Here is a 127,717-nt window from a genome sequence, read left to right on the forward strand (position 1 = left end):
ATCTGGCTGATACTTTCTTACTTGTTGTGGATAAATTTTAAAGTTTATTTCGTACATTTTGATGTATTTTACCCACGTGCCTTTCGAGTTTTAACATCCCATCTCTGTACCAATCATAACTTGTCTTCTAACTTGAAAAAACACAGACAAATCCTAAATCGAAATAGAAAACAAACAGCTTATGGTTTTTGCAAAAAGTTCATGTCAGTCACGTCTTAATGTCTGTCTGACCACAACTTTATAGTGTCTGCTTGTGTTTAAAATGTAACAAGACATTAGCAAATAGAAGTAAGACTTGTAAATCAGATTGAAATGTTCTTGCAAATCCAACAATCCATCCACATCTCATGCAACCTGTTTGTTGTTCTTTTACTTCTTCTTTACTGTCCCCTCTACAGATGCAAACATCCACAAAAAGCTTGCGCTATAATGCATTTAATGCATGATCTTAGCACATTACTAACGAAAAAACGAATGTATAGCACGGGACATTATTGTTACAGAGAGACTATAGATCATAATTTTGATTGTATTTGTACGACCGAGTATAATGTGGTGGGTCTTGCCTAATATTTTTGCATGAATGAGACTGTAATATTGTTTGTGCATTTGCCGTTTTGTGGCCTATTGAACTAATCTTTTACAAAAAAACTCCATTTAGACATGGAGTATATTTTCGGTTTTGTGTTGGCTGGTTCCAATGATTTAAGCATAAATATGCAACAATATTAAGTATTTAGTTTTTGGAGTTAATTGCACAGTAGTTTTTTTCTGAATCCTTTACTACCTCAAATTTGATTTCAAAGAAGCCTTACTCTAAAGATAGTTTTAAAACCATTATATTCGTGTGATATAAACTTCTTGATTCTTCATAATTAAAATAACATTTAGTGGAACACTGTGCTAAGGCAGCACATCTTTAATAAATTGCGCCTAAGGTGAACTTAGATGTCTGCCAATGCATTTTCAGCACCCAGAAGCGAGATAATAATAACATCATCGTCACCATGACAGTAGAGCAAGGCATTCAACCATCTGCGGCAACACGCGAAAGACAAAAATTGACAATTTTATTGTTGGCTGGCTGCTGATTGCTGACTGTTGATTATAGAAACTGTTTCACTTTAAAACGCTATAAATTATGAGCGATGTGTTGTGCAAAAACAAAACATAAGAAACAAAAAAAAAAACTAAGACACAATCTCCATACCAAAAACATTTGTTTCTAATTTTATTGTTCATCTTTAGGATGCGATCAGTCTGCACATCTGTCTTCAAGCGAAAAAAGATATAACCAAAATAAAAATCAAAACATGTGTCAAAACGAAACCCAAGAATTGTCTTCATAATTTGTTTGGCCAAAATCTGTTCGACGACCTTCACCTTTAGTTTGTGGGGGCAGCATGTTAATCGGACAAATCTGAGACATTGAAACGCAACTCCATTTGAATGAAAATTGAATTGTCATCACAGAAGAAGTGGAAAACAAACAACAACAAAAACAAAACGTTTCAATTTTGATGACATCCAATGCAAATTGGTTTGATATCATTGATTTTCAAAGGCATAATTTTTAAAAGCAATGCAATATTTATTAGACAAATTTGAATATGTAGACTAATCCAATAGTTTGAAATAAAATGCTCAGCTCGCTAATTATCTTACTTTGTGTTGAATTAATAATATTAGCATTAGAATTAGTCACGGAGTTTTTGAGATTACATTGACATAATTATGTATTTCAAACTATATGAAATATCCAGAACACATCTTAAATCATATTTAGCATTTCAAAATGTGTCTTGAAAACAGCAACTCTTAATACATTCTTAGCGTACTCAGGACAGTTTGACATGGGACCATGTTGTGTTCGGTTGTTTTCAGCGGCTTGATTGAGACACCTCCAAAACATGTATTTTGAACGCTTTTACAGCATATTCTGCCTACGAAAATCGTTGACCACGTCTTTTTTTATGTGCTGCAATCAAATGAAATCATTGGATCCCCAGTCAGGATTGTACTGCGCATGACCCATCAATTCCACGTTTTGTCCGGTCAAACAGGCGCTGGTTTGAATCGACGTGTGAGAGCTTGCATTATCGTGATGCAGTTAGATTCGTCTTTTCTTTTTCCTTTTTCGAATCCCTCAGGAGACTTCAGACAAAAAAATTGTAGTGTAGTGCTCAGAATTAACCGTCCTACATTTCTCAAGTCGTATAGTCGCCACACGGTCAGTTTTACCGAAGAAACAGGCGACCATTTGCTTCGAAGGTCATCTTCCATGAACAACTTTCGTTGGGTTTGGCTCGCCTTCGAAGACCCAAGCGGTCTATTCCTGTTTTGTTTCGGGCTTCTAAGCATAGATCCAAGATTCGCCATCTGTGACGATCTTATAAATGTCGTTTGTAGCATCGCGATTGTTTTTGTTCACAATTTCTTTGCACAAATCCACAAGAGCCTTTTTTGGCTATTGACAACTTTTGCTGGATCTAGCAAGAAAAATCCATTTTTGCGGCCAGGTGTTCATGCAATATCAAATCTTAGTTGGTGGAAGAAATGCCCAAGGATGCCTCTATCTCACAGTATATAACATTTTCTGGCACAACGACCGTTTTTGGACGACCCTCACGACATTCGTTTTTTGGTCAGTGTCTGCCACGATAGGATTGATTTGATTTTTGCAAAGTGATTTTTTCAAGTCGCTGTAAACAACCCAACACATGGTCGTATGTCAAACTGAGTACGCTTAGGCTAAAAACGGTCAAACTTTCCAAAAAAAATGAAATGGCGCGACACGACGTGTTGCCTAGGCCAGAAAGTTTTCTAGTTCCCCTCGTATTGACATTTTTACCAATTTTCACACACTCCAAAAAGCAATATTATTATGAAAAAGCAAAGAAAAATAAAAACAACTTCTCTAAAGTTGACGACCCCCGCAAAATTTTTAGGACCACGATCAATGTACTTCAAAAATACAAGGCCGAAAAAATATGGTAGTTAGCAGTACGATGACGTGATTTCATGGCATCTTTCGCATTGGTTCAAACGAAGTCTTGAAATATCCGATCTTTTCATTAGCATTTGAACCAATGCAAAGGAAGTCGTGAAAGATCCGATCTTTTCATCAGCATTTGAACCCATTCCATCAATCCAATAGAGGTGAATTTTGTGTTTTTATTTATAAAAATTTTTCTAAATATATAAAATTAATTATTTACAATAGGATTGATGTTGTCGGAGATTCGAACTCTCGTCGTAATAATAATGTCATTGCAAAGGGTTGGTGAAAATGACATGCCAAAGCATTAGTGGAAATGACATGCCAAAGCATTGGTGAAAATGACATGTCAAAACATTGGTGTAAATGACATGCTTTGGATTCAAAAATGAATAGCATCTTTTGGGGTCCACGCTCATATAAAATTCATCGATGAAGATGCTAAAAAGATGACATGCCAGCTCACTTGCACCCATGATTGAATGACATTTTTGGCATCAAACATTTTGCTGGGTACTTAAGCATCTCGACATTCATAGGAACACCTGACATTTATTGAGCGTGTTGTATGTACGATCGTTTTGAGGAGCAAACATTGACTCATGCCACCACCTTGATGCAACAACGCTACGTACCCGATTAAACGTTGCAAATAAAGCATGAACAGACACAACACGGAAGTTGGATGTTGGTAAGCTGCAATCACAACAGATAGCCACACATATTCCACTCAATTGGCCCAATCAAAGCACTTCCCGTCCCCATAACATATCAGTGCAGTGGCAAAGTATTGTCCACTCCATGCAAACAACCGCAAAATCCATATTTGGATACCAGACATATATAAAGGGCTACCCTCCAATCAATAGCAACGCGTTGCGCACGAGAGAGGTATCGGAAGAAAATGTATCGCAGGAAAAGAGAGAAATGGAGCGTCCAAAAATCGAGATATACAGGAGCAGGAATGAATTCCGAAAACTCGACCAAAGAGTGAAATATCAAACAGACGGCCTTAGTAGAGGCACATCCTTCTGTAGAGAACAGCAAGATAATTTGGTTACTGAATCAAATAGTGTGGCAAGAGCATTTTTCCAAACTCTGGTATCCAAAACTAACGAAGACGGCGAAGATGCCATAGATCGAATCCCAGAAGGTGACACTGAATGTATACCACCCTGTCAAGGCGACACGCTGATAAGTATTCATCAGCTAGTTAACACCATCTTGCAGGAAGAACGCGTATCCGACGATTGTAAACTGAACATCATGTGTCCCGTCCTCAAGAAGCTGTCCTCAGTTAAAATAGAAAAAACCACTCCGAACAGTTCAGTACCAAAAGAGGTTTCAGACAAGGAATCATCCTTTCGTGCGATCTCTTCAGCATCCTGCTGCAAACGTCAAAAGGGACGGTTTACGTGCATATGCCTACACTTGACACCATGGGTCGATTACTAAATGAAGGAGAATCTGCTAAAATGGGTCCGGTAGTAAACGGCGAAAATACCAAGTTTATGGTATTGACACGAAATGCTTCAATAGAACATTTGCGACCCTATAAAGTATATATTCTTGATCAGGGTAAAATTCTGAGTCGATCTGTGCATGTCCGTCCGTCCGTCCGTCTGTGGTAATCACTCTAGCATCCACAAAAATGGAGACAGAACGCTGAAATTTTGTTTGCAGGCAGGTCAAGTTCGATGATTGGCTATATCGGTCCACGTGTTGGTATAGCCCCCATATAACGGTACCCTCCCGATTTACGGTATTTTGCCGTTTTTAGCTACATTTTCAGACCGATTTAGCTATAATTTGACATTTAGGGTTCTTAAGTGTCAGTAAACTTATATAACAAAAGTTGTGGAAATAGGTCCACGTTTTGGCATAGCCCCCATATAACGGTACCCCACGATTTACGGTATTTTGACGTTTTTAGCTCCATTTTCAGGCCGATTTAGCTATAATTTGACATTTAGCGCTCTTGAGTGTCAATAAACTTATATAATAAAACTTGTGGACATAGGTCCACGTTTTGGTATAGACCCCATATAACGGTACCCCCCGATTTACGGTATTTTGCCGTTTTTAGCTACATTTTCAGACCGAATTAGCTATAATTTGACATTTAGGGCTCTTAAGTGTCAATAAACTTATATAACAAATCTTGTGAACATAGGTCCACGTTTTGGTATAGCCCCCATATAACGGTACCCCCCGATTTACGGTATTTTGCCGTTTTTAGCTACATTTTCAGACCGATTTAGCTATAAATTGACATTTAGGGTTCTTAAGTGTCAATAAACTGATATAACAAAACTAGTGGACATAGGTCCATGTTTTGGAATAGCCCCCACATAACGTTACCGCCCGATTTGACATTAAAGGTTCCCATCAAAAACTGTCAACATACGTCCATGTTTTATTATAACCCCTATATAACGGTATCTCCCAATTTCTAGCCCACCAAAAATTGTCAACATACATAGTTAGATATAGGCACCATAAAAAAGGGCCTCCCGAATGAAGCATTTTATGCACATTATCTGGCATTTTAACGTACCCACTTAAAGTTGGGGACAGGAATGAAAACTAATTATTCCATTTTAGTTCAGAATATTTTATGGTGGAGGGTATGAAAAGTTCGGACCGGCCGAACTTAACGCTTTTTTACTTGTTGTTTTTCTTATACTTTTGGAGTTAAAGTTGTTTACTGATATCTTTGCTAAATTATTGTGGTTGATTGTTTTCTTGAATTGTTAACGGTTTAGTATCTATGGTGCGGAAACCGAGAAGAAAGGATAAAAATCGCATTTGTTCTGCTATTTTGGCCATTAAGAACCGTTTCTACAGAGTTCGTATGTTCTACAAAGTTGTTTACTGAGATCTAAGGAACATTTTTCTAGCTGGTTGCTTGTTTTAATTTTGATCGAGTTGATATCTGTAGATTAAAAGCTGAATAAATATAAATTTGATGCCGCAGCATCCAACAGACAGCCGCAGCTCGTCTGTAAAAAATTAAGAAAAAAAGACGCAGACCGTCTTAGCACAATGAGTGGTTGTAAGTCACTATCAAATTTATTTAAATATTTCCTTAACTGTAACTTGGTATTATTTCTATACAATTCTTATCAACTAAACTCTATGTTCTAAAAATACAAACATTTCATAGCTGAAGAGTTTTCCCACAATGCATGTGCCATAAAATCTTAAGTGCATATCGCACACACATACCACTGTCGATACCAGCTACCACTGCATGGGGGATCTTCAACTCTTATCTTAAAACACTTCCATTATCAAATCAATGGAAAATTTGAAAATCTGTTCAAAGTATTTTGAACATGCTGCCCACTCGCAAAGAGATGGCAACAACAAAATTCTGTTCAAAGTATTTTGAACATGCTGACCACTCGCAAGGGATGACAAATACAATTTTTATTTAACCTTAAAAAAGATCTATCCCTTACGAAGCATTCTAAAACACTCTTACATTCTTAGACAAATCTAAGCAATGTGAGGGCTATATTATGTTAATAATAAACTAAAATTAACCAGTAGTGAAATACATACAAATACAAAATATTCTAAAATTTAAAATATGAGTAAAGAATAAATGTGACATCTTTGCAGCAACCTCTATGTGATGGCACCCAGCACTTTTTGGAGCCATTCAACCATCGGGCCTCTCTTCCATCGATGTTTCACTTTCTTTTCGGTTATTGAATGTTGCTTGTCAGGATCTTTAAACACTTGAATCTGTTCAGATACATCAGTTCTCAACTCGTTTGTAGCGTCTGCATCACCGGCGGTCATGCCACTACCAACAATGCTCCAATTGCCAGGTGACTCCTTGTTTATTGAGCCATAAGTTCTCATCTTCGAATTCGAACAAGTATAAGGACGCTCACAATGTCTTCTAAAATTAGAGAATTTATAAATCGCAAAAGACTTAAATTTACCCTTGCTCCTTCCCTTGACCGGAGTTCGTCCTGGGTTTCTTTTGGATATCTTATTATATTTGGATTTCTCCACTGCCTTTTTCTTGGATTTTTCGTACTGTATTTTGTGCTGTACCTCTTTGTTGCATATATATTCTCTCTCTTTCAGTGGACTGTATTGCTTGTTTAAGTTAAAGTCATCTTGCTTTACCTCAGACAGTTGTAAGTCAGCCAAGCTCTGACGTTCTACCTCAGTTTCTTTTTCAACTTCACTATTTCTGGAGTAAGCACAATTTTCTTCTATATTTGACAGTGGCGTAGCTTCTTCTTTGTTTTGCTCAGCTAAACCATCGTCTTCTCCAGAAAGCTGTTTATCTCTTTCGATGATATAGTATGCTTTGCCTATGTCACCATTTTCCAGCGAACTGTCCATCGAGGAATTCTCTCCGCAGTGAGAGCTTGCCGGGGCCAACAAAAATATAGAGGACGATGTAAGCCTATCGAATACGCTCATCAGTGTTTTCTTATACACCGCCTCAACACGGTTCATTTTGAAAGCCAAATCTTCCGCCTCGTGGATATCAGCTTTTTCTGGGAGCCACTGTGTAAGCTTGTCATACATCTCCCTCACTGTTGTCATCCAGCCTCCGGCTACAGCTGCGTCCATGTTGTTCAATTTATTTGAAACATAGTCGCACTGGTCTAACAAATTGTCAGCTTTCCGAAAAAACTTTTTCAGATTCGACCTTTTTTCTTTTACTGGTTCAGCAAATACCCATGTTTTAGACACAGTGTTGAAATATGGAAAGTCCCAATTTATCGAACGCACTATGATCTTATAAATTTTTTCAATAAGTGGTTCGCATTTTTCCTTTGCCTTTTCCATTTTAGGCTTAAAATCCTCAGCACCAATCTTGGTCTCAAACTGATGTAGGTTCTCCAAATAACACTCTAGAATGTCCCTCCATTCCTTAAGTTGGGCTACCTCCCGACAGGACAGTCTTTCCGATAAATATTCACAAGTTGCGACGAGCTCCTCGACTTTTCGAGCAAATCGCCAACATTGTTTTTTAAACTCCTTCTCCTGGAGCTTCCTTTCAAAACCTTCAATACTAAAATCCAGTTTTGAGACCATTTTAATATTTTTTACTTTATGTCGTTGTCCAAGCCACGACAAACGCTTTACCGAACAATAAATCGGTTAATTAAAAATCACTCCTAGCAATTCCTGAGCCAATTGCCACAATTGCTAGAGTATTTTTTTCAGTTTTGATTTTTAAGTCAACTGCTTAAAAATCCCTTCGCTAGTTCCATTGAGTCTCTTACCACGGGTGGGGGAAAACTCAATTTTTCGAAGGACCAAAATGAATAAATCTAAATTTGATGCCGCAGCATCCAACAGACAGCCGCAGCTCGTCTGTAAAAAATTAAGGCGCAGAACGTCTTAGCACAATGAGTGGTTGTAAGTCACTATCAAATTTATTTAAATATTTCCTTAACTGTAACTTGGTATTATTTCTATACAATTCTTATCAACTAAACTCTATGTTCTAAAAATACAAACATTTCATAGCTGAAGAGTTTTCCCACAATGCATGTGCCATAAAATCTTAAGTGCATATCGCACACACATACCACTGTCGATACCAGCTACCACTGCATGGGGGATCTTCAACTCTTATCTTAAAACACTTCCATTATCAAATCAATGGAAAATTTGAAAATCTGTTCAAAGTATTTTGAACAAAAGCCGAGAAAAAATTATAATGGAAATTTGACCTCGACGATTTTAACCTTGAAGATGAGGTTGCAGATTTTATGCGTTCGCGATTATTATTCCTTAGAACGAGAGCTACAACTTTCCTTGCACGATTAAACCCAAATTCTTAGCGGTTTAGAAGATATGTGCCTGACAAAATGATCCCTTTTGATATCGGGGCTTTGGTCAGTAAATTATAAAAATTGCTACAGAAAACCTTATTTCATTTTGATATTAATATTCATCACAACATCATTGAAGATGTTACGTAGTTTATTTAAAAAATAACATGTTCTTTGCTCAACAACTTTTACTTTTTCGCTCAATATACTCGTATGCATTTAACTTTAAAATCTTGTCAATGGACATTTATTACAACAACTTTGACGTTCATGCGATCTTCGTACGATACGTTGTGATGCCATGAAAACCATTGATTACTTGCATAAGTCATATTTTAATGTTTGAAATTGCAAAAGCCATGTCTAAGAGTCGTTAACCAAAAATTGTAAAATCATCTCACTTTTGGCAAAAATGTTGTTGCCACAGGTATATTTTTATTTCAAAGTTTTGTAAGGAATTTTTTATAAATTTTTTTTCACATAAAAATACATAGTGTTGTCTATTGTAATAAATATATTTTTTTTCAAAATTTTGGTGGTTATCATACAAAGATGTTTGAATAAAGCAAAATATTGAAAGAAATTGTCTTCATTGAATTTATGAACAAAAGACTTAGGACACAAACTTGTTGGATTATCGATCAATCACAAGGTATTCAGTGAAACATGTCTAATCGCAAATTTAAGAGGAATTACATTGTTCCAACAATGCAACGAAGGGAGGGTATTTTAAATTAAGTTTAATATTATATTATAATCGCATAATAGTAAGTTCAATAAAATATCTATACATTTGTGTCAAAGATACTCATTAGTTTAATAAATAATTTGAATACTGTGATTTTATGCCGACAAGGAAATGAAAACTTAGGAAAACACGGTGCTCTTTAACAAACTTTAAATGGAAGGTACTTACACCTGGGAAGTTTTTGCGGATTCTGAAACTAAACTGTTTATAGATGAGAAAAATGTAAAAATAAGAAAAAATTGCTGGAGCGCCTTTTAAATAAATCACGATTCAAGTTGTCATTTTTAGATGTTTTTTTAGGTTTTCACGATTGTAGCTGTGAAAATTCTCTACAAGATTGGCCTGACCTGATATTTTCGTAAGTTTTGCCATTTTTGAGATATAGAAGTTCAAATTGGGACAATGCACTGAGTGTATCGTCTCCTTATAAAACAATGTCATGTACGTTGCGCCTTACCTAACTTTAAATAAAAACCACTTAAACCTAGAAAGTTTTTGTGGATTCTGAAACAGCAATATTCATCGCTGCAGGGATTTTTAAATAAATCGCGGTCAAAGTTCACATTTTTAGGTTTATTTTAGGTTTTCCGAATTTTGATTGGAAACCGCAAGCCCTATCGAAATGGGACTAAAGAAAATTTTGTAGCTTTAAAAATTCTCTACAAGATTGTCCTTTAGGATGTTTTCGTAGGTTTTACCATGTTTGAGACACAGAATTTCAGGTCACATGTTTAGGTTTTTTTGTTAGGTTTTCACGATTTGCGTGAAAACGGTAAGTCTTATCGAAATGGGACTAGAGAAAATCTTATAGCTGTAAAAATTCTCTATAAGATTGGTTTTCGTAATTTTTTTCTTAGGTTGTACCATTTTTGAGATATATAAGTTTAATTGGGAAATTGCAGTCATGACCTTGTTTTATAAAGAGACGATACAGTCAGTAAATTGTCAAAATTTCAGCTTCTATACCTCAAAAATGGTAAAACCTACGAAAACATCATAAGGCACAGTCTTGTAGAGAATTTTCACTGATATAACATTTTCTTAAGTTCCATATTGATAGGGCTTGCGGTTTCCCAGCAAAATCGTGAAAACCTAAAAAAACTAAAAATGTGAACTTTGACCGCGATTTCTTAAAAAAGGGCTCCGGCGATTTTCTTTCGTTTTTTGATTTTTTCTCATCTATGAACATTGTAGTTTCAGAATCCGCAAAAACTTCCCAGGTGTAAGCACCCTCCATTTAAAGTTAGCTCAGAAGCTCGGTGAAAAACTCTCAGACTTTAGTTTTCGAAATGTTATTTTCTTCGTTTATGAGCAAATAATTGTTCATTAGTTCGAGTTTTGACTCAATTACTGAAATATTTTACCTTTAGGACGCCAATAATTTTCAATTTTAAAAAGATCATTTGCATTTCGAATTAATCTATAATTTCAGTTGTTATCGTTTCCTTAAGTTGCTATACCACCTTCGTTTTATTGGCTGAATCTCTACTCTAATGCCTGTCAATCTTACATAACTTTTTGCGGTTTCTTAACATCCGTAGAAAATCTATCGTCTTCAAACCGCAAATGTATCATTTCACTAGACAAGTGTATTTATTACATGGAAAATCCCAATTGTTTACATTTTATGGGATTGGATTAATTGACGATAAATTTAAAGTGGACTTACACTGAACGCATTAAAATTCTGCGGTAGTCACTGTGTGTTACAATTATTTATTTCTCATCATAAAAGAAAAACTTTCCACACTTTTGATGTGTATTTCAATATGCGAATTAAAATAGAAATGATTCAAAACAATTATTCATTCATTGGATTTTCTAAACACACCTTCTTGATCGACTTACCGAAAATGTAAAATCCATTCAGTGGGCCTTGTCAGCATCTGAATACTCTTATCCTATGACTGTACTAAATAACAACAGCAGTGGTAAATGTACTTTGAACATTAGACAGGTTTTAACACAAAAGCAAAAAAATCGATGTAAAATTTTTTATGCGGCATCCCCCCACGCACTGAAGAGTTTAGTTTTGTTAGATTTTAAAATTGCCAAAGCTTGAGAACTATCGGAATATGTTAATACGAGTACGTGCCACTGGGTCCTCAAAGTTCCATAGTAATTTGTATGGGGCCAAAGGTGAATTTTCTCGAAATTGCCCTAAAGGCAACAATTATTGCCCAATTGAAGAGAATATTTTACCAGTTCATTTCTGTGGCTAAGCAAGTAATCCTACAAAAAATTGTGGTAATTTCTGGCCAAATAAAATTTTTGGGGCAATATCAAAACCTTACCCGATTTACATAAATTTTTGTAGGATTTTTTTCTAGCCACAGCAATGAACTGGCAAAATTTTCTCATCGATTGGAAAGGCAACATTTAGGGCAATTTCGTGACAATTCACCTTTGGCCACATACAAATTAATATGGAAAATTTTAAGTCCCAGTGGCACGTGTTAACATATTCCGATTGTGCTCAAACTTTGGCATTCTTAAAATCTAACTTTAGGGGGGTGCCGTATAAAAAATCCGACATAGATTTTTTAAAACCACTCTAATGGACATATCCCTAATTATACCCTCCACCATAATACGGAGTGTGTAATTAAATTCGTCATTTCGTTTGTAACAATCGAAATATTCATCGGAGACTCTATAAAGTATATATATATATTTGATCAGGGTAAAATTCTATGTCTATATAACAATGTCCGTCAGTCCGTCCGTCTGTTGAAATCAAGATACAGCTCGCAATTTTTAAGATAGGGCCTTGTAATTTGGTACAGAAGTTTCTATTACTCCTAGGATATTCGGTATTGCAAATGGGCTATATCGGTATACGTTATGATATAGCCCCCATAGAATGGTACCACCAGATTTTCGGTATTTTAAAGTTTTAGCCTCATTATCACACCGAAATGGGGTACAAAACTTTCCCCCAGAAAATTTTAGGTATAGGTCCACGCCTTCATATAGCCCCCACAGAGCGGTATCTCACGAATTTCGGTATTTTGAAGGTTGTGGCCACAATAGTTGCAAATGGACTATATCGGTCCACGTTTTGTTATAGCCCCCATAGAACGGTACCACCCGATTTTCTGTAGTTTGAAAAGGGGTACAAAATTTGTCGGTATAGGTTTACGCCTTCATATAACCCCAATAGAACGACATATCCCAGTTTTCGATATTTTGAAGGTTGTGGCCTCAATATTCCACCGAAATGGCTGGAATTTTGCATTTAGTTTTCGTTGGGGTGAAGAACTTTCCACCTGAAATATGTAGGTATAGGTTTACGCATTCATATTGCCCCCATAGAACTGTACCTCCCGATTTTGGGTTGTGGCTTCAATATTCCAATATTCGTGTAAAACTCCCCCCAGCCCCCCTCCCCCCACATATTGCCGTTCAGCTCCACGCCTTCATATATCGCCCGTAGAACGGTACCTCCCGAATTTCGGTATATTGAAAGTTAGCCACATTGTTTACCAAAATTTCTGGAATTTGGTATTTTGTCTTCTTCATAAACGAAAGGTAACTAATTGTTCAGTTTTACTTCAATACGTTCTTACTTGTTTTTAAAATATATAGCATTTGCATGTTTTCAGCTCAAATTTGAAAAGGTTTGTAGGACAAGTATCATAAATATTGGGCCTAATTATTGTTTTAACTGATCTAATCAACACAGTCTAAACCAAAAACATGAACATATTTTTTACGTAACTTTGAACTTTTGCAGGGCTGGTACCTGAAGTAATGAATCGTCATAATTTATCTTGGAACTTGATTTATTTTTCTAGTCATATCTTTTTATAGTTAATGTGCCGACCAACCATTTTAGTTGGTCATAATAGAATTTTTTCAGAGCTTTTGGATCATTATATTATTATTTCATCATCGATACAAATTTCAAAATAATCCACAAACATCCGTACTTAAGTGAAAAATTTAAACTTTTTGTGAGAGAGATAGCAGAAGGAATTGTCCGATATAGTCCAACTGGGAATATGATCTAAATTTGAGAGAAATATTACAATCTGCAAAAGTTGGACGACCACTTTCTGTCACAACTCTCGATAGTTATCGTGTCAACCAGCCATTTTAGTTGCTTAACGTGGGATTTTTAGAACCTTTTGGACCTATATATCAGGAAGCATGGATTTGACGAATAACCCGAAAATAACCCGAAATACCCTCAGCATTTATGCTTACAAGGGTATATACACATTCATATACACATTCATTCAAATACCAATATGCACTCTATCGGTCCACTCCTTCGGGTACCTCCCACACAAAATTTCGAAAAAGTTCAGTTTAGGACCCGCTCTCTAATCGCTTCGATTTTTGTTGTAACAACTTGTATTCGCTGCCACCATTATGACGGTTGAAGTTTTTACAGGGGCAAGTTTTTACTGAGAAAATTGCCTGAAAGCTGTAAAAACCCGCTTTGGCAACATGTGTTGTGGATGGAGCGCGCGGTAACTCTCGAACGCATAAACCGATTCAATCTAAAATTTGGCTTTCGTAATATTTTCCCAACGTTGATTAAAGTTCTAAGATGGGCTTTATGGTCGAACAAATTGTGCGCAGATTACTCTTAAAGATAGAAACCGACTTGGACCATACTTTGCACATCGTAATATTTCTACTAGACATAGATCGTGTTCCAATATGGACTCTATCGATACACATCTTCGGGTACATCCCACACAAAATTTCGAAAAAGTGCAGGTTAGGACTTCCTCTCGAATCGTTTGGATTTTTCTTACAACATGTTGCACTCAAGGCCCTTTTTACGATGGTACAAGTGCTTTAAGTGGCAAGTCCATACTTCTTGAGAAAATGAGCTGAAAACTGTAAAAACCCCCAACGTGGCTGGTGCGCACAACAACTCCCGAACCGAATGCTGCGTTTAGATGAAATTCGAATATGGTGCTTATAGGTCCACTCTTTCCGTTACCTCCCCCACAAAAGTTCGAAAATATTCAAAAATATAAAATGGTAAGCTCAATATCTCACAAACGAACCGAACCTATTTGGTTCAAACTTTGGATCTCGAAATATTTTGTCCAAACTTGGTTTAGGTTCAAAAGTGGGCTCTATCGGGTGGGCTCTACCCTCACAAATGGTAAACATTTTTGTTAAAGTGCGGTTAAGGGTCTGTGCGAGAATCCTGTGGAAATTTACCAAAGGTACTCCCATTAGCACTATTTCGTGTGCAAGCCCATATTTCCTGATATAATGGTACTATCGAGAGTAATGACTCCCACAATAAGACACCCTTCCGACTATTTCGGTCCATTCCTTTAGGTACCTCCCTCGCAAAACTTTTGAGATCTTATCCTAATCCATATCTTTGTCGGCAAGTTCATACGCTCAAAATTCTGAAGACCCCTAAAAACATATGTTTTTCTTTTTTTTGGGAAAAAGGTGATTCAATTCACACAGGTTGAGGCAAAGCCGACTGAATCTTTTTTACTTGTCACGGTGCTCTTGATTCAAATTTAAATGGAAGGTGCTTACACCTAGGAAGTTTTTGCGGGTTCTGAAACTACAATGTTCATAGATGAGAAAAATCAAAAAACAAAAAAAAAATTGCCGGAGCGCTTTTTAAATAAATCGCGATTCAAGTTGACATTTTTAGGGGTTGTTTAGGTTTTCACGATTTTGCTTAGAAACCGCAAGCCCTATCAAAATGAGACTGAAGAAAATGTTGTAGCTATGAAAATTCTCTACAAGATTGACCGTTACGGTATTTTCGTACTAGGTTTTACTATTTTTGAGATATTGAAGTTCAAATTGGGACAATGCACTGACTGTATCGCCCCCTTATAAAACAATGTCATGAAGGGTGCGCCTTAACTAACTTTTAATGAAAACCGCTTACACAGCGGAAGTTTTTGTGAATTCTGAAACAGTAATGTTCATAGATGAGAAAAATCCAAAAACAAGAAAAAATCGCTGTAGGGATTTTTAAATAAATCGCTTCACATTTTTAGGTGTTTTTTAGGTTTTCACAATTTTGCTTGGAAACCGCAAGTCCAATCAAAATGGAGCTAAGGAAAATGTTGTAGTTGTAAAAATTCTCTACAGGAGTGACGTTTATGATTTGTTCTCAGGCTGTACCATTTTTTGAGATAAAGAAGCTCAGTTTACATTTTTATTTTATTTTATTTTATTTTTTTTTTTTTTTTTTTTTGTTAGGGTTTCGCGATTTTTCTTGAATACGGCAAGTCTTATCGGCATGGGACCTGAGAAAATCTTATAGCTGTGAAAATTCTCTACAAGACTGGCTTATGTAATTTTTCCTAGGTTGTACCATTTTTTTAGATATATAAGTTTAATTTGGGAAAATGCAGTCATGGCATTTTTTTATTAGGAGACGATGCATAATTGAATTGAATTTGAATTGTCCCAATTTCAACTTCTATATCTCAAAAGTTGTAAAACCTAATAAAATATCATCAAGGTCAATCTTGTAGAGAATTTTGATTGCTACAACATTTTCTTTATTCCCATTTTGATAGGACTTGCAGTTTCCAAGCAACATCGCAAAAACCTGAACAACCCCTAAAAATGTCAACATGAATCGCGATTTATTTAAAAAGCGCTCCGGCTTCGTCTGCCACAAAAACAACATCCTAATACACCTGAAGATCGGATTTACCACCCGTGAAACGTAGTGTAATGGTTGGATGCGTGGGACTTCGGTAGACTCCTAATTTTTCAATGTATCTCTAAAAGGCCTAACAGCTCAACTCGAAAGAGAATTAATTAAATATCACTATAAATGGCCTTCGCCTTAATAAGGCAAAAATAAAAATTTTTTTTTTTTGTTTTTTGATTTTTCTCATCTATGAACATTGTAGTTTCAGAATTCGCAAAAACTTCCCAGGTGTAAGCACCTTCCATTTAAATTTGATTCAAGAGCACCGTGTTGTCTTTTCCGAATTCTCGATTTGAACGAAAAACTATCAATCACAGCGAATCTCAGGATAAACTCAAACTCAACCATATTTGTGTATAGTTTCATTAGATCAATGGCCTAAAGCGTTCTTGGGACGTCATTGTGCTTTTCAAGCACTTCCACAAATTCGCAGAACACGGTCCGTAAATTGTTTGGGGGAATTTTCGGTGTTTTCATATTTTCATAGTAATACGAGTATACTTTTTCGGGGTGATTTAGAAGACCACGGACAAGACATCGTCATCCTCAGATGAAGGTGGAATCAAGATCAATCAAATAACACATTTACATGTGAAGTAGATCATGTCCATTTCTTTCCCATTTATTTCATTTCTCTTCAAAAAATGTATGCCCAAAATCATTTATATGAAAGTCATTTCATTAATGTAGCCTTGTGGACATTTCTGTCAAAGAGGAAACATATTAAACTTTTTTCGCTTAAAAAGGCGGAAAAGACAACCATTTTACTGTTATTGTAATTGTATCCATGCGCATTCGCCATTAATAGACAAAAAACAAACATACAAACAAGAAAGAAAAACTAGAAAAACATCAATCTTGACAACAGCCAGACTTTTGGGGTCTTTTGCGGAATGTCTTTCCTTTTTTTCCTACCAAAATCGGCACACCGATTTTGATGCTGATGATGATAATGGCTTGCGTTGGCTATTGGTAAAGTGATGGTAACGTAAGATGAACAAAAACACAAGCAAACAGCAGCTACAGCAGCAGCAGCAAACAGACCAAACAACCAAATTCAAGTTTTGTTTTTGTGGTAGTGGGTCGGTCTTACAATGAAACCAAAAAATCCAGTTTAGATTATGGGGTGTTTATGTTTTTGCGTAAAGTCGAGTTAACGAAAACAACAACACGAACAACAAAACAAAAAACGGTGTCAGCAGTGTCAGCTAAACCAGATTGTTGAAACACTCAATCGACTGGTAAATACTTTCGATTTCAATATGAGTGGAATTGGAAGTGGCTGGGCAAAAGCTCGGTATTTTTTTGTGTGTGTTGGTTGGCTAAATGAAAGAGCGGGTGAGTAAGGGAATTAACTCTTGAATGCCACTGCTTGTGATCTTTCAAGAGATTGCTAGAGCAGCAAACAAAGAGAGCATCGTGCCCGACAGACAGAGAGTGTGTTGGTGTGATTTAAACCTCCTTTTCATGGCACTTACCAACACATACATGTTAAATATTTTTAAACATAACAAAAAAACGAGTACAAGGTATACTTTTGGCCAACACATATAGGTCTCTCAATATTATAATGACATTTGCATTGGTATTGGTGGCCAGTGGCAGTGGCAGTTGGTGGTATACTAACTATAGTTAGTGTATCCGCATGAGGTGTTGTTTTAGCTCATTTTGTTGTTTTTGGGGAGGTTTTTGATTAGGCCAACGGCGCGTTAAGCTTTAGTCTGTTGTGGTGTGATAAAAATACGTTAGTAATCAATTGCAACTCCAATAGCATAGACACAACTCGACATTATAGCGCGTCTAGTATACCCATAACGCAGTGTTATCACTTTTTTTTCAAACCGAACCATAGGATAATCTCGGTCGTTATAGTTTAAACCGCCCGACAACCGTTCAAACGCCAACAACAAGCTTCAGCGTATCTACTAAAAATGTATGTGTTCTTTATTACAAAACAACAAAAATTGCTATAATTTTGAATAAAAAAAATAATATTTAAAAAAATACTTTATTGTGGAATTAAAAGAAATCGAAAACAAAAACACAAAACTGTTAAGAAAAGACCAGAAGAAAGCAAAAAAATTAAAAAAAGCTTTTTTGTGGAAAAAGAAAAACTAAAAAAATCGAAAATAAATTACGAAACAATCGAAAAAATGTTAATCAATCACTGTTTTATTGCTGATATTTGGTGTAGTTCCAAAGAAAAAACAAAAACAAACTAGAACATCTAATATCTCCTCCCCCTTAGTAATGTGCAAAGTCCACCCAAGGACGTTTAATGAACTTCAGACTTTCAAGAAACTCAAAAAATAACGTCTTTTCATTATGAATAACGTATTGTGTGTTGTGTTTTTTTGTAGTTTTTGTTTTCGCAATTGAACGTTTGTTATTTGTTATTACAATCATCGATGTTGTTGTAATGGATATTCGTTCATTCGTTGCTTTGCTTCTTTTTTGGCCAAACAACAATAACAACAACGACACTATCTACAAGCACTTTGCAATATTCAGTTACTGCCAAACAGTTAGCAGCGACTAGACAACATTTTGAATGACAGGCAATAAAATATTTATGTTAATATTTGAATCTTAGCCAAAATGCGCAAAATTGCAAAATTTTGTATTAGAAACAAATTTTTATTATTTTTTTTTTTTTGTAATATTTAAAATTATTTGAATGTAATTTTAATTGGCCAAGGTTTAGAATATATTTTAAATTCATATTGAAACACATAACTCTTGTCAACTATTTTCTGTAATACGTCAAACAAATTATGGATGACTTCCAAAATTGTTCCCGATTTACTATCAATATTCTAATATATGCCAAATTATATATATAAAAGCGACGATTCTGCATTTTAAAGAGAAACACCAAGTTCATATTTTCAATTAATGCAAAAAATAACAAAAATAATGTTCCCGATGCTCTCCATCTCTCGAGAAAAAATTGATTCTTATTCTCACTTAAGTTTCAACATTTCTATATATTCATAGTAAGGCATTTTTCGAGGGTGTTTTAGCAGAAAATATTGCATCACGCAGAGATGAAATATGAATCTCAGAAAGATGAAATATGAATCAATATCAACCGCAGAACTTTCCATTTTAAGTAGATCAGGATCATTCCATCGTTCTTTGTTGCATTTCTTATCAAAAAAGTTGATGGTCCAAATCATTTCTTTGAAAGTCATTTCAAGAACGTAGCCTTGTGGACAATTCTGTCAAAGAGGAAACATATTAAACTTATTTCACTTTAACTTAAAGAGGCGGAAAAGACAAACTTTCTGCTGTTGTTGTAATTCTATCAATGCGCCTTTACCATTAATAAACAATAACAAACATGCTGACGAAGAAAAAACAAGAAAAACCGCACTGTTAACAATAGGCAGACTTTTGGCTTAGGCTTCGAGTCATAAAGTTTCAAAATATTCTATACATATGTTGCCACATACATCAACAAATGAACAAAAAATCCCTATTCATATTAACCTAATGACGTGTCTTAATCCAGCAAACCACATGTCGGATGTCCCACACGTCTGAACAATCTCAAAGCCACCTTCATACAAAATCGTTCCGATTTCGCTCAGATTTCTATTCGATGTGCGTAAGGGAATTTTTCATCTATTTCGTTTAGATTTCATTCCGAATTCAGAGCGAAATATCGGATTTAATTTTCCCTTCCAAATTTCCCAAGGATTTTCTTCCGATTTCGTTACGAAATCAGACCGAATTCGATCGATTCGATTTAGCTCCGAAATTATGTTAACCACTCCATACAACATTCGTTAAGATTTTAGATCTCAAATTCGTACCAACATCGTTACAATTTCAGAACGATTGGTTTGCTGGGAAGACACCAGTTGTAGAGATGATTTACATGGCTGAAATACTCAGAGAATGTAGCAAACATTCTGTTGCGGGGTATTTAATTCACCATTGAATATATGTTGCTGCTGTCTGGCCTGGGAATAGAACCTGGGAATTTAGTGTGAAAGGCAGCATGTTTACTATTGCAGCCCGGTGACAGCACCCAAATCAAAATTTAAGAGTACACCATGGGATATTTCGATGTCGATGCTTCGAGCCGATATATATAGAAATTAGGGGGTCTCAAATGTATGACTGATGTCGAACACAGGACAAGCTGACAATTTCTCAGTAGTGCCTGACATAAGGAAACTTTAAGTCGATTAAATAACCACCGGTAAAAGTTTTTGTAAGCCGTGACAACATGGTGAAAAAAAATGTTTCCTTCTAACGTTCATACATACGTATGTTCCCACTAACATCTCCACACCTATTGCACCCCGGTGACAGCACCCAAATCAAAATTTAAGAGTACACGATGGGATATTTCGATATCGATGCTTTGAGCCATTAGATAGCCGATACATTCGGAAATTAGTGAGTCTCAAATGTATGACGGACGCCGAACACAAGACAAGCTGACAATTTCTCAGTAGTGCCTGACATAAGGAAACTTTAAGTCGATTAAATAACCACCGGTAAAAGTTTTTGTAAGCCGTGACAACATGGTGAAAAAAAATGTTTCCTTCTAACGTTCATACATACGTATGTTCCCACTAACATCTCCACACCTATTGCACCCCGGTAACAGCACCCAAATCAAAATTTAAGAGTACACGATGGGATATTTCGATATCGATGCTTTGAGCCATTAGATAGCAGATACATTCGGAAATTAGTGAGTCTCAAATGTATGACGGACGCCGAACACAGGACAAGCTGACAATTTCTCAGTAGTGCCTGACATAAGGAAACTTTAAGTCGATTAAATAACCACCGGTAAAAATTTTTGTAAGCCGTGACAACATGGTGAAACAAATTGTTTCCTTCTAACGTTCATACATACGTATGAACTAATAAGAACTAATCCCATTAAAATTCCAATACGAACCAAGAAATGGCCATAGAAGACATCTGCGGAAATGGGTCGTAATAGTCCATCTTACTACTTGATCGAATCAATCCATTCGATAGTAATTAGAGTTGGGTAATCTAGTTCCTTGTACCAGTTCCAAAACGTATGAGTAACATCATGAAATATAACGTGTGATATTAAGTATACGCAGTTGTTCACAGAAAGAATGTGGGCCATTGGAACTGCGACTGCACTAGATAGTTCCATATAATTCCTTTGGCACAACTCTATTAGTAATCGGGCTAAACGGCCAGTTTAGATAGACATAAAGTACATAAAGTATTGACTATAAAAAGTGGCCCAAAATATTGAGAGATATTGACCCAATATCTTCCAAAATTTTGGCTACATCTCGAAAAACAAGTATCTGTCGGCTTACTGACGGTGTGAATTGAGACCTTCATCTATGGACAAATCGAATAACGGTTACACAACTAAAATCATTTTCCCCAAAATTAGATATTAGGGGTTTTCGACAAATACACTTTTTGATGTATGAAAAAAGTGGATTTGGATTAAAGCTCAAAATTGTTGCAGAGGTGGTGCTTGAAGGAAGTGGAAGTGGGTCTTATTTTGGGAATCATTCCTTTCTACAGATAACGGTACCACCAGTTAGATATTGGGCCAATATCTCCCAAAATTTTGGCTACATCTCGAAAAACAAGTATCTGTCGGCTTACTGCCGGTGTGAATTGAGACCTTCATCTATGGACAGATCGAATAACGGCTACACAACCAAAATAATTTTCATCAAAATTAGATATTTAGGGGTTTTCCGAATTTCGTCGACCCTTTTTGATGTATGAAAAAAGTGGATTTGGATTTAAAACTCAAAATTGTTGCGAAAGTGGTGCCTGAAGGAATAGACCGTCATAGTCCATTTTGGATGTGGGTCTTATTTTGGGATTCATTTATTTTTACAGATAACGGTCCCACCAGTTAGTTACCGTATAATTTAGAGCCTTTGGACAATTGTGTCAGGAAGCATGGACTCACCTACGAAAAATATAATATCGCTGTAAAGGATCCTCGAGCAGTCCTTAAACTGTGCTTAAACAAAAATGTTGAACTTTTGGCACAGTGGTATCCTAAGGAGTGGACCGATGTGGCTAATTTTCGAACATAAACGAAGTTTGACAAAATATTACAAAGTCCAAAGTTTGGACAAGACAAAACTGTTGCAAAAAAATCCGAACAATTCCAAAGCAGGTCTTAAACTACACTTTTCGAAAATTGTTTGAAAATTTGTATGGGATGTACCCAAACCTGCCTGATAGAAATACTACGATGTTCCAAATTCGCACCATTTTTGCGAAAAAAAAAATTAAAAATTGTGTGGGGAGGTACCCATGGGAGTGGAAAATATCACTAGGGCCAAATCTTGAATAGAATCTGTGGATAAATTCAAGAGTTATCGTGCGCTCCATGACGGACATGGCTAAGTCGACTCCAAATTGTCTGAAATGGATTTCATCCAAACATACTTGTGATCTAAAACCATGAATTCGATGAGGCATATTTTGGTCATATGAAAGTAAAGCCCAATAACTGAGGGCACAAAAATTGTATATCCACGGTGAGCAGCGTTGAACTCAAAACTGTCGGTTTTGTAGTCGAGCACACATACTATTTGCCACTGTTACGCATTACTTTGTAATATGAAAATATGTGGATTTAATGAAATATCCTAGCTTGTTTACATTACTTTGAAAATGGTTATCCGGCTCATGTGACTCCCATGATGTTTCCTAGAAACGGCTCTGCTTAATACAATGTTTTTGTGATTTTCATCATTTTGGACGAATTTTTTAAAAAATCAAAAAATGCCTCATATCGACGCCTTACTTCCTCAACCTCGTATCTTAAAAATACAACTTTTCAGGAGAAACAAAAAAAACGATTTTTCTTTTGATACTCCGTCGTGTCCCAATTTTCCGCTCAGAATTCTAGCTCTATTCGCCCGCCTACTACTAAAGGTACAATTTATTGCGCATTTTAGTACTTTTCTTACGAACACACCTACACTTCAATAGGAATCCTCACTCAGAATTTGAAGATTCTATATTTAACCTTTTCGCCTCGACGTTGATTACCAGTAAGTCACACAAATGGTACAAATTTTAGTACATTTAAGTATTTTTCGTAACCCTTCTCCTACGAATTTTCAAAAACCCAGCCAAATCGACAACCTACGCCCCAAGACTAACCCTCACCCAAATTTTCAAGATCCAGAAATGTTATTTTTTTCATGACAATTATTAAAATAGGGTTATTTTTAGAATGTAATTTCAAAACATCTCCAAATCTTAAGAACCCGTCAAACACTCATTACAAATCCCCTTACTAACCCATTTTTTATCAAGCGCATGTTGCGAGAAATATGTAGTTATTTTGGCGTTAAAAGTCGACGAATAAGTAGTTACGCACTTTAGAAGCCAAAGATTGACAAAGATTGGCCTAGAAAATAACTACTTATTTCAGACGACATATCCTTGTGAAAATAATGGATGGTAAGCAATTTGTTCCAATAGCGTTTTATATTAAAAGCATCCGCTGTGTATTGGTTGGTCAATTTTTAATTTTCCATTAATATGAAAACAATAATAGGTGAAAATCTTTTCACATTCCAATATATCATTAATAGATATGTACTTATTCATTGGAATAATATAACATTAATAAATCTATGCAACTTATTAGACATTTTTACGGTATCTATTAAAGAAATATACTAACAAAAAAGGTCAAAAAGTGAGTTTCACTTTGAATATTGTGTTTAAAAAACGTATTTCAGGTTCTAAATGTGTGCATAGTTCCTTTCATTAAATAACTGTGCTTAGACAATTTTAAAATATTATCCCCTAAAGACAATCTTAAATGTTTAGCATTCCAACAAGTTTTATTTCAGGTTTGGCGCTTAAGTCTTTTGTTCTAAATATTGACAACAGGAACTTGTTTTAAGTATTAATCGTATGGGTTATGGCAAATTTAAACATGTATTAAATAGAATAGTATATTTCAAAATAAACCTGCAAAGCAGAGACTTGGATGGCCTGTTAAAATCAAATGTGATATAAACATAGTCAGCAAAATAAATATGAAGTAAAATCAAAAGAAGCATTCATTGGTGGTAAAATTTCTATAAATAAAATTTGAATAATTTTTATTAATTTTTTAATTAGCCATTTTAATTACTATTTTATTTAAATTAAAAAAGAGAATTCTTAGAGATCTACTACAAGATTAGAGAAGTGTACGTTTTTAATTGCATATAATTTATAATGTCTACAAGAAAAAAAGTGACACCTGTCGTCAAATTTCCGATATTTCAAACATTTTTGTAACATAAGTGTCCATAACTGAATAATCATTTTTAAACCTTAAAAATAGGGTCAATGAAGAATCAAATAACACAAACAAATATATTTCAAAACTCAAAGTGTCCCTAAAAAAGATTGAATGTGATATAGGCGTCTCAGTTGCAAGTGTTTTGAGCAGCACTGTATGTATATTAATCTTTTTGATATGCAATTATTTAAACGTTTTCATTAAACTTAATTTTTTTCTTTACATCGTTTTAAATTCAAGAATTCGTGTATTTTAATTTCCCTTCACCATCGGTTGGATATTATGTAGAGATTTTTGTACACTTGTACCCTCACAATTGTTGAGTTCAATTTTACATTAGTGCACACCATGGTTCAAGGTACAATATGTTGTTAAATTTATTTTAAACCGGCCTATATGATTGCAAATACTTTGGCGAGCAGGGCGAGAATCGTTTTACCTCTCACAAAATTTTTATGTATTTTAATTTTTACAACTACACATTTTGTGGGATTTTTTTTGTATATATGGCAAAAGCATTTTTAAAAGTATTAATGACGTTTATGTGTTAACAAACATGTGTTTACTTACCGGTTTTTATGTTTTTTTGTTAATGTCAAGAGTTTACATGCAAAGTCATACGGTGGAGATGGTGGATTGTGTTGATTTTTGTAAGACCGGATGGACACATACCCTCAGATTAGCTCATCGTCATGATGAGTTTTATGTAATTTTTTGTCGTCTCTTCTGTAAAATAAAAAATAAAAAAAACATGAAGGAAAAAATAACTTAACAATAGAACAGAAATAAACAAAATCCATAAAAATTACAATAAACATAAAATGCAGATATTTAAAAGAGAAAACTCATAAATGGAACCCTTACCAAGGTCTTCTTACAGAAGACCATAAGGTCTTCTTATAGAAGACAGTAAGGTCTTCTTATAGAAGACCACAAGGTCTTCTTATAGAAGACCATAAAGTCTTTTTATAGAATACCAAAAGGTCTTGTTATAGAAGACCAAAAGGTCTTGTTATGGAAGACCAAAAGGTCTTCTTATAGAATAGCATAAGGTCTTCCTATAGAAGACTATAAGGTCTTCTTATAGAAGACTATAAGGTCTTCTTATAGAAGACCATAAGGTCTTCTTATAGAAAACCATAAGGTCTTTCTATAGAAGACTATAAGGTCTTCTTATAGAAGACCATAAGGTATTCTTATAGAAGACCATAAGGTCGTCTTATAGAGGACCGTAAGGTATTCTTATAGAAGACCGTAAGGTCTTCTTATAGAATACCATAAGCTCTTCTTACTGAATACCATAAGGTCTTCTTATAGAAGACCAGAAGGTCTTTCTATAAAAGACCTCCTTATAGAAGAAAGAATACCTTATGGTTTTCTATAAGAAGACCTTATGGTCTTCTATAAGAAGATCTTATGGTCTTCTATAAGAAGACCTTATGGTCTTTTATAAGAATACTTTATGGTCTTCTATAAGAAGAATTTATGGTGTTCTGTAGGAGGACCTTAAAGTCTTCTATAAGAAGACCTTATGGTCTTCTATGAGAGGAAATTAAGGTCTTCTATAAGAAGATCTTATGGTCTTCTATAAGGAGACCTTATGGTCTTCTACAAGAAGTCCTTGTGGTCTTATATAAGAAGACCTTGTGGTCTTCTATAAGAAGAAATTGTGGTATTCTATAAGAGGACCTTATTGTCTTCTATAAGACGGCATATTGTCTTCTACAAGAAGACCTTATGGTCTTCTATAGGAGGACCTTAAGGTCTTCTATTAGAAGACCTCATGGTCTTCTTTAAGAACACATTATCGTCTTCTATAAGAACACCTTGTGGTCCTCTATAACAACACCTTATGGTCTTCTATAAAATGACCTTATGGTCTTCTATAAGAAGATCTTATGGTATTCTATAAGCAGACCTTGTGGTCTTCTATAAGAAGACGTTATGGTCTTCCATAAGGAGACCGTATGGTCTTCTATAGGAAGACCCTATGGTCTTCTATAGGAAGACCCTATGGTCTTCTATAGGAAGACCCTATGGTCTTCTATAGGAAGACCCTATGGTCTTCTATAGGAAGACCCTATGGTCTTCTATAAGAAGACCTTATGGTCTTCTATAAGAAGGATTTATGGTGTTCTGTAGGAGGACCTTAAAGTCTTCTATAAGAAGACCTTATGGTCTTCTATGAGAGGAAATTAAGGTCTTCTATAAGAAGATCTTATGGTCTTCTATAAGGAGACCTTATGGTCTTCTACAAGAAGACCTTGTGGTCTTATATAAGAAGACCTTGTGGTCTTCTATAAGAAGAAATTGTGGTATTCTATAAGAGGACCTTATTGTCTTCTATAAGACGGCATATTGTCTTCTACAAGAAGACCTTATGGTCTTCTATAGGAGGACCTTAAGGTCTTCTATTAGAAGACCTCATGGTCTTCTTTAAGAACACATTATCGTCTTCTATAAGAACACCTTGTGGTCCTCTATAACAACACCTTATGGTCTTCTATAAAATGACCTTATGGTCTTCTATAAGAAGATCTTATGGTATTCTATAAGCAGACCTTGTGGTCTTCTATAAGAAGACGTTATGGTCTTCAATAAGGAGACCGTATGGTCTTCTATAGGAAGACCCTATGGTCTTCTATAAGAAGACCTTATGGTCTTCTATAAGAAGACCTTGTGGCCTTCTATAAGAAGACCTTGTGGCCTTCTAAAAGAAGACCTTGTGGTCTTCAATAAGAAGACCTTGTAGTCTTCTATAAGAAGACCTTGTGGTCTTCTATAAGAAGACCTTGTGGTCTTCTATAAGAAGACCTTGTGGTCTTCTATAAGAAGACCTTGTGGCCTTCTATAAGAAAAGCTTGTGGTCTTCTATAAGAAGACCTTGTGGTCTTCTATAAGAAGACCTTGTGGTCTTCTATAAGAAAAGCTTGTGGTCTTCTATAAGAGACCTCATGGTCTTCTATAAGAAGACCTTATGGTCTTCTATAAGAAGACCTTGTGGTCTTCTATAAGAAGACCTTATGGTCTTCTACAGGAAGACCTTATGGTCTTCTATAAGAAGACCTTTGGTCTTCTATAAGAAGACCTTATGGTCTTCTATAAGAAGACCTTGTGGTCTTCTATAAGAAGACCTTATGGCCTTCTACAAGAAGACCTTTGGTCTTCTATAAGAAGACCTTTGGTCTTCTATAAGAAGACCTTATGGTCTTCTATAAGAAGACCTTTGGTCTTCTATAAGAAGACCTTATGGTCTTCTATAAGAGGACCTTATGGTCTTCTATAAGAAGACTTTATGGTCTTCTATAAGAAGACCTTATGGTCTTCTATAAGAAGACCTTATGGTCTTCTATAAGAAGACCGTATGGTCTTCTAAGGGGACCTTATGGTCTTCTATAAGAAGACTTTTTGGTCTTCTATAAGAAGACTTTTTGGTCTTCTAAGGGGACCTTATGGTCTTCTATAAGAAGACCGTATGTCTTCTATAAGAAGACCTTATGGTCTTCTATAAGAAGACCTTATGGTCTTCTATAAGAGGACCTTATGGTCTTCTATAAGAAGACTTTATGGTCTTCTATAAGAGGACCTTATGGTCTTCTATAAGAAGACCTTATGGTCTTCTATAAGAAGACCTTATAGTCTTCTATAAGAAGCCCTTACGGTCTTCTATAAGAAGACCTTATGGTCTTCTATAAGAAGACCTTATGGTATTCTATAAGAAGACCTTATGGTCATCTATAAGAAGACCTTATGGTCTTCTATAAGAAGACCTTATGGTCTTCTATAAGAAAACCCTGTGGTCTTCTATAAGAAGACCTTATGGTCTTCTATAGTAAGACCTTTTGGTCTTCTATAAGAAGTCCTTTTGGTCTTCTATAAGAAGACCTTATGGTCTTCTATAAGAAGACCTTATGGTCTTCTATAAGAAGACCTTATGGTCTTCTATAAGAAGACCTTATGGTCTTCTATAAGAAGACCTTATGGTATTCTATAAAAAGACCTTACAGTCCTCTATAAGAAGACCTATTGCCCTATTGGTCTTCTATAAGAAGACCTGTTGCCCTGTTGGTCTTCTATAAGAACATTTTATATTGGTCTTTTGTAAGAAGAGACCTATTGGTATTCCATAAGAAGACATATTGGTCTGCCATGAGAAGACTTATGGCCTTTCATAAGAAAACCTTTCTGTCTTCTATAAAAAAACCTTGTAGAAGTCCTTATCGTATTCTATAAGAAGAATTATTATAAGAAAACCTTTCTGTCTTCGATAAGAAAATCGTACGGTTTTCTATAAGAAGTCCTATGGCCCTATTAGTCATCTATAAGAAGGCTTATTGGTCTTCTATAAGAAAATCTATAGGTTTTGGCCATCTATAGGGTGACCTTTTGGTTTTTCTTTAAGAAGACCTATTGGTCTTCTATAAGATGGCATATCTATAAGAACACCTATTCGTCTTCTATAGGACGATCTATTGGTCCTCTATAAGAAGACCTTTTTGTCTTTTAGAAAAAGACTTTTTCATATTCCACATACATTTATAAGACATCTTATTGGTATTTTATACATACATCTTCACATTGATCTATCATATGGTGATTCATAATTTCTATAGAAACAAACTTTAACTTTTCTGTAAAAAACTTTGCATATTTTGACTGATGAATCCCATTGAATGTCTAACCTTTCTATCTGAAACTTATTGTTTTAATGATTCATTAGAAAAGCAATATATAATTTAATTACAATTTGTTTGACGTTACTGACTCACAGTAAACAAACAAAAGAAAATCTTTCCAATCACCTTTGATCAACAACAAACACAGAGATAGAAATAATAAATAGTTTCCCTTTCTCCGCTCAGCATTTATTTGCAAATCAATTAGAAAGGAAGGGCTGAACGAAACAATATTAAATATTGACGTTATAAAAAAAATCCATGAGAAAAAACAGCAACAAATTAAAAATTGAATACAATAGTGCAAAAAAGTGCACCTTCAACCACGTGTCTATTGTTCAAATTGTTAATTTCTGTTCGAATAAAAAGATGATAACTACAAATATCTAAAACTTCTCGCAAAACCTGCAAAAGGTGTCATGTGTTAAACACCCCAACATAACAGAAAAAAATTAAGCAATTGTCTGGAGAAGACATTATCTCATTTGGTGTGATCCATGAAGGTATTATCTACCAGCAATACCATTTCAATGTAATTAACAAAAGAAAGCATAAAAGCTTTACATTGTTTTCTTAAATGTAGTAAGAAAAATAAGAAGAAGAAAAAGAAATAAAATCATAATTGTATTCATCACTAACGTCATAAGTACTCACATCTTCCCCCATTCCATGCTTCGCACATCTATTTTCTTCTCTGCTGTTTTTCACTTTCCTCAATTCATTCATCCATCCATTGACTCGAATCGCCTTTGCCTTAACTACTGCCACACTTTAAGCTCGTACTCAACACCAGTCTGCCTGCCTGCCTACCTCTGCTCGCTTGCCTTTTGTAGATGACATAATATTTATTTGAGCTCGAAGAAATTTAATAACAGACGCAAAAAACAGCAGAGCTACAGACACCTCGACACATTAATTCACACACTCAACAAAAACAAGTGTTTTCCAACGTTTTTTCGTAGTTTTTTTGTTGTTGCTGTTGAGGTGCCCACAAAATCAACGTCCGTTTCTTGCATTCCCATTTGGTTTGTTGCCGGCATTGTTTGCCTCAATCAGCAGCTATGCAAGGCAGCATGTCCGGCCGCAAGCCATAATTTGCTACTCATCAGCTATCGTTTCACCGATTTTGTCATCCCAACAACAACAGCTACCATCTACAGGTGATTTTTGTTTTTCTCGGTTAGCTAGCTTGAGCTAATGCAATATCAAATGTTGTTGTTATTTGTTTCTTATTTTGATAATTCATGCTTACATTGTAAAGCGCCAACCACTTTACAATGGGCAAAAACTAATTTTTTTGTTGGCTACTATTTTGGTGTTGCCACACATTTGTGGCGGTTTTGAGGAGCTACATGTGAGCGAGTGGCGGAATGGGTTTTCACATAAAAATGTGACAAGCACTTTATTTTTTTCATTAAAGACATTCTCGTCTACTGTAAGAAGAAGATGTTGTCCCTTTTCGTATTCTGTAAGAGGACGTTTCAGTTTTTTAATAGAGGACATAAGTAGACTTAGACTTCCATAAAAATACTGAGTATTCGTTCAGAAGTCTTAGACTTATATAAGAAGATTTGGTCTTCTATAAACAGACTAGGTCTTTTATGAGAAGAGTTGAGATTCTATAAGAAGAAGATGGTCTTCTATAAGAAAACTTGGTCTTATAAAGGACGAATTATTCTTCCGTAAGAATACTTTGTCTTCAATAGGAAGACTTGTTCTTCTATAAAAAGACTTGGTCTTCTATAAGAAGAATAGGTCTTCTATCAGAAAATGTGGTCTTCCATAAAAAGGCTTGGTCTTCTATACGAAGACTTGGTCTTCTATGCGAAGACTTGGTCTTCTATACGAAGACTTGGTCTTCTATACGAAGACTTGGTCTTCTATAAGAAGACTAGGTCTTCTATAAGAAGACTTGGACTTTTACTACAGTCTTTCTCTATGAGAAGACTTGGTCTTCTATGAGAAGACGTGGTCTTTTATAAGAAGGTTTAGTCTTCTATAAGAACATTTGGTCTTCTATAAAAAGACTTGTTCTTCTATAAGAAGACTTGGTCTTCTATAAGAAGACTTCGACTTTTATAAGAAGACTAGCGGACCCGGCGAACTTCGTCTCGCTATTAAGGAATAAAATTTCATACAAAAACTCAATTTTCGATTTTTCCAATTTTCCGACTTTTCCAGAGAGATTTTTCAAAATTTTCTTCCGTAAAGACCTTCTCCTCGAAAATATGAATAACTGACAAAAAATTTTACAGAAATCGGCCTAGCCGTTCTCATTTTATGAATTACTATACATTTTTTACACCATTTTTATATATATAGATTTGGTCTTTTATAAGAAGATTTGGTCTTTTATAAGAAGACTTGGTCTTCTATAAGAAGACTTGGTCTTCTATAAGATGACTTGGTCGTCTATGAGAAGACTTGGTCTTCTATAAGAAGGCTTAGCCTTCTATACGAAGACTTAGTCCTCTATGAGAAGAATTGGTCTACTTCAAGAAGACTTGGTCTTTTTTAAAAAGACTTGGCCTTCTCTAAGAAGACTTGGTCTTCTATAAGAAGACGTGGTCTTCTATAAGAAGACTTGTTCTTCCATAAGAAGACTTGGTCCCCTACTAGAGGCTTTTGTCCTCTATGAGAAGACTTGGTATTCTATAAGAAGGCTTATTCTTCTCCATAAGAAGAATTGGTCTTCTATAAGAAGACTTAGTCTTCTATAAGAAGACTTGGTCTTTTATAAAAAGACTTGGCCTTATCTAAGAAGACTTGGCCTTCTCTAAGAAGACTTGGTCTTCTATAAGAAGACTTGTCCTTCTATAAGAAGAGTTGTTCTTCTATAAGAAGACTTGGTCTTCTATAAGAAGACTTGGTCTTCTATAAGGAGACTTGTTCTTCCATAAGAAGACTTGGTCTTCTACTAGAGGCTTTTGTCCTCTATGAGAAGACTTGGTCTTCTATAAGAAGGCTTAGTCTTCTATACGCAGACTTAGTCCTCTATAAGAAGGCTTGGTCTTCTATAAGAAGACTTGGTCTTCTATGAGAAGACTTGGTCTTATATGAGAAGACTAGGTCTTCTATGAGAAGACTAGGTCTTCTATAAGAAGACTTGGTCTTCTATAAGAAGACTTGGTCTTCTATAAGAAGACTTGGTCTTCTATAAGAAGACTTGGTCTTCTATAAGAAGACTTGGTCTTCTATAAGAAGACTTGGTCTTCTATAAGAAGACTTGGTCTTCTATAAGAAGACTTGGTCTTCTATAAGAAGACTTGGTCATTTATAAAAAGACTTAGTCTTCTATAAGAAGACTTGGTCTTCTATAAAAAAAACTTGTTCTTCTATAAGAAGACTTGGTCTCTTATAAGAAGACTTTGTCTTCTATTAGAAGACTTGGTCTTCTATAAGATGACTTTGTCTTCTACTAGAGGCCTTTGTCTCTATGAGAAGAATTGGTCTTCTATAATAAGACTTGGTCTTTTATAAGAAGACTTGGTCTTTTATAAAAAGACTTGGCCTTCTCGAAGAAGACTTGGTCTTCTATAAGAAGACTTGTTCTTCTATAAGAAGACTTGGTCTTCTATAAGGAGACTTGTTCTTCCATAAGAAGACTTGATCTTCTACTAGAGGCATTTGTCCTCTATGAGAATACTTGGTCTTCTATAAGAAGGCTTAGTCTTCTATACGAAGACTTAGTCCTCTATGAGAAGAATTGGTCTTCTATAAGCAGACTTGGTCTTCTAAAAGAAGACTTGGTCTTCTATAAGAAGACTTGGTCTTCTATAAAAATACTTGTTCTTCTATAAGAAGACTTGGTCTTCTATAAGAAGACTTGGTCTTCTATAAGGAGACTTGTTCTTCAATAAGAAGACTTGGTCCCCTACTAGAGGCTTCTGTCCTCTATGAGAAGACTTGGAATTCTATAAGAAGGCTCAGTCTTCTATACGAACACTTAGTCCTCTATGAGAAGAATTGGTGTTGTTTAAAAAGACTTGGTCTTCTATAAGAAGACTTGTTCTTCTATAAAAAGAATTGTTCTTCTATTAGAAGATTAGGTCTTCTATAAAAAGACTTGGTCGTCTCTAAGAAGACTTGTTCTTCCATAAGAAGACTTGGTCGTCTACTAGAGGCCTTTGTCCTCTATAAGAAGACTTGGTCTTCTACTAGAGGCCATTGTCCTCTATAAGAAGACTTGGTGTTCTATAAGAAGGCTTATTCTTCTATACGAACACTTAGTCCTCTATGAGAAGAATTGGTCTTCTATAAGAAGACTTAGTTTTTTATAGAAAGACTTGGTCTTCTATAAGAAGACTTGGTCTTCTATAAGATGACTTGTTCTTCTACAAGAAGAATAAGAATACTAGGTCTTCTATTAGAAGAATCTGGTCTTCTAAGAAGAGACTTAGTCTTCTATGAGAAGTCTTTATGTTCCATAAGGCGACTAGGTCTTCTACGAGAAGACTTGATATTCTACAAGAATAACCTGGTCTTCTATAAGAACAATCCGGACTTCTATAAGAAAACCCTAGTCTTTGGTCTTCTATGAGAAGACTTGGTCTTCTTTGAGAAGACTTGGTCTTCTATAAGAAGGCTTGGTCTCCTACATTAAGAATTTGTTTTCTATAAGAACAATCTGGACTTCTATAAGAAAAACCTAGTCTTTTCTGATAAACCTGGGTGTTCTATACGAAGACTTCGTGTTCTTTCGGAAGACTTTGTCTTCTTTCCGAAGACTTGGTCTTCTATGAGAAGACTTGGTCTTCTATGAGAAGACTTGAACTTCTATGAGAAGACTTGGTCTTCTATGAGAAGACTTGGTCTTCTATGAGAAGACTTGGTCTTCTATGAGAAGACTTGGTCTTCTATGAGAAGACTTGGTCTTCTATGAGAAGACTTGGTCTTCTATAAGAAGGGTTGGCCTTCTATAATAAGGATTGGTTTTCTATAAGAACAATCTGGACTTCTATAAGAAAATCCTAGTCTTTTCTGAGAAAACTGACTTCGTGTTCTTTACGAAGACTTTATCTTCTTTCAGAAGACTTAGTCCTCTATAAGATGACTTGGGCTCGTACAAGAAGACTGATGAAGATTTGGTCCTCTATGAGACAACTTAGTTTTCTAAAAGAAAAAAAATAATCTTTTATAAGAAGATCTAATAATCTACTAAAGGAAGGCCTGATGGTCTTCTATAAGAAGACCACTTGATGTTCTACAAGTAGGTCTCTTGACCTTCATTAAGACAAAAAATTGATCTTCTATAAGAAGACCTCTTACTCTTCTAAAAAAGACCCCTTGATATTCTATAAGAAGACCTCTTGGTTTTCTATGGGTGGACCTCTAGGACCTATTGATCTTCGATAATGAGTGATAAAAAAGACCTCTCGATCTTCTGTAGAAGACACAAATTATTCTTCTATAATAAAAATCCTCTAAAAAACCATTTGCCTCTTTATGGCCTTTGTATTATGCAAACTTTTTAACATGGTTTTCAAGGAATTTCCTACAACTCATACGCACACACATATACATACATGCGCTCATAAAACATCATGACGATTAATTACCTCTGAATGGATTGACGCAATGCTAAAGCAATCTAAATTCGGCCTTTATCACATTCGAACAAAACGAAAAGAGCCGACAATTGTTGAACATTTTATTGATGTTATTTGTGTATGTCTATGCGCGCTTTTTTTATTTCTTCAATTTTATAGTTGAACATAAAAAATGATGATTATTAAGCCAACAAAAAACACAGCACGCAATTTTTTATTGGGTCTTTAGATTGTTGGTATTTTTATTGCATTTGCTTTTGTCTGACAGGTGACTTCTCCATTCTCCGCAGAAAAACAACAAAACAAAGCTCCTCATGTTATTCACAATACAAAAGGAAGGAGAAAAATATTTAAAAAAAAAAAAACATCATGATGATCATTATATTTGTTTATTCACAAATTGTTGTTAATAACACTTACAATAATAAGGTTAATAGATTTTATTGATTGCATTTCAATGACTTGTTGGAAATACAAAAAAAAAAACTACACACACACAAAATAGTAACAACACATAATGTTAAAAAGAAAATAAAGAATATAGAAAAATATGGAAAACATATATAAAACAAAATAGTTTTGTTTTTGTTTTGCCATATAGCGTAAATAATTTAAAAGCCGTAACCATAGACAAAGTTCGATTGCGCTTAGACGTCAATAAGATATTTTATTGGGCAATCATTTCTGATGCATATTGTTAACAATTTTTTAAATAACAATCACATAATTTTATAATTATAAAATATTGTACAAAAAATTCAAAAACGTTTTGGCTTAATTTAAAATTATATTTCTAATTTGTTTGAATTTAATAAGCGATAGTTGTTGCAAATTTTCCGGGGGTTATTGTCTGTTGTTAATAAAAAATTTCCCTTTTTGTTTACATTTTCAAATAAAAATAAAATAAATTTATATTTATAAAATTTTGCTTTAAAAAAATGCATAAACATTTTGACTTAATGTAAAATAAAATACCTCTAATTTGTTTAAATTTAATAAGCGATAGTTGTGGCAAATTTTGTTAATAGTTAATCAAAAAATAATCAAAGATAGGCGAAACTAAAAAACGTTTTGAAACACGAACCTGTAAAGGGCCAATTGTTATTTCCCCACAAAATCGTGTTGTGTAAAAGGGCTAATTCATGCTTAAATCCAATTATGTGCTTTAAAAAATTGTATAATAATTTTTGTTGGGTGTTATGAAAGTAAAAACAAAAGACTTAAGACACAAACATAATTTGAGATAACTAAAATGTTATGGAGTCTTAAAGTGAATGGCCAATTATTGATTATAATATATAATAGTTGTTAAACAAACATCCGAAAAGATCCGCAACTAAAAAATTTACGGATAAATTTGTCAAAAATGGATTAAATTCATTTAAAATACAGTAAGGTATTTTTTTGTCGAATTATAAGGCAGCAATAACACTGTAACACAAACTGAAGGTGAAAATTTGGGGCTTATAGGGTTAGTATATTAGGAATCACGAAGAACAGATCCGCTGTGAGTCGAACTTCCAAGTTATGGCATGATGAATTTTATGCTGGAGACCCTATAAGCCATCAGAAATAAGCGTTATATCTTTGTTCGCAGTTGTGTTAGCTTCTTTTTGAGATGACATGTCTGCAGTCAAATCGAATGAGGATTATTTTCGTAGAGCATATCGACCTTCTAACTCGCTTCCTTCAATGTCCTTTTCGTCCCTTATTTTAAAAGTACCACAATATAACGTTTTTCAGCTTTGAAATGTTCTGCAACAAGTAAAAAAGTCTCAGTCGGCTTTGCCGACAGAGATATACCCTCAGCCTGTGTATATTGAAACAATTTCTTCCCAAAATACGTATGTATTTAGGGGGTTTTACAACTTTTGGGCGTTTGAACCGACAAAAATGTTGATTAGGATTAAAGATTAAAAGTTTTGCGGTGGAGATACCAAAAGGAATGGATCGACATTGACCGTTATGGAAGTGGATCTCCAGCCTCAACATATGGTGCCATAGGGGTTTTTACACTTTTCAGGCTGTTTGCTCAAGAAGTATGGACTTGCCCCTAAAAACTTTTACCATCGTAATTGAGGCAGCGAATGCAAGTTGCTTCAACAAAAATAAAAGTGATTCGATATTAGGTCTTAAAGTGAACTTATCCGGAATTTTGTGTGGGAGGTACCGGATGGATTGGACAAATATAGTCCATATTTGAACCTGATCTATATCTGGTAGATATATTAGGATGTGTAAAGTATAGACCAATTCGGCCACTCCTTTCAAGAGTTACCGTACGAACAATTTTTCCGAACATTTTTGAACTTTTGTTGGGGAGGTACTTGAAGGAGTGGACCGATATAGCTTATCTTCAAACTTATACTATGTTTGGACAAAATATTACTAAGGCCATAGTTTGGACCGAATCGGCAGATCCGTTTGAGAGTTATTGCGCTCCAACCACCTCTCACGGTGTCATAGGGGTTTTCTGCAACTTTCATGCTGTTTTCTCAGGAAGTATGGACTTGCCCCTGATGAAACTTGTACCGTCGTATGGACGGCAGTGAATACAAGTTGTTGCAACAAAAATCAAAGCGATTCGAGAGATGGCCCTAAACTGAACTTTTCCGAAATTTTGTGTGGTAGGTACCCGAACGAGTGGACCTATTGAGACCATATTGGAAACTCATATTACTCTCATAGAAAGTTTACGCTGTACAAAGTATGGACCAAATCGGTCACTCCCTACAAGAGTTATCGTGCGCACAAACTTTCCGAACATTTTCGAACTTTTGTGGGGGAGGTACCGGAAGGCGTGGACCGATGTAGCTCATCTTCGAACTTAAACTAACTCACCTGCCACTAGAGGCGGGAAGAGATCCCAAACCAAACATGGAAGGCATATGCAAACAGTTGAATAGTAATTATCTGTTTGTAAACAACGTCCAATTTTAAACCTGATTGTAATTTCGGTTTATTCTCTCTCCAATTACAAAAATGAATTTAAGCTGTTATTAGCGTTCCTAGCGTCAAAAAATGTCATCTGCATATACCAGGAGTATGTGCCCTACAGGAACACTTATATTTATGTGTTGGTGTCAAATAAACTTCTCTAACTTGTGTCTTATTTCATACGCAAATAGCTTTCCTAACGCTGACAGTAATCTAGTTATTTTTGTGGATTTGTGTGTTCGTGTGTATGTAGTAGCACACAGCACAAAAAATATCCACACAAAACGAGCAAGGCATAGAAGCGCATATGCTTCGAGTGGTATAGAAAATTAAAGTATACTAAATTTATTTTTTTCTATACTCGCAGAAGTAATCCCCCTCCAATTCGAGCGAGTTTAACTCTCTACTCGAATTCGTGCGAGATCCACTCTCCACTCGAATTTAAGCGAGCATTTTGGAGCTCTCGTAACATTACATAGGATGGTCAAACACACAAGGATGTTAAATATGCACGTTGTCATTGGAAAGGACGAATCTCAGCGATAGGTTATCCTTCCTGAGGCTGGAGTGGTATAAGTCTTGCATAACTTTGATCACAGCACCGATTGCTTTGGGTAATGTTGATTGGTTGATTCATTTTAAAGTGGGTCTTCAATCATTTCAGAGCTACAAATAGCTCTTCAACATCTTCAGCGCGGAAGATTTTGACGCGTAAGAAAAGAATTAACAGATTTTACGCAACCTTTTTCGGATTTCAGGCATCAGAATAAACGCAAGAATAGCAGGGATGACATGGGAATTCCTGTGTGCTTTGCAGATGTTTGTTTGTTTGCCTAAACTTTACAAAAGGGATGTCACTCCTCACAGTGAAGTGGCAGAAGACACGAGAGCGGTGGAAGAGAATCTTCATGTCATCTTTGCAGCAGCATGCTTCCTTAATTTCGTCTTGCCATTGCCGAAGGCTGCTTTCTACTGAGTATAACAGGTCATCTTCCGTGACAACGCAAAGAGCAATCGAGCACATGATGCTGAACTTAGGTGTGGGGTGACCTCTCTTCTCTTCAAACATTTGTACATCGTGAAAGTTCTACAAGACTTAGATGAAGTTTAAATATGGACTCAATCGGTCCACTCCATCGGGTACCTCTCACACACAATTTCGGAAAAGTTCAGTTTAGGACCTGCTCTCGAATCGCTTTGATTTTTGTTGTAGCAACTTGTATTCGCTGTCCCCCATACGATGGTACAACTTCCATAAAGGGCAAGTCCATACTTCCTGAAAAAAAAGCCTGAAAGGTGCAAAAAAAAAAAACCCCTATGACACCGTGTGTAGTGGTTGGAGCGCAAGATAAATCTCGAACGGATCTGCCAATTCGGTCCAAAATTTGGCCTTCGTAATATTTTGTCCAAACATAGTTTAAGGTTGAAGATAAACCATGTCGGTCCACTCCTTCAGGTACCTCCCTCACAAAAATTCAAAAATCTTCGGAAAAAATATGCGCACGATAACTCTTGAAGAGAGTGACTGATTTAATCCATACTCTGCACATCCTAATATATCTACCAGGTATAGATCAGGTTCGAATATGGACTATATTTGTGCACTCCTTTGGGTACCTTCCACACAAAATTTCGGATAAGTTCACTTTAAGACCTGCTCTCGAATCACTTTGATTTTTGTTGAAGCGATTTGCATTCGCTACCTCCATTACGACGGTATAAGTTTTGAATTCATATTTCTTTGGAAAACAAAGGTGTAAAAAGCCCTATGTCACCATATGTGTCTCTCGAACTGTTCTACCCATTTGGTGCAACATTTGGTCTTCATCATATTTTATCCAAACTTAGTTTCATGGGCCAATACCAGTCCCCAAATTCCGGTACTTCTCCCCAATATTTAAAAAAATTTTACTAAAATGTTAGGACGATATCACTTGAATGGTGCAACCAATTTGGTCCAAACTTTGCATCTCCTAATATTTTGTCAAAATTTAGTTCAACTTCTAAAATGGACCATATCGGTCCTCCCTAAGGGTACCTCCCCCACAAAAGTTCAACATTTGTGTTAATTCCGAATCCACATTTTTGTCGGCAAGTTCAAATGTTGAAAAAGGGCCACAAAATTCTGATGAGACGCTAAATACATTCTATCTGTCCGTAGATGAAAGTTTCAATTCAAACGCCCAAAATATTTAAAACCCCCTAAATACATACGTTTTTTTTGGGAACAAATTGTTTCAATATACACAGGCTGAGGGTATACCTCTGTCGGCAAAGCCGACTGACACTTTTTTACTTGTTTTTTAATATTTTGTGGTTTTGCAGCAAAGAGCCATCCACGAAGCCTTTTTTTGTAAAAGCGTTTTGTGGTGCCAACTCTAGCCCGAAAACTAATTAACCGATCGTCCGATATTTTTGTGAGCTTATTTAGAACATTAAGATCAAGATCTTCATCGATCGTGCCTTTAAAAAGGAATACATTTTACTGACATGGTGGACCAAAAAAGTCAAAATTCAATTTTTGGCTTAAAAAACTGACGTTTTATGGTCGTAAAACGAGATAACCCCAAAAATGTTTTGACAATCGGTTCATTAGTTTTCGAGATAGAGTTGCCACTGCTTTTAAAATGCCATTCGGAGAAAAAGTATCTATGTATGTTGCTTCTACCTTAAAATCTTTATAAATAATTAATTAATTTGCGAGACAATTGTGGTTGTGGCTCCGATCTTACCTACTTATTTGGGACACAAAAACTTGACCACGCCCACTTTTTAAAATATGTTACATCTACAAAACTACTGACCGATTTTCTTGAAATTGTCAGGGAATGTACAGGGATGGCACCCGAAGTAGGCTACATATTTTATTGAATTCCAGAGGGGGCGCGGAACCTCCCGTATATGATATTCAAAAAAAATCAATATTTGCAAATATTACGAATGTATCGGTTTAGACATTTATTTAGATATTTTCTTTGGAGCCTAGAGACCCGACCCCGTCTGTTTTTTTTAAATATTTTATATCTCCAATACCACTGAACCAATTTCCATGAAATTTGCAGCAAAAGCTCCAAGGCCTGCCGTTGCAATGTATATTTTATGAATTTCGGAGGAGGTGGGGTACCTTTCCAACGCCTTTCTTTTAAAACGCTACAAGTATAAGCCAAACGTATGATTATATCAGCATAAAGCATACATTTTGGGAGACAATGGGGTTGTGTGTATACTAGGTACATATTTGGAGCCAAATCACCGGACCACACCCACTTTTTAAGTATGTTATGCATTGAAAATTAATGACCATTGACCATATTTTGAAAACTACTGAACCTAATTTCATGCCATTTTCAGAAAATGTTCATGAATGTCCCTTATTTATAGATTAATTTCCGAGGCTTATTGTTCTATAACCGCTATATTTGCTAAACTTATGAGTGCATCGGCTTGCAAATTAATTTTCGGGACAACGGTGGTTTGGCCTCCGACCAAGAAAATACGACATATTTACAAACTTCCTTTAACGGTCCATCAGCCATGAAAAACTAAAACATATAAGTCTAGACTTAACTATTTTTATAACTTTTATATCGCTTTAGTAAAAAGACAGCAGACATGGATAACACTGTGCAACACTAAAAATGCAAACAACTACTAGTGGGCATTTTCTGAAAGTACATATTAAGACTACAAATCCCCTAGTTGGGTTTCGTGGTTTTAGATGGGGTTTGGATTTTATGGTCACATCTATATAGGGCTAAAGCGACCCTTTTTTCAATTGATCCGTGCTTTATCTCAGAAACTAATAAGAATTTTGCTTTGCGGTCTTCAGCAATATTGCAGTCCTAAAGTAGTAGAACTTATATGTCAAACAGATGAACTACGAAAAACCACATATAGCGCATCAAAAATGATAAAATATAGGAAATATTACATAATTTCTGGAATTATGGTCAGTAACTGCCAAACTATTGAGAGTTGAACCAAGTAGCCTTTCGCAAAAATTTTCCAAATAATGTCTTCAGCAATTCTTCAGAACATTCTGAGACTGTAAAACACTTATTTCATGTTGTTTAAGTGGTATTTATATGGTATACTTTCTACAAAACATATTTCAAACAACAGGCTGTTTATTCTCATATTTGAAATTTCAATGTATTGTTGATATATTTATCAAATTGTCGTTAAAAAATATGATAGAAACAACGCCATAGAGGAATTTTACAACAATGATATGTTCTGTTGTGTATTACATTCCAGCGAATATTTTTCCCAAAAATAACATTAAGAAAAATTTGACGGTTTTGGAGATACGCTGGGAAATATATACAAATCACGGAAATTTTGCATATATTATAAAATTTGAGGCAATAACTGAGGTTATTCGTGTTCATTATGTTTCCAAATACATTATTCTTGTTCTTATCTACAAGTTTGCTGCGGATGTCATGGAAAGATTCGTATTGATTTCTAAGATATAGAACCGATTTTCTTTAAAAAGTCAATATTTAGCCATTTTTAGATTAGGCCATAAAATCCGAACCCGATCTAACAAAACAAAACCCAAAGAGGGTTTTTGTCTACTGCGTCTGTTCTTTCATAAAAACCGCATTTGAAATTGTTTGCACCAAATTACCTTGAAAATGTTGCACAGTGTAATTAATACTTAACAGCATCAATGGGCAAACAAATTCGACAAAGTTCGTATGAGAATAGAAAGGCTACAGACAAAATCCGTAGATACATTTAAAATCCTCATCAGTTTGACAATGGACCGAAGAAGTGAGGTAGAATATAAAAATTTTTGAATTGTCAAGCATAAAGTCCCTAAAATGTTTGTTTCAATAAAACTCATTATGACGGGCCAGCAACGCGCACCGGGCTCTGCTAGTAAGCAAATAAAAAATGGTCGATTTTCTGAAATTTACAAGTGAGGGTCACCCCTTAAGACACCACTTGAAGTGAAGTTTTGCATGGCTGAAATATTCAGAAAACAGTCGTCTACATTACACTGAGAGATATATTTGAAACCGATGAAAATTTGATGTTGTCTAGCCTGAGAATCGAATTGGCGCTTGAAGTGTGCATAACGAGAGTGCTTTTGCACAACGGTGGACTAATCTTCAAGCATTTAAAGTAAATATGAGCAAATATAAAGAAAAATTACTTCACTAATAATTTACCACTACCATCTTAACTCAAATGAAATAATATCAGTTTCTGGACGCTTTGGGTCGACGTCTTTTAGTGTCCACGAACTGTAAAGGCATTTCCTAAGGACTTCATATGGCATACTATATTTTGTCTTAAAATCAAAATGTTAAGCACTTCAAAAACTCACAAGGTACTTGAGTGCACCGATGAAGCCAAAAGAGCTCCAGATAATTCTAGATACTGTACTTGGATGGCGGAAATTTATCTTACGACCCGAGCTACATTAGATTTAACATTGCAAATACTTTAAATTTAAAAAAAATGCTGATTCACTCTTATATAATTTAATGATATCGTATTTCAAACCCTTCTGAGATTTACACAAGTAAAATTACTCTCCATCCGGCTCGCACCCACTCTCTCTCTCTCCTTCACCGACTACACTACACACAGAATATATTATGCGTGTATTGACTTGAAAAATTAACATAAAATCGTGATTACCATGAAATATTAAAATTTGGACAAATAAACGAATGAATGAACGAAGAAAAAAATCCCCAAGCAATCATACATAGAGATAGGCACATGTCCACGTCCACTAATTTAATGAATAGCACAACAACAACAACACAACTTTTAATACAATAAACCATAATAAAAAAATTTACTACAATCATATTAAAAATTCACAAGACCCAGACAAGAAAAAAACATCAAAGAGGATGACCTTGGCCGATAATTGTTGCTGGGGTCTTTGAATTATAGTTTTGTTTTTGTTTGTAGTTTATTTGTTTGGCAGATGAAATGTCAATGATTTGAAATTTTTAAAATTGTGGTCATTTAGATGATATTTATTAGAGCATTTTTAACAAAGACAAAGCCAAACGAACAAAATGCAAAACAACGAAATTTGAATATTCACCAAAACAAAACAGCAATAAAAATGACAAAAATAAAAACCTCCAAAAACTCAGCTGGCGACCCAGACATTGTTTTACTGGACAAGTTAATCAATAAAAAATCTCAATTATGGCAAGGTCGTTCTTCGGCGTGTTTTTTGTTTGTTTGTGTTTTTTTAAGATGAGAGCAAAAACACGCACCAATTTTGAACAATGATTGATTAACAGTTAATTTATTGAAATGTTTGTAAAATTTCCACCATTGTAGACCGGTTTGTTTGCCTACAAAACACAGCATAAAGTGTTTTAAGGGCAACCGCTTAAAATTCGGTTTATGTTTTCCAACTTCTAGAATATGCAAGCAGAAGTAACAACAACACCACATGCTTCCGCCTTGTTAGTTATTTAGCAATTATAATAAGATGCACGGACGAAAGAAAAACAATAAAACATATCACTAATTTGTCTATATCTTCATTTCAATTCTTTTCTTTGCAGTTTAGTTTAGTTTACGTACTCGGTGTGGCATTAAATCCCCTCATCAGTTGTTGGTTGATAAACGAAACGGTGAAATCGTTTAACGCTTTAAACAAAAAAAAAATAATTTACCAAAAATATTAAGACTTTTTTCCCCCCAAAAACCCCTTACTCACACACACACAAAGTCACAATGAGGCCACATCTGTTAACACTTGCCTGCGTGTGCTCTGTCTTCGCTTTTGTAAGCGCCGTACCATTACCTGCCTCAAATCAGGAACTTGATGTGTTACAGATTCCCCTGTCAAATGGAAAGGTAAGTACCAATCATATTTTTTTGTTTTTGTTTGTATGTATTTAATGACGGACGCCAGTGTAGTTTATTTGCCAAAAGTGTTTCTTGGTTGATTTGTTGTCAGGTAAATAAGAAAATATTTGCAGTTACTTTTAGGTGGAAGAAAAAATAATATTTGCAAAAGATAAAGATGGTCAAGCTGAGGAATTCATTTCATTAACATTAATGAATGGCATTTGGATTTGAATAGTTGTTGGCAAAACAAAAGACTTAGGACACAAACTTGCATGTGAGTTTGAATTTCATGGTCGGATGGAACATTTTTGCAGGAAACAACTGCTTTGCACCCTGAGGATTTTTCTTGTAGAGGAATAGTGAACCAAAAGAATACAAGCGTGGGTTTATTGTTTTGAAATAAATCTATTAATAAAGCCCAAATGTTAATGACTCTACAGAGAAGCTAGCTGTCTCCGTCACTATAACGGTTGTGCCCATTCCGACCAGTGAATATTATCTGACCGTCGCTAGAGTTAATTTCTGTAGCGTGATTACAAGGACTAAATGGACAGGTCGATGGACGGACATAACTACATCGACTGAGCTCGTCGAGGCATGCATTTCGGTATATATAAAGGTGGGTCTACGACAATTATTTCGGGCCTAATTGCCAAATCCGCTATCAGGATAAATGCGATCATACAACAACTTATAAAAACGTTAAAGTAGTACCCTCCTTTGACCGGAGACTGAGGGCTGTGTAGTTTGTTCGTTGTCCATATTGTATGATTTTCAGGGGAGAGTAACTTCAGTAGTTTCCCGAGGCCTTCTGAAAGGTTTATAGCTTCCCGTGTAGTTTCAGCCGCTCCTCCTGGAGTTCAGACGCTATTTACTGTTGCTTTACTTAAAGACTGGCGCAACTACTTGTTGGTCCGCAAGACATATTTGATTTCAGTCTTACCAGCCATATCTGGGAAGCGTTCCCCTATCCGCCACCTGGGGACGCATCCAATATGGGTTACAGGTTCGCCGAAGGTGCGTTTTAGACAATGCGATCGATTTAGCCCCGTCCGTCTGTCTGTGTGACTGGATGGCTGCTACGCCTGATAAATTTCGAACGGATCAACCGATTTGGTTCAAACTTTTGCATCGTATTTATATACTCTCAGCATATGGCCTAATGAGTGAATCATCGAAATAATGGTTTTAGAACCCAAGTATTCGTCCAAACATACTTGGGTTTCAGATAATTTTGAGTCGATTGGGTCGGTCGGTCTAGCTGGCTGTTTGGAGCGCACGATAATTGTCGAGCGAAATTGTACAGTTTTGGTATTTTTTCCAAATTTAGATCAGTACACTCCCTCGGGTACCTTCCCCACAAAATTTAACACCTCATCTCGAATCATTTTGATTTTTCTTGCAACAGGTTTTACTCGAGGGCCCTATAATTGCGGTAAAAGTTTCTTAAGGGGCAGGTACATACTTCCTGAAAAAAATGACTCGAAAGCTGTTAAAAGCCCCCACTACAACTCTCGAACCGCATACTGTTGGTCCAAACTTTCCATATTGTAATAAAGATCAGGTTCGAATGTGGACTATATCGGTCCTCCTTCGGGTACCTCCCATACAAAAATCGGAAAAGTGGAGTTAAAAACCTTTACAACATCACCAACTTCCTAAGAAAATGAACCGAAAGCTGTAAAACCTCCTACGGCCACCATGTGTAGTAGCTGGTGCGCACAACAACTCTCGAACCGGATACTGATTTGGTTCAAACTTTGCATATCGTAATATTTCTACCAGACATAGATCATGTTCGAATATGAACTATATCGCTCCACTCTTTTAGGTACCTCGCCCGTAAAATTTCGGAAAAGTGAAGTTAAATACCACCTTTCGAATCGATTTGATTTTTCGTGCAACAGGATGTACTCGAGGGCCCTATTGAAATGGTACAAGGTTTTTGAGGGGCAGATCAATACATGCTTAAAAAATCCCCTAAGGCCACCATGTGTATTAGCTGGTACGCCCGACAACTCTCCAACCGTATACTGCGTTGGTCCAAACTTTGCATGTCGTAATATTTCTTCCAATATTATATGAAATTCGAAGAAGGTCTACTTCTCGGTCCACTCCTTGCGATACTTCCACCACAAAAGTTCACAAAAATTTTCGCAAAAATGGTACTCGCGATATATCCTGAACGGAACTACCGATTTGGTCAAAACTTTGGATTTCGTAATCGTTGGCCCAAACTTATTTTAAGTTCGAATATGTGCCATATCAGTCCACACCTTAGCGTACCTCTCCTAAAAAAATATCAATTCAAGTTCTATTCGAGGATCTTTTGGAAGGTAATCCTTTATGGTCCTGGTTACAGCAATTTTCTGTTTTTCGTGAGCAAGTCCATTCTTTCTGATACAATGGTCTAAAAGCTTTACAGAATACGGTGACTAACTGTAATGACTGATGGGCACGATGTCTATCGAAAGAATGACTTCCAAAATAAGATCCACCTTCAATATGGACAATGTGGTCCATTCCCTCAGCTAACACTACCGCAACACTGTTGAGCTTTAATCCAAATCTAAGCTGTTCGGAGTGGTTATTTCCTATTTTAACTGAAGGCCAGGTATAACTTATTGTCATCTTATAAAGCGGAATGATCTTTGCGGGAATACCAAAGTCAGACATGGCTTGGAATGCCTTTGAATGTAAGGGGCTGTCGAAGTCTACACTGTAATCGACAACAAGATGGTAAGTGAATGCGCGGCACATGTCCACTTGAAATGAAAGATGGGCCAAGATAAATCCTGGGCTTTGCCATGTTAAAGCCGGTACCTTTCTATGGGGGCTATATCAAAAAATGGACCTGTACCGACAATTCTCTGTCGGAATATTTTATACCCCCAACGAAGACTAAATGCCAAATTTCAGCCATTTCAGTTGAATAATGCGGCTAAAATCTTCAAAATTACCAAAATCGGGCGCTATCTTCCTATGGGGGCTATATCAAAAAATGGACCTGTACCGACGATTCTCTGTCGGAATATTTTATACCCCCAACGAAGACTAAATGCCAAATTTCAGCCATTTCAGTTGGATAATGCGTCTTAAATCATCAAAATTACATAAATCGGGAGGTACCGCCCTATGGGGGCTATATCAAAAAGTGGACCCGTACCGACAATTCGCTGTCGGAATATTTTATACCACCAACGAAGACTAAATGCCAAATTTCAGCCATTTCAGTTGGATAATGCGGCTAAAATCTTCATAATTACCAAAATCGGCCGGTAACTTCCTATGGGGGCTATATCAAAAAGTGGACCTGTACCGACAATTCTCTGTCGGAATATTTTATACCACCAACGAACACTAAATGCCAATTTTCAGCCATTTCAGTTGAATAATGCGGCTAAAATCATCAAAATAATCAAAATCGGGCGGTAAATTCCTATGGGGGCTAGATCAAAAAGTGGACCTGTACCGACAATTCTCTGTCGGAATATTTTACACCATCAACGAAGACTAAATGCCAAATTTCAGCAATTTCAGTTGAATAATGTGGCTAAAATCATCAAAATTACAATAATCGGGCGGTACCTTCTTATGGGGGCTATATCAAAAAAGTGGACCTGTACCGACAATTCTCTGTCGGAATATTTTATACCACCAACGAAGACTAAGTGCCAAATTTCAGCTATTTCAGTTGAATAATGCGGCTAAAATCTTCAAAATTAACAAAATCGGGCGGTACCTTCCTATGGGGGCTATATCAAAAAAATGGACCTGTACCGAAAATTCTCTGTCGGAATATTTTATACCCCCAATGAAGACTAAATGCCAAATTTCAGCAATTTCAGTTGAATAATGCTGCTAAAATCATCAAAATTACATATATCGGGTGGTACCTTCCTATGGGGGCTATTCAAAAAGTGGACCTGTACCGCCAATTCTCTGTCGGAATATTTTATACCATCAACGAAGACTAAATGCCAAATTTCAACCATTTCAGTTGGATAATGCGGCTAAAATCTTCAAAATTCCAAAATCGGGCGGTACCTTCCTATAGGGGCTATATCAAAAAATGGACCTGTACCGGCAATTCTCTGTTGGAATATTTTGTACCCCCAACGAAGACTAAATGCCAAATTTCAGCCATTTCAGTTGAATAATGCGGCTAAAATCTTCAAAATTACCTAAATCGGGCGGCATCATCCTATGGGGGCTATATCAAAAAGTGGACCTGTACCGACAATTCGCTGTCGGAATATTTTATACCCCCAACGAAGACTAAATGCCAAATTACAGCCATTTCAGTTGGATAATGCGGCTAAAGTCATCAAAATTACATAAATCGAGAGGTACCACCCTGGGATTTATACCAAAAAATATATAAAAATACAAACTGACCAAATATATCAATAGAACAAAATTATGGATAAACATACTGTAAAACATTGACTTAGATCTGCATTTTTTCCCACTGTGCAACGCCCTGACGCAGGCCTTCAAATGTTTGTCCCATATTTGTCACATATTTTTTGTACCGCAATCATCTGATCAATCTGATATTCACTCATTCAAATGTGTGTAAACAGAAAATAACCAGGTTAAGCCATTAACCTAGTTTTAAAGATTCCGATTTTCAATTCCAAACAACTAAAAATATGTAGCAGGTTACTGGTACTACTTAAAAAGGCAAAGTGACAAATACCTATACATATATACCTATGCAGCATCTTCAATCAATGATGAAGCTATTTTTTCAACAAATATTTATTAAGTAAATAACAACAAAAGCAAAAACAACAGCAAATGATTCATACAAATTGTCAAGTATTACGTTGGCAAAAAAAAAAACAGAAACATTTTGTAAACTTTTGAAGAGAGGGGGAGAAAAAACGTTTTGCAAAAAAATAAAAGATAAAAATCTTGTTGACAAATTTTTTTGTCAAGACTTTCCTTGTGTAAACATAACTCACACATTCATACAAAAATAAATATACTTAACGTTTAAACAAAAATCTTCATGACCTCGAAAGGTTAGTATACTCTGCTGTAAAATAAGCAACAGTAAATTGTAAAGCTGTTGTTGTTGTTGTGTGCCGCTTACAAAAGTCCTTCAGTTTTACAATGCTATTGACCACTTTTCCTACTAAACATTCGAGGCTACTGGTTGCTTGCTTAGGCAAAGGTTGGCAAATCACACAGAAAAACAAAGACAAAAGCACAGCGAAAAATTTCCTTTTATTAACAAAAAAAGTTAAAAACCATACCGCTACAAATTCATGTCTCGAAGGGGGCCCAGTAAATAAATAATCGACTAAAACCAGTTCCTGACTAACATGTAAAGGAGATTGTTTTTGGTTTCTTGATTTTGTTTTAGTTTTTTTTTTTCTTTAATACATTTATGTACTTACAAAAATGTGTACAAAAATATATAGCGAAATTGAAAGTAAGTATCCATACTTTGCTTAAAAAAACGCTTATTTTCAAGAGTATTTTTCCATTAACTGCAATCAGTATTTTGGCCAGCCTGTGCAACACTACAACACAGTACAATAACATTCAACGTAAGCCGGCTTACATTTTTTACTGCGGCATACAAAATTTAACGCCTTACCTAGTTCGTGTTTTCCATTTGAAAACGAAACAAAAAACCTAAACAAAAATCAGCTGCGCTTTAAAGAAAATGTTAGAGACACCATTTGTAATAGTCATTTTAAATCGCTCAATCTATGTTAGTATCGTTAGCTACCCGGTTTTACTTTTGTTTTTTTAATTTTCTTGTAGGTGATTTTCTGCCCCAGTGCCAGCACGGTGGATACGTTCCGCCGTTGTCAATGTGATTATTTAATTACAACACACAAGTTACTGTTCGCCGCTACGGCGATATGACACCAAAATTAAACAATATTCTCTCTGTGTGTAACAATAATCACTCACTGCATGTAAAAAAGCAGTGGCAGGGAATGTTGTTCGAAATCACAAGTTATACATATGTATATTGGTATATAAATATCCTACCCAAACTACGTCCATGCACCAATATTATATCTTGTTCATGCATATGTCTCTTTTGGCCTATTACAACACGCCCAGCTATTGTTGTTTTTCTTTGTCTTTTAATTTCAAATAATTATTTCCATTGTTAGCTAAGAGGCAAAAAGTTCATCTTGGTCAATCAGTTAGCGATCGACACCGATTTAAATCGGAAACAGTAATTATCTCTTATTGGTAAACATTTTATGTGATAGTCGTATGGAAATTTTTATTGGCGCCATTATAGAATTTGTAACACAATTCAAAAGCTTTAATGGAAGTAACACAGTGAGAGAAGAAAAACAATGATTGTCAGTAAAACCGAAAATCCCATGTCATGTTTTTTCCTAACACCTCAAATCCCTTCCAAAGACTTCAGATATAGCTAGTTCAAAACGTGCTCACCGAAGTGTTCTTTCAATAAATCCATTGATTAATGCGATGTGTGGGAAGTGGCGCCGTTTTGTTGAAACCAAATGTCGCCGAGATTGATAGTAGAGTTGTATAGTTCATGAACGAACTAGTTCAGTTGAACGATTCATCGAAAAGAGCGTATGAACTAGGTCAGTCAATATAGTTCAATAGTTCACTGAGCGCCAACCGAAAGATCCACGAAGAACGATCAACGAACGAACGATTCACAATCTAGTTCAACATGTCGTTCACAAATACATAAAGTGACGCCGTCGTCTGTGTTATGTGATGCCCTCGTAATGTGATGTGTTTGTTTATGTTTTGGATCAAGGTAGTTGATCCGAATGATTGAACTGGATATTGAACTATGAACTAGATTACTGAACTAGTTCAGTTAAAAGAGCTGAACTATTGAACTAGATCTTTTAAATGATCTGGATTGTACAACTCTAATGGATAGTAGGGATACGTAAAATCGATTTCGGTTAATCAATTAATCGATTATTTGGCGCAAAACTTCTAAAAGTCGTAGTCGACTATTCACTGTGCGAAAACCGGATAATCGATTATTCTTATTCGACTTTGGAAAGAAGGAGTCAAACTATCATTCGTAGTCGACCATTAGTCATAGTCTATTATTATTCGTAGTCGACTATTAATCGTGGACGACTATTACTCGTAGTAGACTATTGGGTATGCTAAAACCGCATAATGGACGGTACTTTTTATACCCTACACCACTATGTGGGGAGGGTATTATAAGTTGGTTTTGGCCAAAAAGTTTGTAACGCATCGAAATAATGGTCGTAGACCCATACTTATATATATCAAAATGAATGTCTCAACGAGCTGAGTCGATCTGGCTATGTGTGTCCGTCCGTCCGTCAGTCCGTCCGTCCGTCCGTCTGTCCATCTAAACCTTGTAATCACGCTACAGGCCGCAATTTTGATCGGATCGTCACGAAATTTTGGACGTTGATGAGGGTCCCGGAGGGGAAGAAGCCTATTGATTTTGGTGATGGTCGGATAATTTTTAGGGGTCGGAATGGGCAAAAAACTTAGGTGGATAAAATGACAACGTTTTTTTCCAAAGCCAATATCTCAGCTTCTATATGGGGTATACCAAAAGCAAAACCTGACAATGAAAGCAGAAAATATCACCTTTCTAATGATGTAAAGTAGGTGCTCGTAGGTGATCAAACAACGAAGATATCGCAATAGTAGCAATTAAAACCCCAATTTTCATTTTTGCGATTTTAATTATATTGACAAATATCACAGCTTTGGTTGAAAATTTTCCAAAAGCAAAGCCTGACTATGAAAGTAGAAGATCCCGTCTTTACAATGATGCAAACTAGGTCGGCGTAGGTAACCAAATAACGGAGATATCGCAATAGTCGGTAATACATCCCATTTTTCTATTTTTTTAGAAATCACGCTACAGGTCACAATATTGATCGAATCGTCACGAAAATTTCAGGGTTAATGGGGGTCTCACAGATGAAGAAGCATATTGATTTTGGTGATGGTCGGATAATATTCAGGGGTCGGAATCGGCAAACACTTATTTGGAGAAAAGTCAACATTTTATTTCAAAGCCAATATCTCTGTTTCTTTAAGAGGCATATCAAAAGCAAAACCTGATAAGGAAAGTAGAAAATATCACTTTTACAACGGTGTAAAGCAGGTTGTCGTAGGTGGTCAAATAGCAAAGATATGGCAATAGCCGATAATGCATCCCATTTTCCGATTTTTTTGTAATCACGCTACAGGTCGCAATTTTGATCGGATGGTCACGAAATTTTGGGGGTTAATGGGGGTCCCACAGAGGAAGAAGCCTACTGATTTTAATGATGGTCGGATAATATTCAAGGGTCGGAATGGGCAAAAATGTATTTGGAGAAAAGGTCTACGTTTTATTTCAAAGCCAAAATCTCTGTTTCTTTAAGAGGTATATCAAAAGCAAAACCTGGCAAGGAAAGTAGAAAATATCACCTTTACAACGATGTAAATTAGGTTGTCGTAGCTGCTCAAACAACAGAGATATCGCAATAGTCGGTAATTCATCCCATTTTCCGATTTGTTTGTAATCACGCTACGGGTCGCAAATTTAATCGGATCGTCACGAATTTTTTGGGAGTTGATGCGGGTCCCACATAGGAAGAAGCCTATTGATTTTGGTGATAGCCGGATAATATTTAGGGGTCGGAATGGGGAAAAACTCATTTGGAGACAAATTCAAAGTTTTATTCTTTGTGAATATATTGGCTTCTAGTAGGGGTATTCCAACGACAAAGCCTGTCAATGGAAGAAGAAAATATTACCTTTACATTGGTGTAAAGCAGTTGGCGATGGTGGTCAAACAAGGGAGATACCACAATAGTCGGTAATGCATCCAATTCTTCCATTTTTTTGCAATCAAGCTACAGGTCGTAATTTTGATCGGATGGTCACGAAATTTTGGTTGCTTTTGGGGGTCCCAGAGACAAAGAGGCATATTATTTTTGGTGGTAGTCGGTTTATATTTCATAAAAGAAATGTTTACCAGTGAAAAGCTTATGCACAGGGGTAGTGGTGTAGGGTATCACATGGTCGGCCCCGTCCCGACTATAGCCTTTGCTCACTTGTTTATACATATATTCATCTCGGATCGCAGCATGGAAAATGTTCGATTATAATCGGGTTTCAGCGGTTAACGAATAAGCGAAAGTCGACTTTTAGTAAACTCTCAAAAAATCGACTAACAGAAAATCGAGTTTTAAGTTTTCCACGAAATCCGTATAATTGAAAAGCCGATTATTGCATTCCACTGCGTATCCCTAATTGATAGCTTCAATTTCAGACATCAAATAGTCGGTTATCACGGCCCACTACCCACATAACGCAAATTTTCGTAATAAATTTGAACAATTTGTAAACGTTGTAGCGGCGTAAGCTTTTCCATGATAAAATCACAGCAAAATTTGAAGGAAGGGGAAAAAACTCTCATTTTATACCTCCTATAAGAAAAATCAAGTAATCGAAATCAGCATGTTCGCTACGTGAACAGCTATGCTGTGAGCTGTGAGATACAATTTGATGTTCTGAGTGCAGGGCGGACGTTGTTGCCACTGCACCACGGTAGTTCCCTGTGTCATATACTTTATGTTTATTCCCAAAAACATCGCGAAAGGGAAAAGGCAGACTTCTCCCATATCAATAACTGCACCACGATTCATAGTAGCTCAATGACATGGGGCCTACTTCTTATACATGAGTCCGACCCGCGTGTCTTAAGACGCCACTTGTAGGGAAATTTTACATAACTGAAATAAATAATAAACGTCGACAACATTATGCTTTATCGCCGTTGAAACTTTGATATTTCCTGGCCGGGGAACCGAACTCAGGCATTCAGTGTGATTATCATTGCATCATGATGGCAACCATTGTGACATCAGAAATTTTGTCTGAAATTAGTCAGATCGAATTCTTAATAGTTATAAGAGACCTTCTGCAGGACTTCTATACATGGAAAACCTTATGCAGATTTTCTATAGATAGAAGAGGTATTCTATAAATAGAAGACCTTCCACAGACCTTCTACAGGTCCTCTTTATAGAAGACAGAAGCATTTTTATAGGTCTTCTACAGAGAAAAGTCCTTTCACAGGGGTTCTGAAGTTAAAGGTCTTCTATATGCCTTAAAAAGACAAAATATATTCAACAGGTCTTCCGTTGACAGAAGGCCATTTACAGGACATCTTCCACAGTTATTCTATAAATAGAAGACCTTCTACAGGTCCTCTATATAGAAGACAGAAGGCCATTTACGGGACTTCTGTAGACAGAAGATCCTCTACTGGCCTTCTGCAGACAGAAGACCTTATACAGGTCTTGTGTAAACATAGATGGAAGACCTTCTACGGGTCTCTTACAATGGAAGACCTTCTATAGACAAAAGACCTTTTACAAATTCTCTATGGGTAGAAGATCTTCTGCAGGTCTTCTGTAGGCAGAAAAACTTGTACATGTCTTAATAGACTGAAGATCCTTGCCAGGCCTCTTGTAGACAGAAGACCTTCCTTAAGTCTTATATTAAAAAACCTTTTAGAGGTCTGCTGTAGGTAGAGAAACTTGTACAGGTTTTTATAGAATAAAGACCTTCCGCAGGCCTTTTACAAATAGAACACGTTTTACAGCTTTTACTAAACGAAGACCTTCTACAGGTCTTCAATATATAAGACAGAAGACCTTTTACAGCTCTTCTATGGGCAAAATACCTTCTACAGTTCTTTTATAGACAAGAGTCTCTTCACAGGTGTTCTAAAGGCAAAGATCTTCTATATGCCTTAAATAGACAGAAGATCTTCAACAGGGCTTTTGTAGGCAGAAGACCGTATACAGGTCTTGCGTAGACAGGAATCTTTATGCAGGTCTTCTATAAACAGAAGACTATATAAGCTGTAGACCATCTATAGGCCTTAAATAGACAGAAGATCTTCAACAGAACTTTCGCTTACAGAAGACATTCAACAGGTATTCTGTATTCAGAAGAAGGTCTTCTGGCATTTTGTAGGCAGGAGACCGTATACTGGTCTTGTGTAGACAGAAATCTTTATGCAGGTCTTCTATAAACAGAAGACTATATAAGCTGTAGGCCATCTGTATGTCTCTAATAGAGAGAAGACCTTCTCCAAGTCTTCTATAGGCAGAAAAAACTTTGTACAGGTCTTTATAGACTGAAGACTTTATGCAGGTCTTCCATAGACAGTAGACCTCCTGTAGGCCCACTTAAGATATAACACCCTCTACAGGTCTTCTGTAGACAGAGGATCGTCTACAGGTCCTCTGAAGACAGAAGAACTTCTACGAATCTTCTATTGACAGAAGACCTTCTATAGATGATCTACAAATCTTCTGTAGACGGAAGACCGTATGTGGGACTTTGTAAACAGGAAACCTTATACAGGTCTTCTTCGGATCTTCTATTGACAGGAAACTCTATGGGTATTCTACATGCAGAAGACCTTCCATAGGTCTATGGCCAGATACATTCTTCTAAAAAGAAAACTTTGTACAGGTCTTCTACAAATAGAACACCTTCTACAGATCTTTTGTACATTTGTAAATCTACGACCTTATGCAGATCGTCTATATATACAGAGGTTCTTGTACAGGTATTCTAGAGGAACAATGCATGGATCTATTATATAAAACGAAGGCTTCATTCAGGACAGTGCAGGCCTTCTATAAACCGTATACCTTATACAGTTCTTATCCATTGTCAGAAAACGTTCCGCAGGTCTTCCAAAGATCCCCAAGTATACTCTTTAGTTTGTTAATATCACTAAATAGATCTTGAAGTCGATATAGTAGTTGATCGTGTCTTCCATATTTGTTCAAGTAGACCAATCTCTCATCCCAATAATGTAGCTGTGCACACGCAGAGAAAAAAATATGATTGATGCAACAATATTCGAAGAGCAAAATATGTATTTGTTAAGATATTGTTAGATTCCGCATGTAGTATTGTGAGTCCAACAATCGTTTTTGTTAATTACAACAATTATTTTTGTCATATCCAACAATAGTTGTTGTCATATCCAACAATAGTTTTTGTTTGCTGGAGAATTTTGCTTCGAATTGCTTCGACAATTTTATTCTCTTTTCTCGGTATTCGATGGTGTGGTGAAAAAAAAATTGGTGAGTTTTGTTTGTATGAAGTTCCTCTTATCTTTGTTCTTTTTTTGTGTATGTAAACCATGAGATTCTTGTTTTTACTTCTTTCTCATTCTTCTTTGTGTTTTTATAGTTGAGTTACTCCACAATCTGAGAATTATTTTTATTCGTAATTCTTTTCATATTTTTTGTAGTTTTATGGTATTTCCTTATGTTGGGGTAGATGATTGGGGGATGAGCGCAATGGAGTCGTAGTAGTTATGTTTCTTCAATCAAACCTTGCCATGTGTTATGTTTGTCAAGGTTCATAATATTATACGTGACATTTATACCAAAGTTGTGTGGAAAGTGTATATGACAATTATATACGATCAAATCAAAAATTTCAGTAACAGGTTTTCTGGGGTGATAATAACTTTTGTAAAAATTCTAGATTATGATAGTTCCTACCATAAGTATTGTCAATGAATTTTACAATATTGAGGAATTTCGTTTAGTATGTTTGTTTTTTGTTTAGTATGTTTGTTTTTTGTTTAGTATGTTTGGATCAAACGATGGTATTTTTGGATTTGCAATTGCAATGCTTGAACAAAACAAATGAATTGTTGGAACAAAAATAGATATTGTTGTTTCAACAAAAGCGAAAAATATTTTTTCTCTGCGTGCACAGAAAATTTTTATAATTTATGGCTACATAATTTCTCATTTAATTATTTCTTAATATTTTTATGGTAATTATATAATGATACAAAGTATTTTTTTAGACCATAAATAAATAAATCACACTGGAGCAATGGCTACACTCACACTTTTTCGCACGAAGGAAAAACAAAACGACACCGTTGATATGTATGTTTTTCGGCTGCAGTGGCAGCAAAAATATGAAGCGAGTGTGTCTAGCCATGTATGTAATGTACAGTTAGGCAAGAAATGTATTGCAAAAACCAAAATTGTAGAAAATTTCATATTAATTGTTCGTTTATGGCAATAAATTATGTAAAAACTATACGGTTTTTTGTGCAAATCTCTTGCTATAGGTCCTTACAACAATATTCCATCAAAATATATGAAGGTTATTTGCGATTTATAACAAAAACGGTCAAAAATAAGAATTAACTACTACTTGGGGGTGACAATAAAAGTATTGCAACGGGAAAATCAGTACTATAAAACTATAAAATTTTTGCAAATTTTTGCGGTCATTATGCATTTTTAGGATTTTTGCGGCTAATAATAGACTAACAGTATTGAATGTAATAAAGTTCAGTGATAAAAAATGCGGTCATGGAGGGTCTTCACACAGGTAAAAAACGCATGGGACCATATTAACAATAAACAATGACGAATCGGCCACAGGCAAGTATGCCAAGAATGAATATATGACTCAATATGTATTGTAGGATAATGGAACAATGCAAAACAGTCCGATTTTGGCTTTGAGAACATCGAAATACCTCTGGAAAGTATATGGAAAAAATTGACACCAGTGTAGTATTTTGAAACGACCTACGACAGAGCACTATTTCGTCTCTTAATGGTATTGATATGATTTAATTTTTACTAATTGGATAGATATTATCCTCTGCTATCATAATAAATCCAAAAAATTGCGCCAAATCCAATAAAACCCATCAAATGTGGAAATTAAACCGCTACTGGAGAAGCTGGAATACCGAATATTTGGGTACTATATTCTTTACCATGGAAAATAGTATGCGAAATTGGGTTCACGGATATAATAATGATTAGGAAGACATCCCCACTGACATCATTAAGAAATATTTAATAGTCATTAGTCTGAAAGTCAGAAAAATCGATCCGAAAGCTCCAGCAAAGTCAACTACCACCATTCCAAAGACCAGATAATGACATGTTAATCTTATTTGTGTAAATTGCCGATGTAATATAACAACACAAAACTCTTAAATACATCGGGCTAACATCCTGATATCAAACCTCATATAATGTTTGGGTCCAATTTAAGAAAAATACTCCAAAAACATCATCCAACGAAGGATCAAGATTTACTAAAAATTGGGGAACCAGTATCCCTAGAGTGAAACATACAGAGCCTTAATTTTTGGTTTAACTGAGCTCATTAATGCTCCAATGAATGTCCAAAGTGGATAGACAGCTCATTAAGGGACACACCTTTGGTAATTCTCGAAGAAACCATCGATTTGGTAATTTTTGCAATACTTTTATTGTCACCCCCAAATAGTAGTTACTTCTTATTTTTGATCGTATTTGTCATAAATCGCAAATACCCTTTGCATATTTTGACGCAATATTGTTGAAAGGACCTATAGCAAGAGATTTGCACAAAAAACCGTATAGTTTTTACATAATTTGTTGCCATAAACGAACAATTAATATGAAATTTTCTTCAATTTTGGTTTTTGCAATACTTTTCTTGCCTAACTGTATGTATTACGCAGGCAACAACACACAAAAATCATAAAATTAAATTCAAGTATTGCTGATGAAAAAATTAAAAAAAATACATTTGCAAAGCTAATGTTGACTAAATGTGAACATTTTATGTCTTTTCTTAAAATTCTCAATGAATGAATGAAGATTTGTTAGTCTTGGCTTCTATTTGGCTAAGATACATGCATTTAATTGTTTTGTATTATTTTGGCCAAGCTCCCATAGAAGAAAAAATAATTCAGTGGAGATGTAGATTTAGGCGATCGTTAGCATTGTAATTATGTATAATTGTTTATAATTACATTTAATTATAGGTAAATTTGTTAATTTTCTACTATTATCAAATCAAAGCATACATAGGTGATATCTATGAAAAATCAAATTCTATGAATTTTTCGTTAAATAATTGCTGTATTTTAATTGCGCTCATTTAGATGAACTTTGATCGTTCTTAATCCCAAAACTTGATGCATTAAAATTTCCATATCGAAAAGTATAATTATAATTGATTTTGCGTGATCTATTTGATCTTTGAGAAACTTTGTATTCAGACAAGAGTTAGCAGTCATCAAACTATTAGTTTTACATTGACCTCTTGGTCTTTATGGAGATTGTAATACAAGTAAAACACGAAATGAAGCATTTAAAAATTTTCCATAAAATGTATTTGGAATTAATTTTTCTATATTTTATTTAAAAAAAAAAATACAATTAACTGGGAAGTCCCAGCAATACCTGTCTACCATAACTCTCAACTATGACTCAATAGGATATTTTGAGTTGGTTTTTTGTCTTTCTTCATTTACTTCGTGAAAAACTAGCCACCCAACCCGTTTATGATTGTAAATTTTGACACACATTTACTCAATGACATAAAGACCCATATCCCCCGAACAACCAACCATTGCAGGTTTTCCTTGCACTCTCAGAGGCTGGTTAAATGAAAATCACTTTGAAAACAGAAAACTGGTTGTACTCAATTCCATGAATGTTAAATTTCAAAGAAATAACATAATGTGAGTTGATTATTTAATAAAGTAAAACAAAAAAACAAAATATTGAAAAAAATGTGAATAAAATTAAAACATTGTAATTGTCCGAGTTACCCGTATAATAGAGAAAAAAGAATTATTTATTAAGTTAAAAAATTAATGTCGGGGATTTTCAGAGATTTTTGCTCATTTGTCAAATATAATTAAAAAACAAACAAGATTTTCAATTAACATTGTAATTGTCCGAGTTACCCGTATAATAGAGAAAAAAGAATTATTTATTAAGTTAAAAAATTAATGTCGGGGATTTTCAGAGATTTTTGCTCATTTGTCAAATATAATTAAAAAACAAACAAGATTTTCAATTAACAATTAAACTCAGTTGAGTGTGTGAAATTTTAGCACATGGGAATTTTCTTTTCATTGTTTTGTTTTTCGATATTTTACACTCAGGCGGCTATTTTTTTATACCCTCCACCATAGGATGGGGGTATATTAAGTTTATCACTACGTTTGTAACTACTCGAAATAATCATTGTAGACCCCACAAAGTATATATATTCTTGATCAGCGTGCAATTCTACATCGATATAGCCATGTCCGTCCGTCTGTCCGTCTGTCCGTCTGTGGAAATCACTCTAGCGTCCGAACGGATTGACGTAGATTGATGAAATTTTGGGAAAATATGTTATTTTTACGTAGGACTTTTGGTATTGAAAGCGGGCTATGTAGGTCCACGCTTTCGTATAGCCCCCATACAAAATGACGCGTGACGCGTCGTCGTTTTAAGGAATTTTTAAGATATTTGGCCCATTTTACCACCGAATTGGTTGTAATTTGGTACTTTGTGTCTCCAGAGGCCAAAAAATATTCCTACCAAAGTTGGGTTATGTAGGTCCACGTTTTGGTATAGTCCCCATATAAGGCCCCATATAAAGTACGCGTCATTTTAATATATTTTGAATGTATTAGACCCATTTGACCACAGAATTGGTTGTAATTTGGTATTTTGTGTCTTCAGAGTCCAGAAAATATTCCTACCAAAGTTGGGTTATATAGGTCCACGTTTTGGTATAGCCCCCACATAAGGCCCCTTATAAAGTACGCGTCATTTGAATATATCTTGAATGTATTAGACCCATTTGACCGAAGAATCGGTTGTAACTTTGTATTTTGTGTTTCCAGAGGCTAAGAAACATTTCTACCATAAAATGTTTATATAGGTCCACGTGTTGATATAGCCCCCCATAATACAATATCTCCCGATTTTCGATATTTTGAACGTTTAAGCCTCATTATCACACCGAGATGGCTGAAATTTGATATTTAGTCTTCTTTAGGCGTATAAAACTTTCCCCCAGAAATTTTTAGGTATAGGTCCACGTCATCATATAGCCCCCATAGAACGGTACCTTCCGCATTTCGGTATTTTGAAGGTTGTGGCAACATTAATCCACCGAAATGGCTGAAATTTGTGGTGGAGGGTATAAAAAGTTCGGCACGACCGAACTTAACACTTTTCTTACTTGTTTATATATCAAATTGAAATTCTATAACCATTTTGAGGAAATAAAAAAATGTTAACTTAAAAGCCTGAGATGTTTAATAATTTCTCAAGATATTTCTATTGTTATGCAAAATTGTATTAATTGATAAACAATTCAAGTTATTTGTTTCCCTCCAAACTAGCCCAAGAGAAATAAAGGAGACTCAGTTGAATGAATACGCTGCACCCTATTGTTGTTATTTTTAGAATCAATGAATGAAACAACCAGACGCTCTAAAATAAATCAGGAAAACTATAAATTTAATGACTTGCATGTGTAATTTAAGTTATAAACAATTAACAAGTAAAACCATTATTTCGATGTGGCACATTTTTGGTCGTATCAAAGTGTATATACTAGGGCGGGACGATTTAAACGCTTCATTGGGCCCTTAGCGTTTTTGATTCCACTAGACCATATGAAATCTAGCCTCCCGATTTTGATGCTTTTTAGATATTTTGGCATATAACAGCCAAACCATTGAGATTTTCGGTTCAGCACTAAGGCAAAAATTTTAGCCAAGACAATAATTAAGAATTCTCTTGCACATCGCAAAAATATTGTAACGCTCTTTCAGGCAGTTTTGGCCTTGTGGATAAAAAGAACTTCAAGTCAAAATCGGGAGGCTTAATTTTTACCGTAGACATAGGGTATAGTGGACTTTTTTGCTCAATCCCAGGAATCAGAAACGCGAAGGGCCCAATAAGGTGTTTTTCCTTCCATACAAATCGCCCCAGCCTAATATACCATCATTAGCTCAAAAGCTGAGAATATAAAAATTTAAATGAGTAATGGAGCATCAATAAATATTAAATATTAATTCTCCCTTAACTACTCTCTTCTGTTGTTTTGCTCAACAAGTCCTGCTCACAGAGAGCAAGATATTTAAATAACATCTGATCATCTTTAGTGTCGTTTTGTGTCAATGATTCGCATATACTTTTTCAAAATTACTTCGACATACCCAAATTCAACATATAATAATGCAAGCGAGTGCTGATAGATTCAATATGCAGGTACATACAATGCATTACATTTTTCTGCTAATAACAACAAAACGACAACACGAACAACAAATAAATAAATGTATAAATAAATAAGTAAATAAAGAAACACATAAGTAAATAAATAATTAAATAAACAAATGAATAAATATGTACACAAATAAATAAATACATAAATAGAAAAGTACATAAATAAAAAATAAAGAAATACATACATTAATAAATAAATAAGTAAATAAATAAGTACATAAATAATTAATTAAATAAACAAATAAAGATATTAAACAAACAAATAAATAAATAAATAAATAAATAAATAAATAAATAAATAAATAAATAAATAAATAAATAAATAAATAATAAAAAAGAACAAAACAACGAAATTAATTTAAAATTGTACTTGACTCTCCATTTAGCTATTATTTCCAGCAAAACATCTAGGTCCATCAACTTGGGCAAGCGTGGTATTGATGTTAAGCCTTCAACTCTAGCTAAAGAATGAGAGCGATTTTATTGAAATTTCGATTTACTTAAGTGCTTAGGATGAGACGCGAATAGTATTAGTTGCACAAAATGGTACTAAGATCAAAGATGTAATTAGTAGTACTATTTACAAAATATGTACATGGTTGCATTTTTAGCTGTTAAATTCAAATATTTAAGCATATGTTTCGTAATATTAATTGAATTAGTGAAAACGTATACGTAAAGTAGTAAAATAAAATATGTACATAAGATAAATTTTAATAATAAAAGTTGATCCGCTTCAGTCTCCCCCTTCTGATGCTCCAATCGTCCCGATTAAGCATCAGAAACAATGAGTTGTTGAATCTGCTGCGGTAAACTGCATGATTTTTATGGGTTGTTGAATCGGGTATGTCCTCAATAGCACTGCAATAATGGTGTGTAGAGGAAGTCGTTGTTGCATTTCCAAACTATGTAACGGGCTGTCATCGAAATCTCCCCCTGGAGTAAAGCTGCGCAAGTCTTGTTGGTTCTCCAAACAAGCTGGTAAAACTCCTCATAATCTCCTTCTAGAGTTATTTTGCTCCACGAATTGTTGGTTCTCCAAACAAGCTGGTAAAACTCGTTGGAAAAAGCTATGATATGTTAAGGTCATCGGTTGGCAGTCAACAGAATCTTGAATAACTGCGAATCTTCTGGCTGCTAAGGTTGTCCAAATACAGCGATAATCTCTTCAACAGTAAGTACACAGTTACAATTGTCACAAATTGCCTGGATAAACATCTTTCTGCTGGGATTTTCTAATATTCGCGTTATTGATGTTCTGCTTGTAAACACAATATGCACGACAAACACAGCAAGCGTTGATTTTCTCGGCTGAACGTTACGCACATTTTGAGCTGATGTGTGCGGACGTTGTTGTTCTTGCTTGATGTGCGTCGGTTCACCATTGTGCGTTTTCTTCTTGATGTTTTGTGTGTGGTTGTTGTAGTACATCATCACAATGTTGTTTTTCAACCCTCATTTTCATACAGATGAATGTGCCTGCGTCGTCTTTGCTGCTTGCATTCATACTTGTACGTAAATGTGTTTTTGATCAATGCCTTTGCTTGATCGAAGGAGTTGACGTTCTTGTTTACGCCAATCCACAAATTTGCTGCGTAATCCGGATGATTGTCGATGGATGTTGTTCAAAACTGATACACAACAGAGACATCTCTATGTTTCTGGGATCGCCTAGTACAAAACGCATGGGATTACCATCATAACGCTTGCCTAGATAAGTTTTGTAAACTGTGCCAACTGATCTTCACCAGATAAGTACGCTTCGCATTCAATGTTGTTGTTGTCCTCGGCTGTTTACGATAGAGTGGTCGTGTTACATGGCCACGAGTTGGGCGTCAATAAAAAAGAACAAAACAACGAAATTAATTTAAAATTGTACTTGACTCTCCATTTAGCTATTATTTCCAGCAAAACATCTAGGTCCATCAACTTGGGCAAGCGTGGTATTGATGTTAAGCCTTCAACTCTAGCTAAAGAATGAGAGCGATTTTATTGAAATTTCGATTTACTTAAGTGCTTAGGATGAGACGCGAATAGTATTAGTTGCACAAAATGGTACTAAGATCAAAGATGTAATTAGTAGTACTATTTACAAAATATGTACATGGTTGCATTTTTAGCTGTTAAATTCAAATATTTAAGCATATGTTTCGTAATATTAATTGAATTAGTGAAAACGTATACGTAAAGTAGTAAAATAAAATATGTACATAAGATAAATTTTAATAATAAAAGTTGATCCGCTTCAATAAATAAATAAATAAATAAATAAATAAATAAATAAATAAATAAATAAATAAATAAATAAATAAATAAATAAATAAATAAATAAATAAATAAATAAATAAATAAATAAATAAATAAATAAATAAATAAATAAATAAATAAATAAATAAATAAATAAATAAATAAATAAATAAATAAATAAATAAATAAATAAATAAATAAATAAATAAATAAATAAATAAATAAATAAATAAATAAATAAATAAATAAATAAATAAATAAATAAATAAATAAATAAATAAATAAATAAATAAATAAATAAATAAATAAATAAAATAAATAAAATAAATAAAATAAATAAATAAATAAGCAACTAAATAAATAAATAGTAAATAAGTAAATAAATAAATAAATAAATAAAACAAAATAAATATTTAATAAATAAAATTGCTTTTTCAGCTGATCTCAGAAAAAAAAACAGTATTTTTTCGCTTTGAAAACAGCGTTAATAATATGTGTAAATAAATTTTACAACATTGTTCGTAATATGTATGAAATATTTTTTTTCCGTTTGCATTGAAAATATCGTTTCGGCCTCGGCTTGCCCCTCGGCTGTTATCAAGAAAAATTAACGAAGATCATACTCATTAAAAATGAAAATTAAACATAATTGTTCTTCCAGTTCATCTCAGAAGAAACTAGAATATTTCGTATTAGGAACAGAGTTCATAACATATATGAATCTGAATGTGCAGCGTTGAAATGAATAATTTTCAAGACCTTAATTACTTGTCTATCGGTTGGTCTCAATCGATTATCCAAAGTTAAAATCCATGCTGTCATAAAAAATAATACTCACCAAAATTACTTTTTCATTATAGGATCAACGTTCATAACATTCATGAATCTAAACATTCACAACATATTTTTGAACACCTTATATGTAATTATTACTTTCTGTATACCTTTAGTACTATCTACATAGGGAACTAGAAAAGTTTTTTGCCTAGGCATTACGTTTTGCCAGAAGCCATTTGAAATATTTTTTGGAAACTTTGAAAGCCCTTCGAAGCAAATGATCGCCTGTTTCTTCGGCTAAATTGACCATGTGGCTACTTTACGGCCTGAGGAACATAGAACGCTTAATTATGAGTGGTACACTACAATTTGTTAGCCTGAAGTCTCCTGAGAAATTCGAAGAAACAAACAAGAGAAGACGAATCATTGTGCACCATGACAATGCGAGCTCTCACACATCTGCTCAAACCAGCGTCTTTTGACCGGACAAAACGTGGAATTTATGGGTCATCCGCCGTACAGCCCTGGCATGGAAACCAATGATTTCATTTGATTCCCGCACATCAAGAAAAAATGCGTGGTTGACCACGTTGAAGCGTTCAAAAATGTTTCATTTGAGCGCATGAAAAAGTGCACAAATCATGCTGAAGACTACTTAGGAAAACCATGAAACTACTTTTGACGGTAATTATTCGCGTATTCATTGTTAGGCCAGGAACTTTTCTAATTCTGATTGTTTATGTGCAGCGTTGAAAAGTTTGCCTTGCCTAATTGGTACTTTGGTGGTTGTTACCTTCGCTGGGAAGTTGAGTAATATTTAATTTTGGTCTGAAAATATATTTTTATCGGATTCTTTTTGAAACCTTTTTATGCAAAATCTGCTAATTACTGAAGAAGATAATATCTTCTCAACGAAGACCAGAAGGCTCCCTCAAAAAGACCGAAACGTATTCTCATAAAAGGCCTGAATGTCTTGTCATGGAAGGTCCTATGGCTTCCTTTAGAAAAACAGATAGCGCCGAGATTTTTTTTTGTGAGAAAACATAAAATTTTATATGAAAATGATATTTCTGAGACTTTTAGAGCATTGTTTATTAAGAAAAAATGTTTCCTCTAAAACGTATAGTTTTTCTGCAATCGGGCCTTCTTTTTAAGGTCCCAAAAACTTGAAAGGGTAATACAGATGTATTCTTCCATGCCAATCCCTAGGTTTTTGATTGAGTAAATACTCTTGATACATTCCTAACAAATCCCTGACTTTATAGCTGTGTTCCTTTACTTACCTGAGGTTACCATTTTTACCATTTGTTACCATTTTTAACCTGCAAAGCGTTCCTTAACTCCGAAAAGTGTCAAAACTGGTAGCAATTTTTAAGAGAGTGAGAGAGGAGAGAGAGCGAAAATGGCTTTCTCTTCTACCACAGGCTACCAGACAAATTTCTACAGGTAAAAATGATAGAACTGATTTTTCGACCTTTGTTTGACGATTATTTCAAAATTAAGAAGAAAATGGACGAAAAACAGAAGAAAAAATCGAACGCTGACAAAACTAAATTAAAAACTGTGAAATAAAAGACGAAAATTGATTTTTTTATGTTTCTTTTTGACATTGCTGCCAGATCTACAATTTTTCCGTTCCTTTACTTTTCTGGAAAAAAATGTTCATGAGAGAGCAATTTTGAGCAATTTTGACACTTTTCTCTTTTACCACTCTTACCATTAAAAAAGTAAAGGAACAAAGCTTATATGAATGTAATATTAATGCTTACATTTTTATCGCTATTTAAATTTTTCATCAAAAGTCGAAAATTACAAAAAAGTCGATTTTTTTGAATTGCTTGCGTTTTAGGCCAATTGCGTGGAGATGCATAGGCCAAATAAAGCTTTATGAGCATGAAATGACAGATAACAGACAATACTATAACAAAATGCAAAACCCCACAAAAGGAAATCTCTGCCAAAACCTTTACTGAATTTCTCAGCTTCTAATATTTAGAGAAAAATCTGTATTTCCATATGGTTGTTAACTGTTCAATACATTTTCTTTTCATTTTCTAAAAAAAAAAATATTTTGACAAACAACTTTATACAGTCCTATAATTATCTCCGTACAACATCTGCTCTCTGATGTCAAGCATTCATTTTTCAATTTTCAAGTCTTTCCAATAGCCCACACTATACACAACAAACATCTTCACTTTCAAAATATATTTGAGGCAATAAATATGCCAGCATAATAGCAACTATCAGGCGCTAACAATTTTACTGGGTGACATACAGAAAATAATGCAATCCCCACAAAAAGTAATTGTTTAAGAAACTGGCCACTAAAAATCTTAGAAAAAACAAACATTTTGCCATAAAATATAAAAATATAAACCGATCATAAATCATTAAAGACGATAATCGTACGACGAACAACATGGATGGAATGACAGCAGTAGTAACAAATGTTTTTATTGCAATTTACAAGCATTACAAAGTACGAATTTATTAGGTCTGTTCTATAACCCAAAAGTTTGTACAAATTTGTACAAACTTTTACAAAATGTTTTTCGATAATAAACTTGTTCAATAAAAGAGAAATGATAAATATTAGCAATAACTTCCAAATACTTTTAACTTGCGAAATTATCGTACAGACCTATTATTTACCATTATTGTTTTTGTTGCTTCTGATGAAAAGTCATTTTCAAATAGATACACGTAGCCAGACTCTAACATGGTTGTATCGAACAATTTAATGAATTTATGTTAATAACAAAATTTATTAGACATGTTTTTTGCTCATAAAACAAGCACCAATGTATAGGACAGACTACTTAAAAACCTTTAAACGCTTCATTATATTCTGGAATGTGTTTTTTTGTTAGTATGAAATCAAACTTAAACACTAACTAACGCTTAAGTTTGATTTCATTGTTTATTGCGTTTATTTTTGAATTTGTTTCTTTCTTATTGTAAAGAACTCCGACAGCCCCACTTCTTCTCGTTTGTTTCTATAATAATGTTGGTTAAGGTCGCTTATTTTAATAGCGAATTAAAATTGAATTTTGTTATTGCTTTTCAATTGAAATATTCATAATCGAATGCAATCAATTGGATCGAAAAACGTTTAAATGTGAGGGGTTATTTTAAAAGAGAGAAATTCCCATTTTAAATTTACGTGGTTAAAAAAGACTTCTTCTCACAGAAGACTAGAAGGTCTTGTCATATAAGACCAAATGGTCTTTCAATGGATACCAGACGATTTTCACATAGAAGACCATTACGCCTTCACATAAAGAGTAACGAAGTCTTCTCATAGAGGAGCATTATCTAGTCTCAAGGAAAATCTGTGATCCTTCTCAAAAGAGGAGTAATGATGATCTGTCTAAAGACTCTCAGCATCAATGGCAGTGCGTTTTAATAATATCTTGTTAACTGTGTCCATCCACGTTTTCCCAGTTCTTAAATGCTTTAGCTGTGTTCCAGAACTAAAAAGTTTTTACAATTTTTACGACTTTTACACATTTTCCCCGAAAACCCGTTCCCGTACAAAAAAAAAGTTGTAAAATGTTCACTTCTCTTTAAACAAAAAAGGCGCCAAATGACCCTCTCTTTAAAAACTTTTTACTCGACAAATTTGAGCGTGTAAAAAATAGTAACATGGATGCCGGCGTCTGATTGGCTGGTACGCCGATTTTGACATTTGTTCCAGCTTTTTTTTTACGTTTTTTCCATCTTTGCGTTCCCGAACTTTTTGAAAAGACTTTTGTGTGGGAACAATTTTTCTCAACACACAACAATTTTTTCCAGTTTTACTATTACAAAGTCCAATTTTTGCTCGTTTTGGTAATCGGTGAAGGTATCTGACATCTAACCACTACAATCATAAACTTTTTTTTTTTTTCTCAAAAAAATAAAATAATGAAGTAATAATATTTTAATCAACTACTTCATTTCACCATCCTGCTACTGTTTAAAAAATTATGATCACTCCAAATTATGAAATGAAAGATTAAAGCAAACAGCTTCAGTCAGTCTTTTAAACGAAATAAAGTGAAAGTATTTTTTTTTTTAATTTTGCAATTGTTTCTTTAATTCATCTTGTTGGGTAAATAGGACACAAACCCTACATCAATATTAACAAAAAACAATGATGAATGAATGGACTTGTGATGTAATATTTCATTTTACTTAGCTTGTTAAAAAACATTGTTAAAATGAACTTTCAATTGGGATGCTGTCTGGGCTCACGAAATGTGTAAAACCAAAAAAAAAACTTACACAATCATAGGAGGGTCTTACTTTTTGCAACAAAAACACTTTAAAACACCTACGTCATACCTACATGTTTTTTTTTAATATGAAAATGAAACACTTAAAAAAGAAGGAACTACAGTTTATTATCTGTCACAAATTAAACATACGTGAGTGCAATTGAAAATTAAAAAAAATCATAAAAATAAAATATGTAACTAAAAACTTAATTTACAATTCCAACTTAGTCCTCTTGTTTTTAATCTCTAAAATGTTTTCCATTCAACTGCCTTTTTATCTCTTCAAATAATCTTAATGCGAAGAATTTCAACTCACATTTGAAAAAAAAATACCTGTAATTAACAATTAATTAACACCTCATCATGTGAATGAACCTCTATAATACAACAACACCGCAGTCTATTAAAGCAAAATCTACAATGTTTTTCATCCATCACACAATGTAGTGGCATCATGACAGCTAGACAGCACGCGCCATTTGACACGAGATTTACTCCCACGATTCTAAATAACAATACTAACAATTGCCAATGTTTTTTTGAGCAAAAAATAAACCGAAAGATCAAATGTTAAACAAACGACAGCAAAAACATAAATTATACGATTGCAGTGCAACATGAAAATTAAATGATTCTCTTATTTCTATTCTCTTTATTTATCTCATTTGGTATTGTGGACAAACACTTAGGTCACATATTACGAGGCATACGAAAATGTTCGATCTTTTTTTCTCAGAGAAGATCATAAGGAATTTTCAAAGTTTCTCTATAAAATACACGATAGTTTCCGTATAAATGATACGAAGGTCTTCTCCATGAAGACAAAAACATTTTTTTTAAGGAATACATAACTACTCTCTAAAGAATACCAGTAAATCCTTCTCATACATGACATACACATTTTCTTGCAGAAGACCAGTTGGTCTCTTATGTTTTCTCAACGAACACCAGAAATTCTTTTCTTAAATGAGCTGTTCCCTTAGAAGAAGAGATACCAGATGACCAAAAGGTCTTCTCAAAGAAGACCAAAAGGTCTTTTCATAGAAGATCAGAAAGTCTTCTCATAAAAGACCAAAAGGTGCTCTCACAGATGGTCAGAGAGTCTTCTTACAGAGGTGCAAAGGTCGTCTCTTAAAAAACACAAAGATCCTCTCATAGAAGACCAAAAGGACTTCTCACAGAAGATCAAAGGTCTGCTCATAAACGGCCAAAAAGTTTTCTCATACATGACCAAAAGTTCTCCTCATAGAAGGCCAAAAGGTCCTCTCATAGAAGACCAAAAGGCCTTTAAAAAGAAGAAAATAATTTGTTCTCCTATAAGACCAAAAGGTCCTCTCATAATATACCAAAAGGTCTTCTGATAAAAGTCCTGAAGATCTTCTCATAGAAGACCAGAATGTCTTCTCGTAGAAGACAAGAAAGTCTTCTCATAAAACTCCATAAAGTCTTATCTTAGAAATCCAGAATGTCTTATCATAGAAGACCAGTGGGTCTTTTTTAGAAGACCTGAAGGTCTTCTCATAGAAGAACAGAAGGTCCTCTCATAGAAGACTAGACGGTCGTCACATTGAAAACTAGAACGTTTTCACACTGAAGACCAGAATATCTTCACACAGAAGGTTTTCTCATATAAGCAGATGGTCATTTCAGAGAAGACCACTAGCTCTTCATTTAAAGGACTTCTCTTAGAAGAACAGAAGGTCTTCTAATAGCCCACCAGAAGGTCATCTCACAGAAGACTAGAAGGTCCTCACATTGAAGACCAGAAGGTATTTTCATAAATTATCAGCAGTTCTTACAATAGAAGACGAGAAGGTTTTATCAAAGAAGAACATAATGTCTTCTCATAGAAGTCCAGAAGATTTTCTCATAGAAGACCAGAAGGTCTTCTCATAGAAGACCAGAATGTCCTCACATTGAAGACCAGAATATCTTCACACAGAAGGTTTTCAGATGTAACCAGATGATCTTTTCACAGAAGACCACTAGGTCTTCATTTAAAAGAATTCTCTTAGAAGAACAGAAGGTCTTCTAATAGCAGACCAGAAGGTATTTTCACAGAAGACTAGAAGGTCTTCACATTGAAGACCAGAAGGTATTTTCATAGAAGATCAGCAGCTCTTACAGTAGAAGACCAGGATGTCTTTTCATAGAAGAGCAGAAGATCCTCTCATAGAAGACTAGAAGGTCTTCACATTGAAGACCAGAAGGTCTTCTCATAGAAAACCAGAAGGTCCTCACATTGAAGACCAGAATATCTTCACACAGAAGGTTTTCAGATATAACCAGATGGTCTTTTCATAGAAGTTCACTAGGTCTTTATTTAAAAGACTTCTCTTAGAAGGTCTTTTCATAGAAGATCAGCAGGTTTTGTAATAGAAGACGAGAAGGTCTTATCATAGAAGTCCAGAAGATCTTCTCATAGAAGACTTCTTGTAGAAGACCAGAGGTTCTTCTCATAGTAGTCCAGAAGGTCTTCTGATAGAAGACTAGAAGGTCTTCTCACAGAAGAAGGTCTCCACATTGAAGACTAGAAGGTCTTCGCATTTAAGACCAGAATGTCTTCACAAAGAAGATTTTCATAGAAGACCACAAGGTCTTCATTTAAAAGATTTCTCTTAGAATAACAGAAGATCTTCTCATTACAGAAGACCACAAGGTCTTCTCATAGAAGACCAGAAGGTCTTCTCAAAAAAATAAGAGGGTGTTTTCATAGAAGGTCAGAATGTCTCATCCAAGAACACCGAAATCTTGTCACAAAAGGCAAGAAAATGTATCATAGGTCTTCTCATAGAAAACCAGAAGCTTTTCTTATAGAAAACTTCACATAGAAATCCATAAGGTCTTCTAATGGAAGACCGGATGGTATTCTCAAAGAAGGCCAGAAGGTCTTCTAAAAGAAAACCGGATGGTCTTCTCATAGAAGGCCATAAGGTCTTCTCATAGAAGAAATAATGTTCTTCGTAGAAATAATTTTTCACAGGGAGGGTTCACTGAAATGAGCTACCGAACTAGACCAGTCAACAGTGTCATGTTAAGTTCATGTTATGGGTACTTTCCACGATATGTTTTTTACATATGAGTTGTCACTTCTCCCATACAAAATATATATGCAAAGTGACAGCTCATATGTAAAGAATATATCGTAACATGTAATAAGGCCACTAACGAAGTATCTAAAAGACCGAACGAACTAAAGAATTAAAATAGCGGATGCTGTGTTGCTAGTTCCAAAACATGGTTTTTGAACGTCATGAGTTGTCAGATAAATACTTTTCAAGTGCTCAACATTCAGCTAATATAAGCTATGTTCCTTTACATTAAAGTTTCTTCAAGTTTTACCATTTTTAACTTGGAAAGCGTTCCTTAACCCCAAAAAGTAGTAAAACTGGAAGCAATTTTTAAGAGAGTGAGAGAGGAAAGAGAGCCTATATGTTTTTCTCTTTTACTACTTTCTGCTCGATAAATTTCGTTGTGTAAAAAGTGAAAAATCTGTCAAACTGCTGATTTGACATTTATTTGAAAATTAAGGCAAAAGGAAAAAAGAAAACTACGCGCTTTTTCAAAGCAAAATAAAAAGAAATAATAAAAATTTAAACCATGGAAATAAAAAACAGTGACATTTATTTTGTTTGCTATTTTTTTAAGCAGCCCTTTTTGACATTTCTGCCAGATCTACTATTTTTCCGTTTCTTTACTTTTGTGCAAAATTTGTTACGTGAGAGCAATTTTCACAGTTTTCTGAGAGAAGAGAGAACTTCTCTCTTTTGCTACGTTTACTATTAAAAAAGTAAAGGAACAAAGCTACAGTGAATGATTCAAATGTTGATTGGCAATAAATGTGAACAAACCATTTTTAATGTTGTCGTTATGTATTTTAAAAACAAGTTTGTTCAACTGAAGTATTCATTCAACTAGATAAGCACAAGTATTTCCTCTTAGTTCTTTAAAGAAGTGCACTAACGAAATACTCTCTGTGGCGTCTACATTTCGAATTGTAAGTCCATTTTAACGATATCGGAATCGTCTTTCCATATTTTGTGTCCATTTCCATACATTATCGTTGCCTGATTTCGATATGATTGGCACCATATTGCAGGTAGCCACCAGCCAGTAAACGCTTCACTTAAGAAATATCGGGGACTGCACCTATTTTAAACTATTTTCCCAGAAACATACTTGAAGGAACAGTGTGAGACTTCTCTTAGATCACACGTGATTTCCTTAATCCATACTTTTTCCTTGGGAAAATTTTTTCATATATCTTGTAAGACAAGTCCTTACTGTACTGTACAAGCATCATTGTTGAGGCAACATAATGCTTACCAGTAACAGATGTAAATGCAGTGTTATACAAATTTGATAAATAGTAGGATTTGTTTAAGCGATTACAATGTTGATACTCTTTTCTTCAGGGGTCTTTTAGGTGATTAACAATGTAACAACATTTTGCAATTACTATGACAAATAACCTAAAGTGTTTAAAAGGAAGAAAATACAAAAAAAAATAAAAGTGAAAATTAAATGTAATTGTTAACAACTTCACGCTAAAATTTTGTTTTGTATATAAAGAAGGAAGTTGTGGCTTTCGTAATGAAGAAAAGAAGAAAAGTTCATTTCAAGTCAAGACGTCGGGTGACAAAAAAATAAAAGTAATTTAATTTAATAATTAATAATTAGATGTTAGGACATTAAAATATGGTATAAGGACGTCAATTAATTTCTTCTTACTACTAACTAATGGTCTGTTCCTTTACTCTTGAAAATGGTAAAACCGGCAAAAATAGTAAAAGTTGTAAACCGTTCCCACATGTATTGTATGGTGTCAGAAGTAAAGGAACGCTTTTCGAGTAAAAAGTGGTAAAACTTGAAGATTCTTGCACGTAAAGGAACAGATCGTAAAATATGTACTGGGTTTTTAAATATATATAGACACTAGACATTGGCGATTTAAAAACCTTAATGGCCTACAATTTTTGTCTTGGTGTTGGATCGAAAATCTCAATGTTTTGGCAAAATATCCAAAAACAAAAAACGTGGATATAAAAATTTAAGTCTAAATCGAGAGTCTCGATTTTCACCGTAGATATATGCTCTAGCAGACTTTTTGCTGAGTACAATTCCAAGAATCAGCAACGCGACCCCGCCCATTAACATGTTTTTCCCTCCATACAAATCGCCCCGGCCTAATAGACACATTATTAGTGTACAGTACACATTATTTATCTATAAATACTTAGTTAATAAATGAAAAATAAAGACTACTAGTACTACATAGACTGGAAGAGCAACCTTCCAATTAATACCGCAGGGCATGATTTGAGGAGTATTAATTGAATGGTATAGGCCCGCCGTGACAGAATGTTGAATTACAGAGAAATAATTTAGTTATTGCAATGATTCATGGCTTATCTATGTCTACTATACATACATAATTTTATTTATTTATTCCAAACCAATATGCCAATGACGTCAATTAATAAAAAACAAACAAAAACGAACTTTTGTCCGAAGCATTGAAAAAATCACACGTTACCCTGACTTCATGGGCATATTAATTTCCAAAACAATTGTAATGAGAATCTTTGCGGGAACGTAGTGTGAGGAATATTTAATTTAAATTTATTGTTATTAAAAAATTCCGAAACAATAGCTTCGTTCCCGTTCTCTTATTGGAACGCTTTTAAGAAGACTTGTTTTCTTTTGAACATTTTTGGTAAACAACCTACACAGAATTTTCCTTCAACGCCATTTCGAATTTCTATTGCCAAATTATATTTAAATTTCTCCTTTTTTCCACTATTGCATGTTAATATAGCTTTGTTCCACTTGTTGTTCTTTTTCTCTTCTTTTAACACAAAATATTTATTTACCTTTTTCCCCATTCTTCTCTCTCCTTTCAGGAATTGGATGTTCTAACACTGGGTGCCAATGATCAAGAACAATTAATTGCAGAACGTAATAAGCGTACAATTGGTTTACTACGTGAATTGTTTCCCGATTTAACTAAGGTAAGCTAGTAAACGAACTAACAAATGAACACATTAGCATAGATAAGCATTTTGACATTACTAAACAAAAATCTAGATAAGCGCATTTGCAAATACATACATATGTATGTCTGTATGTAGTTGGTAAGATAGAGCACACACTCTTAAAACTTAGGTTTAATCATTTAGCATTGCTAACAAACCAAGAAATTTACAGTCCAGTAAAAAAACAACACAAATGCACATCTCTGGCTAAAAAACAACGATTAGGGTGCGTTAGATTGACACATGTCTGATACAGACATGTAATATTTAAAACTATCAACAACGTATAAAACAAAATTCGAATTGCGTTTAAATTTACGCTTATTATTGTCAGCAAATAAACGAGGAAATAGATCGCTACGTTAATCGATTGTTAGTACAAGTTGGTCCCGCTATATTGGGTACCGCCTTAAATCCCAGTCTCAATGCACCGGCTCTACCAATTGACGAAAACGATGATTTTGGTTTGCCAACAAGTAATATAACCACACCGGCAAATTTAACTGAATTTGAACCAGATGAAGAATTTGAATCACAAAGGACAAATAACAAAGATACACAAGGAGGAAGTGGAGATCAAAAATAAAAACAAAATACTCAAAATTAAAAATGTGCAAAATTTACAAAAAAGAAATTGGCATCACTCTTTTAGAAATGAAAAAGCAATTGGCAATCCTTAACATTACAATGATAATTGGCAACACAGCATATCATGCTTATGAAATTAAACTAGGCAGCACTTTTTGCAAAAAGAATACAGCTGATCTAGTAAATGGCAATCAAATGTCAAATAATTTTGACACAAAACACCCTCCTTAAAAATGTAGCACTTAGTTACTAATTAAGTTTAAGTTTAAAAACAAAACGAAAATGGATTATGAAAAATCCCATAAAATCCCCAAACTACACAGGGATTGTACAATCAATGGCAATTCACTTCGAATTGCTAACACACACAACCATCCACACACATTTTGCATGTTTTTGCCCAAAAACCCAATACATTTACAAAACAAGCAAACATTTAACATTTCAAAAAAAAAGAAATCAAGAGATCAAACAAATTGGCAATTTCATCTGAAAACACGGTCATCAAAGAAAGTAGATTTTGGTAGCAAACAATTTTTAAATTTTTTGGTAAAATTTTATAAAATCCCTTTCCTTCCTTTTGAAAACCACAAAAAAATCAATTACGTTTCGAATAGACCATAGATGATATTGTAAATCGTATTATTGCCCAAGTGATAAGAGTTGCAGGTCCAGATGTTTTACGTGCCGTATTGGGTAATCGTAGTTCAACACCACGTACCAACATAGATGCCGATTTCGACGATGATGATGAAGATGAGGAGGATGTGGGTTCAAGTAATTCCATTGATAATGACAATAAATCAACTACGCCAGCGAACAGCAACAATGGTGATGGCGATAATACCAGAGTTCAAATAGATTTGCCCACTTTTCCACCACAAACCGCTGAACCAAGCAATGTGAGTTCGAGAAATACTGAGACAAGTTTCTCCATAACCTCAACGACTAGCAGTCCTTCAACTTCCTCCTCCACTACCTCAACTACAACTGAAACTCCCACTACTACTACCTCTACCACAACAACTGAAATTCCAACTACCACCACCACCACCACTACCTCTACTACTGAAGCCCCAACAACTACCACCACAACTACACCTTCAAGTCCCATTTATATTGTTCCCCAAAGAACGACTAGAGATAATTCCCAAACCACCTCAATCCCCCTAGGTCCACAAGTAACAACTCCCAACCCAATTGCCACACAACCTACCTCCTCTTCTGTTTCCCCACGTAATCCCTCAATTTCTGATATTATTATAACAAATTCCCTCAACAATTTCCCCACTCCAACTACCACAACAACAACATCAAATGCTGATCTATTGCCAAATCCTTCCAATTCGAACAATAACAACATACCACCAAATGGCAACATTGTACCAGGAATTGGCAATAATTTGCAATTGATGGATATTATCGATAATTTAAATCGTTTATTAAATAGTACCAATTATTTTATTGCCAGTAGAGATAATTTATCGTCATCGCCGACAAATACAATCATCACAACAGGAACTTCGCCTACAATCCAAACAACAACAACTTCAGATTCAACAACAACACCCAAAATTACCAAACTTATACCCGTCGACAATAATGTCATCAACTAATCGAACGAATACAACTCTGTTTTGTTCATCACCCGTCATCAGCTGTAGTTTGAAACCACAAAATCATCGTTAAACAAATACAACTCTGTTTTATTATCAGCTGTAGTTTGCAAATTAAAACAAGAGACGCCCCATCAAAAAATGAAAGCACTTAATCATTTGGAAATCGCCACATGCACCCATAGAGAAAATGTATTTTGATCCATCACAACTATACGTATTATTAAATTCGCCAGCACCTTTAATTTTATTTTCCCTCTCTCTCTCACAAGGAATCCAAAGAGAGGTTCTCATTTGTTTTGGTCATGAAAAAAATATAATTAAAAATTCATAGTTGTATACATTGTTTGTAGTTCCTTTTAAATCGAATATTTTTGTCATATATTTTCACTTTTATAAAAATATAGCAATGCTGGAAAAGACCAATGAAGGTGTTATGTTCCATTGGACCTTCTACCATTTCCTTCGTTAAGTTTTCTACTTAATGAAGATAATGATGTGAGGCGAAGCCTAGCACCTTCATTGACTTTGTGTCACAATATTTGTCAATTAGTATTTGTTTTAAGTAGTTTTGAATAATAGTTTTAGCTGGGTCATCACAGATTATTTTTCATTCTCATAAAACATTTTAATAATTAATTGGTCCATATTTTTTACAAAAGGCATGAGACTATTCTAAATTGTTTAGTGGAACTTATATTAACAGCCAGTTTCTGTATGTCGAAAGAAGAATGTGTGCGAATGAAAAACGCCCGAACTTTGGTTTTCGAAATAATTTTACCTTTGCTTTTGCTTCAAAACAAAAAACAAATTTGAAAAACACACAAGAGTTTGGACGTGTTTCTTTCGCACACATTCTTCTTTCGACATACAGAAACAGGCTGTAAATCCACACAAGAAAAAATTATACCAAAATAATCATATCCAAATGTTCTAGTTGGCAACGTGACAGTATTTGGCAGTTTAAAGTTTATCACACATTCAATAACCTTTCAATTTCTATACAATATTAGCTGCGTTCCTTTACTTACCTGAGGTTACCACTTTTACCATTTTTAACCTGCAAAGCGTTCTTTAACCCAAAAAGTGGTAAAACTGGCAGCCATTTTTAAGAGAGTTAGAGAGATCACATATGCCTTTCTCTTCTACCACAGGCTACCAGACAAATTTCTGCAGGTAAAAAATGGTAGAACTAATTTTTCGACATTTGTTTGACGATTATTTCACAATGAAGAAAAATGAACGAAAACAGAAAAAGGCGAACGCTGACAAAAAGAAGAAAATTAAAAAATTTAAATTTCTTTTTAGCATTGCTACCATTTCTACCATTTTTTGTCCCTTTACTTTTCTGGTAAAACTGGTCATGAGAGAGCAATTGTGACAGTTTTCTCTTTTACAATTAAAAAAGTAAAGGAACAAAGCTATTCTTGTGAAGAATAAACACAACAAATTTTCCTGTGTATTCTAGCGTCTGGCATAGAACCTTCTAGCAGAAGTAAAGGCCTGCGTACATAAGCTGCCTTGCCTGCTTACCTTGCTTACTTCTGATAAAAGAATAAAAAAGAAAAGGGCAACCCAGTTCGAAATTTCCTCGGCCTTCTTTAGTCTTTTATTTTTATTTTGTCAAAAATTAAGCAGGAAAGCAAGGCAATCAGGAAGAGCAGCTTATGTACGCAGGCCTTAATTTCATAAACTATTCCTTTTTATAGTAGGTACACCTAATTAAACCATACATATATTTTAAAAGTGAAATGAATATCATGTGATTGTTATTGTTTGGCAACGCCAAATACAAAAACTCCAGTTTCTCTGTAAGCTTTCCTCTTCTACAAGTAAGTTAAGTTCCAAACTGTGTTGGGAACATTATACATTTGAATTCAGTCCCATCTCTTTGAAACAATTAAGGAAATCTTATCAGTACTTATTCCAATTGTCGGTTTTTTGGACTAACTATGTATGCCAACTTGGCAACAGTTCTCGTTGTGATGTCAATTTGGCAGCATTTTTAAAAATCTTAGGAACAAACGGCAAAATCCGCGTAATTAGTGGAAATACTTTGGGTCCATGTTTTAACGTACACGAAAGTGGCGCCCAATGTGGGGTCATTAAGCTCTTTGGATTAAGGAAAATTGTATTTGGTCTGTTCCTTTACTTCAGAAAATGGTAAAACCGGCAAAAGTAGCAAAAGTTGCAAACTGCTCCCATATCAATTGTATTGTGCCTGAAGTAAAGGAACGCTTTTCGAGTAAAAAGTGGTAAAACTTGAAGATTCTTGAACGTAAAGGAACAGAGCTATTATTTACAGATTTTATCATAAAATAATTAACATAAAAGTGGGAACTATTAAATGGCTTTAGGTTGACGTACATACTGGGCGCCCAAAAGGGATTATTTTGAAACATTTGGAGTTAGGCATTTTTTTATTAAAAGTTTTTCATTCGGTATAGCAAGTTTCAATAAGTCCTGGGCCACACATGAGTAATTTCATTGAAATTTTGACATGAAATTATGTGTCTATAGATCGAGTTACATAGAAGAGTAAAATCATGAAATTGCTGTAGTGGGGAATTCAACCTATGAACACCTAATTTCATGAAATTTTTTAATGAAATTCACTCTAGTGTGGACGTTACTAATTAAAAAATCAGCAAATACCAGGAACATTTCGATAAGCTCTATCGGTGCTCGCCTAACTTTATCATTGAAACAAAATTCTAGCATATATTTTTAGCAACGCGAGCACTCTCATCTAAACCGCTCACTCTCTCTATTCATGAAAATTTGACATACAAAATATACACACTTATTACAGAAACATGTTTTTTCTTCTTCTTTTGTGGTTTTTTTTAACAAATTACACCAACAACACTAAAATTTGTTACTCACCATCCTGCCCCATCTCCAAAAAATTCCCAAAATAAAATAAACACCGTTGATGTTGTAGCAAATCGATGCCCAGGTCAATATGATTATTTCGAAAGTTCTGCGTACATTGGGCCCCACTATTTTGCGTACTGCTGTTCAAGGTAACACCGCCAATCGTGCTCGTGCTAATTTCGATGCTGATTTTGATGATGATGACGATGACAGTTCATCGGGTGCCACACGTGTACAAGTTGAATTGGAAACATTCGAACCTGAGGATGAAGATAATGAAGTTGTCAGCAGTTCAGATTCAAGCACTACTACAACCACAACAGTCTCTACAACTGCATAATTCGAAAATAATACAAAAACTAAATGTGAGTTGGATATATGGAGCTTTTGCTACAACAACGACATCAAACATAATGTGGAGAATATAAAGAAAGAAATTCTCCACAAACGAAATTGGTTTTAATTGAATAACAATTTTCTGTTCTTTTTTCAAATTATTTTCAAACAGAAAAAATAAAAAAAGAATTCTCCTCCCAACAAACAAATTGGCAGTAAACAAGCAACGCAACACCAACAAACACAACAACAAATTGTTAATGCATTGGATTTTACTTAACAAACAACAACCATAAAATTTCAAAACATTTCCTTTTTTCTTATTTCCGTATTCTAACACTAACTTCCGCTAATTTTGGCGTTCTACTACGTTAGGTTGCAAAAACTGTGTTTTCTTTAGGCCTGACCTCTTCTTAGAGGCTATTCTCTATTGAATTTGTCATTTATTAACAAATTATTAACATATGTGTAAAAATAATAATTTAGTTTAGACTTTATGTAGTTGAAAAAGATTTTAGTTTTTAGGAAAATCTGCTGCTTTTTATTTTAATCAAAATGAAAGCAAAACTCAAAAACTTCCCATATTGATTGATCATGATTTCTCATGCTTTTTGTTTTTCTTTTTTCTCTTTCTTTCATGCGCATACCTACATTCCAAAATCAAAAAAAAAAACTATCAAACGACTTGTGAAAAATTTAATATCATCTTCAAATATTAAAAAAAACGAAAATGTATACAAAATACATCATTATGCACGTGCATTCCATACAAAAACAATGTAAATGTAATTAAATTGTGTATGAACTAACCTCAAAACCCCAAACCTAAAACCCAAAACACTGTACACAACAAAAAATACATCCCTGTTTTGTGGGGTAACATTAAAATGCACGGCATGGAACATTTGTCTGGTAACACCATCATTTGTCATTTATCTATCCTAATATCCTCTCCTCCTCCCCCACTCTGTTCCCATTTCATTTCTCTCCCCCTATATGCTATCCTACCTATCTTTCTCTCTATCTGTCTCTATCTCTCCTATCCAAAACTTTTTACTAACACCCCCAAATAAAAAATAAACCAAACAAAACAAATGCACGTCAAACACAAACATGACCAACAAAACACCAACTCCATATTTATAAATGTGGCAACTCTGTTGAATGTTTTAACCACCACACTATATGGCAACACCACACATTTAAAACCAAAAAAACTTTGCTACATGTTCAACGTTGCATGATGATGTTCTCTTGTTGCACCCCTCGACAAACCAAACCCCCCGCCCTTATGTCCCATGAAAAATTGTGCCCTCTCTCTTTCCTGATCCTGCTGCACGTTTTACTCTCTCTCCCGCCCACCCCAAAATAATTCAATTTTAAAAGAATGGTGCCACTGATACACAAATCGATTTATCGGCCATTAATAAACAATTGGAAGAGACCATACGTGTCGCCCGTCAAGTTAAAGAAGCTGAAGCTGCTGCTGCCGCCGCTGCTGTTTTCCAAAATGCCGAACAGCAACAACAACCTGCCCAATTGCCAATTCCCTCAAACCAACCCAAATTGGAGGAGACCATTCAACTCAGTTTCAACAATGAATTGACCAGCAATGATAAATCCAAATCGATTAGCAATGAATTGCAATTGAGCGAATCCAAGTCACCAGCCATTGATGAATTGTCATTGGACTCAAATGAAGATACCGCCGATTTGGATGACAGAAACAAGAGGTAAGTTTTCAGATCCAATTACTTTTATGTTACAAAAAAAAAAAACATTTGATCCATTTATCATAATATTGAACCATTAATCCATTTTTTATGTAATACCAGATAGCATTATTGATGACAAATAATTGGCCTTTAAAAACTGATTCTAACCCAACAACTAAAATTATTTTCTTTCGAAATTCTTTTACATATTTCATGGGTAACAACAAACCAAACAAACAAATAAAAAAAACATGTATTCTCACTTCCTAACCAACCACAAACACACCACTTGATGTTGTTGTCGCAAATTTGTTGCAAATTACTTATGTTTAGCAATATTTTCAAAAGGTTCTTGCAGTTCGGCGGTGCTGGTTTAGCTGGTGGTGCCAGCTCTGGCTCTAGTTCAGGATCTGCTGGTGGTGCCGGCGGTGCTGGTTCCGGTAATTTCCTCTTCGATATTGTCAGAGTAAGTATTGCAATGATTTACTCAAATATGTTTATTTAAATGTAGCTGTATTTCAAATAATAGATCAGTCCTAATTTTATTTTCAAATGTGCAGTCGAAGGACCAAAATAAATAAAAAAAGTATCCAAGGAAAAAAATATTTACTAGGAAAAACTTTTAAAGCTCTCGTAGCAATTGGTCCATTTTGTATTGCGTCACGCATTAAAAACAACAACAACCACATGAAAACTTCAAAAGAAAACTTGGCATCACTTACACTTTTTCATGTGCTTGTTGTAACGTGGCACTCAACGGAGCTATTATGCAAAGGCAAATACATACGGTCCTTTGTATGCCGCTTTGCGCGTTGAAACAACAACCACATGAAAAATGTGTAAAGGCCTGCGTACATAAGCTGCCTCGCCTGCTTACCTTGCTTGCTTCTGATAAAAGAATAAAAAAGAAAAGGGCAACCCAGTTCGAAATTTGCTCGGCCTTTTTTATTCTTTTATTTTTATTATGTCAGAAATGAAGCAGAAAAGCAATGCAACCAGGCAAGGCAGCTTATGTACCCAGGCCTTAAGTGATACCAAGATTGCTCTTGAAGTTTCCATGTGGTTGTTGTAACGCGACGCTGAACGGACCGTATGTGCCGCGGTCTTTAAGGATAAATATTATAAAATGAAAGACGGCAATCATCAATTCATGGAATTGACATATGAAACATATGTCAGAAGAAGAAGATCATCAATTCAAGTCCGTGTTTAGACACACAAATTTCTCGGGAAAGTAAATTCAGTTTTTAGGCAATAGGGGCAGGAAAGAGTATTGAGGAGCTCTTTCCTCTCCGCTCTCTCCCAAAAAACTCAATTTATTTTCCCGAGAAATTTGTGTGTCTAAACACAGACCAATGTTATGTGTTTAAAACTTGGCATCCTTTCGAAAAGTGGTGCCATATTTAGAGCACTGTAATTAATACTACGTTTACATTTACGAAATCCACTCAATTACAACTGTCAATTATTTGCGCATACGTCAAATGAAAACACATCTGAAATCCATTGGATTTCATTTGACGTTTAACCAATGGAGTTGACAGTTGAAATCGAGTGGATTTCGTAAATGTAAACCTAGCATAAATCAACAATCGTCATTCGTGTTTGCATTTGAAAGAATTTACTGGAAGGTGAAAACAGTTAAGCGTTCGATTTTAAGTTTACTAGTTCGGCTCCTCACTCGCAAACTAAATTCTGTCTTTCAATTGCCTTTTATAGGTATCTTCTTGATTGAACTAAAATGAACCACTATGTGCAATTGATCTTTTTAGTGAATCGTTCAAGAACGTTGAACGTCCTTTTTTCAATTTAGTACTTTGTCCATTTGGTCTTGAGTTCTATCGTTAAGTCGAAGGTCGCAATAGAGTGGTTTCATTGAAACTTTTAGGTAATCGTAGATCGAATTTTCCACTACAGCAGCTTTATGATATTAGGTCTGTTCGATAGCCCAAAAGTTTGTACAAACTTTTACAAAATGCTGTTCGATAACAAACTTGTTCAGTGAAAGAGAAATGAGAATTAGTTACAAGTACATACAAATACTTTTCACTTGCGATGATATCGAACAGGCCTATTGTTCTAGTATGGAACTCGACCTAGGAACCCTAGATTCCATGACGTTGTTACAACAAAAACTCTCTAGTGTGACCAAGGATCGGCTCAGTAAGTTCAATTTTCTGCCATTCATAGTTTCGTTTTTGTAATGAAGTAGAAGGAACCACCGCAGTCAAACTTTGTAATGAATTGTGTAACAACGCTCCGCCCTTTACAACAGTTCAGTGGTTCTTCCACTGGGTCTTGATTTCAATTTTTAGACGCCATACAACAACCACATGAAAAAAGTGTAAGTGAATCCAAGTTTTTCGAAAAACAACAATATGATTGACGTGTTACAGTTAAACATAATGTAACTTTTTTGGGACAACGCGTGTCCCAACGTGTCACTCAACGGACCGTATGTGCCAACGGCTTTACTCAGTCCAGTAATACAATTGTCTGTCATTCATTATTTTGTTGTTGAATTAAACATAAATGAACCACTTTTTACATTTTGAGTAAATCTTACCCGTTACCTCAATACAGGAGTTCCGTCATTTGGTCTTGAGTTCAACGGTTTACTTTCTAACTAGATTCAGTAGTTCAATGACTTTCCATTCATAGCTCCTCTCTTAACCCAGATATGCCCAATGTCCTATATATAGGACACACAAAATTCTTGGTAATTTGATATGTTATGTTTATCAAAGTACCGTTTATTTTGGTGATATACTCAGTACACATCTGTAGCTCTTTGGATATTAAGTGATTCCATTATTTTGAGCTACTATTTTTGAGTTTTGAGGTTTAGTTCATCGAAGTTGCCACCTATCGCTTAGTTTTTACAATGATTTGCGTTATGACCGATTAATTATTGTGTAGTTTTATAATGAAAACATACACGATGTGGATCCTACTTCGAAAAAACGTTAACTAGATGCCGAAAAGGTGTCTTTGGACTATATGTCAAATGTTTTGTGTCCCATAACTCCCAGTTATAAGATAAAACCCTGTGTCCAAAAGTGGCCTCAAAAACCACTTTTTTCAAAAAGTTTTTAAAAAACATATAAACATACTGTTATTATTTCACATTTGCTTCTAAAATAATATAAAAATACTTTAAAAGTGATCACGATCAAGCAATGGGCATATCTGGGTTAAACAGACCTTAAAAAAATACTTTGATTGAAGTAGGGCAATTGATCTTTCAGTGAATCATCTAACAACATCCCACCTTTTACTTTAATTTATTAGTTCATGCATTCAATCTTGGATTCAATCGTTCACTCGCTAACTCAGTTCAGTAGTTCAATTGTTTTTATATGCTTCCGTTCCTGAAATGAACCAAAGGAAACACTTTAATATTTTGAGTGAATCTTTCCGATATTGATTTCAATCGATTACTGTCTTAAGGCCGCGGTACATACGGTCTGTTAAGTGAAGCATTGCGCTTTAAAAACAACAACCACATGAACAATTTTTAAGTGCTGCCAAGTTTGTTCTTGAAGTTTTCATGTGTTTGCCATAACTCAGTCATGAATCGATTCCACTCTGGAATCGAATAATTTCTTTGAATTTGTGCATCAGATCTTCTCAATGCGACTTCATTTCACCTATTACCTCACTTCAATAGTTCATCCAAATTATTTTAAATCTAATCACTTACCCAATAGCTCAGTGCAGTAGTTCAATTACCTGTCATTCAAAGTTCTGTTCTCGAATCGAACTGCTTTGCTGCTTTGGAACTACTTTTATTGAAGTTGTGAAGTTGATCTTTACAGTGAATCGCCCGACAACATCTCTCAGTCGTCCAGTTGCTAAATCATGTCAATAGTTCAATTGCCTGCCATTCATAGTTCCATTCATGAATTAAACTAAAAGAAACCAGCTCTCTGATGTTACCACAATTCAGTAGTTCCTCCATTTCTGCAGTTGAATGACCTTACCTTTAAGTTCCGTTCTTAAATCGAACTTTTACTTAAATATTACAATCAATCTGTACAGTGAATGGCTCCCTAACTCAGTGGTTCAATACCCTGTCACTCATAGTTCCGTTCTTTAATTGAACTAAAAGGAACTTTGATTGAAGTAGTGACGTTGATCCTTACAGTGAATTGTGCAACAACGTTGGCAGTAGGTAGCCGTTCCTCGGTTTGGTCCGGAATTCAATCGTAAGCGCCAAATCAGTTCAGCAGTTTAGTGTCCTGTCATTCAAGGTTTCTTTCTTGTATTTGACTTACAGGAACAGTTTTTACGGAAGTAGTGAAGTGGATCTTTAAAGTGAACAACGTGGACAGTAGATCCTCCGTTAGAAAAAGAGTTTAAATATTAAATTGAATTTAAAGAAACTATATTGAAATTTTCGTTCAATAACGTCTCGTCCATTATCTCAGTTCAAAAGATCCACCGTTCGGACCTGACAACTTTTGTGCTAGTTCAATTCAGTAGTTTAACCCTCCCAGTCCACATGTCGATTATATTCGATATTTGCCAATGTTATTATATTGGCAGAAATTATTATTGACACTTAAAGGGTTAAACGCCCACTATTCATTGTCTCTTTCACGAAAAGGAACTTTTACTTAAATAGTACAGTTTCTTCAGTGAATCGTTCAATTGGACTAGTTCCTTTGGGAACTTCTCAATATTTTGGAAGGCGGAAATACCTTTTTGAGGATTTGGGAATTGAAAAGTAGAGTTGGGCAATATAGTTCCCGGAGCGGATCGATCTTTCTTTCTAGTTCCTTTCCCCAAAAGGAACTAGTTCCTTAATATAGTTCCATAGGTCCAAATAGTTCCGAGACCGATATAGTTCAACGAATCTTTCTCTTTCATCGTTCTTTTCGTTCCAAATAGTTCCAAGACCGATATAGTTTAACGAATCTTTCTCTTTCATCGTTCTTTTCGTTCCAAATAGTACCCAGACCGATATAGTTCACCAAATCTCTCTCTTTCATTGTTGTTTTTGTTTCCTTCGTTCCAAATATTCCCAAGACCGAAATGTTTAATCGTTTTGTGGATGAATTGACATAAAAATAAATAAATTACAGCGAATAAACAGCAAAGAAGAAATATCGATGTTAAATTATAGGAACGAGTAGAGCGAAAGGAACTTTATGAACTAAAGGAACTATATAAATGCAAGAGCTGGATATAGTTCAAACAGTTCCTTGTCTGGAATAGATCCTTGGTACTAGTTCGTTCGGAACTACACAACTCTATTGAAAAGATGAGTAGAGTCGGGCAATCTAGTTCCTGAAACGGATCGATCTTTCTAGTTCCTTTTCCCAAAAGGAAATAGTTCCTTAATATAGTTCCAAATAGTTTCGAGAGCGATTTAGTTCAATGAATCTTTTTCTTTCATCGTTCTTTCTGTTTCCTTCGTTCCAAATAGCTCCGAGAACGATATAGATCAATGATTCTTTCTCTTCCGTCGTTAAATTGCAGGGGAAGTGATTTACGTTTATTTTACAATGTGACCGCATCTGAATGATGAACGAACCGAACGAGAAAGATCGATGTGAGTGTTGAATTAAAGGAAGAAAATCAAATATACAAATGAAAAGAATTATATGCACGACGGGAACTATATGAACTAAAGGAACTATATAAATGCAAGAGCTGGATATAGTTCCAATAGTTCCTTGCCCAGAATAGTTCCTTGGAACTAGTTCGTTCCGGAGCTACACAACTCTAAAGATGAGGATGGAAAACATTTGCGATCAATATGTTATATCCAGCGGTGTCAACATAAAAACCTTAAAAAATTGAGGCTTCAAATTAAAATTTTTAATGGAATGGAACCCGAAACTCTATTTTTAAAGACAAATCACATCGGGTGAATATGAGAATAATCTTACTAAATCTCTTTTGTGAGTCCTGAACATGATTTATGCTTTCTACAGAAATGAATGCACGTTCGCAAGTCACTGACTGCTATAGAGGGCTATACCGTTGAAAAATACTGACTTTAAATTTTGATCAAACTTGTCTGAAGATAATCAGAAGTAGTTTGCAATATTCTGAACTAAATATTCCTTTGGAGCAAACTGAGTAACACTTCACAGACTAATTCACAAAAAACCATTGAGAACTATGCCCGAATAACGTCAAAACGTATAGCATCACATACTTCTTTAGAAATATAATTCAGAGTTCGATCAGAACTACAAAATATGAAATCCACTCGATTTCACCTGTCAATTCCTTTGTGTATACGTCAAATGAAAACTCATCTGAAATCGATTGGATTTCATTTGACGTTTGAGCAATGGAATTGACAGTTGAAATCGAGTGGATTTCGTAAATGTAAACATAATATTAGACGCTCAGCATTCTGTGAGCCTTATTTTGCTGAGAATTTTAGTATCGTAATATGTTCCACGCATCATTTAGACTTCCCAATGAGAAGAAATGCAATGTTCGCGGTAATAGTTGAGCCACATAACTCCTCGGAGTTATCGAAGCTGTATCAAATATATATGTAGTTACGAATTAGGTTAGAATTGTCTAGAAAAAATCTGAAGATGTAAAAACGATTTGAATTTGTGGAAAAACATTTTTTTGTTTGGTTTATTTCGGCTTAAGGTCAATAAAAGAATTGGTATATTTTATTATTTTCTTTTTATTTTCCAATATTTCGGCTGCAATCTGCAGTCATCTTCAGGGAAATATTTATTGAGAAAAGCAACAGGTTTCTTACACCGTCTATGCTAAACTAAGTGTAAGAAACCTGTTGCTTTTCTCAATAAATATTTCCCTTCTAAACGAATGTTTCCCAGTAGCGAATGGGATATGCGGTGTTTAAACAAAATTCAAAGGGAACAAATTTAATATACATAGTTACGAATTAGGTCAGAATTGTCTGGAAACAATCTTACGAAGTAAAAAATATACCAATTATATTTCCTCAAAAGGATTTAAAATTTTAAGTTAAAAAAAAAATATTTTTATAATAATCGACCCTTCCCTAACGCCTTTATTTTTTCTATTTTTTCTTTAGCTTTTCTCTGGCAGCGTACAAACTCAAACTGGTGATGAAGCCGCTAACAGTGTAAGCAGTTCCTCATCCAGTGATTCGGATAGCGATAGCCAACGTGCCAATGATGGTTATACGGAAGGTATTCCCGGCCCTGTTACCAGATTGGTTGTTTTGGCTAATCGTGGTTTGGCCAATTTGGTGCAAGATTTGATTTTGGTAAGGAATTTTGACAATACCCCAAAAATAATATTATTTACTAATACCATGTTTTTTTTTCTTTTCTCCCCCACAGCGTGTGGCTGCCACCAGTGAGAAATTCGTCAACTTCAAGGCCAAACTTATTACAGCTCTTATTTAAGTCGCAGCATCAGCATTCAGCCTCGCACATTTATCTATGCGTTGTTATAACCCCCCCTATTGTTATACCCACAAAAAAATCATATCAAAATTAGTTAAATTTTTTACGCCCCTCCCTTGCACATCCCCTGTCACCTACACCAATTTTCCATACAACGAACATTTTTTGTTAATAAATTAGTTTAATTCCTCGAAAAAAAAAACACAATTCACTCTACCCGCCCAACCAGGATATCCCCTCCATTTAAGTTGTTAATAAAAAAAACTTCTTGGCTGCAACATTTGAACATGTTTCATCATTTTTTTAGTTTTATTTATTATGAAAAATTTTAAAATTGATTTCTTTTTTATTTTTATGAAACATTTTCAAACGAAAAAAAGAACCAACAACCATAATAACAACAACAAGTCAATAATAATGAAAAGAAAAACAATTAACGAATTAAAAGAAAATTGTCAAGTTGCTCTATAGTAGTTGTAAACTACTTGTAAATATGTTTTGTTTATTTTTTATATATAGTTTCTCTTTTTTGTTTTTTTTTTATAATTTTGTATATTTTTTAAAAAATCAATGTTTTCCTAATTCTTTCTATTGTTTTATTTTAAAATGTAAAACAAAACAAATTTATACAAAAAATAAACCTAAATATGACTGTGGTGTTTACTAAGACGAAACGAAACTAAATTAAAACAACAAACAGTTACCACAAATATTGTATGTTGTCATAATAAAAAATAGAATTTAGAAAAACAGAAGAAAAACTGAGAAAACTAAACTACACAACAATACCCAGCTAAACTACTCTAAAAAAGTTTTTTTTTTGTAAAGAAATTCAATTCCCCCATAAAGTCAAATCATGAAATTTGAAGTTGTTGTCACTTAAAACTGTTTTCGCCTGTCAATTTTAGTGAATTCTCTTTCGAAGAACAAAATTTTTTATACTTTAACTCTTAAGTTAACTGGAGTTGTTTTTCTTTTTATGTATGTTTGTATTTAAGTTTAAGTTTAATTTGTTTTTACCGTTTTAGTATTTAAGTCTTGTAAAAAATAGTCCCACATTCCCTTCAACTTTTCTATTTCAATTTTATATTATTCTTATTACTCAATATGTCTTTTAAACTACTGCTGGTATGGATTTTAAATATTTAATTTTTTTCTCAGTTTGTAACCATGTCCACCCATGCAACAACTAAAGTTTTTTTTTTCATAATTATTCTCACCACTCTTTTTTCCCTGTATTATTTTGTAAGTGTTGTAAATACAAATAAATAAAATTTAGTAAAAAATTAAAAGAATGTTGTTTAAATATTTATTTGCATTTTTAAAGATTTTTTTGAGGATCTTAAAGTGGATTTTTCGAAACGTGGATTTTTTAAAGATTTTTTCAAAACGTGGATTTTTTAAAGATTTTTTTCAAAACGTGGATTTTTTAAAGATTTTTTCAAAACGTGGATTTTTTAAAGATTTTTTTAAAACGTGGATTTTTTGAAGATTTTTTCAAAACGTGGATTTTTTAAAGATTTTTTCAAAACGTGGATTTTTTGAAGATTTTTTCAAAACGTGGATTTTTTGAAGATTTTTCCAAAACGTGGATTTTTTAAAGATTTTGTGGGTTTTTTAAAGATTTTTCCAAAACGTAGATTTTTTAACGATTTTTCCAAAACGTGGATTTTTTAAAGATTTTTCCAAAACGTGGATTTTTTAAAGATTTTTCCAAAACGTGGATTTTTTAAAGATTTTTCCAAAACGTGGATTTTTTAAAGATTTTTCCAAAACGTGGATTTTTTAAAGATTTTTCCAAAACGTGGATTTTTTAAAGATTTTTCCAAAACGTGGATTTTTTAAAGATTTTTCCAAAACGTGGATTTTTTAAAGATTTTTCCAAAACGTGGATTTTTTAAAGATTTTTCCAAAACGTGGATTTTTTAAAGATTTTTCCAAAACGTGGATTTTTTAAAGATTTTTCCAAAACGTGGATTTTTTAAAGATTTTTCCAAAACGTGGATTTTTTAAAGATTTTTCCAAAACGTGGATTTTTTAAAGATTTTTCCAAAACGTGGATTTTTTAAAGATTTTTCCAAAACGTGGATTTTTTAAAGATTTTTCCAAAACGTGGATTTTTTAAAGATTTTTCCAAAACGTGGATTTTTTAAAGATTTTTCCAAAACGTGGATTTTTTAAAGATTTTTCCAAAACGTGGATTTTTTAAAGATTTTTCCAAAACGTGGATTTTTTAAAGATTTTTTCAAAACGTGGATTTTTTAAAGATTTTTTCAAAACGTGGATTTTTTAAAGATTTTTTCAAAACGTGGATTTTTTAAAGATTTTTTCAAAACGTGGATTTTTTAAAGATTTTTTCAAAACGTGGATTTTTTAAAGATTTTTTCAAAACGTGGATTTTTTAAAGATTTTTTCAAAACGTGGATTTTTTAAATATTTTTTCAAAGCGTGGATTTTTTTAATATTTTTTCAAAACGTGGATTTTTTAAAGATTTTTTCAAAAAGTGGATTTTTTAAGGAATTTTTCAAAACGTGGATTTTTTAAAGATTTTTTCAAAAAGTGGATTTTTTAAGGATTTTTTCAAAACGTGGATTTTTTAAAGATTTTTTCAAAAAGTGGATTTTTTAAGGATTTTTTCAAAACGTGGATTTTTTAAAGATTTTTTCAAAAAGTGGATTTTTTAAGGATTTTTTCAAAACGTGGATTTTTTTAAGATTTTTTCAAAACGTGGATTTTTTAAAGATTTTTTCAAAACGTGGATTTTTTAAAGATTTTTTCAAAACGTGAATTTTTTAAAGATTTTTTCAAAACGTGAATTTTTTAAAGATTTTTTCAAAACGTGAATTTTTTAAAGATTTTTTCAAAACGTGGATTTTTAAAGATTTTTTTCAAAACGTGGATTTTTTACAGATTTTTTCAAAACGTGGATTTTTTAAAGATTTTTTCAAAACGTGGATTTTTTAAAGATTTTTTCGAAACGTGGATTTTTTAAAGATTTTTTCGAAACGTGGATTTTTTAAAGATTTTTTCAAAACGTGGATTTTTTTAAAGATTTTTTCGAAACGTGGATTTTTTAAAGATTTTTTTCGAAACGTGGATTTTTTAAAGATTTTTTCGAAACGTGGATTTTTTTAAAGATTTTTTCGAAACGTGGATTTTGTAAAGATTTTTTAGAAACGCGGATTTTTTAAAAATTTTTTCGAAACGTGAATTTTTTAATGATTTTTTCGAAACGTGGGTTTTTAAGGATTTTTTCAAAATGTGAATTTTTTAAGTTTTTTTCGAATCGCGGTTTTTTAAAGATTTTTTCAAAACGTGGATTTTAAAGTCTTTTTTGGAACTTGGATTTTTAAAGATTTTTCGAAATGTGGTTTTTTTAAAGATATTTTTGAATAGTGTTTTAAAGGCTTTTTCGAAACGTGGATTTTTAAAGTATTGTTTGAAACGTGGATTTTTAGAGATTTCTTTGAAACGTGGATTCTTAAAGACTTTTTTGAAACGTGGATTTTTGATTCTGGGACAACTATCAAATCATTAACCGAATAATAACGATTTGAACCAGTAATTTATGCAGACGATGTTGTTGTAACAGTATATGATATTTTTGTATGTTCGATTTTCTGTTTAATCTGGCTCTAGGTCTATGTCCAGTTCTAGGAATGTGGCTGCTTCGATGGGTGTTAGCTACAAAGCTACTGAACTTGGTTGAGTAGTTTTGTCAGAACGGTAGAAAAGGTGCAGTGTGTCGTGCTGACCTGTGCTGCATACTGGGCAGATGTTTTGCAGCGTGTCATCGATCCTATAGGAATTTAGAAGACTGCACCATCCCGGGCATAGTTGAGCCAAAACTACTTTGGTTTGTCGTGGCTGCTGACGCTTCTCAGTTGCGATAGATGGGGGGATGATTTCTGTGCACTGCATCCACACAATAGTACCATCTGCGAATGCATGCTATTTAAAACTGCTTGATAGACTTGTTGATCTAGGGGGGGTTATCTCTTGTAACGTTGGACTCTATTTCTAGATCGTGAAGATACCTCTTGATGTGACAGGGTTGGGAGAATGTCTCTCACGGTAACACCTGAGCAAGTACTGCAAAGGAAGCATGACACTGTATTACTGTTCTGAAAGAATCTTTGTCTCCTCATGTAGACGGTCCACTGAAAACATGAAGAGTCACCCACCCTGTTGCAATTCTAATGGTGGCATTCTGACAGGTTTACATATTTTTCCATCGCGTTGCACTTTTATTCACGGACCACACCGTCGCAGCATAGCTTACCACGGACCGATCTATCGCGTTAGGAGTGGCCAACAAGATTTCTTTATCCGCAATCTAAGTGCTGGCGGATTGGCACATGAGAATCTCGTTCCTAAATCTCATCTTGTCGCATATAGCCGTGACATGTGCGATCGATGTGAACATGCTGTCGAATGTGACCGCTACTATCTTGAAAATTGGTGATCGGAATTCTGTTACCATCGACAACGACATTCGTAGATTTAGTGGCCAAAATTTGCATATTCCTCGAATGGAAAAGGTGGTAAGATCAGTCAAATTGGAGTTCAGAATTACACAGAAGACGCCAAAATCATACAATCATCCGAACACGATACGATCTAAATGCCGCCTGGAGGGAGTGGAATACAAGGGAAGTAAATGTTATGCAGTGCCGGGGATATTACAACACCGTGATTGATTATTTAACGTTTTAAACTTGGCCGGAGGATAGTCTGCTCGATGTCTTCAAATAGCGTGTAGTGCTTGAAAGCTTTTGATAAGTCAAGCCCCAGCATCACTGTTATATTGCACGGCTTGCAACTGTATAGCTATTTGTGACTATGGTGAGAAGTAAAGCCTTAAGGGTCTTTGCTACGGGCGACAAAAGCGAAATCGATCTGTACAATTCACCTTTGCTGGTATCCTTGTCCGGCTTCAGTACCGGGAACAATCTGCACATTTCCTACACGGGAACGATCTAGGTGCCTAGCGACAGGTTGAGAACTTTAGTGAGATTCTCGACTCCCGGCTCATTCAGCTGTTTCAGCTGTTTCAGCATTACCATGGAGTTTCCATCAGGGTCCAATACTTTGAATGATTTAAGAGTTCATTATGACATTCGCAACATCATCCATTGTAAATTGTGGTGGTTCTCCTCCACAGTAGGTGATCTGATATGACGTGGCACTCTTCTCTTCGCCCTGTCGACAAACAGTTGATGAAAATAACTTGCTCACTTCTTCGGATCAGTCAGCGTAACGATGCCAAACGTGACGTAACGTCGCCAAAATTCCTTAGTTTCTGGGTTTGGGAGTGACTTACCCGTTGCCCATAATTCACTTATTCCGGATCCAATGTTGTAACTTGCCACTTATTCCGCTTATGCTCACCGACTAACCTGTTAATTTTCTGGGATGGGCATGACTAAGTTCATAACGTTCATTTGCTGGGAAATTTGATGTTTCTTCGGGTATTCAACCAGCAGGTATATGGCCAACGGCTGCAGTAGAGATGATGTCTCGGAACTTCCTTTCTGCTACACGAACATCAGAAGGGTCCTCTGAAGCGATGACTAGTGAACTATCTGTAACTAGGACAATTAGCTTTCCCGTGGTTGATGAAAGTGCGGCGTTTAGAGGTGGTGAAATCGGGCGGTCTGCTGATGGAAACAATTATGGGTAGATGCTGTGACCCAAGAGAAACGACGTATTGCCAGGTTACGTAAATTATCAGACCAGATGACACGATGGTTATGCCTGGCGAACTGCGACACTCTCCGCTAATTCTGGTATGGACGTCCTGATTGACCGTGCAAAACGTAGACCCACCAATCTGCTCAGCAGGCACTATACCCCTTCTGGTCATTTCCGAGGACAGAATGCCATAACTCATAATGAACATTAAAGTCCCCAAGAAAAGACGGTTATGACATTACAAGAGTGGGCTAATTATACCCTCCACCATATGGAGGGTATAATTAAATTTGTCATTCCGTTTGTAACGCATCGAAATATTCGTCGGAGACCCTATAAAGTATATATATTATTGATCAGCATAAAATTCTATGTCGATTTGACCATGTCCGTCTGTCCGTCCGTCCGTCCGTCCGTCTGTCTGTTGAAATCAAGATACAGCTCGCAATTTTAAAGATAGAGAGTCAAAATTTGGTACAGAAGTTTTTGTTACTTGCAGGATGGTTGGTATTGAAAATGGGATATATCGGTCCACGTTTTGATATAGCCCCCATTGATATAGCCCCATTATCCTACCGAAATGGCTGAAATTTGGTACGTAGTCTTCTTTAGGGGTATAAAACTTTCCCCCAGAATTTTGTCGGTATCGGTCCACACCTTCATATAGCCCCCATAGAACGGTACCTCCCGATATTCGGTATTCTTAAGGTTTTAGCTTCATTATCCTACCAAAATTGCTGAAATTTGGTACGTAGTCTTCTTTAGGGGTATAAAACTTTCCCCATAGAATTTTGTCGGTATCGGTTCACACCTTCATATAACCCCAATATAACGGTACCTCCCGATTTTCGGTATTTTGAAGGTTTTAGCTTCATTATCCTACCAAAATGGCTGAAATTTGGTACGTAGTCTTCTTTAGGGCTATAAAACTTTCCCCCAGAATTTTGTCGGTATCGGTCCACACCTTCATATAGCCCCCATATAACGGTACCTCCCGATTTTCGGTATTTTGAAGATTTTAGCTTCATTATCACACCGAAATGGCTGAAATTTGGTACTTAGTCTACGTTGGTGGTATAAAACTTTCCCCCAGAACTTTGTCGGTATCGGTCCACGCCTTCATATAGCCCCCATAGAACGGTACCTCCCGATTTTCGGTATTTTGAAGGTTTTAGCTTCATTATCACACCGAAATGGCTGAAATTTGATACTTAGTCTACGTTGGTGGTATAAAACTTTCCCCCAGAACTTTGTCGGTATCGGTCCATGCCTTCTATAGCCCCCATAGAACGGTACCTCCCGATTTTCGGTATTTTGAACATTGTGGCCTCAATATTCCACCGAAATGGCTGAAATTTGGTATTTAGACTTCGTTGGGGGTACTCAAACTTCCACTTTAAATTTGTCGGTATAAGTCCACGACTTCATATAGCCCCCATGGAAAAGTACCTCCCGATTTTTCGTATTTTGAAGGTTGTGTCTTCAATATTCCACCAAAATGGCTGAAATTTGGTATTTAGTCTTCAATGTGATATAAAACTGTTCGCCAGAAATATGTCTGTACAGATCCACGCTTTCATATTGTCCCATTTCTGACTAAAATTCCCCCCATAGAACGGTACCTCCGGATTTTCGTTATACTGAACATTGTGACGTCAATATTCAACCGAAATGGCTGAAATTCGTTATTCCAGAAGAGTATTATCAGTATAGGTCCACGTCTTCCAATATCCCCATAGAAGCTTTCTTCTTGATTTTCGGTATTTTTTTAGTTTTAGCCACATTCTCTTACTGAAATATAGGAAATTTGGTATTTTGTCTTCTTTGAGCCTAAAAACTTTCCGTCAGAAATTTGTCGGTATAGATCGACGTTTTGAAATAGCCCCCATAGAATGGTGCCTCACATTGTTTTACCGAAATTGCTGAAATTTAGTATTAAGTCTTCTTCATACACGAAAGGAAACTAATTATTCCATTTTACTTCAATACAACTTGTGGTGGAGGGTATAACAAGTTCGCCCCGTCCGAACTTAACGCCGTTCTTACTTGTTTTGGGTCTATAATCTGTATAGCCTGTTGCCTCCAAACATTTCTTGTACGGATCATTAGAGCCAGCCTCAAGAGACATAGGTCTATATTGAAAAGACTGGTGCAATAGGATAGTTAATACCCTCTTTCCACTCCTGGTGCGATCCTTCCTCAGAACGTTGTAATCATTACAACGTTGTAAGCTGCGACCATGATATTCTTTCGACTCATGAAATCTACTATTTCGTCGATCTTACCTCGGAGTCCATTGCAATTGCAGACGATGTTCTAATACTTCTGAGGGGAAAGAATCCAAGGTAGGACCCAGTTCCCCTAATATACACATATAATATACATATACATGTCCCAATTGGGTGCCACCTTGGTGCAATGGTATGCACACCCGCCTTGCACGCTGAAGGTCGTGGGTTCGATTCCCCGGCCAGTCAACATCAAAATTTTCAACGGTGGCAAAATACCCCTCAGTAATGTTGGCGACATTTCCTGAGTATTTCAGCCTTGTAAAACTTCTCTACAAAGTGGTGTCATAAGACACGCCGTTCGGACTCGGCGATAAACAGTAGGTCCCATATCATTGAGCTAATATGAATCGGGGTGCACTCATTGATATGAGAGAAGTCTCCCTTGTCCCGTATGGGATGTTTGTGGAACAATTATATATTATTACATGTCCCAATATACATAGCGTGCCATACAAATCTTACATGTGACAAATCTCAGTAAAATCTGAAAAATCCCAGAAACTAAATTTTTATTGCACGCTATATAAAATATAAAAATATCGTGACATATACGTCAGGTCATGATGGGGTCATACAAGATTACAGAAGAGTGTACACAAGTGTAGATTGGAACGATTAATTAAGCTTAATGTTTAATTTTTTCATCATATGCAATACTACAACCATTCTAATATACACCACAAGATATTTGTATCATATCAATTCCAAGAATTCAATGAAACAATTTAAAATGAAATTCATGCCATAGCAGATGAATGTTTTATTCGAAAATATTCATTTTAATTAACTTATCTAAGAGAATATCAAGAAAAATAAAAAAAAAATTAATTAAATAAATCGTTCGCACTCTTTTCGTAAAAAATAAAGAGGCACACACAAATGAAAACAATGGAATTGTCATGGAGAAGAATTTTAGACATAACCGACCGCAAAGAGCACTTCTATCTTTAATATCTATGAGGAATAATACCTCATTTTAGTATTTTTTTGTTTTAATTTGTTAAAAAAACACGGAACAAAGCCGCAGGGCCACAACGGTTAAAAACAACAAGTTATACTCTAAATAATCTCAAACCTGACATATGATTCTGTAACCCTAATAAACATCTCATTTATTAGTTCATTATTAGATCAACAAATTCTATTTATTTGTTTTGGAGGGAATTCCCACTTCCGTTTTCCGTTCTGCACCAGATGATCAGAAGTATCGCATTACTCAAACATCACCCACAACAACATTGTACTGTAAATAAGATAGCATCCATTTGAAATAGCTAAAAATAAGCGATCACAATTGAGCATTTGACCGACCACCCAACAGAAGAATAACAAACATTGAGCCAAGGCAACCGACCATCCCTCTTTTTTATTGGTTAACCCACCCATCAGTGGTGGTAAACTGGCAAAACGATCAAAAATTTTTCTTTTTTTCGTTTTTCATAAATAAAAAGAGCAATAAATGTCCATACAGTGGCTAAAGCGTGTTCATGAGTACGAACAATAAAAATAATATATGAATGCACTGAGAACATTTATCACAATTATAAGAGGGTAATATGGAAATTAATAGAAAATTTGAAGATGTTCTATTGTTAATAATAATGATAGGACACATCATACATATTAGAATTCTAAAAAAAAAACAAGTAAAATAGTATCAGTCGGCTTTGCCGACAGAGATATACCCTCAGCCTGTGTGGATTTAACACTTTTTCCAACAACAACAAAAATTTGTATTAGGGTTTTTTAATTTTGGGCGTACGAACCGACAAAAATAGGGATTTGATTACAAATTTGCGGAGGATTTCGATTGAGAGGGCTTTTGTACCATACTTGCCTGCGATAAACATAATATCGCTGTAAAGGGGAGGTAACGGAAGGAGTGAAATATAAGCACCGCCTTCGAATTTCATCTAATATATCCAACTTGTGGATGAACGCATTATTCGGTTCGATCTCACAGGTGTCACAGGTGTTTTTTACAACTATCGGGCTGTTTTATTAAGAAGTATGGACTTGTCCCTGAAAAAAAAAAACTTTTACTGTCGTAATTGAGGCAGTGAATACTAGTTTCTTCAATAAAAATAAGTGATTCGAGAGCAGGTCTTAAAGTGAATTTATCCGAAATTTTGTGTGTGAGGTACCCGAAGAAGTAGACAAATATAGTCTATATTCGAACCTGACCTATATCGGGTAGACATTTTAGGATGTGTAAAGTATGGGGTGACGTAGGGGATGAAAGATACCAAGGAACGGTCCTGACCGGCTTTAACATGGCAAAGTTCAGGATTTATATTGGTCCCTCTTTCATCTCAAGTGAACACTGACCTCCCCGTGGTGTCACCTGGGTAGCTGCCTCTAACACCCGTTAAAGGTAGTGAGCTAAAATGTGCCGCTCCTTCACCCATAAGAATGTTAAAAACTTGGGTTTGAGCGCAGGTTTAGTAACCCTCCTCTAGAAAAAGCAGCCTTCTATGAAAAAACAAAAGAAAAGAAAAAAAACAACTCTAAAGTAGACGAACCCCGCAAACGTTTTAAGGACCATGATCTGCGAATCTGCATCTGGAATGTTCGCACTCTTTATAGAGAAGGTGCAGTTTACGCATTGGCAGATGTACTTGAAAAGTACAAGGCCGACATTACTGCCATACAGGAAATAGGATGGAACGGGAAAGGCGTCACAACAACACCTAGAGGTGACGCACTGTATTGTAGCTGCCATGACACAAAGCATGAGTTTGGTTTCGGATTTGTAGTTGGTCGGAGGTTTAAACATCTGGTCTCCAGCTTCACCCCAGTGAATAAAAGACTCGCTGCAATTCTGTTAAAAGCAAAATTCTTCAACATCAGCTTTATTTGCGCTCATGCTCCCAATAAAGACAAGGACGAACAGACCAAAGATATATTTTACGAGCGCTTAGAAGAAACTTATGGCGTTGCCCTGCCCATAACATTAAAACTATACTATGCGATTTTAATGCCAATTGGAAAGGAGAATATCTTTGGCCCAACAGTCGGGAAATTCAATCTCCACAGTGAAACATCTGACAATGGTATGAGGCTGATAGACTTTGCAGCTGCAAGAAACATGGTAGCAGTGGTGGTTGGTTAGCAGTACCAGATTTAAGCATCTCTAGCCCTTATGAGTGGGCACTTGGCTGTCCCCAGATCAAAGAACAAGAAATCAAATTGATCACGTTGTGATAGATGGCAGAACTGCATCAATCGTGTTGGATGTCCGATCGTTCCGAGGTGCAAACATAGACTCGGACCACTACCTTGTTGCAGCAAAGGTACGTACCAGATTAAACGTAGCAAACAAAGTGCGAACAGACACAACACGGAAGTTCAACATCGACAAGCTGCAATCACAACAGATAGCCACAGCATATTCCACTCAACTGGACCAACTGCTTAATCAAAGCACTCCTGGTCCCGATAACATATCAGGACAATGGCAAAACATTGCCCACTCCATGCAAACAGGCGCAAAATCAGTACTTGGATACCAGAGACCTCCACCAAGGAGAGAGGAGAAACGTCTTTTCCGCAGGAAAAAGAGGGAGATGGAAAAGCAGGAGTCTGAAAAAATCGAGATGTACAGGAACCAGAATGAAGTCCGAAAATTCTACCAAAGAGTCAAGCATCAAACTGATGGCTTTGGTACAGGCACATCCTCCTGTAGAGACCAGCAAGGTAATTTGGTAACTGATACAGATAGTGTGCTAAGAATATGGAAAGAGCATTTTTCCAAACTGTTGGTATCCAATAGTAGCGAAGTCGACGAAGATACCACAGATCCAATCCCAAAAGATGGTATTGAATGTATACCAACCGGCCAAGATGAGGTAAAGACAGCAATAAACCAACTGAAGAATAATAAGGCAGCAGGAGCTGATGGCCTACCAGCCGAGCTGTTTAAAACCGCAGGCGACACGCTGATAAGGTGTATGCATCAGCTAGTTAGCTCCATCTGGCAGGAAGAACGCGTACTCGACGATTGGAACCTAAGCATCCTATGCCCTGTCCATAAGAAAGGATATAAGACTTTATGCTCCAACTATAGGGGCATAAGTCTTCTCCCTATCGCCTACAAGATAGTGTCAGGGATATTGTGCGAACGACTAAAGCCCATGGTCAACGAAATAATTGGACCATACCATTGCGGCTTTAGACCTGGCAAGTCCACGATTGACCAGATATTTACCCTGCGGCAAATCCCGGAGAAGACCCAAGAGATGCAGATCGACACCTACCACCTTTTTGTCGATTATAAAGCAGCCTTTGACAGCCCGCTACGTTCAAAGGTATTGCATGACATGTCTGAATTTGGTATCCCCGCAAAGCTCATTCGGCTTTGTAAAATTACTCTAACTGTCACAAGATCTTCAATTAAAATAGGAAAGAAGGAGACAGCCTTTCGGATGATCTTTTCAACATCCTGCTAGAAAATGTTATACGAGAGGCAAACGTCAAAAGAAGTGGCACAATCTACACCAATAGCCACATGTTACTTGCTTATGCTGATGATATAGACATCATGGGACGATCAGTAAACGAAGTAACCGATACCTTTATGAAGGTTGAAGGAGAATCTGCTAAAGTAGGTCTGGCGGTAAACGGCGAGAAGACCAAGTTGATGGTGTCGACGCGCAATGCGTCCATTGAGATCGGACCAACTGTTGAAGTTGGTTCCTATAATTTTGAGGTAGTAAAAGACTTCGTATACCTCGGCACCGCCGTAAACACAACAAACGACATCAGTTGTGAAATAAAAAGAAGAATTGTAGTGGCCAACAGATGCTACTTTGGCTTAAGTAAGCACTTCAAAAACAAAGCCACAACTCGTCAAACAAAAATAACGCTTTACAAAACACTTATGGCCCCGGCACATACGGTACGTTGTGCGTCGCGTTACAACAACCACATGAAAACTTCAAGAACAAACTTGGCATCACTTACATTTTTTCATGTGGTTGTTGTTTTTAATGCGTGACGCAACGCACAACGTACCGTATGTGCCGGGGCCATTATACTACCCGTGCTGATGTATGGCTCCGAAGCCTGGGTACTTGCGCAAGCAGATAAGGCATTGCTTGGCGTGTTTGAGAGAAAAACTCTTCGAAAGATCTACGGACCAATCTGCATTGACAGTGAATATCGACGTTGTATGAACCACGAGCTGTATTTGCTATACAACGACATCAATATAGTTAAACGTATCGAGATGCAGCGATATAATAAGAATGAGCGATGATGAACCTGATAAAAAGGCGTATAAATTCGAGCCACATGGCGGTTTACGCAGAATTGTCAGGCCAAAGAATATATGGCGCAAACAAGTGGATGAAGAGATCACAAGGCGCGGTATTCTAGAAAGCGAAACACTAAACGGAGAGAATTGGAGATCTTTTCTTAGTTCGGTCTATGGAACAAATGTTCTGTAACGGTCCAGCTAAGTAAGTAAGTAGGTTGCCCCTATAACAAGGGTACAAGTTATTTCAGTGGCAAGTGGCGTGAGAAAATGACCCGAAAACTGTAAAAAAAAACCCAAAGCCAGCATGTGTAGTCGCTGCTGGTGCAGGACAACTCTCAAACCAAATACTGCGTTGGTTCACACTTTGCATATAGTAATATTTCTTCGAATATTAGATGAAATTCGAAGATGGTGTTATAGGTCCTCTCCTTCCGGTACCTCCCCCACAAAAGTTCGACAATATTCTCTAAAATGGTACGCGCGATATCTCATTTATGCCACAACCGGTTTGGCCCAACTTTGGATCTCGAAATATGTTGTCCACTCCTTATGGTACCACACACAAATGTTTAAGTTTATGGTAATCAATTGAAATGACTAGTGGGTGCGATATCTATCAAGAGGAATGACCCCACTTCCACAATGGACTATGTTGGTCCATTCCTTTAGGTACTTTCTCCGCAAATCTTTTGAACTTTAATCCAAACCCATATTTTTGTCGGCAATTTCAGACGCCCAATATTCTGAAACCCCCCTAAATACATACGTTTTTGGGGAAAAAGTACATCAATTCACACAGGCTGAGAGTATTTCTTTCTTCGTTTTTACTTGTTCACATTGTTAGTTTCTCTATCATTATCATTCTACCCCACATTCACATAAATTTGCTCATAACAAGTGTTTGTATGGACAATTTGTCGTCGTTAATGACTTAATTCATTTTACAGTTCTTTAGAGTTCTCATAAGAAGAGCAAGCGTTTTGTTAGTTTATGTTGGTGCGCGAGCGCATGTGGATAACTGGGTGGATGGATGGATGCCCACGAAACAAATAATAATGCCACAAAAATATGTAATTCCGAAATGTTATATGCGTGTGCAGTTATGGGTTTGTTTTCCTATATAGAATTTCAAACTAACAACAACAAAAACACAGTAGCCAACTCAAATGACCATTAATATGCTCTCTCTTGTTCATTTCCATGATGATATTCCACCAAAACAAAAACAGAAATAGTACTCTATTTTCACTAAATGGTGATGATGAGGATGATGCTGATAAAAAAACAAAACAATGTCAAATGTTTCTTATTGTGGCCATTATTCTCACAAGGAGACTGTGGAGGCTGTGGGGAATACCCAAAACGCTCTTGGCTGGCCGTTTGAGTAAATGTGTGACTGACTATAAGTGCCACGGAGAACAATGTAATGATTTCAGTCCGTTGTGTGGGTGAAAGCCATCAACAAGTTACACAGAAGAGCAAAATACAATTAATAAAAGAATATTTAAAACAAATAATAATTTTTCTACTTAATATTATAATTATTCACTAACAAATTCTTTACCGCCATGGAATTCTATTCAAACTATGATGGACAAATGGAAATGTGTTCAAATAGTCGTATAAGTCATTCAGAATCTGATTCATCAAATGGTAAACCCAGACATGCTGTCAATGCTCGAGAACGTTGTCGAACACAAAGGTATGGTGCAAGAGAAAAATTCTTTTTTTTAATTCAAATAAAAATTAGTATATTTTATTTTCAGTGTAAACAGTGCCTTCAATACCCTTCGCACCCTTATTCCCACCGAACCTTATGACCGTAAATTGTCAAAAATTGAAATATTACGTTTGGCCAAAAGTTATATTGCCCATTTGGATGCTGTGATAGTTACAGGTGAGAATTTAAAAAGTGAATTGAATGAAAATGTATAACCCTGCGTTTACAAATGCCAGTATTGGCAAGACAATAGCAAAAATACAAACCTTTTTCACACATACATTTACAAATTTTTAAATACGTGTAGAGAAAAGTGTGAATGTATAGGTGAAAATGGTTTGTAACTTTGCTATTGTCTTGCCAATACTGTCCGTGTGTAAACGCCTAGTAAGAAAAAATCAGTAATAGTTTTTGCTTTTGAAAAAAAAATCGAAAGAAAAGTAAAAGTTTTAAATGCAAATCATTGGAGCAGAAATCAAACCAAGACAGTGTCAGACTACTTTGCAAACCGACATATACGAGCAGCCCGTAACATTAGGTCTGTCTGGTTACCCTAAAACTTGTAACAATTTGTACCAATTGTTGCTGGAAGTCGTCTGTTAACACAAAAAGCCACCAAAGAGAGAGAGAATCGAGCGAGACATTTTGACAGTTCTTTTACTGAGAGTTCGCAAATTCTTGCTGGACAAATTTGTGCTAGCAAGCACTCGTAACTCTTCTTCTTCCTGAAAACAATCAATCAGCTGCTTTTAATTATTCGGTAGTTTATGCTTGTGAAAATTAAAAACAAATTTATTGTGGAAATAGCAAGCCTAAATGTATTGTTTTTTTGGAGAACAAAGTTGCAAAGTGCAAAAATTCCATTTTTGGGTCATTATCTTTTTTATTTTTAATAAAATACATAATTTTTGCTTCCTTTGGTTCCTTTATTGGCCGACAAATTGTTTTGTTTATGCAAGTCAGCTGATTGCTTGCTGGTTTTTGCTGGGAAGTTGTCTGTTTACTTTTTACAATTTTCTAGCAAAAGAAAAAAAACTCCTTACTCTCTGAGAAAGTTCTTGCTGGACAATTCTTGCTGGGAAAGTAACCAGACAGACCTATTAAAACAATAAAAAAAACAAGTAAGAACGGCGATATGTTCGGCCCGGCCGAACTTTTTATGCCCTCCACCACAAGTTGCATTGAAGTAAAACTGAGCAATTAGTTTCCTTTCATTTATAAGGAAGACTAAATACCAAATTCCAGCGATTTCGGTAAAATAATGTGGCTAACTTTCAAAATACCGAAAATCGAGAGGTACCGTTCTATGGGCGCTACATGAAGGCGTAGGGTGAACATTTTGTACGACCAACGAAGACTAAATACTAAATGTCAGCCATCTCGTTGGAATATTGGGCAGAGAGTGTGGACTAATCGACAAATTTAGAGGGGAAAGTTGAATACCCCCAATGAAGACTAAATACCAAATTTCAGCCATTTCGGTGGAATCTTGAAGCCATAACCTTCAAAATACCGAAAATCGGGAAGTACACTTCTATGGGGCAATATGAAGACGTGACCCTACACTTACACATTTCAGGTGGAAAGATTTGCACCCTCAACGAAGACTAAATACCAAATTTCAGCCATTTCATTGGAATATTGAGGCTACTACCTTCAAAATACCGAAAACTGGAATGTGCTGTTCTATGGGGGGTATATGAAGGCGCGGACCTATACCGATGGGGGCTATATTAAGGTGTGGACCTGTACCGGCAGATTTCTGGGGGAAAGTTGTATACCACCAACGAAGACTAAATAAAACATGTCAGCCATTTCGGAGGAATATTGAAGCCACAACCTTCAAAATACCGAAAATCGGAAGGTACCGTTCTATGGAGGCTATATGAAGGGGTGAACCTATACTGACAAATTTCATATGGAAAGTTGTATACCCCAAATGAAGACTAAATACCAAATTTCAGCCATTTCGGAGGAGTATTGAAGCCACATCCTTCAAAATACCGCAAATCTGAAGGTACCGTTATATGGGGCTATATGAAGGCGTGGACCTATACCGACAAATTTCATATGGAAAGTTTTATACCCCAAATGAAGACTAAATACCAAATTTCAGCCATTTCGGAGGAATATTGAGGCCACAACCTTCAAAATACCGAAAATTGGAAGGTACCGTTCTATGGGGGCTATATGAAGGCGTGGACCTATACCGACAAATTTCTGGGGGAAAGTTTTATACACCCTACGAAGGCTAAATACCAAATTTCAGCCATTTCGGTGTGATAAGGAAGCTAAAACCTTCAAAATACCGAAAATCGGGTGGTACCGTTCTATGGGGGCTATATCAAAACGTGGACCGATATAGTCCATTTGCAATACCAAACTTCCTAGGAGAAATAGAAACTTCTATACAAAATTACAAAGCTCTGTCTTAAAAATTGCGAGCTGTATCTTGATTTCTACAGACGGACGGACGGACAGACGGACATGTTTATATCGACTTAGAATTTTACCCTGATCAAGAATATATATACTTTACAGGGTGTCCGATGAATATTTCGATGTGTTACAAACGGAATGGCAAATTTAATTATACCCTCCATGGTATAAATGGTTCTAACCGGGTGTTTCTCCGTCTTTTTATACCCAACACCACCTTGTGTTAAGGGATATTATGTCTTTGTGCATTAGTTTGTAACATGCAAAAGGAAACGAGATAGACCCATAGTTCCTTTTAGGGATATACATAGAATCAGTTTCTGAGTCGATTTACGCATGTCCGTCTGTCTGTCCGTCCGTCTGTGCGCCTGTCCATGTATTTTTGTAAACAAAGTACAGGTCGCATTTATTGTCCCATTCGCATGAAAATTGGGGAAGATAGTTTTTTTGGACAAAGGGCGAACGCTATTTATTTTGGTAAAAATCGGTTCAGATTTGGATATAGCCCCCATATATATCTTCGCCCGATTTAAGGCATTTGGTGCATAAAACAAGCTATATATGTCCGATTTCAATTAAATTTGGAATGTGCGACGGTATTTAGTCTAGAAACAAGTGTGCCAAATTATATCGAAATCGGTTCAGATTTGGATATAGCTCTCATATATATTTTAGGCAGATTTGAGGTATTTGATGCACGAAACACGCTATATATGTCCGATTTCAATGAAATTTGGAATGTGCGACGGTGGTTAGTCTAGAAATAACTGTGGCAAATCATAAAGAAATCGGTTCAGATTTAGATATAGCTCCCATATATATTTTCGACCGATTTGAGGTATTTGATGCACGAAACACGCTATATATGTCCAATTTTGATGAAATTTGGACTATGTGACGGAATTTGGTCTACAAATAAATGTGAAGAATTACACTATGCGACACGAAAATTATTAACCATATTCTGACACCACAGCGTGGTAGAAGACCAAAAATAAGAAGACACGTGTCCCGGCGTTTTTCCCTATCACTTCAACTTTCGCGGTTATGGGCCGACAGAGACCTGAGGCTTTGATGTCAAAAAGGATAATTTTGTCAGGCAAAATTCCGCTTGGAATTTTGGATTACTCGTGGAGGCAAAGTTGTAGCCCTCGTCCTAAAGAATAATAATTGTGAACACGTAAAATCCATTCGACCTCATCTTCAAAGTCAAAATCGTCAAGGTCCAATTTTGATTATATTTTTTCTCGGATTTTAGTCTGTAGATATCAAATCGATCAAAATTGAAGCAAACAACCAACCAACAAAATGTTCGTTAGATCTCAGTAAACAACTTTTTAGAACATATGAAGTCTGTAGAAACGGTTCTTAATGGCTAAAATAGCTAAACAAATGCAAATTTTATCTTCTTTTCTTGGTTTCCGCTCCATAGATATTAAACCGTTCAAAATTCAAGAAAGCAATCAACCACAATAATGTAGCAAAGATATCAGCAAACAACTTTCTGTAACATTCGAAATGTCTATGTGCGGTTCTTAAAAGCGAAAATAGCCAAAAACTTTCGAAAATATTAGATTTTTATACTTTTTTCTCCCATTCTGGTCCACAGATACCGAACTGCCCAAAAATTAAGGATACAGTCAACTAGAAAAATGTACCTAAGATTTCAATAAACAACTTTCTAGAACATGAAAAGATCCTAGGAATGATTCTTTAAGCTGAAATATGCAAACAATAATATTATTTTTAATGATTCCACCTACTCAGGTCTGGAAATAACAAACTGTTCAAAATTCAAGAAAATTTTAAAGGTTTGTCATTTACGGACCTTAACACAAAAGAATGATTTAAAATAATCAAATTTTGAGCTTAATGAACCGTTCCTAGATTCTTTATATGTTCTAGAAAGTTGTTTATTGAAATCTTAGGTACATTTTTGTAGTTGACTGAATCCTTAATTTTTGGGCGGTTCGGTATCTGTGGACCAGAATAGGAGAAAAAAGTATACAAATCTAATATTTTCGAAAGTTTTTGCTATTTTCGGATTTAAGAACCGCTCATAGACATTTCGTATGTATCACAAAGTTGTTTGCTGATGTCGTTGCTACATTATTGTGGTTGATTGCTTTCTTGAATTTTGAACGGTTTAGTATCTATGGAGCGGAAACCAAGAAAAAAAGATAACATTCGCATTTGTTTAGCTATTTTGGCCATTAAGAACCGGTTCTACAGACTTCAAATGTTCTAAAAATTGTTTACTGAGATCCAACGAACATTTTTCTAGATGGTCGTTTGTTTCTATTTTGATCGGCTTGACAAAAATCCGAGAAAAAAACATAATGGAAATTGGACCTTGAAGATGAGGTCGAGTGGATTTTATGTGTTCAAAATTATATTCTTTAGGATGAGAGCTACAACTTTGCCTCCACGAGTAATCCAAAATTCCAAGCGGTTTAGAAGATATGTGCCTGACAAAATTATTCCTTTTGACATCAAAGCCTGAGGTCTCGGTGGGCCCATATCCGCGAAAGTTGAAGCGATAGGGAAAAACGCCGGGACAGGTGTCTTCTTATTTTTGGTCTTCTATAACGCTGTGGTGTCAGAATGTGGTTAATAAACCATGACTCGAAAAATGACACACAGTGTTATATCAAAATCTGTTCTGATTTGGATTTAGCTCCCATATATATTTTACATATTCACAATGGTGTAGGGTATTATATAGTCGGCCCCGCCCGACTTTGATCCTTTCCTTACTGGTTCTGAATTATCATTTTCTTTTTTCTTCCTCATACTGTGGTCCATTGGGCCTAATTTTCCACAGGCGCTTGATTCCTTTTAGGCTCTCCAGTGAAATTGAGACAGTTATTTTTGAGCGCTTATTGGCGTGATCATGTATTCTTCTTTTCCACTTCCATTTTTTCGTTTTCGTGGGTCTCTCCCACAACTTTGCTCAGTGCAATTACTTCCCTGTTTTCTCTCAGCTGTTGATTAATGGCTACCGCCTGCATGAGATTATCACAGAGGGTTTTGTGGATATATTTTGCGTCACTCACTATCGAGTTCATCGCTCTTACGTTGTTTCCGACTTTAGCAAAAGGCGTTTCTTCTAGTTTTAGACGAATCGCCACCATCCCTTGTCACTTGTCATTCCGCTGGGTTTGAAAGGGTAGTTCGCTCCTTGTCCTTCTACTTCGTCGTTTATGATGTTGGTTTTCATTGCAATTGTTAAGACAAAATTGATGCCGTTATATCTGTGTGAAGTTACGTTTTACATTCCATGGTTATCTACGCAAGCAGAGACGCCATAATAGGGTTGACGCAGAATCCTTTTGAGAAACTGTGTTCAAAGCCAGACCCACATAAACCAGGACAAGCCTGGACCTTCACATCTACCGTGGTGGCGATAGAACTAAGAGCGTTTTTCAAGACTTCCTAGGTTTTAGTAAGACGTAGGCAGGTGCAGTATTAGCCTAGAAGCCATTTCGGTAAGATTTCGCTCCACTTACTCAAGTTTCAGAATACTACAACTTTTGGTGTGTTCCAGTATGTACTTAGACCAGCAAGCCGCTCACTGTGGATTTAATAGTAGAATATCCTTCTGAAAAAATATGATTTTTAATATGGCGTGGATATTTGCGAAAGTAGATAGGATAAGTCGCGATGAAGTTTTACATGTTTCTCGCCATTACGGCTTAAACGATGGAGCACCATTGCACGGGGGCTGCGATATCATGCATCGGACAGCGCCCCTTTGAGATTACCTAGAAAGCTCCTACAAAGTGGCTGCCCTCCACAGAGCTTCCAGGTATATTTTACTTCCCTCTTGGAAGGTGGATGAGCTCTACCATTCACCAGAAAAAAGTCTCCGGTTCTACTACCAGTTTAATTTCATTAAAATCGGGACTGGTCGCCAAGGGCGATATAAATTAGGCACAATCAGTGAATAAGAAGAATGCAACACAAGTGTTGCATTGATGGATCAGTCTAATCACTACAATTATATGGTAGTATCTTTCTCACCTGGGAGCGAAACCTATTCCGCTTTCGCTCTGGAGCTGGGGAACAGCAACCAATTTTTGTATGAAAGTGTGCCCGACAAAATCGTAGAAGATATGTAATGATACGGAGTTTTTCCAATTCTCTCTACTCCACCGGCAGCATCACAAAAGAGACATCTGCTTGGATATCGTAACCGAGGGGCTGATAGCCCCTGCTAGACTGGAGTCCGGATGTCGTTAAGGGAGTTTTTCCCTTTTAGAGAATACCAACATGTGAATAGTGATAGTGTCTTTTTCGAAGCGAGCGGCTCTCGGGTCGCCGTCTTCCAATACAGCTGCCCAACAAATCAAACAATCCTCGATGACAACCTGTCTACGAAAATGGAACACGATGCAATAATATTAAAAACTTATCCCTCAGTATGTGGGAGTGCAATCCCACCGAAATGGCTTTCAGTTTCCTATTTTCGGCCCCGCCAAAAGAATGCTCTTTATTCCGTCGCCATTCATTTGGCCTTTCAAGGTCTGTTGATACAACTGTCCTTATCTGCTCCCGACCTGGCTTTAACTATAGGATAAACTTTAACTATAGGATAAAGGCCTCGACACATAAGAAGCATAGCATTCTTTCTTAAGTCATATCCGGTAAATGACTAAAGACCAAGTTCGACCTAATTCAAATGTGGTTCTGACATTTCTTTATTCCTTTCCCAGAAGTGACTTCAGCCAGAAATCCAGCCGCTTATGTGTCGAGGCCTTAACTTTTATACAGGTAAAGACAACGACTCTTGAGTTAAGGCCTGCGTACATAAGCTGCCTTGCCTGCTTACCTTGCTTACTTCTGATAAAAGAATAAAAAAGAAAAGGGCAACCCAGTTCGAAATTTCCTCGGCCTTCTTTATTCTTTTATTTGTATTATGTCAAAAATGAAGCAGGAAAGCAAGGCAATCAGGCAGAGCAGCTTATGTACGCAGGCCTTTAGGAATCAGCAACATAAAATTAAGACAACTCCAAAAAAATCTGAAGGAAGAGCTTTACGCGTTACCTCACCGACAATTGTACTAGAAACAGAAGAAGCTACATTAAATAATCTCCACAACCTACCACAGCAGCAACTATAATAATGTCGGCTTTTAAGGCCTGGGTATATAAGCTGTCTCGCCTGGTTGCCTTGCTTTCCTGCTCCATTTCTGACATAACATAAAATAAAAGAATGAAGAAGGCCGAGCCAATTTCTAACTAGGTTGACCTTTTCTTTTTTATTCTTTTATTTTTATTATGTCAGAAATGAAGCAGGATTGTTAATCAATAAGGCGCGTAACTTCAGTAAAGATCTCCAAAACAGAGTCTCTGAACTAGACGAGCTATTCAACGTAATTGCCGATTACAGAAGCAATTAGAAAACGGCCGAAAAGGAGAAACAAGCTAATCAGTTTCACAGCGTAGTACAAACCAAACCACCCAAGAGTCTCAACCCAAGAGAAGTGCGCCAAGACCTTTCGAATCTGATCCTAGGAAGAGCATATTAGGAAGAGCATATTAATTATAACACAACATGAAGAAGAGAAAAGCAACAATAGAAAACCGTTGTTAAATATGTATGTAAGAACGGCGTTAAGTTCGGCCTGGTCCAACTTGTTATACCCTCCACCACGAGTTGTATTGGGGGCTATATTAAGACATGGACCTGTACCGACAAATTTGTGGGAGAAAGTTTTATACCACTAACGAAGACTAAATACCAAATTTCATCCATTTCTGTGGATTATTAAGGCCACAAAATACAGAAAATTGGGAGGTACCTTTCTATTGGGGATATATGAAGGCGTGGACCTATACCGACTAATTTCTGGGGGAAAATTTTATACCTCCAAAGAAGACTAAATACCAACTTTCAGGCATTTCGGTGGATTATTGTGGCCACAACCTTCAAAATACCGAATATCGGGAGGTACCGTTCTATGGGGGCTATATGAAGGTTTCTGTGGGCAAGTTTCATACCCCCAACGAAGACTAAGTACCAAATTTCCGCCATTTTGGTGTGATAATGAGGCTAAAACCTCAAAATACCAAAAATCGGGTGGTACCGTTCTATGGGAGCTATATCAAAACGTACACCGATATAGCCCATTTGCAATACCAAACATCCTTGGAGTACTAGAAACTTCCATACCAAATTACAAAGCTCTATCTTAAAAATTGCGAGCTGTATCTTGATTTCAACAGACGGACGGACGGACATGGTTATATCGACTTAGAACTTTACCCTGATCAAGAATATATATACTTTATAGGGTCTCCGATGAATATTTCTATGTGTTACAAACGGAATGACAAATTTAATTATACCCTCCATATTATGGTGCAGGGTATAAAAAGGAAGAAGACAGTGTGGAATCTTCCAGGTGCTGTGATTATTGAGCCAAGGCTACAGCTACTCAGAAGTGCTCAAAAATATCAGACAGAATGAGAGACCTGAGGCAGCAGACGTTGCCATACAATCCGTCTTTCATACTTAGTTGGCCCTCTACAGAACCTATGTCCTATAATCCGAACTGAGAAAAGATTTCCATTCCTCTCTATTTGTTGCTTTATTTCTCCAATTTGGAATACGGTGTTCTTCAAACTCGTCTTCCACTTGTTTACTCCATCGAAGCCTTGGCGATCCAGTTCTGCATGCGGCTTCATCTCTTCTCATAATTATGACATGGCCTAGCCAACGCAATCGTTGTATCTCGATAAGTTAAATTATACTAATCAACTTGGTCTTGTCGCTGTTTACTGCCAGACCCACTTTAGCAGATTCTCCATGGACCTTCTTTAAGGTATCAGTTACTTCTTTTACTGGTCGGCCCCTGACGTCAATGTCGTCAGCACCAGCAAGCAAGGGACAAGGGAGACTTCTCTCATATCAATGAGTGCACTCCGATTCATATTAGCTCAATGATATGGGACCTACTGTTTATCGCCGAGTCCGAACGGGGTGTCTTAAGACACCACTTTGTAGAGAAGTTTTACATGGCTGAAATACTCAGGAAATATCGCCAACATTACTGAGGGGTATTTTGCCACCGCTGAAAAATGTTTGATGTTACCTGACCGGGGAATCGAACCCACGACCTTCAGCGTGCAAGGCGGGCGTGCATATCATTGTACCACGGTGGCATATGTGACTATTGGTGTACATATATTGTGCCATTTCTTCTGTCGTTTGCATCTCGTAAAACTTTTTCAAGCTGGGTGTTAAAGAGATCACACGAGAGGCTTTCTCCTTGTCTGAAAATTCTTTTGGTACTGAACTGTTCGGAGAGGTTCTTTCATATTTTAACTGTTATCAGTTAATGTTATTTTTCAAAGTCGAATAAGCTTCACGCAATTACTAAAGTCAGACATGACTTGGAATAATTTTGAACTTAAGGGGCTGTCGATGACTGCCTTATAATCGGTCTTGAACAGCTTGACTGGTAAGCCATCGGCTCCTACTGCGTTATTATTCTTCAGTCGGTTTATTTTTTGTGGGAGGTACCAATTGAGTAGTATGTATATACCCTCTTTAGCCTAAAGACTGGGGCAATAACAAACTTATAATGCCCTATCCACATGCGGTATATGGTATAAAAACAAAATAATTATACACAAATGATGTTTTAAAATAATTACTTACCAATTCAATGGAGAATAGAGGATATATTCCAATGAAAAATAACCTAGAAGAGCTTTTGATTTTCGAATATTTGAAATCACACTACAACTGGAATAACGAACGCTAATGATACAACAACAAAACGAACCACCTTTGCTATAAAATGCCGTCCTTTTATGATTCCATACCGTAGATCCACTTCCGAATACCCGACATATCACTGAAACACTATAATAAGCGAACAATCTAATACGAATGGGCTGTTCCTTTACTTTTGAAAATAGCAAAGCCGGCAAAAGTAGTAAAAGTTGTTAACTGCTTCCATATGAATTGTATTGTGTCTGAAGTAAAGGAACGCTTTTCGAGTAAAAAGTGGTAAAACTTGAAGATTCTTGCACGTAAAGGAACAGATCTGAAGTTTATCCGAAACCAATAAATTGTATATGTTCATTATGCTCGCGTTAAACATTTCCGCTATAAAATTTCATCGTTACCCGAAATATTATTTAAATTTTAAAAATTATATATGACAAACGACCGAAAAGAGAATACTGCGATAACACATTCTTCATTTTCCCTAAAATCGAGATTTCCCGGACACCACATAAAAATCTGGAAAGAAATAGAAATAACACTTTTATTATTTAATTAGTAAAAATTTATTTTTTTTTTTTAAGTTTCTAATTTTTAATAAAGTTATATGACCTTTTCCTAATATAAGATATGACATACTTTATTAATAAGACCATTTTTTATACATGTGTTTTTTACAGGAAACACAGAGAAACCATGCTCGCTGTACTCCACTCAATCACATCAATGTAGCGACATTAGAGAAGAAGGATCCCGAACCAGCATTTGTACATTTTGTGTGAATAAATTAAATAAATGTTAAGGAAGTTATATTTAATTTCTAGTGTTACTTATTTATTTATGTAAGTATCTGATTTTAGTTTAGAACTGGGAATAATGTAATATGATTTTTCATGGTGCAATAAAAAGAGGTAACCTTGTGCAATTATATGTTTACAATTTGTTCAAAAATATCTATTTGACAACATCTCATTGCTAAAAATGATTGCATATGTATGTATACCTAATTGTAAAAAATATGTATGTGTGTATGTTGGTTACATTTAGAAAAATAAGTTACAAAAACAGGGGTTTAAAATGAAGTAAATACTTAAAAGTCCAATTTACATATGCACATTAAATGATTTCGTTTTACGAAATCCTAGAATCAAATGAAATGTACCCTGTAGGAAGTGTGGGGTCATGTGTTGACATGTCGCCACTTTGTCTACTAATATGGTGACAAAGTCAACACTTTGTCACCAGGTTGTCAACTATTGATACCTTTACCTTAATAAGAAGAAGCATTGTGTATATTGACAGATGATAGCCCAACGAAGCATCTTTTTTTAATTTTCTTAATTGTTTGGCGTAAAATCAGTTTTGCGGTTGGTGAAAAAAGTGTTTTTGTAAAAATCAATAAAATATCGTGAAAACTTAAAGCATATAATTTCAATAACAAGTATGAGCAAAAGAAAATATAAAAGACATGTCAAAAATAAACAATTCTATAGCAAGGTACGAATTCTGAGGCGACTAACAACATTTGTGGTGAAATTTCGACAATTAGACATTATGTGGAACCTTTAGAAAAGAGTGTGGAGCCTGATGTATATATTGTCCCGTCTCGCTGGAAATGCTGAATGCAACTAAACATTATAATGAGTTACAAAGTTGAAGAATTATTTGGCAGAAAGCAAGCAAATTTAAGGACATAATTTTTATTTATGTTTATTTATACATGTTTATTATTTTCAATTCCTAGATGTTATATCAACATTCAGCGAATCGCCTGATAAAACGTTAAGTGCAACAGAAGAAGACTATTTTAAGCAGACAAGTCATTGGTGCGACTTGGCCAAGAAAATAAAACGAAAACGTTTTTTATTATTTATATGTTAAAATGTTTAAGCTGCCTTGAAAACATTGTCTTTATTTACTAATTTTTACTTATGTGGAATCTTTGGCTTAGCCATTTAAAAATATAAAAATACTGTAATACGCAATTTGTACATTTTTAGCATTTTCAATATTATTTGTTTTATTCTTTAATGAAATAAAGTATTTAAACAAATGTGTAGCTTCATCTTCTTATTAAACGTACTATATAGCTGTTTTATCTATGAAAAGTTCCAAATAAGCTAAAAAATTTAGTATTGAAAATGTGGTACTATTGACTAACTACCTCCAATGTCTATACTGACTTACTACCTCCAATGTCTATACTGACTCACTACCTCCAATGTCAACACATGGTTCCTCAGGAACTACTGACTTACTATTGACATACTAGTTCCATTGTCAGTACTGACTTCCGAATGACACGTTCATACAAAATGTCTATAGGAAATTACATTAGTTGTCTACAGTTTGTCAGTAGTACTGTTGATAATGTCAGTAGTAAGTCAGTATAGATTCACTATTGACATTTCCTACAGGGTATTTACATCTGTTTTTTTTTTGCGTCATTTGCTTACGCACACAATCGCACATACACACTTATACAATAACAAAAAAACACACGCCCACAATATATTTATTCAGAGAAATAGGAATTTCACGACACAAATGTGTATCAAATAACTTAAATTAATTCTAAAAACAAAAAACATAATTTTTGCAAGTTTTTTAAACATTTATTTTCACTTTTGTCATCGTTTGAGTATTTTTGTTTTTCTACAACACACACAAACAAACAAAGACATCATAAAACAGTTGCATTTTTTGGTAGTTTATAACAAAAAAAACTGGGCTGCTTATAATAGTATGGTGTTTTCGTGCGTTGTTTAGAATAAATGACGCAGCTATCGTCATTTATTTTTGTATGGTAAATGACGCAAAATGTTGCCTGTTTTAGCAAATAAATGACGAAACAGCTCCAAATGACGAAAAAGTTGCTAATGTAAATTGGACAAAACTTGAGAACGAAATGTCTGTACATACATAATGGTTTTGAAAAAGAAACGTCTGTTCACAGGTTTGCAAGTCTGCAGTCTTCTTCCGAACCACCATATTGTTACGAATGTAACTGATAGGTTTAAGTTAATTTAGTTTAATTTCCGTTAATTTAAAAATTTGAATTGTAACGTAAAGTTTTTATTACGCAGTTACTTTATTTAAGCAACAACAACTACCATGTAGAACTCTCTTCATTATTCTAGATGTTACTTTACCTTTCATTAATGTGCTTTTATTTTGTTTTGCCATAGTCATGTAATTATTGTTTAGTTTGTCACTTTTTGATTTCTTGCATTTGTTTGTTGTTGTAATTACGTCATTACTGTGCTTGTCGTCCAATTGTATTTCCCCATGTATGTATGTGAGTATGGTTGTTCGCTTAGTGCGAATGTGCGTCTGTGTGTTCGCTGCACAGATTCGAGGTGTTGCCATATGTGTTCTAGAGGACTTTAGAACAGGGAGACTTTGGGGTATAAATACAGGGGAACTGGCAATGACGGAGTTAGTTGTGTTTTAAGCGTTGAACTGAACAGATCGGTAAAAGAATAGCTGCGTGCTAACTAGAGACTTGCTGTGTGCTTAGTAATTAAAGTCGGTTCTGAATAAGTGTAATAAAGTAAATAAAGCATTGTTTGGTACAAATCGTATCGGGGAATAAAACAACGTCTACACGGACATTAGTTAAATCTAATTCCGTAACAATATATTTCCAAAACGATTAATTTTCAAAACGATTTTAAAAGTATTAAAAACGTACAAATGTAAATAAACAAATGTTGTTTTTGTCTTTGTCGATATTTACATTAGACAATTTTCTTTGCGGCAATTGTCAGTTTGATGGGGGGAGGGGTGAGGCATATGGTAACCCTTTGCTTCTCAACACCCTCTCTCACCTACAAACTGACAATTGCCGCAAGGAAAATTGCCTAATGTAAATATGGACTTACATGTCATACTCTTGACATGGGGGTTGGATCTGAAAGGTTAACTTACAGAAAATACCAAATGATATTACCTTTATTTTTCTACCATGATGATTTTTTAATTATTAAAAACAAATAATTAATTTGTTAAAAAGTTTGCCATTTTTACTATAGCATATAAAAATTGTCAATAATAAAGCAAATTTTTGTCTAAAAATAAAATAAACTTACCAATTGAATACACATAGGAGATAAAGGATATGAATAACACTTCATATTTTGCCATTTTTATTAACGTATCGCTTCTCATATTTTCAAGTCACAAACACATAATTCTTAACTTAATTGTTTATCTTTTATTATTCATTTTGTATATCAATTTGAATTCAATTTGCATTTTATCATATTAATGGCTATATCACACCATATGCTTTTTCACATGTATGACAGAAGCTGGTCTGTATATTAGTATACCCAAAGTGACAACATACATGTGAAAAAGTACACATTGTCAGTATTGAATGACAGCTTTGCGGTTGCTTGCTAGTGTGGCCAGCGTGACCGTTGTGCCACTAAAGTATCAATTTTGATACTTTTTTCGGCTTTGATACTTTTGTGATACCTTTTTTTTATTGATACAAAAGCTCTGTTCCTTTACGTGCAAGAATCTTAAAGTTTTACCACTTTTTACTCGAAAAGCGTTCCTTTATCTTCTGACACCATACAATTCATATGGGGGCAGTTTACAACTTTTACTACTTTTGCCGGTCTTACCATTTTCAAAAGTAAAGGAACAGACCAAAAATGTGCCACTTATTGATTTTTTGTGCCACTTTTTCATACCTTGTGCCACTTTTTTTAAACTACATACATTATAATGTAAACTCAATTGTTTAATAACAATGAACCGTAGAAAAGCGTCGAACGCCACGATTTTAATTTAGGGAGTTCAAGTAGCATTTTTCACGTCTTTACATTAGGTTGTCTTTAAGTCATATTCGCAGCTGTCATTAAGTCTGTCTGGTTACTTTCCCAGCAAAAATTTTCTAGCAAGAACTTTCTCAGAGAGTAAGGGGTTTTTGTTCTCTTTTGCTAGAAAATTGTAAAAAGTAAACAGACACCTTCCCAGCAAAAACCAGCAAGCAATCAGCTGGCTTGCCAAAACAGACAATTTGTCCGCCAATAAAGGAAGCAAACACGTTGTATTTTATTAAAAATAAAAAAGAAAATGAAACAAAAAAGTATTTTTCCACTTTACATATTTGTTTTCCATAAAACAATACAATTAGACTATGTTATTTCCACAATAAAATGGTTTTTAATTTTCACAAATATAAATCAACAACAAATTAAAAACAGATGATTGATTGCTTTCAGGAAGAAGAAGAGCTTGCAAGTGCTTGCTAGAAGAAATTTGTCCAGCAAGAATTTGCAAGCTCTCAGTGAAAGAACTGTCAAAATGTCTCTCTCGAATCGCTCTCTTTTGCTGGTTTTTTGTGTTAACAGACGACTTCCAGCAACAATTGGTACAAATTGTTACAAATTTTAGGGTAACCAGACACAGCTATTGTTGTATGTGCGTGTGTGTTCAGTTATTTGAATTTTTGCATTGTTATTGTGGAGTTGTTTACGTTAAGTCGGCTAGAAAAAAACATAAAAATAAAGACATCCAGTTTCGCCAAATCATTTTTTATGGATAGGTAAATAAAAATAGAAGCAAATACTATATATTCTGACATAATTTTATGTATTGCAATAACAGGTTTATAGTGAAAACAAAAAAATATTCCGAGGATGAACTATCAACATAGAAGCAGGCATCACATCAAAAAATAGTTGAAAACCAATTAATACATAATAGGTCCGAGCCGACAGAAAGCTCCGATGATGAATCAGAGGAAATGTGTAATCCAAGACCAGGGAATTGCAAAAGGCAAAAAATTACTAGGTATTATTGCAAGGAGTGGGAAATGCAATACAAATGGATTAAAAAAGACGAACATACAAATCGTCCTATTTGTATTGCATGCAAACAGTTATTGGTTAACCAAAAAACTCATATTATTCGACATGCAAGCACAAAAACACATATTGAAAATTATAAAAAAGCTACGGAAACTGAAAAGATGCAGTTGACGAGTTTTTTACCACAAACCAGCAATGCCCATTTAAATAATGTTGCTATAGCAGAAATCAAGTTAGTGCTTCGGATGATTATTAACAATCAGTCATATCGGTCAATGGATAAACTCGCCAAATTCAATTCATCCATTTATCCGGATTCATCAATAGCAAAATTGGTTAGTATATACTATACAATTAAAACTACATGATTATTGCAATGATTTGTACACATTCTAGGTAACTTTCGGTCGTACTAAATCAAAACAAATAGTTGAGTTCCTAGGAAAAGAAGGCTTTCAAAGTATGGTTGCCAAAATGCAGCAACAAATTTTCAGTTTAGTTATTGATGAAACTACTGACATTTCTACCGAAAAATGTTTAGTAATGGTTGTCAGACAATTTGATAAGAATAATGGCAACACTCGAGATTCCTTTTTCTTACTAGTTAAGCCACCAAGTGGATCAGGTGAAGATATTTGTAATGTCATCCTAAATACCCTAGAACGCCATAACATTCAATTGAAGCATTTTGTGGGCATTTCTACCGGTAATGCCTCTAGTATGGTTGGAAAAAAAGAAAGTACCCAACATTTTTCATATTGGATGTGTTTGCCACTCCATTAATCTAGTAAATGCTTCATCGCTGAGATGCATTCCCGATAAAGTGGAACAACTGCTGAGAGACATATTTAATTATTTTAAAAGTGCAAAACGACAGACTGATTATAATGAGCTGCAAAGTATTTTCGATGTACCTGAGCACAAACTTTTAAGACTGAGTGATACTAGATGGCTTTCATTTGAATCAGTCTCAAAACGTGTACTTGAGCAGTGGCCTGTACTGCAACACTATTTTGTTAGAGAACAATGTGAGGCAAAATCCGCAAAAAACTTGGAAGGAATAAACTCAATTCAACAAGAGCTGTCAATAATAAATAAGATATATTTACAGTTTTTAGTTTATATTCTAAAAATAATGAACTCCTTAAATACTGCTTTTCAGAGCGAATCTTCGCAAATTATATATTTTTGTTCTATGACAAAAGATATTTTGCTACAACTTTTTAGCAATTTCGTAAAAAAAAAAGAATTCATAACTCTTCCAGAAATTTGGAACACAGATTATAAGAATTGCTTACACATCAAGGAAGTGACAAAAATATATATAGGCCATGAGGCAGAAACTTCAATTTGTACTGAGAATATAACAGAAATAAATATTAAATTAATTAAAGGAAATGTACTTAAGTTTAACCAAAAGACTGAATATTTTAAGATTTTTAGATCCTTTTAATATAAAATCTAATGAAGACATAGATTATGTTGATATAAGCTTTGTTCCTTTACTTTTTTAATGGCAAGGGTGGTAAAAGAGAAAAGTGTCAAAATTGCTCAAAATTGCTCTCTCATGAACATTTTTACCAGAAAAGTGGTAGGTCTGGCAGCAATGTCGAAAAGAAACATACAAAAATCAATTTTCGTCTTTTATTTCACAGTTTTTAATTTAGTTTTATCAGCGTTCGACTTTTTCTTCTGTTTTGCGTCCATTTTCTTTTTCATTGTGAAATAATCGTCAAACAAAAGTCGAAAAATCAGTTCTGCCATTTTTTACCTGCAGAAATTTTGCTGGTAGCCTGTGGTAGAAGAGAAAGCCATTTTCGCTCTCTCTCCACTCTCACTCTCTTAAAAATTACTTCCAGTTTTGCCACTTTTCGGGGTTAAGGAACGCTTTGCAGGTTAAAAATGGTAACAAATGGTAAAAATGGTAACCTCAGGTAAGTAAAGGAACACAGCTATAGTAACAGAATTTGCCTATGTAATAAGCAATCCAGAGGCTTTTATAAGTGAATTAAAATTATTAGAAAGCAAATCAAATGATAAATCGTATGAGCAATTTTTCGCAATAAGAAATGTAGAACTTTTTGGCACAAAAATGGAATTTTAAAAAACAATCTGGATGAGTACATGTATCAGAACGTGTATCAATTTGTTATTTATGTTTTTACCTTGCCACATAGCAGTGCTTGTGCTGAAAGAGTTTTTTCAAAACTGACAAATATGAAAAATAAATTAACAAATAGGTTGAAAATTGAAACTTGCGACAATATGCTATCAGCAATTAATTTAATTGATTGCGAAATAGAAGACTGGAATCCAAGTAGTGATCTCATTAAAATGTATAGAAAAGAAGTAACTAATAAGTAACTACAAATTCATTTATTTTTGTTTTATTAGCCTTAAAAATGAAAGAAAATATGATTTAAGTTATGTTTTATTATTAATACATATATATGAATTGTTTTTGTTATGTTTTGATATTATTTTCTTCTTTAATAAATATAAAAACAGTGTGCCACTTTTTCCAAAGACCTGTGCCACTTTTTTTTTAGAAATGATACTTTTTGAAATTTTCTAACGGTCACGCTGAGTGTGGCCGTTCATTTTTGTCATTTATCATGCAACCACAAAATATTTTGTGGTTGCTGGACGGTTGGACAATTACCGATTATTGCGAAAAATCGACATCCAAAACTGACAATGTGTACCACACTTTACTCACTCAAACTGGCTGATCATCTCCGTTAATTTGCTCTCTGTTTACATTTTTCAATTGATAGGTGATGATAGACACATAATACAAAAAAAAAATACATTTATTTTCTCCAAAGTATTTTGTCGAAATTCACTCAATATCACATGTTCAATAGTAAAATGATAAATATTATGTGTGTTCGTTTACTGAAAATTTGTACAAATTGTTACTGGATGTTGTTCGTTTACTCTACAGTACAAAGCAAAAGAGCTTAGTCGTTTGCAAGAAGTTACTGGACTTGAACAAATTTGTACAAATTATTGAGTAAACGAACACACCTATTGAATAAAGATCGCACTGGCGAACAGTTGTTTAATTGTGTACGGAATGTGTAAAGTGGTTGTAAAACGTGGTGTATGTTAGAGTTGTATAGTTCATGAACGAACAAGTTCAATTGAACGATTCATTGAAAAGAGCGTATGAACTAGATCAGTCGATATAGTTCAATAGTTCACTGAACTATAATCAGTCGGTGACCGTACGATCAACGAACGATTCACAATCTAGTTCAACATGTCGTTCACAAATACATAATGTCACGGCGTCGTCTATGTTAAGGGATGCCTTCGTAATGTGATCAGTTTGTTTACATTTTGGATCAAGGTACATGGAATAGCTGTCCGAAAATTAAGATTTCTACAAAAACATACGAGACATAACAGCTTACTTTATGGATAGAAAAAGGAAAAAAAATAAAAAGAAACACACACGCACAAAGCTTTTTCGCAATAACAATTTCTACACACACAACATAAGATTTTTGCCTGCCACCTAAATGAAGGATGTTTTTTCTAAAATTAATTAATCTTTATTTAAGAATGCAATAAAACTATGTAAATGTAATATTTTTGTTATGGAGTAGTTGAATTATATTAGTCTTGTGTTTGTATTTGGTGTATGTATGCGTTTTCATCAAACGACCGATTAAGAGCCGGTGAACGATTTTGATCCGAATGATTGATGCCCGTAATTTCTAGCCCTAGGTAACCTGGTAGGTAGCTACCTATTAGTTATCTTTACCTACGCGTTTGGTAATTTCTACGTGCCATTTACCGAGGCATGTACATTTTGAAAACATGTGGTAACATTGGTGATTTTCATTCATGGTTTCGTAAAAACATTGCCACATATAAGTGTTTTACAATTTTTAACACATTGGCAACGATCAACCAGGCAAAATCCTTGGTGTAAGTAACACGACCGTTTTCGAACCGGTAACGTTACCTATGGATTGAAATTATGAAATTTTGCTTACACGGGGGATATCTATGAATTCATAGATAACTACGCGTAGAAATTACGTGCATGAACTGGACAGTGAACTATGAACTAGATTACTGACCTAGTTCAGTTTAAAGAGCTGAGCTATTGAACTAGATCTTTCAATTGAACTAGATTGTACAACTCTAGTGTATGTAAGTTGGGTTGTACAATTTGATAATGTGGTTGCAAAGATGAGTCGGTAAGACTGTTGTTATCTCGTGGTGGATGGAAAATTTGGCAATACAGTTCTGAAATAGTCAACAATTAAAAATTAAAGCATACCTTCAGGGCTTCAGGAATATTACTTATCCTCGTACCCGTTTTCTCAACATTAAACGAAATTTACACCGACAAATAAAAGACTTTTTACATTAGCACATTATATGATTTGGTTTTACAAAATCCTAGAAATAAATGAATGCGCCATTTGCTTAGTCCAGGTCCACACTAGAGTAATTTCACAAAAGCAACATAAAACAGTTATGTCTTGTTCAGACTGACGGTAATTCGCTCTCTATTCGTTGTTCGACCCCAAATCACGATGTAATTACTTCATTTCCCATACAAAATTTTTGAGAACGAACAACGATTTGTGTACATTGTTCAATTTAAATTACTCTCAGAACGACGATAAAATATGTCCCATCTCTAACAAATGAGAGAATTTATCGAAATGAATTAAATATGACAGGAAAAATAAATAATTTAAAAATTTATTAAAAACCCAAACATTTTTAGAAAAACTGCAAAACATGAATGAAAAGTAAACGGTTTAAGGACTAGCATACATTCAAATCAAAGCAAATTTTATCTTCTCTTTCATTGCAGTTGTATTTCTTGTCCATCGTTTCAAATTCGCGTACAAATCTAGAAACAAAAATCAAATGCCTGCCAGAAAGTCTTTATACCAAAAAGTTTTTTGGCTGGTCTCTCGTTAATTTTGAAAATAGAAAAATTAACAAAATGTGCAGAAAACACCAAAATTGTGAGAAAAAATAGAAAACATGAATGAAAATAATATAATTTAGTATTAAATAGATATCTGAAAGAAGGACAAATATTTTTTCAGTTCATATCAATTAATTTTACGCGTCTTTGGGCTGAAACTTTCTTTAAAATCAATAAAGGAACGCTTTTGGAGTAAAAAGTGGTAAAACTTGAAGATTCTTGCGCGTATAGGAACAGAGCTATAAGAAGCATGGAATTCTTGCTGGAGTCATATCTTATAAAAGACTAAAGGTCAAGTTCGACCTATGCCCGTAATTTCTAGCCCTAGGTAACCGGGTAGGTAGCTGCCTATTAGTTATCTTTACCTACGCGTTTGGTAATTTCTACGTGCCATTTACCGAGGCGTGTAAATTTTGAAAACATGTGTAACATTGGCGATTTTCATTCATGATTTCGTAAAAACATTGCCACATGTAAGTGTTTTACAATTTTTAACACATTGGCAACGATCAACCTGGCAAAATTCTCGGTGTAAGTAATACCAAGTTTACACTTACTCTCCAAAATCCACTGTTTTTCGCGAAATCCTGAAGTACATCCCGGTGTTTACACTTATTTTTTTGTTGATTTCAAACATACCCAGATACCCAGAACAATCCCGTCAAGTGAATTGGGCCCACACGATACGCTGCATTTTTAAACCACTCACCTGCCTTCTAATTCTTTATGGACGCAGCCAGTAGAGGTTGCACAAATTTTGAGTATGGCAACAAAGGAACCAGATAACTGAAATAATACACGAACATACTTACGTTGCTACAACAACAACAAACAATTGATGCGCCGCGCTATCTATATGCCGTCAGCAAACTATCCGATAAGTAAATGGGTTTGAGCAAAGATGAACCCATGCCTGCCTGTTAAATCTAACCAGACATGGTCTGAATCATTGGGCACTGGTCGTGCTGTTGCGCGTATTCCCCGTGTTCGCTCTGGTGGTTGTTTTTTTGTTACATGTGCCGTGGTAGAGGTAAGGTCAATGTAAACCAACGCCGCTGCGCTTTAGTCTCTGCCATCCCTGTTTCTAGCATCCTAACCCTTGTCCAAACTAAGGATCACATCATTAATGGCATCTTTGAATTCCCTTTGGTCGATTCTGATGAACAAGTTGTTTATTATACTGTGCAACATTTTTAAGGTGATCTTGTGCAAACAATTCGAACTGAGGATTTTTTGAAAGTACAGACCCAAGCGACAAGAAGCCCTAGTTGGGTTTTGTTGTGTCAGATCCAGCTAGGATTTTATGGCTTAAATATTGAGTTTTTAG

The 127,717-nt window shown here is 35.2% G+C and overlaps 2 protein-coding genes across 3 annotated transcripts; both read left to right on the forward strand.

Annotated features, from left to right (window-relative positions):
• Positions 1 to 17,854: 17,854 nt before the first annotated feature.
• Positions 17,855 to 91,755, forward strand: LOC141398528 (uncharacterized). 2 transcript variants are annotated; one of them, XM_073975858.1, is made up of 7 exons: positions 17,855 to 18,162; positions 44,239 to 44,533; positions 75,824 to 75,931; positions 82,759 to 83,105; positions 83,436 to 83,553; positions 90,127 to 90,321; positions 90,398 to 91,755. In XM_073975858.1, exons 2-7 carry the CDS (start codon positions 44,411 to 44,413, stop codon positions 90,461 to 90,463), a joined length of 957 nt encoding a protein of 318 aa, XP_073831959.1. In that variant the 5' UTR covers positions 17,855 to 18,162; positions 44,239 to 44,410; the 3' UTR covers positions 90,464 to 91,755. The 2 variants fall into 2 exon arrangements, with proteins under 2 accessions (XP_073831959.1, XP_073831958.1); XM_073975857.1 differs by lacking the exons at positions 82,759 to 83,105; positions 83,436 to 83,553; positions 90,127 to 90,321; positions 90,398 to 91,755 and adding an exon at positions 77,161 to 81,401.
• A 13,383-nt stretch (positions 91,756 to 105,138) lies between these two features.
• On the forward strand, positions 105,139 to 117,655 carry LOC141398529 (transcription factor 15). The gene is made up of 3 exons (XM_073975859.1): positions 105,139 to 105,408; positions 105,473 to 105,603; positions 116,283 to 117,655. Exons 1-3 carry the CDS (start codon positions 105,275 to 105,277, stop codon positions 116,402 to 116,404), a joined length of 387 nt encoding a protein of 128 aa, XP_073831960.1. The 5' UTR covers positions 105,139 to 105,274; the 3' UTR covers positions 116,405 to 117,655.
• Positions 117,656 to 127,717: the final 10,062 nt, after the last annotated feature.

This window comes from Musca autumnalis, unplaced genomic scaffold (assembly GCF_047663935.1).
Source record: "Musca autumnalis isolate F117 unplaced genomic scaffold, ASM4766393v1 scaffold_3, whole genome shotgun sequence".
Lineage (NCBI taxonomy): Eukaryota > Metazoa > Arthropoda > Insecta > Diptera > Muscidae > Musca > Musca autumnalis.

Bases quoted from the DNA above. Each gene is read 5' to 3' on its own strand.
- LOC141398528 (XM_073975857.1), top strand. From the start codon at position 44,411: ATGAGGCCACATCTGTTAACACTTGCCTGCGTGTGCTCTGTCTTCGCT. The intron at 44,534-75,823 runs GTAAGTACCAAT...CTCTCCTTTCAG, and splicing joins TTCCCCTGTCAAATGGAAAG to GAATTGGATGTTCTAACACT. The intron at 75,932-77,160 runs GTAAGCTAGTAA...CGTTTCGAATAG, and splicing joins TGTTTCCCGATTTAACTAAG to ACCATAGATGATATTGTAAA.
- LOC141398529 (XM_073975859.1), top strand. From the start codon at position 105,275: ATGGAATTCTATTCAAACTATGATGGACAAATGGAAATGTGTTCAAAT. The intron at 105,409-105,472 runs GTATGGTGCAAG...TTTTATTTTCAG, and splicing joins GAACGTTGTCGAACACAAAG to TGTAAACAGTGCCTTCAATA. The intron at 105,604-116,282 runs GTGAGAATTTAA...TGTTTTTTACAG, and splicing joins GGATGCTGTGATAGTTACAG to GAAACACAGAGAAACCATGC.